The sequence below is a fragment of the Lepidochelys kempii genome, chromosome 13 (assembly GCF_965140265.1).
Source record: "Lepidochelys kempii isolate rLepKem1 chromosome 13, rLepKem1.hap2, whole genome shotgun sequence".
Taxonomy (NCBI): domain Eukaryota; kingdom Metazoa; phylum Chordata; order Testudines; family Cheloniidae; genus Lepidochelys; species Lepidochelys kempii.
Genome location: NC_133268.1, coordinates 5,587,990 through 5,730,885, shown reverse-complemented (window position 1 = coordinate 5,730,885; position 142,896 = coordinate 5,587,990). Strand labels below are relative to the sequence as shown.

At 46.5% G+C, this 142,896-nt stretch overlaps 4 protein-coding genes across 4 annotated transcripts; 1 reads left to right on the top strand and 3 right to left on the bottom strand.

Moving 5' to 3' along the window:
• The first annotated feature begins 1,335 nt into the window (after window positions 1-1,335).
• PPDPF (pancreatic progenitor cell differentiation and proliferation factor) lies at window positions 1,336-13,800 on the top strand. The gene is made up of 5 exons (XM_073309026.1): window positions 1,336-1,510; window positions 8,365-8,454; window positions 11,687-11,764; window positions 12,183-12,279; window positions 13,415-13,800. Exons 2-5 carry the CDS (start codon window positions 8,400-8,402, stop codon window positions 13,527-13,529), a joined length of 345 nt encoding a protein of 114 aa, XP_073165127.1. The 5' UTR covers window positions 1,336-1,510; window positions 8,365-8,399; the 3' UTR covers window positions 13,530-13,800.
• A 19,035-nt stretch (window positions 13,801-32,835) lies between these two features.
• On the bottom strand, window positions 32,836-50,433 carry PTK6 (protein tyrosine kinase 6). The gene is made up of 8 exons (XM_073309025.1): window positions 49,976-50,433; window positions 49,080-49,201; window positions 47,537-47,700; window positions 41,326-41,479; window positions 38,664-38,825; window positions 37,101-37,282; window positions 35,784-35,937; window positions 32,836-34,976 (listed from the first exon to the last, which is right to left on the bottom strand). The coding sequence occupies exons 1-8, from the start codon at window positions 50,197-50,199 to the stop codon at window positions 34,789-34,791; spliced, it is 1,350 nt and encodes a 449-aa protein (XP_073165126.1). The 5' UTR covers window positions 50,200-50,433; the 3' UTR covers window positions 32,836-34,788.
• Window positions 50,434-54,748: 4,315 nt separating this feature from the next.
• SRMS (src-related kinase lacking C-terminal regulatory tyrosine and N-terminal myristylation sites) lies at window positions 54,749-69,843 on the bottom strand. The gene is made up of 8 exons (XM_073309024.1): window positions 69,488-69,843; window positions 62,422-62,543; window positions 60,974-61,140; window positions 59,513-59,654; window positions 58,348-58,506; window positions 56,387-56,568; window positions 55,674-55,830; window positions 54,749-54,942 (listed from the first exon to the last, which is right to left on the bottom strand). The coding sequence occupies exons 1-8, from the start codon at window positions 69,841-69,843 to the stop codon at window positions 54,749-54,751; spliced, it is 1,479 nt and encodes a 492-aa protein (XP_073165125.1).
• Window positions 69,844-74,237: 4,394 nt separating this feature from the next.
• LOC140896881 (peroxidasin homolog) lies at window positions 74,238-141,041 on the bottom strand. The gene is made up of 23 exons (XM_073308948.1): window positions 140,878-141,041; window positions 129,653-129,724; window positions 109,994-110,065; window positions 109,683-109,754; window positions 106,271-106,342; window positions 104,041-104,112; window positions 100,947-101,116; window positions 98,938-99,055; window positions 96,496-96,665; window positions 95,114-95,386; window positions 94,841-94,957; window positions 92,363-92,521; window positions 90,387-90,499; window positions 86,330-86,486; window positions 84,860-84,968; window positions 83,893-84,050; window positions 81,372-82,875; window positions 80,784-80,918; window positions 79,835-80,043; window positions 78,993-79,107; window positions 77,447-77,540; window positions 76,777-76,894; window positions 74,238-74,317 (listed from the first exon to the last, which is right to left on the bottom strand). The coding sequence occupies exons 1-22, from the start codon at window positions 141,039-141,041 to the stop codon at window positions 76,799-76,801; spliced, it is 4,221 nt and encodes a 1,406-aa protein (XP_073165049.1). The 3' UTR covers window positions 74,238-74,317; window positions 76,777-76,798.
• Window positions 141,042-142,896: the final 1,855 nt, after the last annotated feature.

Below are 142,896 nucleotides of genomic sequence, written 5' to 3'. Positions count from 1 at the left end.
CTTGGCTCAACAACACTAAAGTGAGAAACAAATATATACCTAATCCCAGATGCTTCCTTCACTTTTGTAAGAAAGAGTTGATGGGCATTCATATCTTGCTGTCTTTCCATAACCCAAAGTCCCACCGAATGGGAATATTCTGTGAGGGCTGCAGGATCAGAGACTTGAAATAAGCAATTGCTTTGCTGTGTTGATTTACATCATAGTATGGAATTGCATTTATGCTTTACTGTATATGGACTCGAACCTGCAAATGCTGAAGAACATTCATAACTTAACTACGTGAGTAGTCCCACTTACAGCTATGGAACTAGTCACCTGAGTAAAGTTATGTAGTGGCTTGAGTGCATATAACATAAGTGTGGACTAGTGGATAGGGAACCAGACTGGTAGCCCTGTTCAGGTCTTGGGTCACCATCAGCCATAGCCTTCCTGTGTAACCTCAGGCCTGTCACTCAGTTCCACATCTGTACAACAGAGATGATAGCCTCCTACCTCAAAGGGATGTTGTGGGAATAAAATCCATTAATGATTCTGAGGTCCTCAGATACTATGGTGATAAGGGGTCATATAGGAGATTACATTAACCAAAGCATTTGTAGGATTGAGGCATATGCTCCCAATCCTGCAGGGAGATCTGGGCAGGTGAACCCCTAAACTCATTGCAAGGACCTCAATTTCCCCTTTCTAATCCTTACATTTTGTATTAATTTATTTACATGGATGAGTGTAAAAGCCAGAACAAAACAAAATATTACATTTCTAATTACATTAATAAACTGAAAAGAACAGGAGTACTTGTGGGACCTTAGAGAGAAACAAATTTGTTCAGACTAACAGCTGCTACTCTGAAACCTACCATTAATAAGCCAGATTCATCCCTGGGTGTAACACCCTTCACTTAAGCAGAGTTGCATCCAGGGTGATTTCCCCCTATTAATTTAATCATTATTATAATTGACTCCCGGGGTAGGGGCATGGCTGTCTCCAAAATGTTGCCTGTTATTTTTCCAACAGGAGGCAGGTTTTGATCCGCAAGGTGACCCCCTCCGAATCATTTCACTCCCTTTTCCTGCTTGCTCCAGCAGTGTGAACGCGGGATTTGCAATGTGCACAAGGCACCGAACAACACCGAGAGTTTGTGCAATAGACCGTGGGGCCGACAAGACGTCCCAGCAGCCTCTAAACCCAGAGGGCCCTTACCCCCAAGTTAGGGGGTGGAAACCTCCTGGCTCCCTCCCTCCCTCCCTTCTCCCCTCCCATTGGGGGCGTTCCCAGCGCGTACACAAGCGGTGACGAGCCCCGGGCTCCGGGCTATATAAACCCTTGCTGCGGCCACGCTGCCTCTGAAATCCCTGAGACCCTGGCCGTGTTTTGTGGACGTGGAGTGCACTCCCAGTATCTCCTTTGCAAATGGGTTCTGTAGCCTAGCGTTTACTCCCCTGAGCCTCGCCACCTGTGATCGCAAGCCGTGAGGGCGCTGCTGGGAGTAGCGCTGAAAAGAAACAAGGTAAAACAACAGCATCTCTCTCCCCCCCCCCAAAAAAAAACCCCACACCAGTAGGGCTGGGGCTTCCGAGAGTAGCTGCGCGAAGGGAAAACTTTGAGCAAGTGGTCGGTGGGGTGAACTAGGGACGCCTCCAAGAGGGGTGGCGGGTGACTGTAGATCAAGCGATCTGTGCGACTGCCGCTTTGTTAAACCGAGTATTGTGTTGATGTGGGGAAGGGCTGATTGCTGTGTTTTCTCCGCTTCCAGACACCCTGCCAAGCCTTGCTTGCTGGCCCCCGATCTCCCTTTTTAAAGACTCTGCTAAGTGCGCTCCCCTCATTTGGAGGGATTTCTGCCCGCCCCGGTCCCTTTTGCTCTGCGTTGTAACGAAAGACGCCATCTCCCTCGGTGAAACTGTCCCAGGATTGACAGGGCCTTTCCAGCTCACCCCCTTACAGACCGTCTAGGTGCGGGGCAAGGGGCTGTGGGTGAAGATTTTACGCTAAAGGGGGGGGGGGAGGGTTTCCCCGAGACTCCCCGAAACAGGAGCGAAGTGGGCTTCCGGTGGCTTTGTCTGTTGCATTGTAAGTGACAAGGATGGAGTTTACTTGTTACTAGTATCTGGGTCGGGGCCCGTGTTCCGGGGCCCGTGTTCCGGGGCCCGTGTCCCGACGTTCCATGGCTCACCTGGGCTGGCACCAGTCGGTCAGAACTGCGGGCACCCTAGGGAGAATTGCCCTGAGTTCGTTCAGGATGTTGGCAACTGTTTCCTTTCCGGAGAGGACGCTTAAACACCCCACCCCCCAAGTGCAGGGTCTGCTGATCTGTCTTTGTCTTCTGGTTTCCCTCGCACACGACTAGGGAATCTTTCAACCCAAACCAGTTGCTGTGCAGCCTCCGGACACCGCTTTGCTCTGGTGGTGTTACCGCAGCTCCCCCTGGCAGACCGTAGAGCTGAGAGGGGGCATTGCTCCCCTGCTCGGTGCATGGCTTTGTTATCCTGGATTGTGTGGCCCCAAGCACATGCTTGCTTTGCTGGTGCCTAGAGTCGGTCCTGATCCTAGGATATGAGACTGAACATCCGGACACCCCTCCACCCCCCAAATCCTTGACATGCTTTTCCCCTCTACCGCTCCCTCCCCTCCCCCCCAACAAGACTTGAGACGTGCTGAGCAAGCTGGTGGAATCAAGATCATGCCTGTAGCAAAGTACAGGACTAGAAGCGAGGCTAGGGGGATGGGATGGGGCTCTCTGTGGGTTGCTGCGAGCCAGTTCAGTCTGGTTTTTTCAGCTTGTGTGTTCTCGCGGAGTTCCCCACCCTCAGCTGCAGGCAAGTAAAGAATTCTCTAAAAGGGAGAGGAGAGACAAAAGACATGGCCACTTCCTCCCGCCCTGTAAATCAAGCAACATGTTTTAATGATTTCCCTTCAGTTTACATAATCCTAGTCTCTGACTCCCTTCCCCCCACAACCCACACAGCTTTCTAAAAATGTTAGACAGCCCACATGTGTAGTAGAGGCGCTTATGCCAGTTATTATGCAGCTATTACCCTTTCCATCAAACCAGAGGAATTTCAGTCATTCTTGATCACAGAATGAAAGTGAATTCTGATGAGGCACTTACTGTCCATAGCCTGGTGCACTGGCTACACCAGAGAAAATCAATCCCATCTGTCCGCAGAATTGCTTTCATGCAGCAACATGCCTGAATGCTGATAACTTTATTAAGTGTGTTTTTATAAGCTTGCAATAGAGATTCTTTATTGGTTCACGTACCATCTTCTTAAATTATTGTGAAATAAACTGATAGAAAATATCAAGCTGATGTAGCGCCCACAGTTTGGGAAGCACTGTTTTGAGTGGAGTGACTAAAAGCAGAAACTACCTTTTCAAACACTAGAGATTAAGGACAAGTTCTAAGCACATGTGCTCCTGCCACAGAAATGCCTATATGAGAAATAAATCTGTCAGTATGTTACTCTGCCCATCAGAGGCTTGAGTGTGGCTTTACACTAAGAATTTAGCAGACAAGGACAAACCAAAATAGTGTTTTTCTCTCTCAATAAACTCTGACCTGAAGACCCTGCACCTTCATCATATTATGGGTGCTGCTTAAAATGTGGGACATGAAGTGACCTGCATCTGGCTGAAATTAGGATGTGATTTGTTTTTAATGGAGTCTATTAAAAGCAGAATAGGAAATAAAATAAACTTTAACCTCCAATTTGAGGCAGCACCCTTCATTGGCAGTTGAGGTTCCGGTTGGTTCTTTCATACTGGTCATGTTCGTACATCTGGTTTTGCTTTTTTCAAAATTGAGATTGGCATAAATCTGCCTTTTCACATGTGGTGAGTAAATGGTGAAGAATGTGAAAAGCCATTTGCCCATACACCTGTAGTGATCAGGTGAGTTGTTTGCTACACAAATGAGCTCTCTTCTCATCCCCTTTCAGCATCCTAAGATGCTGAGAGAGAGCACGAACATGGGTCTTCCAAATCCCAGGCTAAATTACCTGTTCTGCCACAGGTCTCCTAGGTGACCCTGGGTAAGTCACTTAATCTGTGCTTCCGTTCCCCATCTGTATATAGGGGATAACACTTCCTTTTTCACAGAGATGATGTGAGGACAAACACACTGAAGGCCATGAGGTGTTTAGATACTATGGTAAGGTGAGGGACGTGGAAATACAAAGATATGTATTTAGTAGCAAGATGGAGCATGACCAGTTTTATATAATACACAGCTACCATTTCAGTAATCTCTTGCTTTAGTAGCTGAAGGTCAAAATTAAGCCCTGCCCCTCAATTCATTCTTCCCTCCATTGAAAGGTGGTGGATTATAGAGACTCTGATTGGTTGGGAATAGTTGGTCCTTGTCAGTGGTCCTGTTTGTTAGGACATGAGGTCTCTCCCAAGGCTCCCTGCTTCTGTAGCTCTATTGCCATGAAGAGTACTAAATTCCTCAGAGCTGTTACTAGGCCAGACCAGCTTACTAGTTCATAACCTGTCCCTCATGTCTGCTCCTCTTCTGTATTCTACATGCTCACTTCAACATTAGATAACTATTCACACTGTAAAAAAACAAATGAGGAGTACTAGTGGCACCTTAGAGACTAACAAATTTATTTGGGCATAAGCTTTCGTGGGCTAAAACCCACTTCATCAGATGCATGGAGTGGAAAATAGAGTGGGAAGATATATGTAACAGTACATGAGAAGATGGGAGTTGCCTTACCAAGTTGGGGGGGGGTGTCCAAGACAATTCAATTAAAGTGGGCTATTATCAACAGGACGAAAAATCACTTTAGTGGTAATCAGGGTGGCTCATTTCAAACGGTTCATAAGAAGGTGTGAGTAACAGTAGGGGAAAATTAGTTCTTGTAGTGACTCATCCACTCCCAGTCTTTATTCAGGCCTAATCTGATGGTGTCTAGTTTGCAGAACTGGAATTTAATTTGCAGTTTCTCATTGGAGTCTGTTCTGAAGATTTTTTTTTTGTTGAAGCATTGCCACTTTTAAGTCTGATTGTCCAGGGAGGTTGAGGTGTTCACCAACTTGTTTTTGAATGTTCTAATTCTTGACATCTGATATGTGTCCATTTATTCTTTTGCATAAAGACTGTCTGGTTTGGCCAATGTACATGGCAGAGGGGCATTGCTGGCACAGGATGGCATATATCACATTGGTTGATGTGCAAGTGAACGAGTCCCTGATGGTGTAGCTGATGTCCCTTGAATAGATATGCAGACAGAGCTGGCAACGGGGTTTGTTGTAAGGGATAGGTTCCTGGGTTAGTGTTTTTGTTGTGTGGTGTGTGGTTGCTGGTGAGTATTTGCTTCAGGTTGGGGGGCTGTCTGTAAACTAGGACTGGCCTGTCTCCCCAGATCAGTGAGTGAGGGATTGTCCTTCAGGATAGTTTGTAGATCCTTGATGTTTTTGTTTTTGCTGATAAAGACTAACAGGGCTAACACTCTGAAACCTATTCGCACTGTGCTTTCCCAGTAATTTGTTAAACCGAAAAGTGAACAGACAGTGTGTTGGCCAAAGGAAGGAGTGTCTTGTACTCTGCCTGGAAGACTAACGAACTCTACCTCTGGCTTGCCTGAACAGTGAGGGCTTCCACAGTGGGGGACCATCTGGGAACATTTTGCCTCCAGGTCTCCATGTCTGGGGACTGCATCTTAGCAGCCATGACGCCGCAAATAGGAAGCGGTAGTTCCTTAGGTAGCCAGATTGAAAAACTCCTTGACTTTTGCCTGGAAACAGACAGATGCTACATTAGTGTGTGAGGAAGAGGTGTAATGTGACTGTGTAGAAACGCTCCATTAAGCCAGTGGGCTGTGGCTTACAAGTGACACTGTTGCAGTAGCCTGGTAAGCCAGATGTGTCCCTTCCAAAGTGCACATCTGGAAGGAAAGGCTGCCACACCCTAGCTAACTTTGGATGGCAGCTTTGTCTTTTCTAAGTAGCACTCATCAGCACGTACAGGATGTTTTGATAACTACCCAATGCTCTTTGAGGGCCATGGTCTGCCTTCGGCTCTAACTTTCTACCACTCTCTAGAGCTGGCTGGAGCTTTGATCAAAAAACTTCTTTTCCCCAGCCAGCTGTACTTTACTCTCAGGTCAGCAGAAGTCTGATGTCGGCAGTGCGGACATTGTGTCCAGAGTATATGCCTGTAGTCCAGCTACATTAATACTTTCACACCCTGTTTTTCACGGCTAATGGTGAATAGTAGCCTATATTAAGAGGGGCTGCTTATAATTAGCTGACTGTTCTGTTTACAGGAAGGAGTAAACTGTCCCTTTGGAGATGGTGCAGAGAACTCTGAGTGATTGAAGTAAATGGGCATGTTTGTTTCCTTCATTATTTCTGCTTATGATATCCTGGCTGCGTGTGTCGGATGAGGAAGAGCAGTGGAAACTGAGCACCATAAAATTAATTTTTTTAATAAAGTAGCCCCTCCAGGTTACAACAGGGAGTGGAAGCCCCACTATGCTGGATGCTGCACGTGTCCCTGCCTCAGAGCTTGCAATGTAAATAAATGGGATAAAGGAAATACTGTCCCCGTTTTACAGATGAGAAATTGAGGCACAGTGACTCACCTGAGGTTACCCAGAAGTCTGTGGTAGAGCTAGAAACTGAACCAAGATCCCATGAGTCCGGTCCCAATGCTTTATCTCTGTACCATTGTGTGGGGTGTACTGATTTGGAAGGATGGGAGTGATTTCAAGTGAGCCATTTTTCCTGCGTTTATTTCTGTAAGTGTTTGTAAACACATCTACTTGGCTGAGGAGACGGACATACACCATACTGCCATCTGTTCTGTATGAAATTTGTCTGGGTGGTGACTGCTCTGGAGATGCGACTGTAGCTTGCTTTCACAGCTTGTCCAAACATTAAATGTATTGTAGCATTTTTCAAAAACATGATTATTGGAAAGTCCTATCCACTAATTTGTAGGGGAGAGAACTATCAACAAGTAATTTATCCATGAGCTTTGTCCTTCTGTTAAAGGACATCTTGTGTAGGGTAATTTCTTCACATGTTAGAAGTTAAACAATGAGCTGATCTGCAGATGTCCACTGTTAGAGCAGTGATGTCTGACTGTGATTTGCTATGAGTCACATAGTGTCTAGTTGAATGAGTGCACAAGCATTTCTGCTACTAATATACAAAGCATAGGGATGAAAACAAAACAGATCATGACACCATTGTTGTGTTCCTCAACCTCCCTCTTGTGTCATTCACACATACTTCATTAGCTCTTCAGGGCAAGGGGCCAGGACTTTGTGTGTGTGATCACCCCTAGTTCCAGCCCCTGTGTTCACAGTCATGGTAATATGTACTAGCAAGGATGGTCTCATTTTGAATGGAAAAGTTGTGCTCATGATGGTTCCTCCTGTGACTCATTGAAGAGCTTCTGTTTAAGACTATACTTTAGTAGCTAAAAGTATTAGTCCATGGTGATATGGGCTATAGGTATGTACTGCATACAGAGGAAAACAATTACCCTTAATACAATCTGAAGACCCAAGAAAGCAGAACATCAACAGTGAATTCTAACTAGCACACTGTCAGAAATGTTGCAAGATAAACTTACTCAAATCCTGCATGTACATTAGGAATTTAAGTGACAGTTGAGATCCTGAATCTATTGCAGTAATCAAGGAACAGCCTGAATGATCTTAGACTAACCAATTTATTTGAGCTGTAGCTCACGAAAGCTTATGTTCAAATAAATTGGTTGGTCTTTAAGGTGCCACAAGTACTCCTTTTCCTTTTGCAAATACAGACTAACACGGCTGTTACTCTGAAACCAGCCTGAATGATGTCTCATGTAGCATGCGGGTTTATTTTTTCGTGTTTGCATGTTGGGTTATCCCATGGTTTAGGCTTCTTGAGGATGGTAATAGAAGGTACTTTGAGTCTTGTGTCACATTTGTTTGCTCTCTGCAGGTATGCGCAGTTGCCAGCTTTCACATGGTAAATAAGCACCCTGACTTTCACCATAAGCCAAAAATCAAGCTAATCCCATTTCAAAACAAAGCCAAACCAAGCCACTCCTTATGAACCCCAACACTGTGACTAGATCTCCCCCCTCGCCCTCCCCTCCAGTGTGCAGTCTGGGACAGTGGTGGGCCTGCTGTGCAGCCCTGACTCTCTTCCTGCCTTGCCCCTGCTGGCTGGGAGCCAATCAAAAATAAATAAATGAAGCAATAAGCTAAGCCAAAAACTAGCCAACAAGCAACTCACAAGCCAATTAAGCCAAAAACAAGCCCAATTTCCGCACTTTTTTTTGTGTGGGTTTGGCATGTCTGGTATGTGGTCATGGACACTCCCCATATTCTGAAGGCTCACTCCTTTGTCTTGCAGGGTTGATATCTGTACAAGAACTAAGATCAAGTAACATGGCAGCAATCCCATCAAGCGGCTCACTTGTGGCAACCCATGACTACTACAGAAGTAAGAACTGCTACGCTGTCCTTTAATGGGTGCAAAATGGAGTGCTCACAAACCGGACTGCAGACACTCATGTTGGTGGGTGGGGAATAGAGCGATCTAGTTCAAACCTTTTTCTGTGGAGTGGGTCTTGCGAAGATAAGTCGCTGAACTCTCCTCTTATCTTGGTTGAAGTTTGTAATGCCCATGTAGAACTGCTCAAAAACAGTCAAGTTTGCTTTCCAACCACAGTGTATTTATAGGCTCCTTGGAAATGCAAGTTAAAGAGGACCCTAAAGGAGTTGGGTGCTCATCCCTCACTGAATTTCAATGGGATTTGAGCATCTGAACTCCCTGAAATGCCAGCTTGAACTGTGCTTCAGATAAAATCTCCTATTCTTGCTTACTGTATGCCTATGCTAAAGCCATCGGCTTCTGCATCCTTTCTCAATACATAGCAAATGTACCATTTCTCTCGATTGTTCCTTTCAAAGAATCACCAACAGAACTCCTTATAGGACCCGAAGTGTGGATTAATTTAGAAGTAGCCACCAGTGGCTACGTCATGGCATTCCTGAAATAAACATGAACCATCCAGGCGCTAAACAAAGACACCTTTTTGTTCATGCAAAAAAAATGCCTGACACTGCAGCATTTTTGTTGAAAAGAGGCTAAGAGCCAAGAATGGGGGTGAGTCTTATTTACTCAGCAGGGAGATAACAAGCCACACTCCCTTAACTGTGCCAGCATCCTCTGTACTCAACCATATGACCTACCATACAAACAAAGGAACAATAAGTTCTCAATGCGTGGTTTAGGGGCTATTTTCCTCTTCTTGAAAGTGGCTGCCTCTAGAGTTACCTTAAAGCTCCTGGGAGCAGTAGGGTGGGGGGTGACTAGCTAAACGCTGTGTAAAGTAAGCACTTCTGCGAAAGACAAAGTAAATAGAAAAGTACAGCCTGCCCACATGAGCCTATAGTACAGGGCCAGATCCTCAGGTGGTCTGAGCTACCATAGCTCCACTGCCCATAAAGCTTTACCAAACAGCACCAGCTGAGGATTAAGAACATGAGACCAGCCATGCTGGGTCAGACCAAAGGTCCGTCTAGCCCAGTATCCTGTCGTCCAACGTGGCCAGTGCCAGGTGCTCCAGAATGAACAGGTAATCATCAAATGATCCATTCCCAGCTTTTGGCAAACAGAGGCTAGGGACACCATCGCTGCCCATCCTGGCCTAAGTTCCCTGTAAGCCACATGGCCATGCAGCAGCCTAGGCGCTTAGGGAACCCAATCGGGGACCTGCTGGGGGAGGGGCACCCCTTCCCCCAGCCCCAACTCACCCTGCAGCCTGGCCCCAGCCACAGCCAGATCAGGGCCAGGGAAGCATGGCTAGAGCAGCCTGGACCCAGGTGTGGCCAGGGCCAGCCCAAGGTGCAGGCCTGCTGTGCTGGGGCTGGGGGAGGGGCACCTATCCAGCAGCCCCAGCCCCAGAGCTCCTGCAGCAGGGACAGGCGCCTCTTCTCCCCACCCCCACCCTGGTGCTGCTGTGGGGAGATAGCGCTGGGGGAGTCCTCTCTCTCCCCACAGTAGCCCTGGACCCTCCTGCACTCCAAACCCCTCTGCCCCAGCCCTGAGCCCCCTCTCACAAGAGCCCCACCCCCACCACATGCATTTTGTTATGTGCACCAATATGAAGGTGATGTGTGACACATCACCTCCATATTGGTGCACATAACAAAATTCATTCCGCACATGGGTGGTAAAAATGAGAGGGAACACTGATCCTGGAGAATAGGTCCATCAATGGCTATTAGCCATGAATTTATCTGGTTCTCATTTGAACCCTAGTGTAGTCTTGGCCTTCACAACATCCTCCGGCAAGGAGTTCCACAGGTTGACTCTGCATTGTGCAAAAAAACCTTCCTTTTTTTGTTTAAACCTACTGCCTATCAACTTCATTTGGTGGCCTCTAGTTCTTGTGTTATGAGGGAGTAGATAACACTTCCTTATTTACTTTCTCGACACCAGTCACAATTGTATAGACCTCTATCGTATCCCCCCTTAGTTGTATCTTTTCCAAGCTAAAAAATCCCAGTCTTAATCATTTCTCCTCAGATGGAAGCCATTCCATTCCCCCTAATCATTTTTTCTTGTCCTTTCCTGAAACTTTTCCAATTCCAGTGTACCTTGTGGTCTTCTCCCCACACTCCTGTTAGAGATGCAGGATGGAGAAGGGGAAATTGTCTCATAAAGCACCCTCTATGTTCAGATCGTTGTTGCTCTCCAGCAAGCTCCTTTTGGCCAAGTGGCAACTGCTGTGACTTACCCTACGTCAGGCAAGTTCCTCCCATGCAGAAATGTCTATGCTATGGCAGCTGTAGTGCCATAGGGTAGATGCTTCCCGCATTGGTTGACAGGAAAAACCCTTCCATGTAGGTAATGCCTCTCCGGGGCAGTAGCTCAGGTGATGGAAGAATCCATCCATTGACCTAGCTGTGTCTGTACTGGGGATTAGGTTGACCTAACCACGGTGCTCAGGGGGCAACATTTTTCACAGCTCTGAGCAAACTTAGCTGGGTTGACCTAAATTTTAGGCATAGACCAGGCCTCTGTCTCACCCACACTAGAAGAGGAGACTCCCAATGTGCATCAAACCAAAACCTTCCCCCACCCTCCATGACCAAGAATCCTACACAAGGATTACTGCAGTCTTGCAAGAAAGTGAGCATGGTTTAAGCTCGGTTACTTGTCTCCACTTGCTGAGTGAGAGTTACAAACCATTTGGAAAATTTGTTATGGAAGATTATGTCCACATAGCACCACCTTTGTTCCAACCTGTGGCATTAACCTGCTGCTGCTTGTAATTACCTAGTTTGCTGAGAAACCTGTTTGAGGTTATTCTTTGTCCTTTGGGTGTGAGAGAATCTATTCTTAAAACACCATGCCAGGAAATCTCATAAAGGAGCACTTAAAAATATCTCCAAATGTGTGATGGCAGATTAACATGTCCTTCAGACATGCTTTTACTGTCTAGGGTGGATGCCATTAAAAGACTGGCACATACCAGCTGATCCTCAGAACAGGAAATTAGCTGGTATGGAAACTGGTACCCGCGCCTAAGAAGCAGTAATGTGGCAGATACTTTATCGTTAATGGCAAACCATGTACTAACTGCAGCGAGGATGTTCATTACAGCAGTAGATCTGATGTTGGCAGAGGGAAATGTTGGTCTGATGGGATGCAATCTCGTTCGCAGGGCGTCTGGGTTCCACTTCCAGCAGCAGCTCCTGTGGAAGTGCTGAATACTCTGGGGAGGTTATTCCTCACCATCCGGGTAAGCACCTCTCCTACAGCCTGGACTCTCTCTGCCCCAGCCCCCTGCAGAGGGGAACTCTTGTGCTCAAAACACCCTGTTTTAATACAAAACTAGCTACCTTCTCCATAGCTCTTCAGAGCATCAGTGTAGCTTCAAAAACGTTCTCCGTGCTAACTAAGTACATTATCCATGGGTTATAATGGCAGAAAAATCCCTATAGAGACTCTGCATAGAAGAGAACTGAAGTTGTAGTAGCTGGCTTCTACTCCTTCGTGAGGCACCACTGCAGAGTGCCAGCTGCTTAATTTGCCCTCTTGCTTGCATGTGTAGCAAGACCACCATGGTAATCAGGGAAGTACCTATTTCTGCTGTACCTCCTCCTAATCAAGCTGCCTGTACCTAGCTGTCCTATTTCATAAGTATGTTTGCTTTTCAGGTCTTCCTAAGTCTGACCCCGGTCACTGGTGGGCTAGCTTCTTCTTTGGAAAGCCAACCCATCCTGTCATGACAACTGTGTCAGAATCCCCAGAGAAGTAAGTGGTCATTCGTTTTAGCTCACTCGGAATATGGTAATGGAGATAAACTAAGAAGCTTGAAGGGTGGCTTGGAATATTGGAATGGCGAGGACAAGGGAGGACTGTTGTGGAGGAATGCAAACTGTAACGTCTTATAATTCTGCTTCGTTGCATTCTGCACTGCATATCTAGAATACTTTCCAGTTGGTCTCTCCTGCAGTGCTTTGAATCTTCACGATCCAGCCTGCAGCAAAGAGCTAACAGCAGCAAAAGGAATCCCTGTAGCTGAGGAACGGTAGCACTGTCGCCCATTATTATGAGGAGATACTAGACCTAAAAACTCTGAGGCCCATATCCTCCTCAGGTGCCTAACTTCCATGGTGATCTGGGCCTGTCTCTTCAGATGTTGTGGAAGGTGGAACATCTGTTTAACTGGGTGGAGCAGGGGAAGCTAATGGCTTGTTTGAACTAAACTGGCTTTGTGTGTAAAAGCCATCATGAACCCAATGACAAGGTGAGTGAGGGACCAACGGCTGTTGGTGAGAGAGACAAGCTAGTTTCTCAGCTACAATAACACTGCATGTCCCGAATAAAGTCCTTCTCTGTCTGCTGAATTCTACTACAAGTTGCAGAGGAGGAAAAGATTTATTTTTCCTTTGTAGCCATTGAAAATTGGTACAATAAAAGGGCCCTCAAGGAAAGTGTCCTTGCAGCGGCAGTAGAAACAGCAGGTGCAGATGTGGATTAACTAGTTTGTGCGCACACATGGTTGCATGTGGCCCTGTGGATCTAGCAAGTCAAGGGAGCAGGGGAATAGCTCCAGCTCCCTTAGCCAATAAACAATGGAGCTGTTGCTACCAATAAGACCCTGTTGTCAGCTAGCACAGCTCTTTGTTGCAGATGGTGCTCACTGTAGTCAGGAAGTGCTGCCCAATCTGGAGCAGTGATGGCTGAGTTTGGGTGCTTCAACCATCTCTCTGGACTCCAAGAATCTCACTAGAAGTCTGTCCTGGAATCACTGCAGTAGGAACGTACGAGGAGCTCTAATGAGAGCAGGGAGCTGCAATTCACCAGCCTTGTATCCGAGGCAGCTGTGTCAAAGATGGTTTGTTTCTCTCGTTTTCCCTCACCCTGTGTCTCTCTTGTCTTCCAGTTCAGGAACTTTCCAGGTGGCCAACGGCGTGATCACTTGTGGCCTGGCTCAGGAAGTAATGAGGAAGCGCCACGCCAGTGAGCCCAGCAAACAAAGCGCTGGGCCATCTGCGTGAACAGGCTGGCACATCTTCCTGCTGCCTGCCTGGTTGCTGCTTCTGATCCAAATGCTAGGAGTCAGAGCCCATTTTCCACTCCCCCTCCCCATAGAGTAGACAGGCTGCGTTAAGTATTTAGATGTAGGTTTTTAAAAAACAAAAAAAACCCCAAACTCTACACTGCCTTAGTACTGTTTCATTAACTTGACTGCATTCTTTCCATACAGCCTTGGTAACGCTTTTTGTTTACTTGTTCAATGAAACTAATAAACTTAAGCAGCCTTTTAAATGCTGTGTGGCTTTAATGTTTTTTCTTTCCAGTATGAGCTCTGCCCTTTGCTGGGTGCTACTGCTCTGGCCTAGAGGGGCTGCTGCTATCATCATGCCTGGGAGTGTTTCACACATCAGACAGGGACCTGAACATGGGGACAAATCTCCTGGCTTCATACTAAATGGAATTTCACCTTAGCTCAGTTTCCCTTAAATCTTGGTGATAAGGAGGGGAATTCTCTCATAACTATGGCTACTTACAGATAGACAGCGTGCTTGACAAACTGCAGCCCTTAAGCAACCCCCTGAAAGTGCAGTCTCTTCCCTGGAATTGTGAACATGCTCAATTAAGGCTTTGAAACCCCTTCACTGTTTCTCATCAGAACGGGCAGGTAGCTCTGCAGCCTTCCTTAGTGGCCAGTCATGTCACTGGGTTGTCCTTTTTCCAGATGGTAGCCATCCCTCCAGGTGTACCTGGCATAGAACATCACTTGCTTTGCACAAGGCATAGGTAGGTGAAGATGAAGGCCCTGCCATCTGAGCAGGGGGTAGCATGATGTACTCCAGTCACTTCTCAAGCTCACTTAATTGTATTGAGGGAATGTGAAGCTTTTTCTTCCTATTCAGTCATGATGAGGCAAAGAACAGAATAATTTCCTGATCATTTGGTTCTATCAGTAGCCTGTTCTCAGCATCTGACCCATTGCCAGTAGAGAGAGGTTAAAGCCCTGTTGTAAAATTCACTTAGGTTTTCTGCTGCTACCTTTTGAGTCTCGGCTGGAGGCCAAATAGCCCTTCTGGCTTTCAAGCACCCAGTTCTTAATGCAGGTACTGGAGGATCTCAGTAAACAAGCACTTCAAAAAGGAAACTACCCCTTCTGCAACAATTAAAATGAAGACTGACCTCTGCAGTTATGGATGTGTGTATCAACACCCAAATGCAGGCTGAAATGCAATGAAAGGTTGCTTAGTTGCTTGACAGGCTGCATCTATCATATACTACGTGCATGGAGCCATAAGCCCATGCTTTCTTAAAATGGCCTTTCTTTTAGTGCCTACCTTCCAGGCAAATAACAAAAGGCTTGTTCCATCAGCAGCTGTGCATATCACTGCTCCAGCAAGAGATGTTAGCACTTGCCTAGAATGTAAAGATTGTATGTTACAAATGCCCTAGAACCAAAGCGCTTGACCTACATTAATAGGAATTTTGTTTTTGTTGTCTTCAGATAACTTCTAACAGCTGCCCTGCTTAGTCTGCCTTTATCATAAGGGGTCCAGTTGAGGAGGAGCATGGAAGTTGATCCTACGGCAGCATTCCCTAATTGTCTGTCTAGTACAGTGTTTTCAGAGCAAATGAGGGGCTGGGCACTGTAGCGATTTAGGCCATGCAATGCATGGGCCAAGTCTACTGTCTCAAGCACAGATCTTAAGGTCATATAGCACAGACCAATCTTATCAACTCCTTGGTTGGAAACAATCAGTTGGTTTAAATTTTACAGAAAAATGCAGATTTTTTTTTTAAATAAATAAAAAAAGCTTAAGACCTAACTTTCAAATACTTCTGTCTGCTCTTGTTAGACAGCTAATGTCAAACTATTTCTGTGCAACATAGCCAATCACTTGTCTGCCTCTACAATTCAGTCAAGCTTGCATGCCAATTGGGTGCACAGCTTTGGAAACCAGGTTTGTGCAGGCCCCTTTGGGACTGAATACTCACGTTCTAATGGCACCAATTTTCTCTGCAAGCAGTTATTTCTATCCCTAGTTAGAACAGGAAGACATTCTGAGCTATAAAAAGGCTTACTGGCAGATTTTAAACTAATTTGGCAACCTCTCCCAGAATTCTGAGCCAAACCAGCTCACATGGTTCTATTATAAGTGAAAGCAATCAACTTGTTGATGGGCCAAAAAGTCACAGCTCAATGACTTTTTTGGGGAAAATACAAGCTGTGGAAATGTCTTGCTCAGCTACCTACCCCAAATAAACATTTCTCAGTCTCTTAGAATCTCAAAGTTACCGCTGTAATCAATCTCAAGGAAGGCAGGACTAGTGCACTCCTCATGCTGAGGCAGGATTAACTGGTCTACAGTCAAAGCAAAATATAGGTTATAAACAAAACCTTAAACTAATCTATGACTAATGCTATCGGGACGGTCAAAGTGTATGGGGAAGTGTCTTTGCTCAGTTCCTTGCTGGAAATGACTTCAGAACAGTTCCGTGATGCAGGGTTGCCTTAGTCTGTTTGGGCAAATGTCTTAGTGGAAAGTGTGTGCGAGTAAAAGCCAAAACCTCAACTACTGTAAGCAAGTGGAGAAAAGAAGAGAAACCAGCAGTCGGACCTTCACATGGCTTGTGTATGAAAATAGCTGATTACTGATTCGCTAATATACGGGATAAGGTGTCCAAACGGGCTTGTTTTACGCTAGAACCATTGTGTAATCCACAGTACGCCTAGAATAGTTACCAACAAGTGCTTATTTTTTTCTCTCTGTTTTGGAACACAAATCTTTCCTTAAAAATTACATACTCCTTATCAAGACCCAGTTGAAACATAAAGGGCTGATGCTTTTCTAACTAAATCTGGTCTGACTTCCTGGTTTTGCATTTTCAACGAGGAAAAAAATGACCCTTTAATGTGGCTAATCCTAGACAATCCCACAAGTGCTTAGTTACAGAAAGGCTGAGGGGTTAGAAAGAGATGGCATATTCAACAGGGTTTATTCTCATATCTTACTATTCAGGCTTATTCTTCACAGAGGAATGCTGCTCTTTGTGGAAGGACATGAAGCCTTTATTAAAAAGATTTAGAAATAAACGTTTAAGTGGAAGTGCACACTGTGTCAGATCCTCCACTGATGTGAATAGTGCTAGTGACTTAACCCAATAAATCAATACTCTGTTGGGATAGGAGGGAGTGAAAATTCAGGTCAGTTCCTGAGTTTTGTAAAGTAGAAGGCAATCAGGTGTGTGTTTCATAAGAATGTGTTTGACAGGGAAGTGTGTAACTGCTGCATTGGCCCATTCACTCTGCATTTAATGGGCTCCAGACATTCTTAAAGTGTTTGAGGGGAAAATAAAATTACTTCCTCGATCAGTCTGGAATCAGTGGAAAATGGTGGCCAGAGCAATACCCAACCATTCTCTTTACAGACTTTCACATCACCTGAGGCTGCTCTGAGCAAGCTTATGACCAGGGCCAGTATGAATTCAGGAGCAGGACCAAGGAGCCACAATTGGCTCCTTTGCAGCCCTCTCCCCCACTCCCCTTTTCCTCCTAATCTCTGTTGCCAGCAAATATTGTGCACAGCTGAGGATCTAGGCCAAATTGGAGTTCTGTTCCAAGTAGTGAATTTGGGGGGGGGTTCCACATGTGCTGTGCATTAATAATTTCCCATCAGTGTTTCTCCATTTCCAAATAAGCTGAGGGAGGGGTTGTCACTTGGTAATTGCCAGACCTGCACATTCAGCCTGTAGGAACACAGGACTGGAAGGAACCTCCTGGGTCAGAGTCCAACCCATCATATCATCCAGTTCATAAATTTGCTGTGCCTGACCTGCAAAGCAAATTGAAAAAGCCAGTGAATGCCAGCTACTTTCCCTTCTTGACTGTATGGTATTGAGTGCTGGCTTCGTTGTTATGGTGGCAAACAGCAGGATATCCCTGCTCAGACTAGATTAGTTTACAGTATTACACAGACATAGCCTTCATTATGTCCATATTTAAGAGGCGTGTCTGCAGCTGCTGATGAACTAGCCATTCAAATTAACTCTTTTCTCTCTCTTCCCCCCACCAGTCATTTAGGAGGAGTTTGGGTTATGCCGTAACTTCCTTGCAGGGACTGATCCGCCTATGGAAGACAGACATTTTACCTGCAAGAGGGCTGTGCCTAATGCATGAAACATCATGCTGAATTTAATCGATTTCTAGTTTGGGTTGAAACAAACCCTATTAAAAGAGTTATCCATGTTCTTGGAGGAAGTGGCAGTGATTATACCGTGCCCTATAGGAGAACATTTCCCTTCAGCCTCAGGAAACAGCTGATATAGACCACCATGATTTTATGCCCCGTGCCTCACAAGTCCAGCCCTTGTGGGGCTGATCCTGTGAGGAGCTGACCCCTTGCAGCTCCCATGGGGGCCAGTAGGAGCAGCAGGTGCTCAGCAACTCCTGGGATCAGAAATAATAGGAGCCAAAGATGCTGAGCACCTTGCAGAAGCTGATCACTTGGATCAAACCGTGGATGAGGGACTCTGCTGACTGTCTGAACCCTCTTGGAATGGCTGGCTGGCAGACAGAGCAATGTGCTCTAAAAAAACGTAACCTTCCGTGAAGGGTTCCCTGCTTGCAAAGACTAAGCCCCAGTCCTGTGTGAAAATTATACCCACAGGGCACAGGTAACCTGAATTAAGGGCAGTTCAGAACATTGTATTTGTGGTTCTCAGCTTTGCGAACCAATGCCCATACTGACAGCACCCCGTGCTCGTAGTCTCACCCTGGGTAAATATGGCTGTAGGTGTTCCCTGGGTTTATTTTCCCAGAGCCCTGTGCCAAGGCAATGGAGTGAGGGCTGAGTTTCTACAGCTGCTTAAACCATTCTAACCTTGTTACATGTTGCTTTTGCTGCCCTCAGGAAAGGGCTCAATGACTCCAGTCCCACACATGATTACTGAGCTTTTAAACCAGAAACCTGCATGTTCTTTCTCTGTGGCTTGCTCAGAGGGACTGGAGATTTTCTTCTGGCCACTTCAAGCCTCCCCTCTGATGCAAAGCAGGCTTGAGTCTCTCATCCAGTGAAGGGGCAGGCCAGGCGCTAGCTCCTAAACCATCCACCTCCCTGTGGCAGCGGTAGGTGGCTGAGTGGGAGGCCAGGGGACATGGCTAGAGCTGCCCTGTGCTACTGTAACAGACCCCTGAGCCATTGGCAGCTGGTGCAAGCTAGAGCAGCTCCCAGTCGGCCCAAAGCATAGATTGGTCAAAACCAGTTTTGCACGCACACACACACCCCCCGCCAGGGTGCATCAGATGCTCCTTGGTCTCAGTCACAGATTGGGGCCACTCTCCCAGGAGTAACTCTGGACTGTCACCAGGATCAGGACTTGCCCCTCAGCGCAGTTTGGTGCTGTCTCGTGGGGGTGGGAGCAGGAAGGAATTGGGAGCAAAATAAGGTCAGCTTTAATGTGAACAATGCAAAGCAGAAAAGGACCAGGGTTAGGCTTGACGATTTTTCCCTTATTTAAAATCCAGTCGCGCTGCCAGCTTTCTGCATCATCATCACATGCCCTAGCTCCAAGAGAGTACTCTTCCAGCTGCCCCGGCTGCCAGGCAAGCTGAGACTAAGGCTGGGGCTCTCCTGAGCTGTGGCAAAGGCAACGAGGGAAATTTGTGGACGTGATGAGCAAGGCCGTAGGCATCTTGCTGAAACACATGCCCCAAAATCCTTCCCACTCCCAGGGAGGGGCTGGAACGTCAAAACCAGCTTTCCTCTCTCCCTCTGTGCAAGGCTCCCATTGACTTCAACCGGCTTTGGAGCGGGCCGCAAGCAGGTCTGCTGTGGTTTCTTGTTTGTTGTGGACGGCCGTGGCTGTTGATATTACCGGGTGAGTTTATATCAGGTTCCTAGCAATAGATGATAAAAGACACACACCCCCGCCAAGTGACAATCCAGACTCTTAATGCGGAGAGAAATGCAAACAAAATGAAACCTGGTCTGACTCCTCTCCCCTTCCTGCTTGGCTGACCTTTAGCCCACTTTTCCATGTGGGCGAGCAGATGGCTTCCTTGGGGAGCAGGCAGGGGGAGAGGGGCAGGCATGCAGTGGAGCAGGGGGAGAGAGACAGGCAAGGACTGCTGGGATCCTCTGCACTGGGATTACGCCTTCGGGATGTCAGGGGAACAGCTGCTGTGGGGAAAGGGGAATGACTTGCAGGGATCCAGTTACATTGCGGTACTAAGTTTGTCAGCGCTGATGTGTTTGTTTTAATAAGGGGGCTGTAGAGCAGACCCACTTCTGGAAGGGACAGGGAGTGCTTCCAAGACTGTGCAGGGAGGCTTTGCTTATGCACAGCAGCACCGTGATGCAATCTGCCGGCAATCTTTCCCCTCTTGGGTGTTTCGCCTCATTGACCATGTGCCTCCCAAAACTGTTACTGAATAAATAAGGAGTTTTCCTGGAAAGGAGGCCAAAATAACCAGTAGAGCTGGCCCGAAGACAACAATCCATTTTGCAAGGTTTTCATGGTTTCAAAATTTGGTTTTCTTCCTCACTGGAATGAAAAAAAAAAAACCCAACCGTTTGACCGTTTTTGTGAAACAGATTTTTGTCAAAATGGCCATTTTGGGATCAGAAAGGTCAGGTGCTCAGTTCAGGTTCTTGCTCTCTCTGCTCAGACGTGACCACGGAGTCCACCCTGAACCTCAGAAATCTTCCCATCAAAAACGTTGCTGAAATCGATCCATCTCTATGAAATGTTTCTGTTATGACAAAACAGCGTATTTCAGCCAAAGTCATTGAGTTGAAAGCATTCTAACCAGTTGAAATAACCAGTAATATCATTTGTCAGGAAGGAAAACGCCAAACCTCTTTCATGTAGCAGCGGGGAAGGCTGGCCTTGTGGCTAAGGCAGGATATCTGCCCTGCTGGTTTTAGCCTCATAGCATCAGCCTGAGTCAGTTGACCTGGGGTCACTGCCGCTATGGAGGTGCAGAGAAAGTTTCTTGCAATGCAGGGATACCCTATGAGGCTCTGTAGCCTAACGGTTAGAGCAAACCCTTATGAAAAAGATCCTTTGAGTTTAATGGGTATGAAACTAATAGAATTTGATAGAAATCATTCTGAAAGCCTTAAAAAAATCTCACAGAGGCTTATAGTATTCTATTGGATGGCTTAAAAAATCTCAAGAAAAGTTATATTCTCTAGGGCTTTTCTCCAAGGAGCCAGAAGATGTCTGGGTCCTATTTCTGGAAGAGCCACTGATTTACTGTGTCACTTTGCATCTAATTAGAAAATATATGTATCACAGCTCTATGGAAAACTGGCTGCTGAATATAAGTTCTAGTGTCCTGGGAGAACAATAATAACAACCAGTCTTTAAGGCAGTGTTCTCAATCCCATTGCATACAACGGGAACACTCACTTTATGGCTGTGTGCCTCAGTTTCCCCTGGATGATTAGGCTTGCCCACTTTTCTAAAGCAATTTTCAACTCTGTGGCTCTGAATACATTTCTGAATAAACACAGAATATTGCTCTTAGATGTATGGCCACTTGTTGTCACCAGATTGATTGTGCCTGTCAGTGTAGATGAGACATCTCCAGGACAACCTAAACAGGAAGCAAAGATCTGCCTTTGAGTATGTGCTCTGCTCTTCTGATCTGCACTGTGACAGTGAAATCCCCGAAAACTGTCTTCCTGTGTTCTTCTTTCAGCTCTGGGATGTTGAGTGCACATCTTAGGCAACAAGAAATGCTTGTCTAGCAGTCTTACCCTTTACAGGCAGATCACGTGTTCCCAAATAACCCTTTCTGTTCTCTTCCATCCCCACCCCACATGCAGCGCTCCCCACAGCCTGAAGGTGGCACAGGATCCTCTGAGGTTGACTCTACTGATGCTCTAACAACAGGAAACACTTGAGTCCCATCCACATCTGGAGACCTCCAGATGTCCCCCTCACCTGCATGTGAAACGAGACAAGTGTCCCCTTTGCATCTCTCCACTGGAGGCAGCAGCTGCCCTTCATTTTCAAAGAGGGCAGCTAGGGCCACCCTTAGGAACAGGTTTCAGAGCAGCAGCCCTGTCAGTCTGTGTCCGCAAAAAGAACAGGAGGACTTGTGGCACCTGAGAGACTAACCAATTGATTTGAGCATCAGCTTTCGTGAGCTACAGCTCACTTCATCGGATGCATGCAGTGGAAAATGCAGTGGGGAGATTTTATATACACAGAGAACATGAAACAATGGGTGTTACCATACAGACTGTAATGAGGGTGATCAGGTAAGGTGAGCTATTACCAGCAAGGGGGTGGGGGGAAACCTTTTGTAGTGATAATCAAGGTGGGCCATTTCCAGTAGTTGACAGGAACAGTGTGTGTGTGTGTGTGGGGGGGGGGGGGGGAACGGAAATAAACATAGCAAAATAGTTTTACTTTGTGTAATGACACATCCACTCCCAGTCTTTATTCAAGCCTAAGTTAATTGTGTCCAGTTTGCAAATTAATTCCAATGCAGCAGTCTCTCGTTGAAGTCTGTTTCTGAAGTTTTTTTGTTGAAGAATTGCCACTTTTAGGTTTGTAATCATATAATCATAGAATATCAGGGTTGGAAGGGACCTCAGGAGATCATCTTGTCCAACCCCCTGCTCAAAGCAGGACCAATCCCCAATTTTTGCCCCAGATACCTAAATGGCCCCCCTCAAGGACTGAACTTACAACCCTGGGTGTAGCAGGCCAATGCTCAAAGCAGTGAACTATCCCTCCCCCAATCAAGTGACCAAAGAGATTGAAGTGTTCTCCGACTGGTTTTTGAATGTTATAATTCTTGACGTCTGATTTGTGTTAATTTATTCTTTTACATAGCAACTGTCCAGTTTGGCCAATGTACACGGCAGAGGGGCATTGCTGGCACGTTAGTCTCTAAGGTGCCACAAGTACTCCGTTCCTTAGGAACAAGTGCAGCACGTGAGGGACTTGGGCCCCTGCAGTTTTGGGGACCTTGCTGTGCTCTGTTTGTCTTTGAATTTCACAGGCTGGTTCATCTCAGCTCTGGGAGCAAATATAGAGCCAGCTTCTCACGCTAATCAACACCCTGGGAGCCTGGGGCCCTCTGGATTATGAGGGGTTAGATCTTGCTTCTGTTGAAAGCAATGGCAAAATCATTGTGACCTTCAAGTAGAGGCAGACACAGATCCTAACACATTAAATAAGAGATTCTTGCAAACACATATAAATCACCCAAGGGAGAGGCTTGTCTGAAACTTTGTTTCACTTCCTGCATGTCTATCAGTTGTTGCCGTTTTGACCTAAGTAATTAATTCATGTGTGTTTAGCACTTTGCAGATGGAAAGAGCCCAGATAGTCACTATTATTGGCCCCTTTGACATTTTGACTGAGGAAGGACTAAATAAATACTGAGCAAAGGCTTTAGGATTTAGCCCCACCTTATAAACGATCCTTTCTAAAGGCAGAAAGCAGGTGACTCTATTTGTTTAACTCTCTGAGGGAAGGGAAGTAAAGCCAGGGGCTGATTCAGGGCTCTCAAGTTGATACAGTTACTGGCTCTGCATGCAGCCAAGCCTTTAGTCACAATTGTGTGGTGTCTGTGAGCGATCCTTTCTGCTGAATGGAAAATGAGCCAAGGTGAGAGCTGCTAGGGTGCTGGGAAGCCTGGATTCATTTCCTTTTTTCCACCACTGCCCCTCTTCCTGCCAGCAAGGTTGTCTAAGCAAATCTTGGGGTTCCTCATAGGTTAGTGACTAGGAACCATTAACATTTGCCAGGTGCCATTCTGGTTTTGAACCAAGGGGGCAGAGGGGTAGATGCAGAGAGGGGAGCGGCATTTCTATCAGCCTAGATCTTATTCTGTTTTTGCTTCAATTTTTACACTACTTGGCCACTGAAAAAGGAAATACAAATTGACGGTCATGAACAGCAGAGCAAAGAGGCCCATTAATGATCACACATTGGCGGTTGCTGAGTCATAAGAACCTGATTCAGACAAAGCCTCCTGTCACATTGCATGGCAATTTTGGCATTGGCGGGGTGGAGAGAAGAGCCAGCTGGGACCAGATCCCATAGTAAGTGACTGCAGGTAGATAGTGACGCATGGTACAGCTGAAGTGAGGCTTTGTGTATTTGTTCTTCCATCTGCCCCTGCCCCCCAAAATGGATTTCAGACAGTGGTCTCAGCTCATTAACATGACTTCCCCCCCCATCAGTTCCTTGTTGGGCACTTGACTGAACTAGCTGGGGGGTGGGGGGGTAGGGGGAGAGTAAAAGCTTGTCCAAGGTTTTGGATTAAATTTTTATAGCCATTTGATATTATTTTTGCCAGCATCAGTCCTAGATTAAGGGGAAAACAATGGGCCACCCCTTAACAGGGCTGTGATGCACTGTCACCTGATAAATTTCAGTGCACCAGGCCATATCTTTGAACCAGATTGTAGTCAGCCATCTGGGGATTTCCTTTACATAGGGGAATATAGCTGGCACCTCTCCTAGACGTCTCAGTTTGGGGATATAGCGAGAGCAGGAAATGGGGTGGCTGGAACATGCCATCTCTTTTAAAATGGAAGGGGTTTGAAGTGGGAGGTTGTCTGTGGATGCTGGATCCCGCACCCCCCATGGCTAAGGCATACGCTGGGAAGCTGTTCAAAAGCAACAGGTAACTTGTATTAGAGGCGGGGTTTTAGCTAATAGAGCAGTGTAAAGCCTGAAGTAGCATCTTGATGTTCACTCACTATATAACTAGTATCTGTTTGCTTTCCCGTATTATTTCCTTTCTGAATTTGTGGATTTTCTACTAAACAAGCATGTCTCTGTCGTACAAACTGTGTGGCATGTGGGGGCCAAAGTGAGCTGATAGCTGGGGGGAGAGGGATGATTTCACACCTTTTGGGGGTGACAAACCAGAGGGGAAAAGTTTGCATGTCTGGTAGTTAAGAACTCGTGAAGGACAAATCTGGAGAGACTCAGGACTCAAAGAATGGCTGATGTCACCCTGTGAGGAGTAACTAGGCCAGTGGAAGCCAGGATGAGACCTTGTGCTAGTGGGCTGGCCACTGGTGTAAGGGATCTGCGGCATTCAGGCATCCCAAGGTCACAGGGCAGGTGGTGAGCAAACCCCTCACTGCTCTGGGGGATCCCCAAAACGTCACAGACGGTTTTTACTCCAAGCATCCCTTGGTGCAAGCTGGAATGGCCACTGCTGGCTCCTATAGCTGAGGTGAGTCCATGGGTCTGTGGCGGAAGCACTCAAGGGTTGAGTAGTTGTTGGCCTGTATACTGGAGGGAAAGGGCCCTCGTTGATTGTTTTAGAACCTTATATACAAACTGATTTTCCCAAGCACCTGCATACACTGCCAGCTGGTAGGGAGCTGCAGGCTGAAAACCACTGAACTCTCCGCGGGCACATTGGCTGAGGGAGTTTCTCTCCCTAAGGTCAGAGAGTAACAAGGCCCCTCTTTTCTGTGCTGCTTCCAGCTGGACCCTCAAGGCATAGCCCATCACAGACTGTGCCAAGCCAGGTACCTTGGCGAGCTATACAACAGGGATTTGGCCTGGGTCCGCAACCTTTCCTCAATACCACGGCTGTCCCCACTAATCCAAGCTATCTACTGTTCCTGGGTGAAATCCACCCCGGTGCTGAGGTTCCATCACACCGTATAGAGCCTGCTTAGGAAAGGGTGCACTGCATGGGGTGAATTTTACCCACAGTTTAGTGTAGAAGGGGGAAAACACCTGCCCTCTGATTCCCCTTCACCATGGGGAGCCTTTCATTCTAATATACAGCACCCAAGTGGGTGAGAGACGGGTCTTTGGTGCCCGCTCTCCTCCACCACCACTATGTCTTGGCAGTGTCTCTCCTACTCCCGACTACCACCAGAAAACCATAAGGAAGGAAGCAGTCTTAAAGCTTAAGCACATGGCTGCAGGTTGACCATATAATGTTCTGGGCTGGAAGCTGGTATGGAGGGGATGGGTCAGTGAGGTTGACTGTCCCTCCTATGCTGATATCAAGATAGGCCATGAGTTTCACTCCTCTCCTACCTGCTGCCAGTCCCATGTCTGAAAGGTGGAGAATATACCCTTTTTTAGCCCGAGTGGATATTCGAGGGGTTGTTTCTGTTAGGAGGAGAAACTGATGATAGAGTCAAGTATTTCATTGATGCAATCCTGTTTATTTAAAAGCTTGTTCAGAAAGTCCTGTTTCCCTGAACACAGTAGGCATTAGGCAAAAAGGTAGCAGTGTCTTTGCTCACAACTCCAAGTCTCTTTTCAGCCAGCACTCTGCCCAAAAAATCCTCTCAAGGCTTTTTCTCAGGGCCACGCTATGAACAGCTTCATTTATTTTCTCCTTCTGGTTGTTTCTGACTCACACAGACACACACAGCTCCACCACACAATAACCAGCCCCCCTGTGTTTGCAGTGAGATCCCCAGGGAAACTCAGACCACAGGGCACAGCTTCTATTCCAGCTTTGCCATGCTGGTCTGTGATTTGGGTGCTGACGTCTATCGTTTCAGCTATCACAAACAGGGGTATATGTTCCTTCATCTAGCCAGAATGGAAGACAACTAGCATGTCTGTCAGCTTCAAGGATGGATTCATAACAATCCTGAATCAGGAGTTCAAAGAATCTTAGATTTTAAAGGGCATTTCTGAGCATCCAGTCTGACCTAGCCCATTGATCTTATCGTCTGGAGCTGCACTCCTTTTCCCCACACTAGTTGTAGAAAGGGGAGATCATGCCTGAGATCTTCTGCTCTGGCCCAGCTCCCAGAGAGAATTGCACCGCGCGTGCTTCTCCTTCCTTTTGTCCTGATATCGGGGGCGGGGGGGGGCAGGGACTGGGTTTTGTATGCCTTCCTCTCTCGTGTGGCTTCCAGAATTGGCGTGCGTAGACCGGTAGGGCCTTGCTGACACCCCCCTCGGCCCTCCCCCCCCACCCACCATACAGGGTCCCAGATGCCAGAGGGGCAGGAAGCCTGATGGAAACACCTTGCTCTTGCTGCATGTACGAGGCACAATCTACTGCAAGGAACGGTCCTACTGGGTCAGTTTGGGTTTGAAAGCTGAACTGCGGGCCAGGACTCAATAAACATGCAGCCCCTTTCTGTTTGGTGTCTGGGATCAGCTAACGTGGCCCCATGCAGTGGAGGCTTTGGGTTAATGAGTCTGGGATTCATGGATTGCAAGGCCAGGAGGGAGCCTCTTGTCTGACCTCTTGTATAACACAGGCCAGAGACCTGCCCCCAAATAATTCTTAATAACCTCTCCACTCCTATTCAGGATCCCCCTGTCTGTGCGTCCCAGGACTGCATTTGTGCTTTTGGTCATAGCATCGCAGTGGGAGCTCACATTCAGCTGATTACCCCCAACCCCCCAACTCTTTCTCAGCGTCACTGCTTCCCAGGCTAGCGCCCTCCCCTTCCCCCCCATCCTGGAAGCATGGCCTGCATTCTTTGTTCCTAGATGTAGGCATTTCCATTTAGCCATCTTAAAACACAATCCATTCAAAGCCATGCCCCGCTCATGCCCCTGGCACCTCCTGTTCTCTGCCAACAGACGCTGACTCTGCACGTCAGCTGCCGCTACGAAATGCACTTAGCATAAAGGGATCCAGGAGCCTGGCTGGCAGAGGATGCGGCCATGCTGCCAGACTCATTTAGTGTCACTTTGTAGCACTCGAAATGCACAGGTAGAAGGGCCTGGGGGATCAGGTGACCAGCTGTCTCGATTTTATAGGGACAGTCCCGAAATTTGGGGCTTTGTCTTATATAAGTGCCTATTACCCCCCCAACCTCCATCCTTATTTTTCACACTTGCCTGTCTGGTCACCCTGCTGGGAGAGGAGCAGTGAGCCTCTCCTTTCCAAAATCACAGCTCATCACAGAATAAAAGCCCACCCCCGCCAGGAAGCAAGGCTGCATTTCACACCGGCTGCTTTTCAGCTGCTACAGCTCAACCCTCCTTCTGCAAACCACAGTGTACAAAACCCAAACCCCTCTCAATAAAGGTCCCTTCAGGACAACTTGGACGCCGTCTTTCCTGTGGCTCTAAACTTGCGCGATACCGTGCTTGCTCATGAATGGTTGTTAAGGGAACAAGGGCTGTCACAGCAATGCTTATGAAAACTGTGTGTCAACAATGCCCAAGGAGAAGACAGGGGAATTCTGCAGGGCTCTCGCTGAATCTCAGGCTCTGTTTCTCTTAGGCTCTTGCTCGCTTCGCATTTGCTAGGAAAGTGCATTAATGCCTTTTATTTGCTTTTCCCTTCCAGGGGGCTCCCCCTCCACTGTTGGGCTTGGTGTGCGGGTGCCATTGGTGGCCTGTGAGACACAGGTCAGACTAGATGACATGGTAGGGGCCTGTCTGACTTTGAGCATGCTGATACTACTAAATCCAAGCAAACCTTAAAAGAAAAAGACACAAACGCTCATTTATGGTCATAGTTTTTCCATTCCCACTGTTCATCCCAGAAACACTCCCTGATATGCCCACCCTGCATCTTTTGTCTGCTTTACTGTTGCCAGAGACCGGCCTCAGCCTGCACCCCATAGCCCCTCCCGCCCCCCTGAGTCCCCCTCCCCCACCCAAACGCCCTCCTGGAGCCCGCACCCCACACCCCAGCCACCTGCCACAGCCCTGAGCCCCCGCCTGCACTCTGAACCCCTTGGCCTCAGCCCGCCCCCCATAGTCCCTCCCGCCCCCCTGAGTCCCCCTCCCACACCCAAACGCCCTTCTGGAGCCCGCACCCCACACCCCAGCCACCTGCCACAGCCCTGAGCCCCCGCCTGCACTCTGAACCCCTTGGCCTCAGCCCGCCCCCCATAGCCCCTCCCGCCCCCCTGAGTCCCCCTCCCACACCCAAACGCCCTCCTGGAGCCCGCACCCCACTCCCCAGCCACCTGCCACAGCCCTGAGCCCCCGCCTGCACTCTGAACCCCTTGGCCTCAGCCCAGTACCTCCTCCTGCACCCTAACCCCCTATCCCAGCCTGGTGAAAGTGAGTGAGGGTGGGGGAGAGCGAGCGATGGAGCAAGAGGGGATGGAGTGAGCGGGGGCGGGGCAGGGGGGGACCACAGTGTTCCTCTTTGTGCAGTTAGAAAGTTGGCTACCCTAACAGGGGCCCTTCCACCTGCCAGGGGTGGGGGGGCCCAAGAGCAGCCCCTGACCTGCCCCCCCGCCCTCCCAGACCTCCTGCCAAAGGCAGGTGGAGGGTTCGCGGCTCTCCACAGCGGCCTGGGCTCCCCAAGCCACTCTTTCCTGGGCCAGGCTCCAGCTTCCAGCCTGGTGGGCAGGGGGAGGCTTGGGGGAAGAGGGGGGCAGAGGGCCTGACACATGGTGAAAAGTGGATGGGTCAGGGCTGTTCACTTTCAAATGTATGAGGGCCATAGCCCCTTGTCCCCCCCCACCCCCGCCCCCGCCACTGCCATTCTGGTACCCTTGCTTTAAGAGCTTATGATTTTTAAGTCAATCACATGATTTGGGGGGGAGGGGGGCTGGCTCATGGTTTTTGAATGCTTAGTGTTGGCAATACAAATGAATGGAAAACGAGGTCCAGACCGACATGCCCCACAGCTGTCAGCACAGTGCAAGCTTTCATACTGCGCATAGCCATCCCCCCTGTGAACTGACCCACGCTCCTCTGGGGCAGCTGGTTCGCAGAGACCTCGGCTGAACTCTCTCCAGCCCCTGCTATGCTTACAGCGATCTTGCATGACATTGCTTGTTCCACTTCACCTCTCCAGTGCTTGCCTGGGTGTGTTTTTGCTAACAAGGGAGTGTCATGTGATGCATTACAACTGTTTGCCTGGGTGCACAGCGACCGACCGAGAAAACAAGGGAAACCGGCCCAGCAACCCACAGATCGTTTACATTAAACAGGAATACACTAATGCTCCTGCCAAGGAGCAAGCCAAGCCGGCCAGAGCCGCCCCTGGTCACCAGGACCCCGGGGGTTCAAATTACAAACTGCCAGGGTTGCCTTTTTCCAGGGTAGCGACTGTGCAGAGACATGTTTCTTTGTTCCTGAGCCAGACAGACAAAGCGCGTCACGCCCAGACAATCTTTGTACGGGGCAGTCTGCAGCCATCTGGTGGCAGAAAGAAAAAGAAGGGAAATCAGTGGACAGAAAATGCAGAATTCTGTGTTGTGCAGGGGCGGGCAAACTTTTTGGCCTGAGGGCCGCATCGGGTTTCTGAAATTGTATGGAGGGCCTGTGAGGGGAGGCTGTGCCTCCCCAAACAGCCAGGCATGGCTGGGTCCTGGCCCCTGCCCCCTATCCGACCCCCCGCTTCTTGCCCCCCCCCGGACTCCTGCCCCATCCAACTGCCCCTGTTACCTGACAGCCCCCCCGGGGACCCCTTCCCCATCCACCCTCCTTGCTCTCAGTCCCCTGACCACCCCTGGATCCCCCGCCCCTAACTGCCCCCCGCCGCCTCATCCAACCCCCCCCAAACTGCCCACCCGGACCCCTGCCCCATCCAACCACCCCTTCTGCCTGATCGCCCCGGACCCCTTGCCCCTAACTGCCCCCTGCCCCTAACTGCCCCCCACCACCCTATTCAACCCCTGCACTCCTTCCTGACTGCCCCCCCCAGGACCCCTGCCCCCATTCAGCCCCCCCTGTTTTCCGCCCTCTGACCTCCCCGACCCCTATCCACGCCCCTGACCACCCCCGAACTCCCCTGCCCTCTATCCAACCCCCTGCCCCTGCTCCCTTACCGCACTGTCCGGAGCACCGGAGGCTGGCAGCGCGGCTGCACCAGGACAGGCAGCCACTCAGCACACAGCACTGGGTTGGGCCAGGGTCTGCAGCCCCGCCACCCAGAGCATTGCACCGCGTAGCGGCATGGCTGCAGGCGAGGGGGGACAGCCTCCCAGGCCGGGAGCTCAGGGGCCAGGCAGGACGGTCCCGCGGGGCGGATGTGGCCCGCGGGCCGCAGTTTGCCCACCTTTGGTGTAGCATCTTATCCCACACTCATCACCATAACAGCGGAACACTCGCTGGTTGGGCATTAAGCAACATGCCTACACATCGGTACCCGTGTGGTATCTCGGCGTCTCGCCAGGGGGAGAACTGGGTGTGCCGAGTCGTGTTTCTGTAGGGTGGCTTCTTTGTTTATCTGTACATGCTGCTCTGAGTTTACGTTAGAGAAAGGAGGTCAAAGAAGCATGCCTTGCGTGTGGCGTGGAAGGTGGTGAGTTCTGACCCCTCAAGAAAGCTCCATCTCCTGAACAGACGAGCTGTTACCTTTGTGATAGAAAATTCCTGTGTGTGTGAGGAGCAGGGTTTTTGAGCACAGGCCTCATCTCGGGGTTTTAGGCTCTTTTAGGTATGCTGGGGCCCAGGTCATTGAAAACAAGGACTGAGACCTGGAACTTGAACTTGCAAACAATGTGGAAAGCAACTGGGATGGAAGGGGAACCAGGAGGACACCAACTGATTCCTACCATTCACAGTCATTGCGGTTGCCTAAACTGTATTGTGACATTCTGGAGGGTGAAAAAGTTATGATTTGCCAATCACCTCTGATTCTTGGCCAAGACCAGAGAGGGTCTTTATGTAATGTGACAGCATTTCTAGCTTTGCCCGGATGTGACACAATCACTTTTGAACACCCCAGTGGATCAATTTCAAAATTTCCAGGAACGTTCTAGCCGTCAGTGGGCTGAACGGGCTGGATTTTTGGTGAGAATTGCAAAGCCAGAAAAGCTGGTTGCTCTTTGCTCGCTAGGCTGAGCCGCCTCAGAGCTGTGGGTCAGATGCTCGGCCAGCAAGGAGAGCCAGAGGGCGAGGAGCTCCTTCCACCCTCCTCCCAGCTGCCTCCCAGCCTGCTCCATGAGGGGTATGGGACTGGGAGAGACACACAGAGCCACTACCATGGAGGAGGGAATAGGGGTGCACAGTGTGCCCCTAGCATAGAGGGCAATGGGGTGGACATACAGATGAAGACATGCAGGGAATGGAGGGGACCCCATGAAAAGCCCCCAGAATGGGGGGAAGGGGAGAAACAGAAACCCAGGAATGGGGTGGGAGGGTGGAATGGGGTCCCCACAGAGCCTCTGGGAGGAAGGGGAGCACACAGAGGCCCTGGAATGGGAGGGAGGTGGGGAATGGAGGAACACAGCAGAACCCCAGGAATGGGTGAGGCATGCAGAACGCCTGGAATTGGGGTAGTTGGGGGGGTAGTGGGACATAGAACCCCAGGACTCAAGGGGTGGCATGCCCCCCAAAGCCTCTGGAAGGGGTAGATGGGAATAGGGGGGACATAGAACCCCTGGCATGGGAGAAAGGAGGGAATGGGTGAAAGTGGGGATAGCAGGGGATCCTGATATGGGGGTTGGCGGGAACAGGGAGGACACAGAGCCCCTGGAATGAGGGAGGGATGGGGGAAGGGTTACAGTTATTCCCTGAAATAAAGGGGGATGGGAGGGTGGCACACACAAATCTTGTGGGGGAAGGGGGAGGAATGGAGGGTTGCAAGGAGCCCTCGGTGGAAGCCATGAGCTTGGCTTACAGAAGCAATGAAGTGGGCAGCCCTCTAATGATTGCCATTATAGTGGATGCAAAAAGAAAAGGAGTACTTGTGGCGCCTTAGAGACTAACCAATTTATTTGAGCATAAGCTTTCGTGAGCTACAGCTCACTTCATCGGATGCATACTGTCTTATTATCATATTATTATTATAAAAAGAAAAGGAGGACTTGTGGCACCTTAGAGACTAACCAATTTATTTGAGCATGAGCTTTCGTGAGCTACTGCTCACTTCATCGGATGCATACCATGGAAACTGCAGCAGACATTATATACGCACAAGAGATCATGAAACAATACCTCCTCCCACCCCACTGTCCTGCTGGTAATAGCTTATCTAAAGTGATCATCAAGTTGGGCCATTTCCAGCACAAATCCAGGTTTTCTCACCCTCCACCCCCCACACACAAACTCACTCTCCTGCTGGTAATAGCCCATCCAAAGTGACAACTCTCTTCACAATGTGCATGATAATCAAGGTGGATTTGTGCAGGAAATGGCCCACCTTGATTATCATGCACATTGTGAAGAGAGTTGTCACTTTGGATGGGCTATTACCAGCAGGAGAGTGAGTTTGTGTGTGGGGCGGTGGAGGGTGAGAAAACCTGGATTTGTGCTGGAAATGGCCCAACTTGATGATCACTTTAGATAAGCTATTACCAGCAGGACAGTGGGATGGGAGGAGGTATTGTTTCATGATCTCTGTGCGTATATAATGTATGCTGCAGTTTCCACGGTATGCATCCGATGAAGTGAGCTGCAGCTCACGAAAGCTCATGCTCAAATAAATTGGTTGGTCTCTAAGGTGCCACAAGTCCTCCTTTTCTTTTTGCGAATACAGACTAACACGGCTGTTACTCTGAAACCTGTTATTATTATAGTGGATGTGATACTCAAACCTCATCCACATCACTTATTCCTGCTGGGGAGCGGCCCCCCTGCTAGGCCATGAATAAACTCTGACTCCAGCCGATTCTAATTCCCCTAGGTGACCAAAGTTTGAAACTGGTTCTTTCGACTCCCCTGCCAACATCTTATCCACCTAATTCTGCTCATTCCCTCCCTAAGGGCGCTCACTTTGTAGTGATTGCCCCTTCACGCCCAGTGGCTCCTCACAGAAGTAACTTAGATTGCTTTATATGTTAAGCAGGGGACGGTATTTTCCCCATTGGCCTTCCATGGGAACATAGTAAGTGACAAACTAGACCAAGCCGAAGGGCCATCTAGTCCAATATCCTGTGTCTGACAGTGGCCAGCACCAGCTGTCTCAGTGTGTAAGGTACCCTGCAATACACAGTCTTGGGATAACCTGCCTATGAGGAAAGTACTTCCTCCTCAGCCCCGCTAATTAGAGGTGGAGTTATGCCCTGGGGCATGAGCGTTTATATCCCTTCCAATGCCATATATCCGCTTCTTCCTAATAAACCTGAATGCCATTATTTTAGCTAGCCCCAGAAAGTCTCGCTCTGACTCTTCGCTACTCAGGGTGTAGCGTTACATCCCAGCATCTTCCACCTCAACCGTTCATTCTCCTCTCCATAGTCTGCACTTGGAATCCTGTACAGGCCAGCTGAGATGTTCAGGGTGACAATCCTTCCATTCAGAAGCCGGAGAACTGAAAGCAGGGCTGGGCACTCCTGGTGGAAGATGTCTCGATGCAGAACTTTCCCTCTGCTGGTTCACCACAGTCTGAGTTTGATGCTTGGGAGCTTTTCGTGCAAGCATTTACCTGGACTTTGGGCTAGGACTATGCAGTCCCATCCCCCGCCCAGCTGGTGATTTGAGATAATTAAAATACATGCATAATGTGGAGTGAAGCAAATAAAAAAAATGGATTGAAAGGGAACATAATGGATTTGGGACTAACCCTCATTACTCTAAAATATATATCCTGGATTGCACCCAATGTGTGGTGCAGAATTGGATGCACAATGCATTATATATTAATGGTCATCGTGATGTACTTTTTGAACAGTGGCAGCATGCAGTGACCCCATCCAGCGCAGCAGTCAGCGTATAACAATTTGTATTGAAGCAAAGCAACGGAATCCAAAGTTGCAGTTCAATGCATGGGCCACCTACAGCATATTTTGAATGGAATCAGGTGTTCTCTATTGGAAAAGGTGGGTAGACTAATGTAAAGAGATTCCCACTGCTCCCTTTCCAAGACCCTGGAGTCTTGTGCAGCTGATCATTCTGTTATTCCTCACAGTGGAGTCCGATAAAGGCTCCCCTAGGACATGTAGATTATTGCCATATATTTTGCTAATCATTTACACATTCTAACATTACTGCAAAAATTCAGTCTTACAGAACACCATCGCGTCTATGGATCAGACATAATTATACAATGGTCTGGTCAGCAGGAAGTCTTGAAATGAATTTGCAAGGCGGACAGAAGGAATATATTGTCTCTTAGGGGGAGAGATCAACTCCAAATGGTTTTGCTGGTCTTTCTTCAGATTTTTTGTGTGAAATGATTGAAAACAAGTGACATGAGTCCTAGCTTCTGAAATAGATTCATCTTCTCTGGAAGCAGCTGTTCCTGTTCTTTAAGCATGTATCCTTAGTACAGAATCCCTATTCTTCAGAAAATGATCTAGGAAAAGCCTGCAGATATCCGACCTACAGCGTGTACTTGTTTCAGAGGCCAGGGAGCTATTGGTTTCATATCCAGAAGTCTTTATAACAGAAATGTCAGGCTTAAAAAGAGGTGAAAGGAAACAGTAAAAGAAGGGCTCCTCTGTGCGGCTATCACTCTGGGTTCTCGTAGTATGAGAAACTGTGGAGTTTTCCTTTGAGGTGCTGGAAGTCAGGCCTCTGATCTGGACTGAGCTGCCAGCACTTGTGCATGGTTTCATAGAGCATGGGTGGGCACTTTGGTGGGCAGGACATCTTGAAACCTGTTTGGACTTTTTTGCAAACTTCGCTGTTACTCATACCTACAAATAAAGAAGAAAAAGTGTATTAGAAGCATAACTGCAGGGGGTCTTCAGTCACCCAAGTGCAGCCAGAACAACAACCAGAATCCAGTATCTTTGGGGGTAAGTGCCACTATTCCTCCTTGAAGCATATTTGTATGCACTTGGGAAAGTGGCTGCAATATAAATTGCCATGCTCAATTCTGCTCTCAGTTACACTCAAGTCAACGGGAAGTCAACGGGAAATATGCTGGTGTAACTGAGGGCAGAAAGGAGACTTTAACCTTGCTTTATACTGTGATGCATTCAGAAGAAGAGTGTTTTCCTAAGCTTTGATGCCTGTAACGTGTGCATCTTGTCAGCACAAGAGCTGGGTGAAATTTTTTGACATTTATTTTCAGTGAAGAATGCAGATTTGGTAACATTGAACCATGTGCATTCAGGTCAGTTTCATCAAATAGTTTCTGTTCGAAAACAACTTTTAAAAAATGCCAAAAGAACCAAAATGTTTCATTTAGAAAATTCCAAATGAAATGTATCAGTCTTCACATTTGAAATGTCTTTTTGTTTCAAAATTTCCTTTAATTATGTTATTTTTAAAAAATTAAAAACTTTTCCAAAATGCTCAAAATCAAAACAATTTTCTTCCCTTTTTTGGAATAGCCAGGGACCTGAAAAATCCATTATTTGCACAGCTCCAGTCATCATGGCTTCTTGCCGATGACTCTACCTTGGGCTCCAAACCAAACACAAAGCAGGTGCTTTCCACAATACTCTGTGAAATTAAGCTGAATGGCGAGGAGTTGCACACAGCATAAGGCACAATACCTGGGTATGGAATCTGTCCATAGGTGATAATTTCATACAGAAGGATCCCAAAAGACCAAACATCGGACTTGATGGAATAGCGTCCGTGGGAAATGGCCTCAGGGGCTGTCCATTTATAGGGGATATTGTGGGAGTCAGACAAGTACACATCATCCTGCAAACACAAAGGATTTGTGATTAAAAGGAGAGGTAGATACAGCTCCTGGAAGCAGGGCTCTGCTCCCTCCAGATGTCAAAAATCTGTGCCATTTGGTTTGGACTGCAAGAAACAAAACTGGGATTTCACAGCAGGTGAGACTGGCTAATTGCTCTCCAAGGACCAGGCATGAGACCAGTCTGAAAAACTAGGCAAAGCAGAAAAAGAGGAATCACCCTCCCCCACAAGTTGTGGAGCTCCTCTGCGCAGTCCATGTCAGCCCAGAATAATATTCCATGACTCTCTCATTCTCTCCCCCCCTCCCCAGCCCCCGAGATTCCATCCCTGGCCTTTTCTCTATGTGCTACTGGGCAGGGAGCCTCGACAGGATGGCTTCACATCCCACATTGTCTCCATATCCTTCCCCCCAACTCTTGACCAGAGCAACCATACTGGTTCAGCAGCTCCCAGGCCTTCTGCAACCACAGAAAACTGGGAGGGATTTGGCCGTAAGGGATCTTTAGTGTATTCGTCATCAATGTTGTTTCGGGATTGAGCAGCACCTGCTGTGGAAAGCTTCTCCCATCTACTGATCATTGGATCCATTCCAACCAGCTTTATTCTACAATCCTTCCTCACCTCTTGTCACTGCCTGAGTTGAATAGAGTTACTCACATGAGTAAACACAATCCTACATGAGAATGGATTGCAGAATCAGGCCCTGAGAGAATTCCTTTGCAAATGTGCCTATTGCTCCATTAATTTGTGTGTCCAAAGTTAGCCACATTTTAACATTACTCAGAGGGGAATGTATTCAGAGTGCCATGGAGTAAATCCATCTGCAGGTTGCATGGGGGTAACTGTGAGCAGATTATGGCTCATTGTTATAGAATCATAGAATACCAGGGCTGGAAGAAACCTCAGGAAGTCATCTAGTCCAACCCCCTGCTCAAAGCAGGACCAATCCCCCAATTTTTGTCCCAGAACCCTAAATGGTCCCCTCAAGGATTGAACTCACAACCCTGGGTTTAGCAGGCCAATGCTCAAACCACTGAGCTATCCCTCCCACACAATTATGTTATCATAAACTCACTGAGGGATTCATCAGGGTCCAGCAATCACATTTCCTTACTTCCCCCTTCCAAACCAACCGTTGTCAGCCCTGAGTTGATTTACAATACCTTAATAAGCCTGGCCAGGCCAAAGTCACCCACTTTGCAGATGTTGTTATCTCCAACAAGAATATTTCTAGCAGCTAAATCTCGGTGAACAAAATTCTGAGACTCTAAGTAGCACATTCCATCAGCCACCTGGGATGCCATGTCAACCAGGTCAGTCGTGTGCAGATGCTCTCCTTCTGACTCTGATAAAAAGTGAATGAAAGATCCTTCTATTATTATCTAGCTCCAGTGGTCATGTAGATCAAAGACAGGAAAATAGCTCTGGATGGTGGAAGGCACACTGTGGTAAAAAGGCAAAGCAAGATCTTAGCTGGTCATGGAAACCTGTGTAGAAGTCACAAAGGGGTAAGAGCATGCTCATGTGTTAAATTTAATTTCAGTCAAAAAGTTCCAGAGAGAGTTCCAGAGGTAGAGCAGTAGATCTAATACCTCTTCCGTCATCTGATAAAATAGGCTCGGTTTTGTATTTGACAAGTTGAAGCATGTGAGAAAGAAAGATAGAAAGAAGAATTCCAAAGACATGAACATATTCAATTTTAAGAGATTTTAACTTGACATTTTTCAAATTTTGAAATTTAGACAAAATTTCCAGCTTTGATAAAAACAATAGGAAAAATATTGAAAAAAAATCAGCAAATTTTTACTGTTTTTTTTCCTATCAGCGTAAATTTTAACTATTTATTCTCCCAACAATGTAAATGTATCCAAAGATTGGGGGAAAAAATCAAAATATCTCTGGAAACACCTCCTGCTCCAACACAATAGATCTCTGTATTGCATTTCCTTGGATGACAAAAGTTGATATCACTGAACTTAGTGAATCAATTCCATCCCTGCTGTTGTTAAAACCAATGATGGATGGAGAGCAAGGATGAAATTGTGCCTCTGACTTTTCCCCACAATTAAATGATCTCCGCCATCGAAAAGTATAAGGTAATCACTGACATGGGTTTAGTATCGTCCCGCCACAACTGTCTTGGGCTAAAATTTTCAAAAGCAACAAAGTCACTTAGGACCCTAAATTTCTTTTTTAAAAGTGACTTAGGCTCTGACCCTCAAAGGTATTTAGGTGCCTAACTCCCATGGGTATAGGGACCTAAAATACCTTTGAAAATCTGAACCTTAGGAGTCCAATGAGAGACGTAGCTTCTTAAGACATTTAGGTGGTTTCAAAAAGTGAAAGCTGGGTCACTTTCTACCTGCTTAATCCTTGAGGTATCTTTGGTTCCTAAGAGACTAGACCACCATTTAAAAAAATGGACACCAATTACTTTGGAGGCTTCCGTTGTTGGGAGCCCTACATGAGACAGCTACTACCTGAACAACCAGAGCTGCCATTGGCTTCACCTACTACTAGATCAGTCATACTTGTTCCAGAGATAGCTCCTTCCGGGAGATCATCCTCTAGTTTTTATGATCCATCCTCTAGTGCCCTCTTTTTAACCTCAGCTTGTATCATTGCTGTAAGTTATGGAAGAAGGGAGAGGGTGGCTTGAAGATCAAACCTCTTTCTCCACTCACCATGGCTTGAAGTCATCTGGGAACACCACTACTCTGCCTTACCTCGGAGAAAATCTAGTAGGTTTCCTTTGAGCATGAGCTCGGTGATGATGTAGACAGGGTCTCCAACAGAAGATATGGCATAGAGGGAGAGGATGTGCTTGTGCCTCAGATTCTTCATTACCTCAGTTTCATTCTTAAAAGTGGCCTGGTACGTCAGGTCAGCTGCAAAGGACCCGTGTAAGAAAAGAGAATGGAAAGGAATGAGGTGCTTTAATAGAGATCTTAACATTGAATTACCTCTTCCAAGGCTACTGGCAGAAACCTAAGAGATATGGAGACATGGGCATTCATGTCCATCATAAAACAACTTAGAATACTTGGACAAAGAAATTGTTCCACTAACACCCCTTTGTAGATGAGAGATGCGGAATCCTAAAATGGGGCTTTTCACAGAGCTAGTCTCTGGTGTTACTCTTGAGGTGATAGTGTTAATACTGTTGCCCCTTTTCGACCTAAGCAGCTAGTCAAATTTCGGGGCCGTGAGGATGTTCCAGTTGGAAACAGAAATTGATGGAGTCTGGCATTTTCTTTGATGCAGTCTTATTTATTTATAAGGAAATAGTCCAAAGTACAAAGCCCAAAGTCCTGCTTCTCCGAATGCAGGAGAAGTCAAGAACAAAAGGAGAGGTGTCTTAGCTTACAGCCCCAAGCCTTTTTAGCCAACACCAGTCTCAAAAGCTCTCTCTCTAGCTTTTCCAGGGTCACATTGTGCTCACAGGCTACTGCCTGGCTTTCTGGATTTTTGCCTCAGCTGCTCTCTCTTCTATGTGGTCTTAGTTTCTGTGCGTTCTCCCTTCACACTCACACCTCAATCAAAAGCCCCTCTACTCTGCCCACCCAGTTTAAAACTCCCTGAGTGAGTTCACAACCTCTTTCCCCTCCCCGCCCCCCCGTTGTCTTAGGGGAGACGCCTGTGCTTAACTTATCCTGAGAGTTGTGTTAATTGAAGGGTGCATTCGCTCCCATCTCAAAGAGGTTTGTGACCCATTCAGTCACCCGTACCTCTCAGCATACCAATACGGTGACTGGTGTGATGCAGCAGGGCCCAGGAGCATTGGGAGAGTGATCTTACTGGGGTCTGGGAAGTGGGCAGGCATAAGCCCTAGGCTAATTAAGGATGGTTCCCTGTAGAGTAGGGAAGCTTACTACAGGTTAATTGGAGAACCTGTAGCCAATCAAGGCCCTGTCAGGAACCTAATTAAAAAAAACCTGCTTCAGGCAGACAGGGTGGTGTGAGGAAGGAGAGAGGGCTGGAGTTTGGAGGTGTGTTGCTGAGAATTAAAAGACCAGAGAACTGGAGGAAGGGAGGGCAGGGAGACTCCCTCCCCGAGTGTCAAGGACTGAGGGTAACCCTACCCAAAGGGGAAGAGGGTAAGAAACCCACAGAGGTTGAGAGGGGCTGGGGCTCAAAGTGAGGAGCAAGCCCAGACCCCTTCCCCGCTTCTCTCCTCTACCACCTTCCCGGGCCACTAGCGGGGCCCTCAGCTCCCCAAGAGGGCAAGGGGTGGTGTCCAAGCACCCCCTGCCACGAAAAGCGCGGGACCCACCATACCCAGTATGGCAAAATGGCCAACGTTGGTATCAGCTTTAGGACCCTGCATGGAGCCATGGGACTTTAGTGACTCATTTTGGCAGCTGGACCAAGTGGGACCTATTATCTCCCACTCAGGACTACAAAGCCATGTCCCGATGGGCACAAAGGAAGTGGTTTTTCAATAACGTTGGCTCAATTAGCTTAACACAAGTGAAAAGGTCTCTCAATACTCATCAAGATGCAGGCTAACACACTAAAATCCATAGACCTGGCTGGGTTTGAACTTAGGGTAGATTTTTTGGAGCCAGACAAAGCAGGAGGAAGGCCTTTCAGAGAGAAACCCTAGGAAAAGCCTGCTCAGAACGGAGTTGGGGCTACAGTTCATGTTCTAGATACAGGCCTGCCAAGGGCTTTGTTATTATATAAGTCAAGGATAAAGGCAAACCTCAGGGGTGGGGGTGAGTTTGCACCATAACCACAGTGGTTACAAATACTTTGCATTTCTTCACTGCCCTTAAAAAAACCCAGCAACAACGACTGATGATCTTCTATCAGAGTGGAACGCATGTCTACAGTGATACAACCCTACCCATGCAACAAGGCATTCTGGGAGTTGTAGTTCCTGGAGGCACCCTTGCAATTATAGGCTAGAGAAAAAAATGCTGGGAAAGGGAGCAGGAATATAAATTCTCTTTTTTCCAATCTCCTGCCTATAATAATCTTCTGTTGACAGGTAGGAGAGGCCTGCTGCCGCAGTGACTGGGGTCTTTGCTGAGAGGAAATCAGGGAAGGAGGCTAGGAGGGGCTGTGGGAAGCAGTCTGAGAAAGATCCAGGAAAAAGGCCAAAGAAGCAGGCAAGGCTCTGGAACCATGGGAGGGGTATGTTCTTTGTTCAGGAGAGGGCTGCGTCAGAACCACTGGACTGGGGGCGAAGGCTTAGACTTGCGTTAGAACAGCTGTTTGTTGTCAATGGACTCTCATTATCCTGAAAAGGGTAGAGTTTTGGTTTGGCCAGGGGTTGAGACTAGCCAGACAGTGGGGGAAGCTGAAGCAGCAGAGAGAAGACAAGCCACTGCTACCCTCTCTAGATAAAGAATACAAACATTCCTCCAGAAGAAAAGCTGTCACCTTTGGGGATTGTTTTAATTGCAACTTTGACCTTGTTTTTCCAGTATCCTTCATAGACCTCTCCAAAGTATCCAGCTCCCAGCTTCTTGACCAGACTGAATTCTTCTTTGGGTCTTTCCCATTCATCCCAGTGAGGCAGGGGCTCTTGTTCTTGCTAGATTAAACAACAACAAAACAACTTTATACTGTTTCAGCCTGAGAAAGTCCATCAGGGGAAATAATGGAGATATACATCTGCCACTGACAGCCTGGCCAGCAGGTGGCTGAAGGACTGGCTAGAACAACATGAATCGGTGCTCTCTGTTGTGATCGGTGCTCTCTGCGAGGGCTGATGAACCGATCGATCAGGGTGATCAATGGGATTATACATCCAGAGAAAGGATGTACAATCCCATTCGCTCTACACCACTCAGTTGACACCAAGATGTTCCAGAATACTGTGCTCCTCCAATGTGTCATTACCATGGAGGAGCTCAGATACCATGGAGATGTTTTGCAGACCACATTGAGGGAAGCCATGTAAGCACCTAGACAAATTAGACCATTTGGGGGCAGGCAACACACGTTTCTCCACTTGCAAAAATGCCACCTTCTCTTTCTTTACTTTCTCTTTTGCAACATGAAAGGCAGTGTCTACAAGCATAAACCCCATGCCACTTCACCAAGGAAAAGTGTTTTTTTTTTTAATTCCAAAAACAAATGAGACTTCACTATCTAGAGAGCAAAGGTGCACTCCAGGCCAAGTTCCTAACTGCAGCCTATGTGACATAGTCACAATTGGAAATGATTTCCCCCCTAGGGTTAAATCTATGATTTTTTTGTTGCCAAATCTCAAGGTTTCCAATATGAATATCTATGAAGCAAAAGCTGGTGGCTTGGCTGGCTTCTCTACAGGTGTCCTATTTGCGAGACAAGGCTTCTTCATTGCATCCTTCTTCTGTTATAGTGAGGCATGTGTGCACAGGCAGCAGTGAAGGTGTTAAGGAATGGTCTACATATCAGCTGCTATTTCCATGTCACTGGGTGAGCATAAGAGATGCTACATGCTTCCTTAGTCATATGATATACAAGTGGTATCTGGGGGTCTGCATCTATCTTCCACCCCCACAAAGCTCCAATATACACCCAAACCACCTGCCAAGCTGAGATGCTATCCTGATACCTTGCTCCTTCAGTCTCCTTTGCCATTTCTTGATATTTTTATGCATTAATTTGCCAACATAATTCTGAGGGTAACTCCCCTGACTTCAATATTTACACCAGGGATCTATTTTTGCCAAGCAAATTTGATTTCTATAGTTGCTGATCTTACAAAATGGGTAGTGACTAATAGGATGTATATACAGCATTGAAAGAACTTGTATAATTTTATTCCTGGGGGAATTCTGCGCCAAAAAATTAAAAATTCTGCACCAAAAATTAAAAATTTTGCAAAATTCTACATATTTTATTTGTCAAAATAACGCAACATAATCATGCCAGTTTCAATTATTTTAGTAATTTATTTAAACTGCAATACAGAAAAAAGTCACAACAATCCAGCATTACCTAAACACATGAAAGTTACGTTGCAAATACTTGGTAACCAATATCCTGCATTCCACTTATAATTCTGGACTTTCATTTAAATTACATTACAGATCACCAAACAGCAACATAAAAATAATGTAGAATGTCATTTTAAATTGCTCAGACTTTCACACATGAAAGTCATTCAATTTTGCTAATCATTGTCCTGCATTTCATTATAATCCGGTATTTTTATTTACATTACAGTACAGAAAACAAAGAGCCTTCAAGTTTTTCTCACTTAGTGATTTCCTTCTTGCTGAAAGGATCAAATTGTACAGTGAAAAACTTCTTTTTGCATCTGCAGGGTTTGAGACAGCATTTATGCAATTCAGGGTCAATTTGGCAATATTTGGAATCCTCTCTTTCACCGACAGCAAAAAACACTTGGAGGTCTACAAAAATAGGTTTACTTTGAATAGCTTCAAGCACGATCTTTTCCTTGTACAGTTTTAGCTCCTGTTCAGGTACCTCAGAAAAACCACGTATTGCTTGAAAATACTCACACAGTGTACTGGCAAGATATAAACACAATGAGGATCAAATAACCTACAAGCCTTCAGAAAATTCAGACCTGGTTGTCCAAAGGACAAATATTTGTTAAGCTTTTGAGAAGCTTCATGGACTGCCTCTTTAAAGAGATCTAGAAAGGCTAGTCTTTCAACAGGAGATAAGTTTTCCCTAAATTTGAAAAACTCTGAGGTGCTTTCTCAAGGGAGCTCTAGATGTGAACTGAAATATATCTGCTGTTCTTCCAGAAGGTCAAATGCTTTAATAGTGCAATCCTTCCTGCTCTCAAATGCCAGATTTAAACAGACTTTGTTCATCTTTCTGTGCTAGAAAAGTGATCTGTACTTTCAATAACACATATTTAGTTGGGTCATTCAGCATTTTCTGAATAGTTTGCACAGAAACTGACGAGATGCTGTTGCTCTCTTGGCTGAAGAACTCTTTGTAGAACTGAAAGTTCTTAGAGTGATACTGAACTTCATGGAACCAGATGTTCCAGTGTGTTCTACCCGGGCTACAAGGCATGGATGCTTTTGCATCTGGAGACTCCTCTTGTAGTTTCTAGTTCATGAAATGGAGGTACCTCACTTTCCTACTACCAGAGTTATAGAACATGTTTTCAAAGCACTTTACATATGTCTCAACCAGCTGAAAAGGCTTTCTAAATGATTCACCAATTAAATTAACAATACGTGCTAAACAGGTGATATGAACAGTATTTGGAAACAGTGTAGAAAACACAGAATCAGATGCCTTTTTCATGTAACTAACATTGTCAGTATCTATTACTAAAACATTTTCATAATCAAGCTGGTACTCATTTCCTGCTTTGACTACAGCCTGTGAAACAGCTGACTGATTAACAGCATCTGAAAACATTTTATCCATCAAAAGAGAGTTAACATGCCCACGGCAAGCAGGTTGTAATGGTGTAAACAGTACATACAGAACTGATCTTGCCTCATCATCACAACATTCATCAAAGATAATAGCGATTTTCTTGTCTTTAAGCTTCAGTTTTAAGTTTTCCTTTCCTTTGAGGTACACTTCAGGTGAGTATGACTCAGTCAGTTGTGTCCTATCAGGAATTGCACCACCATTCTAGACCCTGCTGTCAAGAAATTGTCCCACAAGTGGGTGGTCCATCTTTGACATAGGGATGTTGGCACCTGCTAGTGTCTTCACTCGTGCTATACAAATCTGAAAGTAGAGAAGTTAGGTGAGTCTTGAGTGAGCACCAGTGTTTACTATCCATGAAACGTTTTTAATCTTAGATTAATACATTTATTCACATTATATTTAGTTCCTAATGTCTAGATTTTAATTTAGATTTATAGTATAGTAAATGATCACATGATTACATATATATTGTAATATTCAGTTATTTGGCTTATGCCTCTATTCAAGGAGACTTGCACTCAATAACAAAAGTGCATTATTAAATTACAATCGACTGTAGAACATCACGTGAAAGTGCAAAAGTGACAGTGTAAAGTGTGTTATCATCAACAGAAGACTGACCACAGTCATCACTTAAAAAAAGTTTAAAACCAGAGCTGTCAATTCCAGATCTCCGAGCAAGTGAAGAGACCCCATCAGTATAGCTTTTCTAAGCTACTTATCTTATTTTTCTGTATTATAACATTTTCTGATATTTTCCACTCACCTCCACACATTCTTTCTCCACCTGTGTTTTGTTTTTCAGTGTACTTTTTTCTGTCTTCCTCGTAAGCCGTATCTTCCTTCAGTTTGGGGTTTTTTTTTAAGGCAAAATAATCAACAAATTACAGACCGTCGGTCATGATTGAGAACAAGATTGCAGGACGCGTAAAATAATTTGTCCCCCTCCGTATGCAGTTTTGCAGGGAATTCTTGAGCATGAGAAGCTGGCATAGCTGTTTTCGGTGAGGATGTGAAAGCCATTCACGTCATGCATAAGAATGAATATCTCTTTGGTAACTTCATCTGGACCTGGCTGGCTACTTCGGGAAGTGCTTAGGTCTGACTGTCTTGATATTTTATTGACTGCTTGACAAATGTTTTATTTGCCCTCAAAGTCTTTTTTTAAAATAGGTAAATAAAATAGATTCTGAGCTGTAATCTAATCCCATTGTGCCACTAGAGCAGCGGAAAAAAGCAAGAAACCACATAGATCTTTCCTAGCTGAGGATTCCCTTCCTGTCATTTACAATAAAGTGCCTTTACACCACCCTGGCAATGTAATGGAGCCTTACAACTTTTACACCTGTTTTATGCTGCTGGGGGAATTGATTAAGAATGGGAACAATTCAATAACAACAGTAGGAACATTAATAACTAAGCAGGCAGGCTGCTACATTTTCTGCTCTTCTTGAGGGGATAAAGCCTGCCTTGAACCTACCTCCAAACAACCTGAAGCTCTATCCCTCCATGTGGGGAGTGCTGCAATAGCCTCTCGCGCTCATTCAGTCACACGCACACCCAGCCCCGTCCGCCTGGCGGTGATTGATGTCTCCCCACACACGCCCAGCCCCGCACCCCCAGCAGTGATCTCCACCAATTGCTCCAGGTGCTCGAAGAGAGATATCCGGGCTGCCTGGGAAGGGGCATGTGTCCCCCGCAGATTTCTTTGGTTCTCCATTTTTCTGTGGGGAAGCAAAAAAATCTGCAGAGGATATGAATTCTGCGTGTGCGCAGTGGGGCAGAATTCCCCCAGGAGCATATAATATACATGCAGTCACTAGAGGGCAGTGTTCGGTTGACACTAAGTGTGCATTTCTGTGTTGGGGGCTGATTTATTTACTCATTCGCAGATTTATAAGGCCAGAGAGGACCATTGTGATTAACAAGCGTGATCTCCTGGATAAGAAAGGGCATGGGTCTTCCCTGAATTAATTTCTGTTTGAACAAGAGCATATTTTTTTAGAAAAACATCCAATCTGGATTTTAAACTGGCCAGTGATGGGGACTCCACGACAGTCCGTGGTAAGGTGTCCCACTGGTAAAAAAAAAAATAAATGATGATGATTTATTTACAATCTGAATTTGTCTAACTTCAACGGCCAGCCAATAGCTCGTTATACCTTTGCCTGCTAGACTGAAGAGCCCATTGTCAAAGTTTTGTTCCCCATGCTGGTATGTACAGAGTGTGATCAAGCCATCCCTTAGCCTTCTCTTTGTTAAGGTAAACAGATGGAGCTCCTAGAGTTTATCACTATAAGGCATGTTATCCAATTCTTTAATCATTCTCTTATAGACTCATAGACTTTAAGGTCGGATGGGACCAGTGTGATCATCTAGTCTGACCTCCTGCACATCGCAGGCCACGGAACCTCACCCACTCCTATAATAGACTCATAACCTCTGGCTGAGTTCCTGAAGTCATAGAATTATACCACTGGAAGGCCCTCGAGAGGTCATCTAGTCCAGTCCCCTGCACTCATGGCAGGATCTAGACCATGGTATCTCTCTCATGGTATAAATGTGCCAACTCACATATCACCTAACAATAAGAATACTTAGGGCCAGATCTGCAAAGGTATTTACTCACCTGAAGATGCAGGTAAGTGCCTAGAGGGATTTTCAAAAATGCCTAAACAGATTAGGCATCTAACTTCTATTCATTTCAATGGGAGTTAGGGGCTTAACCTGTTTACCAGCTCTTGAAAACTCTACTATGTGCTTATCTGCATCTCCAGGCACTTAAATACCTTTGAAATCTGGCCCTCGGTGCTTAGATGGCATCTGCCTCCTAATGATTCCACAAAAGTGGGTATTATTCTCCTCATGTTACATATTGGGAAACTGAGGCACAGGTAGGTTTCAGGACTTGCCCAAAGTCAGAGAGTCAGTGACAGAGTCAGGAATAGCATCCAGGTCTTCTGATTTCAAGTCCCCTGGTCTAACTAATAGATTTTAAGATCTCCTGAACAACACAAACCAGAGAATTTCACCCTGTGATCGAGCCCATCTGACCTCCTGTGTAACACAAGCCATAGTATTTCACGCAGTCACCCCTGTACTGAACCCATCTGACCTCCAGGCCTGCATGCAAGAAGACATCAAGCTTGCCCTGCCATATCCTGACCCACTCACCAACTAACGTTCCCACCACAAGCATCATCCTGGCAGTTCTTGGCTGGCTCAGATTTACCTTCCAGCAGGGGATGGTCAGTCTCAGGCCGTGGGAGAGGGTCTTCGCTTTGTAATGCTCCACCAGGCTGCGCAGATCAGGGAAGGAGAACACCACGTTCATGTAGAGGTTCCCCTGGGGGTTCTGCCAGATCTTGTAGTGCCTCACAATTGAGTCATCCCGAACTGTGAAATCAAGGAGGAGAGGCAGAAGGAGCACACAATGCAAAACAGTCATTAAATGTGTTGCTACCTTCCTGTGCCAGTAACTGACAGCATGCCAGGAGGCAAGAAGTCATTCCTCACACACCTGTCACTGGTGGGGGAAAGGTTTGGATTTGTTCAGGGTCTGCCTACCTCCTATACCTGGGTTTCAGAATCGAATGTGGTGATCCCTCACTAAAATCACCAATTTGCTTTAACTTAAGGCCCGGCTGTCAGAGGTGCTGAACAATCTGTCGCTCTCATTGACTCCAGAGTTGTGGGTGCTCAGCCCCTTTGGAAATAAGGCCCTTGGTGTAATGGCGATTGTAATCCCTGGAGACAGAGAACACCTCTGTGGCTATAAACACACCAGTGGCTATAAAGCACCTTGCTCACTCCGGGTACGGAAATAAACCAAATATTTAGCCAACGAGAATGTGTATTAGTGATGACTAGCACTGCATTCAGGAATTTTAGTGGGTCAGTTCCCTTCAAACACTGCCAATGCTTACAGAGCAGAATCCAGTGTCCTCTTATCTTGTGTTTCTGATCCTTGTTCCCTGCTGCACACTGACTCAATGTACACCTCTGTTAGACACATGCTCTGCCACAAGTCTTCCTGGGTTATTTTTGCTCTGTTTCCTGGTAGGTATTGTCCTGAGGCTTCGTGCAGCCGCAGGAGATTAACCATAGGAATTGCACGCTGTAAACTTTACTGCTGTCTTCCTGTAACAGAGAGGCTCAGAATCCCCATTTCTAGCAGCAGTCCGAGCAGTTGGCTCAAAGGAACAACTTGCAATGCGTGTGATCTGGGATGGAGGAGGGGAATAAGTATGTGATTTCTACACTATGGAATGGAAAGTGGTCACATGTGGTTTCTTAAAGAGACACGCCAGCCTGCTGAGAACACTTCTTTCCAAAATGTTTGTATCTACCCAGCTCGCTAGCTGTGAAAGAAATGGGTGGAAGAAGCATTAGTGTATTTTCAGCATCTGACAAAGTTTTGTTTATGGTCAGTTTCACCGATTCCCTGGAGTAACAAGCTAAACAATTTCACAGGAAAATGCCTTATTAATAGGAACAGGTGGAGCAGAAAAAAACCCCCTTACTTATTACAAAGGAATTAAAGAAAGAAATCAAGACATACCATTGAATGAAAGGGCACTCTATCCAAAAGGGGAAGGTTCTTCCAATTTAGCCAATTCAAAAAAATGGATAGTGTCTCTTTAGCATGGCTGGCTCCTGTGAAATTGCTCAATAGTCCAGAAAAGGAAATTCCGTATTCAGAGGTCTAAGCAAAAGGGCTGGTGTCTTGTTACAGAGGGTGGGTCAGAAGGAGGGAGAGAAATAGCTTGACTTACCTGAAAGCACGTATTCAGCATCTTTTTTCTCACTGATTCGGATTAGAAAGGCCCCGGTCTTGTTCTTATCCGACAGCAGTCTCTGTAAAGTCTCAGAACGCGAGATCTGCCCAAAAAACCAGCTGGAGGAGGAGAGAAAATAAACTTGTGTTGAAATGGAGTCTCTCTAGAGCATCAGCACACACGAGGATCTCTGCATCAACCTAGCTAGCTCTATTGTAACAACTCCATGGCCAGCGAGAGACTTCGCTGTGTTGCTGTTCTGCATCCCCCAAATCACAAAGAACCTGCTTCAGTAGACAGGACCCTACCCCCTGCTCCCTAAACACATCCCCCAAGCTAAGGAAGGTTCAGTCTCTTTCTGCATCTATGACTTCTTTTGGGATTGTTGCATTGTCTCTCTGGGATTCACAGCCGAAGAGTAGGGGTTCAGGCTTCCCAGGACCCTTCCCCTGCTTTGCACCACATTGGTGAGGCAAAACAGCCATAAATGAAGCTTGTTGACCTAAGGTTATGCCTGATCTGGGTCACTGGCATGGCACAAAGGCAGCCAGAGCATGCCCATGACTCAGGCCCTAGATAGCTAGTCCTCCCTACTTCCCTGTCCAGAGGCTGTCCTTGTCATCCAGTGCTGGGCATATGGGTGTCAGACATAGGTTCTCTTGGGCCTTGCCTTGTGGGATGCTGCCCCGGAGTTTCATTGTAACCTAACCCTTTGTAAAAGGGCGGTAGTTTCCTCTAGAGAAACAAGTGAGAATCTATGGATCAGGTTCAGACACTGACACCAAACTGCTTGGCTTGGCTAAACTGCCATTTGGCTAACAAGTGCAAAGCCCTCTGATCTTCCAGCATTAAACAGTGGTTACGATTCCTGACCCCAGCGGGGTTTTACTTACGGTTCTGCCTCCATTGTCTCCTGCTCAGCTAAATAATTGTAAGGAACATAACCTTCAGCTAGGATCCTGTTCGAGCCATCGACTTTCTTGGCCCACCACCATTCTCCTTCTTGCCTGATGACCTGGAATAGGTCTCCTGCCCGGAAGCTGATTTCTGTCCGTGTCCTGGCATCAAAGTCCCAGAGGCTGGTGTACAGAGGACTGGCTCCAAGCCTGGAATTCATGCTGCCGGGTGGAGGAGCTGAATTATGGCAGAAGTTAGGTTTCCCCGCAGCAGAGCCAAGGTCAACGAGGTTCTCATAGTTTTCCAGCCATGAGCTCTTTAAACAGCTGTGCCGAGCAGCCCTGGAATGCTTGTCTCCTGCTGCCTTCCAAAGGTGTCTGTGTAACTCTGCCAACTCATCTCACCAGAGGCAGGTCAGATGGTACCTGCCAGGAGCAGACTTTGCAAAACGCCCTCTGCACATCATGTTCTTTATAGCTAAATTGCAGCCCTGCCCTTAAGCCACGCCTCTTTTGGCAACAAAAGGACAGAAGGAAGCCAAGTGAATTACTGCTAGGTTTCAGGTGGGTGCAAGGCACCAATCCTGTGAAGCAAGCAGGGCTGCCTAGCTAAAGGCCAGAGGCGGAGGGGCCATGCGTGACCGATGAGGTTTCACTTTAGGGTACGTCTGCACTGCAATTGGGAGGTGTGATTGCCATGTGCAGACATACAGGGCCTACCTTTACTTTAACTCACTCACATACAGATAGCAGTGACGCTGTGGCAGGACGGACTTCACCCCGGGCTATACAAGCCCACCTGGGACCTTAGGTATCATTTGGGTGGCTAGCCGTGTTGTCATGGCTTCATTGCCATTGGTCCCCAAGCTAGCTAGATTGCAAGCACACCCCTTGATTGCAGCGTAGCCGTCCCATGAGTGAATTTCACCCAGCTGTAGGCTGCTATATGGGAGAGGGGAAGGGGAGAGAAAGGGGGGAAACAGAGATGCTAGAAGACAAGAGAGGGAGAGGAATTTATAGAGAGAGATGACGGTCAAGGAGGTTAAACAGGGAGGAAAGGGAAGAGAGAGAAAATGGGGAAAGAGGAGAAGGGGAGGGGAATAGGGAATAAAATGGAATTTTAGAGGGTTAGTGGCGATTCTTGAGTTAGCCTGAGGATTTCACGCATGTTAAAAAGGCAGTTATTACACATGCCACATAAGGGTGTAAAGCAATATCCTGGCCTCTGTTTTGGGGCAGGGAGCTGTAGTCAATGTCTCTCTCATGCCCCAAAACAGAGGCCAGGAGGATATTGCCTTGCACCGTTATGTGCCATATGTAATAACTGCCTCATAAAGCCACTCAGCTGTATGTACGGTCCGATCCCCCTACCCTGTGCCTCTTATGGGGCCTGATCCAATTCTCGTTGAAGTCAATGGAATACTTCCTGTTGACTTTGCTGGGTTCTGGACGGGGTCCATACAGGGCTTTTCACCTGCAGATCTCAAAATACGTAGCCTAGACAAACCTACATAAGATGGGTGCACAACTGGCTGGAAAATCATACTCAAAGAGGAGTTATCAATGGTTCACAGTCCAGCAATAGGGGAAACCGAGGCACAGGGAAGTAATTTTTAATTCTAATCCTGGCTTCCAAAGCAAAGCACTTGCAACTCCTCCCAGGGTGGTTTCATCCACAAACTTTATAAGTGTACTCCCCGTGCCATTATCCAAATCATTTATGAAGATATTGAATAGAACCAGGCTCCAGACAAATCCCTGCGGGACCCCCATCGATATGGCCTTCCAGCTGGACTGTGAACCATTGATAACTCCTCTTTGAGTATGATTTTCCAGCCAGTTGTGCACCCACCTTATAGTAGGTTTGTCTAGGCTATATTTCCTTGGTTTGCTTATGAGAAGGTCATGTGAGACTGTATCCAAAGTCTTACTAAAGTTGAGGTATATCACAGCTACTGTTTCCCCCATTCATAAGGCTTGTTACCCTGCCAAAGAAGGATATTAGGTTGGTTTGACATGATTTGTTCTTGACAAATCCATGTTGACTGTTACTGTCACCTTATTATCTTCTAGGTGCTTACAAAGTGTTTGATGATTTGCTCCCATTATCTTTCTGGGTACCGAAGTTAAACTGACTGATCTATAAAAACAACAAGGAGTTTGGTGGCACCTTAAAGACTAACAGATGTATTTGGGCATAAGCTTTTGTGGGTAAAAAACCCACTTCTTCAGATGCATGAAAAGCTTATGCCCAAATCAATCTTTTGGTCTTTAAGGTGCCACCAGACTCTTTGTTGTTTTTGTGGATACTGACTAACCTGGTTACCCCCTGATACTTGACTGTTCTATATTTCTGTGGGTTGACCTTATCCTTCTTTTCATAGATAGGGACTACATTTGCCCTTTTTCGGTCCTCTGGGATCTCTCTCGTTCTTCACGAGTTCTCAGAGATAATCACTAATGGCTCAGAGATACTTCAGCCAGTACTGTAAGTCTTATAGGGTGTATTTTGTCTGGCCCCGCCGACTTGAAGACATCTAACATGTCTAAGTAATTCTTACTGTGTTCTTTCCCTGTTTTAGCCTTGGATCCTACTTATTTACACTGATATTCACTATTTAGTGGTGCAATCACTGCTAATTTTTTTTGGTGAAAACTGAAACAAAAAAGGCATTTAACACTTTGGTCATTGCTGCATTTTCTGTTATTGTCTTTTCCTCCTCATTGAGTAACGGCCCTATTCTGTCCTTAGTGGTCCTCCTCTAGCTTCTAATGTATTTGTAAAATGTTTTCTTGTTACTCTTTATATCCCTAGCTTATTTTGTGCCATGGCCTTTTTAATTTTGTCCCTATATGCCAGCGTTGTTTTTGTTTTTTATATTCAGCTTGAGTAATTTGACCTGGTTTCTACTTTTTGTATGACTGTTTTTTGAGTTTCAGGTCATTGACGATCTCCTAGTTAAGCCATGGTGGGCTCTTACCATATTTACTATCTTTCCTTCTGAGATGAAGCTAGAAATGGGAGGCAGACCTGTTGAAAGGCTATGGATGGGGAAGGCTAAATGGGGTTAGAACAAGGTTGATGTCATGGTAGGTTTCGACTACAGACCACCTAACCAGGAAGAAGTGAATGTGGCTTTTTAAAAACAACTAACAAAATCACCCAAAGCAGAACACTTGGTGGTGATGGGAGACTTCAGCTACCCAGACATCTGTTGGGAAAATAATACAACAGGGCCCATCCAACCAGTTCTCCGAATGCCCTGGAGGCAACTTTCTATTACAGAAGGTGGAGAAAGCAACCAGGGGAGAGGCTGTTCTCTCCTGGATTCTGACAAGTAGGGAGGAAATAGTTGAGAATTTGAGGCTTGGATGAAAGTGATCACGAAGTTGATAGAGTTTTTGCTTCTAAGAAACGGTAGGAGGGAAAAGAGCAGCATAATGACAATGGACTTCAAGAAGGCAGAGTTTAGCAAACGCAGGGAGTTGGTAGGTACAATCCCATGGGAAGCGAGTCAAGGGGAAAAAGAGTTCCAGACAGTCAGCAGTTTTTTTAAAGCATCATTATTAAAGGCACAAGTGCAAACTATCCCAATGCACAAGAAAGACAGGAAGTAGGGTAAGAGATGGATATACACATGGTTGATGTGTTTTTATTTTTTAAGAGGACCCTTTCCTAGATCCTCTTGGGAACCTTCCAATAGCTTCACAGAGCCTCCTCCAATACTTTGATGAGAAAACCAGAGAAAGTTGGTTAAAATACTTGTATTTAAAGAGGCAGAAAATGTACAGTTAACGTTTGCATTTAACAAATAAAAAGAATGTCATGCTTCAGGCAGCCACTAAGTGGTGCTAAAAGACAGGGAGCTCAGGGCTCAGCTCTCCCTGGAGTATGAATTAACCATGATGATGATGATTTATTGTTTCACAGTTGGGGAACATCGAGAAGCCAGGTCCCTCTGCTGCAGAGCTTACAGTCTAAATGAGGAATATGACAGACAAATGAGAGCTTAATAATATACACCAGGAGGGGTCAGGAAGGATGATGGTTACAGGAATACAATTATATCTGAGTGGGTCCGAATTGTGGGGAATGGGGGGAGTGGTAATTGGCAGTTCCAGGCATAGAGGGAGAAGTCCAGGCAGATCTAAGACCCAAATGCTGCCCATATGTGGGATGCCTGGATGTCTCTGAATCCCAATGAGGAAACAGGGCTTTACATGGCTTTTTCTTGCTGTGAACTACAACATGGTCAGGTCTGATTCTGCCACTGATACTAGCAAGTACTCTGAAGAGTTACATTGTCCGCATGCGCTCTGAAAATTGAGTGGGTTTACATGCATTGATCAATAAATAAATCAGACACACATCATGAATAAATCCATAGCAATCAGTAGTTTACACAGACAAAGTAAACGGGAAACTTCACTTTCAACGCAGCGGGTAGCTTGTGAAATCCTGCTGTACTGTTCAGATTAAGAACTTCTTATACCCAAGGTGACATCTTTGCTGTACCGCATCTATAATGAATAGTCCTCTTGAGGAGGGCACAGCCAGACCATAGCAAGGAGGCTAAAAGTCTCCAAAATGGAGCACGGTTTTCTGTCCCTCCTAAGGAGAGGGCCTTGTGTATCTTCATCTGAAATGTGCAACACAAGAATGCCTGCCGGACTCAAGCCCTGCACAGGTTAGTCAATGGAATGGATACCTCCAGCAGTGGGAAATGGAGCCCCAAATAATCACGGGGGTGAGGCGTAGGGCCGTTTCCATCAGGAGAGCAAATTGTGCGCCCGTCTGTAAATCGAGCAGAGTTTCTCTCTCAGAGCGAGGAAGGTGGGTCGTTCCTCAGCATTACCCTTCCAACACTCCAGCATGACGATATAGATCTCAGGAGGGCAAGTGCTTGGCCGGGGCAGGCGGTAGCCCATGCTGATTTGCTGTATGGTTTCTTGGTTTGTCATTCCTGTAAGGAAACAATAAACTCCAATGACCCTATTCACCATCACGTTGTGGAGTTTATCCCCCCAAATGGCTCAGGGTGGCTGTGAAGAGTCTAGCCGGCCTGTATGGAACGGCTTCTCCATCACCATTCGATCCCTCATCAAGCGCACCTCCCATGTGTAGTGAAACCTGTGTCAAGCAACTATCAAGGCTGCCTCCTGGCTGTGCCGTAGCGGCTCCATGCACTGTGCTGAAAGCCTCCTTTCCTGGCAGGAAGACTGGATGGCGGGGTGGGAGAAGCACATGTTTCATCAGGGCTATCTGCTGGATGTCGGTGAGGTGGGGAGCCAGAGGACAGCAGCCTTGTGTAAGGGGAGCACAACGAGGGTACATCTACACTGCAAAAAACCAAACCAATCCGCGGCACCAAGTCTCAATCTGGGGCAATTGACTCAGGCTGGAAGTGCTTGTGCCACAGGGCTGAAAATAGCTGGATAGATATTAGGGCTCAGGTCGGAGCTGCAAGTCTCTCCCCCCTCGGCAGGTTTCAGAGCCTGGGCTCCAGCCCGAATGTCTACGCTTAGCCCCACAGTGCGAGCCCGAATCAGTTGACCTGGGTTCCGAGAGTTGCGACCACAGGCGCTTTTCTTGTGTAGACGCGCCCTGAAGGACATTCTCTGAAAGAGTGTGGCACAGTATCCCTCGAAAGGCAGCACAGCTGGTAAAGAGGAGGGGGAAGGGTGGGCATCTTACCTTCATACGGGGTCTGCCCATACGTGAAGACTTCATAGAGCAGGATCCCATAGGACCAAACGTCAGATTTCAGTGAGTAGGTGTGGTAGTTTGCTACTTCTGGTGCTGTCCACTTCACTGGGATTTTGGTGCTGCCGCTGGTGGAATAAATATCGTCCTAAAAAGCAGCAGGAGATAGGCCATGAGCAAAGGGGAAATAACAAACACAATATCCCCTCTCTCACAGGCACGGGGGCAGGAGAAGCCTAAGCTGCTATCTCAAGTAACCCTTACTAGCCCCACAGCTCCCTCTCTCCAACGGTGCACTCGTTTCAGGGCCGACACTGATTGTGTCCTGCCACACGCGATCTAACTGGAGACCATGTTTCAGTACCTCGGTCTAGCTGTAGCTCTCGGGATTGTCAACCTGGGACAGCCAACGCTGGATCCCTGGTGCGAGTTTCTCATCCTCTAGGCAGGCAGAAAAGTCAGTGTTTGGGGAGAGGTGGAGTTGTCTGTTCTGTGGCATTCAAAGGCAACCCCTCCAGCCAGTTAATCAGCTGTATCTAAGTCTAACCAGCTGGTAGGATGGTGCCACCTTGTAAAAGCTTCAAGGGTGGGGCTCACAGGTTCCAGTGTGAATTGGGGCTTTGAAACTGGGAGCCCCTTGGGGACAGGGAAGGGAATGTGGAAATAAGCAAGGCAAAGGGACCAACAGCTTCCAGCAGACCAACCTTGAGGAGCCTGGCGAGTCCAAAATCGGCGATTTTGCAGGTGAGGTTGTCTCCCACAAGGATGTTCCTAGCGGCCAAGTCCCTGTGAACGATATGCTGTTCTTCAAGGTACGTCATCCCATCGGCCACCTGACAAGCAATGCTCATCAGGTGGAGTGTGCTCAGAGCCCTCCCTTCCAGACCTGTTAAACCAGCGATCGAAGGACCAAAATCACTTTCTGTTTTAGGCTGATCCATTAAAACCCTCACAGAGCACGTTATGGAATCAGTACATCCTTGCTAGGAAAGAGACCTGCTGCTAGGAACTGATAAAATAAACACGTTATGAACGTGTGCAGCCTTTGTTATTCAGCCCCCACTTCTGCAAAGCACTCACACACACGCTTAACTTTGAGCACATGCAGGTTCCCCTTGACTTCCATGTCTGTAAAGTTAAGCGTGTGTTTCAGTGCTTGGCAGGCATTGGACCCCTGTGAGCTCTGTTGCAGTGAGGAAGGTGGTCCTCATAAGGAGTATGGTAGGAGTATGAGCCACTGTTAGGAGTATGAGCCATGGAGTCTAACTCTTGGCTGGGAGTTGTGTTTCAGAACCCATCCTACTTGGGAGTTGTTGCTCCTTGGATAATGAGTCCTGCGGGATCCATAGCCCCAAAGGAGGCCCCATTAGTCAATGGAGGATGTTACCTAGTAAAGAAGAGGTCCCAGCTGGGAGCTGTGTGACTTGTTTCCCTAACAACTATTTCCTGGTTGGGGGAACGAAAGAAAAGAATGAGAGAAATAAACACTACAGGCATGTTCTTCGTGCAGTTTCAGGGCTGACTCATCAAGATGGCAACAGGAGACTTGCCTTTTTATCTGTTTCAGACGCCAATGCCCAAGGGACAAGTTTTGGCAATTCGCTTCCAACAGAGGTTGTGGCCGAGCAGGCTGGGGAGCTGAAAACTCACTCTCCCAGTCCCCCGGTGAAACCACCTCCTTTGGAGTCGGTGAACAACGAAGCAGCACGCCATTCGGACTGCGCGAATGTCTCAATATGCCACGGCAACTCTTCTTAGAGAGGGGCGTCAAGCGACGGCAGGAGTTCAAACCTGCAGGAGCTTTGAGGAAGCCTATGCCTTGTCGACATACACAAATTGTACTGTTTTCACTACATCGGTATAGTCCGAGCACTACCGCCCTCCATAAAGGAAGGGGAATAAACTGTACTGGAAAAAGACAGCATTATACGGATATAACCCACATGAGGTATTAGTCTAGTATATATATTTCAGTAAAACAATCACACCCGACCAAGTGAGTTATACCAGCACAAAAAACGGTGTGAAGACCAGGCCTTACATTCAGATCTGGGTGCTCAGGACTGTTGAGACTTTTCTGCAAAGAGGCCCATTGCATAGTTACCGGTGGTAGGGGTGAGGGCTTCTGTAAGAGGTTTAAAATTAAAAATGGCGAATTGTCCCTGGCCGACGTATGGTGAATTAGAATGTACCCGGGGCTGAATTCTGCTTTCAGTTACACTGGGGTAAGCATGGAATTGCTCCGACTGGGGTGGAGCCGCCCTGCCTTCGCCCCAACGTAAATGAGAGCAGAGCTCGGCGGGCTGCCTCTTTGACGGCAGCGCGTTGTCACCGGTTTAATTTGGGCAGGGCGGAGGCAGCCGCCTGGGCCCTGCCGTCCCTTCGAGCTGCTCTTGAGTGCTGGGAGACTCGAGTTCCAAGAGTGGTACTGTCACATGGTGGGAGGGAGAGCTCAGTGGTTTGAGCATTGGCCTGCTAAACCCAGGGTTGTGAGTTCAATCCTTGAGGGGGCCATTTAGGGATCTGGGGCAAAAATTGGGGATTGGTCCTGCTTTGAGCAGGGGGTTGGAGTAGATGACCTCCTGAGGTCCCTTCCAACCCTGATAGTCTATGATTCTATGACTCCCTGCGCAGCGCTTGGCATTCAGGGCCGGGTGGTACTGACCGCTGAGGTAGCTCTCCAGGTTGCCTTTCCTCATGAGTTCGGTGACGATGTACAGGGGCTCACCCACAGAGCAGACCGCATGGAGCTGGATCAGCCTCTCGTGCTTCAGCCGCTTCAGGTTCTGAATCTCTTTGGTGAAGTCTTCTGCCTTCATGTCAGCTGTGGAGGAAGCCGAGACGTTTCCAGGGTGAGTGCGTTTCTCGCTACGTTCATCCCTGCCTTTCTCCATGTGGCTGCGGGAGCTTTCCAGCCCCGCCCCCACTCTGCGGCTCTCACGGCTCATGCACCCCACCCCCTTGCAGCTCATTAACAATAACATTTATTGAGGTTGTTCTCGTTAGGATTGAGATGCCATTTTCAGGTAGCTGCTGAGTGCAGAAGGGCCTTCCACACTAGTGGTTCTCAACCTGGGGTAAGCCTGCCCCTGGGGGGACTCAGAGGTCTTCCAGGGGGTACATCAAGGCATCTAGATATTTGCCTAGGTTTACAACAGGCTACATAAACAGCACTAGCAAAGTCAGTACAAACTAAAATTCCTTACAGACAAGGACTTGTTTATACTGCTCTATATACGATACACTGAAATGTAAGTACAATGTTTATATTCCAATTGATTTATTTGATAATATATGGTAAAAATGAGAAGTCAGCAATTGTTCAGTACTAGTGTGCTCTGACATTTTTGTATTTCTATGTCTGATTTTGTAAGCAAGGAGTTTTTAAGTGAGGTGAAACTTGGGGTACACAAGACAAATCAAACTCCTGAAAGGGGGACAGTACTCTGGAAAGGTTGAGAGCCCCTGTTCCACACAACAGTGCAGTGTCTTACCATGAGGCCTCCAGAGTGATGGGGGGTAAGGGGGGAGGAAGCCATTTTGTAAAGGCCTCAACGTAGATAGGACCAGATTTTCGAATGGGTGCGTGCAGACGTGTGGATGCTTTGGCATGCACCTCGCTTCCAGGCAAGTAGCCTTACTGAGCTAGGGTTGCCCGACTAAGCCAGGCAGGAAGTCCTATCGAAGTTAGTTTATTTAGTCTGATTGTTTACATGAAATGTTGGGTGATCAAGGGGGAAATGAAACAGACTGGAGAGATCTTTCATGGCAGTGAGTGAAAGAGACAAGGTGGCACATGGTTAATGTTCCCTGCCTTCGCGTCCACGCACCTTGTTTTATGATTTTGATGGCAACTGGGACCATGTTCTTCCACAATCCTTCCCACACCTCTCCGAAGTATCCTTCCCCCAGTTTCCTCCCGAGGGTGAATTCTGAACGGGGCCGTTCCCATGCATCTCTCACCGGAGGTGTCTGTATTAAACATATAGAGACACAGAACATTTCATTTCAGGCCTATGCCATCCAGCTAGTCAGGTAGAGGCAGCTTTATGAACCAGGGCAGACTTGGGCATAGGATGAGAAAGCAACCGAAGTCAGCATCCAGTCCAGTCCCAAACAGCACCTCTTCATCCTGATTCTCCTCTGTTACGTGTGCACTTCTGACCCTCAGGTGTGTCCCAGAATCCTTTGCCGTGGCTACTGCCTTTGGAGCACTGGCCACATTTGGGAGCCAGAGATGTCCATGAGAACAGAACTTTGAGACTGCAGGATCTACCACCATTTTAGGACCAGGAACTACAAAGGCTCAAGGGATACTAAGGGCTCTGGTTTCTCTCGGGAGGCAGTTAGGTCTCACAGGAAGCGTGAAGGCAGAGAAGCTGCTGGAAGGGGTATGTAGCAGGAAGCAGCCGCTCAGATCACAGAGAGACCATCCCATCTGCACCATTAATATTGATTTGTATGATAAGAGGGTGCTCAGTGAAGCTATAGGAAACTGGTCTCTGTCCCCTGCAAATTAAACTTCTCGGTAGAGCTGGTTGAAACTTGGAGTTTCTGTTCCAGAGGAAGTTCCTACATTTCAAATTCTTTTTCACTCTGAATTGGAACCAATGACCTTAAAGATGGCCTTGAATATGGAGTAAGCATTTGAGAAAGCCCTGTGCAATTCAACTTGAAGAAAGGGAAACCAGATAAAAGCCGCAGAACAAGAGAGACTCCTTAACCTTATAATTAACACAGCAGAGCCTGAAAGCAAAGAGGCTGATGGATGGATAAGAGGGCAGCTATATTAAAAGGACACTTAAACCTTTCATTTAATAAAGTGTCGAAAGTTGAGCTGCTCAAAAAATTATGGACACATTTCTGTGAAAAAATGCTGAAAAAAACGTTTTTCATTTTCAACATTTTTTCACTGAAAGACTTTTTTATTTCTGTTGGCAGAATGAACACGGATTTTTTTTTTTCATTCTGGCCCCATTTCTCCCACTGGAGAATGTTTATAGTTTTTGGATTCATTTTTTTTTTTTGGCTCCAAAACAAAAAGAATGCAACCAGTTCTACAAGAAACTGCCTGCATTGTCCTTCAGAATGCCTCTGTTCTAATGGCCACCATATCCCCTAGCAAATCACCTGCTCCCTACCCCATCACAATCACAGAACAAGTTACAAGACTAAAATGAAATAACGAAGAAAGAAAACGGCCAAGGCCAGCAAGCAAATAGTGAGCATCAGGTTTAAGATGAGTGTAAGAGTGAAAGAAACTAGTTGACGCTAGTGTTGTGTACACAGACCTTAGGGATGCAGGGCTGTAACAAGGGGCTCTGTACAACTTTCCAGTTTATGGTGTAAAAGGTGAGCAGTTCCTCCATGTTGGGGAAAGTGTGTCCCTTTTGTATGTACAGACCTCCGTCGGGCTCCTTACAGATCCGGAAATGACTGACTTTAGCATGATTACGGACTGCAAGAGAAAAACCAAAGGAGAAATTGAAACAGAGTTCAGTGACCCATGCAACCAGCACTAGTCCCCACTTGAGCATTGCTGGCTCTGGCCTCAGTTTGGCTCTCATTTACACCAGTGTAACAACACTGACTTCCATACTAAAGAAGTTCAGCCCAGATAGTTTGTCCAAGAGGTGGTTAACAGGTGACTTGGTCTATAAATGGTCTCTAAATACTAACACATGGCAGAGATTTGATAGTAGACAGCTCTTTATCTAGCAGACCAAGGCCAACGAGATCCAATGATTGGTAGCTAAAGCTAGACAAATTCAGACTGGAAGTAAATTTTTAACAGGGAGGGTAATTAACCATTGGAACAATTTACCCAGGGACGTGGTGCGATCTCCAATCACCTGAAGTCTTTCAATCAAGACTGAATATCACTGTATGCTAGTTTGCAAACAGAGTTTACGGGCGTGATGCAGAAATTACTGGGGTGAGGGTCTTCATCTTGTGTCATGCCAAAGGTCAGACTAAGTGATGCATTAAAAATCTATGAATTTACATCACTGTAAATGAGACCTGAATCAGGCCCTGATAGCTTAAAGCCGGAATTTCTTTTTTTATATAATCCACAGATCAATAGAACAATCCACTGGAAATAAACCCCGCGGCTAAGGACTATGAAGCTGTCTTATGAAGCTGTAAATTGTTTATGGCTTTCATATCCCTGAATGAGAGCATTGTACTTTGCTTTCCCACAGTGATTCAGCGCTCAATATTTGCATAGATACGCAGGGCATTCAATGGCCATTGGAGTGGCTTTCTGTCCCTTTTCAGAGCTGAAGTGAAGCCATCTTAATAGGATGCTATAAACCACTTTAAACACATCCCTGCTCTTTCCTGCTTGTTGGTGAGCCCAGCTCCACAGGCAGAATGTTCCTTCACCCAGGGGCTTCTCCCACTTGCATGTGGTACATGCTGATCACTTCCCTTTCCCCTCATCTTGCCAAATCTACACCTGGGGCTGCCATAGCCCAGGGAAGGGCGACCAAGAGAGAAAGGAACCTAAAAAGTGCCTTGAGATGGCTCTAAATTATGCCAGGGGTGAATTTGGCCTCTGGCAGGCCCCCAGGATGGAGGTAGGTGGCAAGGTGGCTCACAACCATCTTCATTTCCCTTCCCCACCAGCTGTGCCACCCTCTGCTCCTGGGCAGCACTGAGCCTCCTTTGTGGCACGAGGGCAGAAATGAGCCACAGACAGCAGCAGGGCCGGACTTTGCAGAGCGCTGGGGGTTACCTGACAGAGAATACTCCCCCCGGCTACTCTCGCTGTCGCGGATGAGGAAGGAGCCGTGTTGATTGGGCGGTGAGAGAAGGAGCTGCTGGGCCTCATTTCGACTGACTCCACTGAAGTACCAGCTGCAAGAAAGACAAATGGCCGATCAGAGCGACTGAGCCCCCAGGACAGACCCTTGCTGCACCCGGGCCCCGAGAGGCATTGAGACGGGAGGAGTCAGAGTAAAGCCCAATAATGCCCCGAAATGGGCAGCGTGAACCGAGCTGGGCTCTGCACCATGTGGCTGCAGCTGGCTCCGTTTAGCCATAGCATGCGCCAGGGGACAAGCGACGGAGGGTCAGGTCCTCAGCTGGGGTCAATCAGCAGCTCTGCACGGACTTCGACAGAGCTATGCTGATTGACGCCAGCTGAGGGTCTGGCCCAGGGGGGCTCATCGGCACTGCTGTGTTTTATGCAGAAGGTGGTGTGATACGGGAGTGATGGGCACCAGTAAAACCTCCTGAGGCAGATAATAAAAGACTTGCTGCAAAAAAACTCCAGCCCCCTGAATACTAGCAAGTAAAAAATGGGGTGGCCAGTGCCCAGGGTGCAAAAGAGAGAAATGCACCTTTTCCTTCTTTTCCTAGAAGAAGAGCTGTCTGCTGCAGCAGGAACGACCTGCATGGGCTAGGTTAATGCACAATGCACAGGCACAGACCAGCCTTTGCATGTATCAGCCCAGGTTCGAGGAGGCCTGCAGGGAACAGAAGGTCTCCGGCTCCCCCTAGATGTGAAGAGGGCAAAGTGACTTTCCCTCACCCGCGGGCAGGGTTAATTTGCCTATTTACCACTTGTTTGGGTGTTGCTGAAGCAGTGTGATCTGGCCTTTCTTAGGAATGGCGTTTAGTGGGTTATATTGGTGCATAACATAACTCATGTGAGCATGGACGTGGGGCTGGATGCGGAGTCCAACCAACCATTTCCTTTGTTTTGAAAAGACCTCATCATCTGTAACCCAGCCCTGCTTAGCCCACGGACCGCCTGGTGCGAGGGATGCCCACATGAAAGCCAGAGACAAGGTTTGCTAGTTTACAGTGCTCATGCTCAGCGGTACTCAAGGAGCTGCCCTTTGATGTCCATTTCAGTTCAGTAATGTACATTGTGGCTGCATATGTACAAGCCAGCAGTGCAGTTTGCTAGCTTCACCCACCCCCATTGTGGAGGCATGCGCCCCAGTATTGAAGGAACTGCCCGTTGATGTCAATTTCTTAATTTATAATGTCGCTCCCCGGCTAGTCACATCAGACGCACACACTGTTTTCCTAATGTCTCCCACACAGCTTCCTTCCCCTTGGGTATCAACCATGTTACATTCATTCCCTGCCCTCTGCAGAGGCTTTGTATGTCTCATGTGGCACAAAGGGAGCAGAAACCCCAGTCCCCAGTGTCAGTGCTGAGGGTTGGCCAGAAACTGCTTGTATCCAACCCCCCCAGTGGCAGGGTTGAACAGAAGATCAGGATGCCAGATGTTCTCCCCATGTCCCCACCGAGCTGGAATAGCAGAGATGCTGGTTCTTGGGTTCCAGCCCACACTACCTGTGGTTATCACTATTTGTGTTTGTGCAACTGCCTCATGAGCAGCAGAAGAGCTGATTTACAGTGCAGAGACAGGAGCACCCGCAAACAATCGCACCACAAACAATCACACCCTCTGATGTCATCGCTAACCTTTGCGCTCAGAGGCTGCTGAATGATTTGCTCAGTTTCACCGGGGCCTTTTGTTATCTGGTATCACAGCTTGTTAATGCCAAACTATTTCCTTCATTCTTTGGACTCCAGAGGAGAGTACAGGAAAGCCCGGCACTTTGCCCCAGATAAGAGCAGATCTTTAGAACCAATGGCGTCTGCTGTAAACACTTAACTCCACCAAAGATACCGGGCATTTTGATCTTAATTCAGCAGTTAAGGAAGCAGGAAGAATTAGAAGGGTTTGGTAGCACCTAAAATAAGGCACTTATTTGCCCTTCAGTTCTAGAAAATCCAGGTTCAAATATGGATTAGGTCACAAGTGAAAATGTGCCGGTGGTCTTTCCTCTATTTGCCCGTCACAAAACTACCCTTTGTGCTTGGCAAAATTCCGTACAATCGTCAGTCTCTAACCAAAGGAGATCGAAGATTGGAATAGCAAGGCAGGGCTGCAGGTCAGGTGTGAGGTGCTGTGGGCAGAGCTGTGCTAGGTGTGCTATTGGGGACAGGACCTTTAAGGGCTGAGCTTCCCAGACACAGTGCAGGCAGGGCTCCAGGAAGCTCATTGTTACAGGCAGAGCCAATTGCAATTGGACACAGAATGCAGCAGAACTCTTGCAAACTCCTTCAGTGTGGAGGGCTCACTAAACACCACACAAGGGGCGTTTTGCACAGTCCCTGCCCAGAGCCAGCCTTGTCTCCAACCAGGACTATCCCATCTTAACACACATGGGTACTAAAATGTGTATGTGCAAATGTATACGTGGCCATTCAGTGTGTGTAAGGGTTCAGGGGGCCAGGAACAATATCACGTGTCTCTTCTCACCACTCTTCTAATTATTACATCATTTATTTGTATTACCATAGTGCCTCTGAACCCTAGTTGTGAAGCAGGGCTTCATTGTGCTAGGCACTGTACAAACCCAGAAAGAGACGGTTCCTGCCCCAAGGAGTTTACAATGTAAGTACTAACCTAAACTGCACTGCTCCTAAAATCCTGCTGGTCAGGCGTTCTGATGGATGCAAGTGGATCCCGGCTCCGTCCTTCCCCTCCAACTCCTCTACTCCTATAATTTGTGCAAATCTATTGTTAAAAATCATCTGGGAAAGGGTCAGAGGTCATCGCTTCCCAGGCAATACATGAGTAAAGGCGGTTGCCAGGGTACTAGAGGCCATTGCTGCAGAAAGCTGAACTGGTGTTTGTTACAAAGGGTTGAGCAGTGAAAGGGTCTGTTAGTATCTCTGCACACCCCCACGCAGGCACTGGGAGAGGCTCCCAGAGGGTGTTGGGTGAATGGCGCCCCTGAGCCTGCATTTACCAGGGACTTGATCCATCCAGCAGCGTCGTATACTCAGCCCAAGGCACAGCTGGCGTTTCTTGTTCTTGTTTGTTCTTGTTGGGAGGGGCAGGGGGGAAGACAGGTTGAGCCTGTCCTGGGGCTCAGGGTTGGTGTAACTGCGCAGAAGGGAGATGGAAAGGGATTATTTGCCTCAGCTACAAGCACTGATGTGGTGTGGATCTGACAGGCTCTTCGCCTCGCTCCCCCGCAACTGGCTCACTTGCAATACACCCGGCTAGCTGAGGAAAGCTGCTTCCCCCCCAGGCTGTTAGCATAGTCCCTACTCTCGTCTCTTCACCTAGCGTGACGGTTCTGGGCAAGCTGCAAGCACACATACACCCAGTAAATGAAAAATGAATCTAGGTTGCCAGGCCTGGGGCCAGGCGGTGCCCTCAAGACCCCCACCTGCAATGGGAGCAGAATCACAGCATCACCGGCAGGCCTCAGGTGAAGACAACCCACTGCCCGGCTGCACAGGAGGGTGCGGAGTGAACACGCTGCGGGGAGCAGGCAGCTCGTGGCTGGAGAGCAGCGGCTGGTGGCCAGAGAGCGGCAGCTAGTGGCCAGGTGCCCAGCTGTGAAGGCAGTGCCCCTCCAGCAGCAGGAAGGGTGGCCAGACCATACCAGGCCATCCTCACTTCTGCCCTGCTGCTGGCGGTGACTCTGCCTTCAGAGCTGGGCTCCCGGCCAGCAGCCGCTGCTCTCCGGCGGCCCAGCCCCGCCACCAGCAGCAAGCGCAGAAGTAAGGTTAGCAGTACCACAATCCCCACCCCTCCCAATAACCTTGCAAGCCCCGCCCCCCCGAACTCCTTTTTGGGTCAGGACCCCTAAAATTATGATGCTGTGAACTTTCAGATTTAAATAGCTGAGATCATAAAATGTAGGATTTTAAAAATCCTATGATCGTGAAACTGACCAAATTGGACCGTGAATTTGGTCGGGCCCTATATATGGGCCTCAACTCAGGCATCAGTCTTGCACCCCCAGATAACTAGGGGCAGGTGGTAGGGTGCAAACAATTGCAGGCGTATTTGAGAATACGTGGATACGTAGGTGGGAGTCCCAAAAAGCATTCAGCGGCGGCACAAGGCTTCTGCCATGGAGACGCGGAGTTTTGCCACTGGATTTCAGTGAGCTAGGTCAGTGGTCTCCAAAGTGGGGTGCGTGTACCCCAGGGGGGGCACCATAGGATTCCAGGGGGTGCGTGGCAGGAGGAGTGCCACCTGACAGCACTCCGCTGTTTTTTTTCTTCGCCTGCAGCAGGTCTTCCCCTCCAGCAGCACACCTGGGGCAGGTCTTGCCTCCTTTTTTGTTCGGCAGCACGCCTACGGCAGGTCTTCCCCTTTCCTTTCTTCGGTGGCACTGGGGCGTGCGCGATCCAAAAACTTTGAAGACCACTGAGCTAGGTTACTGCTTCTGAAAGTCCCACTCTACCAGGTGCTGTGGGGGTGCAGCCAGTGATTTGGGTGACTCCGTGAGATCAGATTCTTTGCTCCTGCAAAACTGCACTCACGAGACTATTTGGTAACAAACTCAGAAGCCGCTTTTCAGAAATCGGGACGCTGGTGCATACGCCCCACTAATTTCTCTCTGCCACACAGATTATTGCTGGCTGCAGATTATTAAAGGAACTATGAATTGGTGAGTCAAGAAAGTGAGGAATACATAGCATCAACAAAGCCAAGCACGCTCCACAGGTTAAGGATCAATTTCCTCCACCTAGGAGTACTAATGACTTTTACTCCTCTCCTGGAATTATTCTAATTCAGCTACTCTCTTCACGGGGCCCATGAATGAATTTGTCAACGAAGCTTTGCCTGAACCTGCCTGCTGCTGTCCTGGTGCATTGCCAGTCATAACAGCTAAACTGCACTGTGGGTTTATGCTCTAGACAAGCACGACCACGAACATGGTCACTCTTGATCTACACTGAGGTTTGATCCCACCAGCAAGAAAAGGTGGGTTCCTTTACTTCATGTGCCACCTGTAATACAGGTGTGAAACACAGGTGTGCTGGTAAAGACTGACCCAGCCCCAATCAGTGGATGAGGGTCAGGACTACACAAGTGTCATGCCCCTGGCATCTGACAGGCATCGGGATGTACTGATGGCTACTGGTACAATGCCCACCCTGCCATTGCTACTAGGGCTTGGATGGGGTTGTGTGGAGAGTTAGGGGAATTTTTATTTTTTGGCAAATACTAAAGTCACTGAAAAAATGCAGGTTTGGGGTGACCGACCCTACCTGTGAATTCAGATTGAATCTGGTGGCCAGATTTTTTGTCTGGACAAAAAAAAAAAAGAAATTAGGGAAAACAATTCAAAAATGGCAAAACCAGTTTGTTGAGAAACTGCTGATCCCTTTGATCTACACAATTTTTTTCATTTTGATGAAAACCCTCCCCAAAAATCCATTTTTTTCTTGTATTTTTCAATCCAGCCCTACCTGGAACCTGACGAAAAGAAACGAATTCATCAGTGCTGAAAACCCTGTATTCTGGTCGTACCCCACCACCATTTTTTTGGTCGGTGTCCTGTCTATCTGATCTCAGTGAGACGGACAGATGGAACGGAACCCTATTTATTTTAAAATGCAAAGTGGTTTCACTTTGAAAACTGACTGTAGTGTGTATCGGATGCTGTCACCCACATTCCACCCCTTTGACTCCATATTCAGGAAGATAAGTAAGAGCTCAGCTGCCACTTGAGTAGACTAGAAAGACCAGAGGAGAAACTTTTCCTGGGACTTCACTCGGAGTTTTCGCAATGCTTGCTTCCAGCGTGTGTGTAATATGCTAATGGTACTGACTGACTCATGGGCCTGATACTGGCAGAACGGAAGTGTCTCAGGTGTGCTTCACAAAGCACGTCGGACCTGGATCATTGTGAGTGGGGAAAGAAATGCTGCCTTTCACTCACGCACTGGGCAGGAAGAGGTTAATGTTCTAACCTTAAAATCAGCAGCTGTGAAGGTGTTGCTGGGGAGTTGTTGGCAGGGTGGGGGAGTGGTTTGCCAGAGCAGCTTGCTGCTGGAGCTCCACAACACCCTCCCCTTGGGCCGGTGCTGGAGCTGGAGAACTCGACTGGCCCACGGCTGTGCCGAAACAGGGGTTTTGTCTGGTGGGGCTCGGGGGTTCAGCAGGGCAGCTGCCTCCCTCTGCCAAGCTTGCCACAGCTGTCTACTTAGCCTCATCCCACACCACAGTCTGGGAGAAGAGGACCAGCAGCGGTTTGGGGGACTGATGCAGCACAAAGAGGGATTAAAAGCCTTGTCTACACACACCTCGCATTGCTTTAATCAAACCAGTCTAACCCCCCTTGTCTAAAGGGCAGCTATACCACTGGAAAGGTGATGTATCCTGGCACAGTGTATTCTCAAACAGGAAGGGGAACAGCTATACCTGGGACAAGACCCCTTCAGACTGGTATCAATGTGTCCAGGCTGGGGGTTTTACCAGCATCACTATTTCAGTTAAAAGAAAATAATCACACCCTAACCGACACAGCATCACCAGTACAGAACCTGCGAGTGGAGCAGGCCCTTGGCAGCCACCTGCCAGGGATCATTATTGTTTGTATTACCGGAGCACCAAGGAGCCCCCAGCTTGGAGCAGGACCCCGTTGTGCTAGGTGCTGTACAAACAGAACAAACAGCTCAGACATCTCTCTGTTTGGCCTGGAACTGTGCGATGCGCCAGTTCCACTCACAGCCCAATAACCGTGGTGTGCCGTAGGCCCTGACTACTGACAATACCAAATGCAAATTACAAATAAAAGAGAGACAAGACAATGCTACAGTTCAAGCTGATCGGGGACAGCCTCAATGTAGAGGCAGCAGGCCCAGTGTTTGTTCTTTGTCCCTAGCTTTCAGTTCTGCCAGGCCTTAGATCAATATATAGCACTGGTGCCGGGAGATCCAGCTTGCCAAGTTTCCCCCTGCTTTGTGCTTCATTTACAAAAGATTATCCCCACACAAGCCACAGTGAAGAGCTGGTACTTACAGCTGATGGGAGGTTTCCTTGTTGATCCTTGCCACGTAATTAGCAGGGACGTAGCCCAGCGCTGGTTCCCCCGAAAGCCTCCTGGCTAAGACATATTCCCCCTCTTCTTTGAGGACACAGAGTTTATCTCCTCGGCTGACGCTCAGCTCCTCTGCACTCCTGGCTCTGAAATCATACAGCGCACTAAAGAGAGAGGAGCTGGGGAGGACAGGATCCGGCTCTAGGTCTGGCCGCAGGGGGACAGGATCAGGCTCAAAATCCCCCTGTGAGGGCCTATCAGCAGAGACGGTGTTTGGCCAGAGTTTGTTCCACAAGGAGGTCAGGAAGGTCAAGCGCTTCCTGACATGTTGTTCCATCCCTGTTCCCAACAAAGCTGTGTCCAAGCGTGAGGCCGCTATGCTATAGCATTTCTCCACAGCAGAGCAGGGACTTTTGGTCCCATGTCTTTAGTCCTGAGCTCTGCACATCATCTGTTCGAATCAACGCTCAGGGGCGTGTGATGCCAGCTCAGTGCTGAAACAGGCACCTGTGCTGTCTTTAGCTGAGAACTTCCTACTTCTGAAAGTGAAACGAGAAGATCAGGTGTAACTCGTTGCTGGCTGGAGCCATAGGCTCAGACCTGCACACACATCTGGCCTTACAATCACACCTGGAGTTTGCTTCATTAGTCAACTCTGTTTACACTTTAAGAAGCAAGGGAATCTTTTGAACTAGAAATTAACCAAAAATATGTTCTGGTAGTTACCAGTTACTGACAAACAGAAATCTCTGGTAGGTAGGAAGGACTCGTACGTACAAGTGGTAAATCTCAGAGAAATAATCTCCCTCTATCTTGTGCAGGATCTTTCAGATAAATTATCTCATATAAATTATTATATTATAAATGTGCTAGAGTTAAAAACAGGAGTTCCAGAGACAGCAAGTGAGAGAATGTAAGAGGGGGAGGTTTTCAGCTGGAGTGGTCTGGATTTTTGCCTCAAATATTTTTTTTGCTCGGCACTTACAGCCCTCCTCCTGGGCAGGTTCTGACATCTGGCTTTACCTGTCTGGAGCACTCTAACTCCCCCTGTACTGCAACTGCCTTGCTTTTTGTTTTAAACTGGAGCTCTTTTGTGGGTGCAATCCATAGACTGTTGAATAAAAGGGAGAGGTTTATTGCATTTCTTGTCCGGAGTTTACCGTTTATGTGGCCTCAGGTTTGCTATGTAATGTGAAAAGTCCCAGCTGAAATGGGCTGACGTTTGCATGGAGTTTCCATGGAAGTGAGATTTACATGTCTCTCGACAGGAGATCAGCTCTCCCTGCATTCTAGCTTTTGTGCCTCTTATTTGTCCTCCGCTGCCTTCGTTAGGATGGGAAGGATAGGACTGGTCAATAGTGGTAGATGTCAATTTCACCGTACACACACAAACCAACAAACAAATATTTCCATCGATGACCGAAATTCACTGCTAGGCAAAGTAAGAAAAAACGCTGCTGGAGAACTTAGAGCTTGATTTAAAGATATTTACATTGTATATTTTGACGTGAAATGTTAACCTTGCGTTTGAATAGTTATAAAGCTGTAACTTTTTGAATCTCAACGTCTACTGGCAATTAAATAATTATTGTCTGCCCCCTGCATAATTTCCCAGAAGTGTGAAAATCTAAATTGATAAAAATCAGAAAAAATGTTTAAAAATAAACATCGATATTATCCATAGGAATTATAAAAAAATAAAAAATTGAATTGAAACCTAGCTATAATTGTCTCTGGAATTCCATGGCTGACACTGGTTCGTTTTCAGGATGCAAATTATTTGTTTGAAAGAAGTGGTTTAAAAAAAAATAGAGAGGAAGAGATATATTGTAATGGTTTGATCAGAGGTTTATTGAATAATTATGCCATTTAAGTGGTCTCAGCTATTTAAGAGTTCTACTTAAGAGGACCACAGCACCTAAGTGGTGAATCTGGACTGCCTAAGGTGCAATTTTCAACTAAGTGGCAAAACTAGATCACTTAAGTGGTTGACTTAAGGCCACTTCAGTAACAAAATTCAGACCATTATAAATTTAGCTGAAAATCTCTCTCTTTCATCTGGATCTCAATTTTTCTTTTCATTTGAGTTTGGCTCTAGGAATTGCATCTGTCATGGTTTTGCATCTTTTAACTCACAGGAGCCATTTAGATCCTGTGGTCACGAGAGCCATCTACTCACCTGGATATATTATAAAGTTACATTCCTTAAACTTCACACCCCTTAGGTAGCCAATCCTCCATTCCCTGATGCAGTAAATCCCACTTCCACTCGCTGACTTATTCTGAAGCTGCCAAGTGCTGGCTTGGATATTTTTCTAAGATCTGTTCTGGGAATTGCTTTGGGGCAGGTCTCTGGCCGGTGTTATACACTTATCACAACGGTGCCTTCTGCCCTGGGAATCCATGAACTGTTGTTCCAGAGTCCACAGGGCTGCTCAAAGTGGGGCCAACGGGTTCCTAAGTGACCTGGGATGGGATCGGAGTAGAGCGCTATCAGCTTTCCTCAGGATAAATGCTCATGAGCACTGAACGAACACACACTCTCTCTCTCGCTCACACACACACACAGTTTTATGAAAGTTGTAACTCCAGTGATGTTGAGTGCAAAAATTCACACGCGAGTTCATTTGGCTGGTAAATTTGCTTTTGGCGGGAACACAGTGTCTCAAGGTGCCACATTAGTAAAGCACACTGGGTTTCCTGTCATACAGACAGACAGGTAATTCCCATTTCACAGCCGCCACAGAAGGCAGCTGTAGGAGTCCAGAAAACACCACGAAGAGGCGACACAGGGTAGCAAACCAACATGTGCAAATCCCATGGCTCGGTGTCAGCATCCCTGCGTGCTCCCCAGGATTCTGACAATACCCAAACTGCCTGCCCCAAAACTTGATCAGATTTTAGGGGCATCTTGCCCCACCCCGAAGGCTCAGAGAGCCATAAGTGCAAACCAATTTGTGTCCTCTCCCCATCTACCACGGACCTGGGCTCCATGAAGAACCATTCCAGGCTGCTGCATAGGAGTTGTGGGGAAGGATGGACTGGTGGGTCTGTAATCATGAATATATGCCGAACATAAGAATGGCCACACCGGGTCAGACCAAAGGTCCATCCAGCCCAGCATCCTGTTCACCGACAGTGGCCAATGCCGGGTGCCCCAGAGGGAATAAACCTAACAGGTAATGATCTAGTGATCTCTTTCCTGCCATCCATCTCCACCCTCTGACAAACAGAGGCTAGGAACACCATTCCTTACCCATCCTGGCTAATAGCCATTAATGGACTTAATCTCCATGAATTTGTCCAGTTCTCTTTTAAGCCCTGTTATAGTCCTAGCCTTCACAACCTCCTCAGGCAAGGAATTCCACAGGTTGACTGTGCGCTGAGTGAAGAAGAACATCCTTTTATTTGTTTTAAACCTGCTACCCATTAATTTCATTTGGTGGCCCCTAGTTCTTACATTATGGGAACAAGTAAATAACTTTTCCTTATTCACTTTCTCTACACCACTCCTGATTTTATATACCTCTGTCATATCCCCCCTTAGTCTCCTTTTTTCCAAGCTGAAAAGTCCTAGCCTCTTTAATCTCTCCTCATTTTGGACCTATTCCAAACCCCTAATCATTTTAGTTGCCCTTTTCTGAACCTTTCCTAATGCCAGTATATCTTTTTTGAGATGAGGGGACCACATCTGTACACAGTATTCAAGACGTGGGCATACCATAGTTTTATATAAGGGCAATAAGATATTCTCCGTCTTATTCTCTATCCTCTTTTTTAATGATTCCTAACATCCTGTTTGCTTTTTTGACTGCCGCTGCACACTGCGTGGACGTCTTCAGAGAACTATCCATGATGACTCCAAGATCTTTCTCTTGATTAGTTGTAGCTAAATTAGCCCCCATCATATTGTATGTATGGTTGGGGTTATTTTTTCCAATGTGCATTACTTTATATTTATCTACATTAAAATTTCATTTGCCATTTTGTTGCCCAGTCCCTTAGTTTGATGAGATCCTTTTGAAGTTCTTCACACTCTGCTTTGGTCTTAACTATCTTGAGCAGTTTAGTATCGTCTGTAAACTTTGCCACCTCACCTTTCTCCACTCCCCACCTACAAGGAAGAAGCAAAACAAATGTGCCCTACCTGGCCTGAGAGGGTCCACTGATGGCTGCCCATCAGCCTGCCCAGCGTGCACCATCTGCACGAGCACCGGGCACTGGAGAGAGGATTTCCTGTTTAGGGAGTTTCCCCAAGTGGTGCTTTTCTTACTTCTAGCATACAAGCAGGCATCAAAGAAGGGGGGGAAGCAGGGGTTCCAACTTGTAGGGGAAAGAGACAGCAAGTTCCACATTGCCCACTGGAATGTGTGTAAAACACCTCCGACAACTCTGCTGTTCCCACTACGCTCGCCACACGCCCCCACCCTCCTTAACCATGTGCATCGAGAGAAAAATCCACCATGGCCCTGGCTTCTTTAGGCATTTAAGCTGGACAGTTGGTATCGGCACATGTGTCCCTTGCTCTTTTTAACGAGGGCTGCAGTCCCACAGAACTATGTATTCAGGGTCGCTGTAGCCCTGCCAGTCCCAGGATATGAGAGAGACAAGGTGTGCGAGCCAGTATCTTTTATTGGACCATCCTCTGGTCCAATAAAAGACATCACCTCACCCACCTTGGCACACCAAGAAATAGTTGATAAAATCTCATCAGCCACACCCCTTTTCTAGCATCATTTTATTTTCCTAATAACTTCCAAGTCCTAGCAGGGGCATCACAGGCTTTGGGTCCCTTCGATTCAGTAACAGGCCTGAAAAGAAGAAAAAAGAACAAGCATGTCTGGAAAAGTTTATGATCCTTGTACTGTGGGAAAGGGGAGGATATAGGGTGGGAAAAAGAAAGGAACGATGGGAAGAACAGAGAACAACTAAGGACTCAGGTATGTTCTTAGCAAAAACTATCTGCCTGTGACTGACAAGTTTTAGGCTGCCCTGGAGTCACCTGGGTATAGATTATAGCACCACTGAAAAGCACCTCCAAAGTAGACCCCAAAAGCTGATTACATATTTCTTGTTTAGCTGTGGAGCACCTGGGAATAATAAATACAAGCAACACTTTACATTCATTCATGTGTCAACTACCGCACACAGTATTCTCCAAATAGCTAACTGATGGAACACAGCCGCTCCTGGCTTTTAACTAGAGGGCTATTGCATTTAATTATCTGAGGTTGTGTGTCAGGTCCTGTTACATTTACACTGTAAATACATCTTCCAGCTGAAATCCTTAGGAGGGTAAAGACGAATGGAAACCATCCCCCCAGCTAAAACGCATAAAGGTAGAAGCTTGGAGAGCGCCGTCCAGAGCGAAAGAAAAGTTTCTGACCACGGGGCATGAAAAGGTAGATTCACTCGCAGAGATTTAATTGGGGGAGATTCCACTAGTTTTAAAATGACGGAGGGAGTAAAGCATCAAGGGTAAGCTGACCTCCCTTCTGTTTCCAGTACAGCATTCCCGTGCACCAGACTCTAGGCCCAGGATGGGAGGAATATTTCCAATGGATGGGGGGTTTTCTGGTCACTGCTTGTGTTAACTGTAGGCCATGCCAGCAGTGCTTCACAGTCCCGGAAGCTCTTGTTTGCTCAATTACATAAGAGAATTTTTTCTTTTTTTAATTTAAACATGTGAGATCAGATTTTCCAAATCCTTGCTGACCCTGCTGTCTGAGACGGCTCGTCTGGGCGAAGTGTTGCTAGGTGCGCAATGTTCCCAAGGGGGTTGGGTGCCCTAGGAATACCTGCTGCAAAAGCCAATGTGGCGGTGTGATATGCAGCGGGAGGAGGAAAGCGTACAGGATGAAGGCACTGAAGCAGTTTTAACTTGTCTCCGCTTTCTGAGCGAGGGCTCTGCTAGTGAAAAGCAGGATCCTAGGAGCACATGGTCTGCTTGCCTAAAATAGGGCAGTGCAGAGGTTTGCAGGCTGAGAGGAACACCTTTCTCCTGCGGCGGAGGGGGGCAGACGGTTCAGGGGCTCTAAGCTGTCAGTGCGAAGAGTCAGGTACCAGGGGAAGCACAGCTGCCCTGGGGTGGAGTGGTACAGGAGGAGTCAGACTGGATGGAACGTTGTTCTCACTGGCCATCATGTTGGGGCCCTCTTGGGGTGGAGAAGATTGGCTGAGAGGTGAGCAGTGTGAAGTGTACAGATCACCTGAAATAACCTAGAGAGGAGGAAGAGAAACCGGGTGGATTGTAAGCGCCTTGGGGGCAGGAATCATCTCCTTGTTACATGTCTGTATAGCACCTAGCACCAAGGGGCTGGGGCATCTAGATGTTATTGCAATGCAAACAGCAGCGTAACAGCACCTATCAAATACAACCAAGAGGCTCCAGAGCCCTCTAATGTATAAGCTACCCCTTCTGTCCTCCACCATCGCTCTTCGGGAACCGAGCTTTCCAGCCTCTGCTGTAAATGATCTGAGCTAGCTTAAAACTCATTCTTTCCAAATAGGGTTCCCAAACATTGACTCTCCGCAGAGGACAGCTCCTGGGGACGCGCTGCACAGGTGTGCAATCTGCCTGCCTTTGGCCCTAGAGCGGTTGATGGGCGGCACCACCGCACAGAGTAGGGGCTTCCTGTTTGTGATACTTGCTTTTGGATTGGATTGGTCTGGTCTGGTCACGTCACAGGTCCTGCCTCTTAAACTGAGTGTACTGCCAGCTGGGCCATTTTTAATCTCCTTCCAAGGTGTGAGAATCTCCACTGTGCTTTCCTTAGGCGAACAATAGTTAAGTGAGCTCATGCTGCTTCCCACCAGGCCCCACTCCTTATGAAGGGAGCACACTGGATGGAGGGCACATGGCTTTGGGGTACAGCAAGGATAGCTAGCAAGGCTGCTAACATGAGAAGGAGCAGTAGTCCACAGGCCAACAGCCATCTACAGCTATTGTTGAGTTACAGGGGAACACAGCTGTACAAGGTATATACAAGAGTCCCTCTGTCCACCCTGGTCTGTGACCCGAGATCCCCACATGGCCTTCTGGAGACCCTTTTGGGGGCATTATTTGTGGGTAAATTAAATCCATTTACAGTACTTCAATTGTAAATTCTTTAGGGCCTACTACAGTGGGGTCCCGGGCCATGTCTAGGGCTCCTAGGTGCTATGATAATACAAATAAATAGTAATAATAATAATCAGCAGTCTGGTACCAATCTGTCTATCCTTCCCTGCACCCTCTCCCATGCTGGCGGCCCAGCTGACATGCTCTGACCTCACGTTAGCAGATGGGGTCATCATCTTTTTCTCCATTTCTCTCCAGTCTTCTTCCACCGTCTATATTCATTAGTGCTTCTATGCCACCACCTCAGCTGACCTTCTAATATGTTGACCTGGGACAGCAAGACAAAGATAGCACCAGCTCCCCGGTGGGGAATTCTCCAAGCTCCTCTCCCCACCCAACATTCTGCAGCCTGCACTCCCCAAACTTGAGTGCACCCTGAGATTAGGAGGTGGCCGGTTAATGTTTTGTTCCCACGGCTGAGTGCAATTTGGACATGCTTCTGCACTGCTGGGTCTCAGCTGAAGCAGATGCATGCAGAGGGATGCTGAGAATGGGTCCCATTCTGGAGGCATTTCAGAAGGCCAGACAGGCTCATGGAAGATGCAAGGCTGGACCTCCAGGCTCTGGGACGGAGTCTGTTCCCCTGAGAACCCCCAAAAGTAATCTTTACCCAGAAAGAGTCTCCTACCAGCCCTGCCCTTCCCCTCCTCTCTCTGCCCTCAAGCTCCTGTGACTACCCCTAGTTCCCTCTGCTCAGTCATTCCCACTTCTGCGGGAGGGAACAAGCCACACACACTACACCTGGCAGCTTTATACAGGGCTCTACATCCTATTCACAGGTGGGTGAGGGGAAGAGCCCCGGTGCATTATGAAGTCCTACCTGTTTCCGTAGGAAAGAGACAGTCTTTTCTAGGTCAGCCACAAAAGACTCAAGGTCCCGCTGGGAGGAACGGTCGTGGGAAGGCTCTTCATTTCTATAAGTAGTGGCAGAGAAAGTGAAGGCTGTTGTGAAAATGTTCACTCTTGAATTTCCTGGCTATGCAGGTATTTAAAAGCGTGACCCTGGCTGTACATTCAGGTTCTGTGTTTCACGTTTCTGCTTTTCTAAATCAAAAGGAGTTTAAGGGCCAGATTCTCAATGGTTCAAGAGCCAAGAGTCACTGGTGAAACATCCATGCAACTGTTTGCCTAATTTGTACAGGCACATACCACGACTGAGTGCAAACCCCCACCTTACACTTTAGTGAGTCTACATACTGATTAGAGGTGCACTGGCAGGTTTTTTTTGCACGAGTGGCCTTAGGCTCCTGAGATTTTGAAAATCTGCCCCTACAATGTTCATTCTCTCTTGTTTTCACTGGGCTCTCACCCAGCAATCCCATGCACCGCTACAGACTAGGGACTGAATGGCTAGGCAGCAGTTCTGCAGAAAAGAACCTAGGGGTTACAGTGGACGAGAAGTTGGATATGGGTCAACAGTGTGCCCTTGTTGCCAAGAAGGCCAATGGCATTTTGGGCTGTATAAATAGGGGCATTGCCAGCAGATCAAGGAACATGATCGTTCCCCTCTATTCGACATTGGTGAGGCCTCATCTGGAGTACTGTGTCCAGTTTTGGGCCCCACACTACAAGAAGGATGTGGAAAAATTGGAAAATGTCCAGCGGAGGGCAACAAAAATGATTAGGGGACTGGAACACATGACTTATGAGGAGAGGCTGAGGGAACTGGGATTGTTTAGTCTGCGGAAGAGAAGAATGAGGGGGGATTTGATAGCTGCCTTCAACTACCTGAAAGGGGGTTCCAGAGAGGATGGATCTAGACTGTTCTCAGTGGTAGCAGATGACAGAACAAGGAGTAATGGTCTCAAGTTGCAGTGGGGGAGGTTTAGGTTGGATATTAGGAAAAACTTTTTCACTAGGAGGGTGGTGAAGCACTGGAATGCGTTACCTAGGGAGGTGGTGGAATCTCCTTCCTTAGAAGTTTTTAAGGTCAGGCTTGACAAAGCCCTGGCTGGTATGATTTAGTTGGGGATTGGTCCTGCTTTGAGCAGGGGGTTGGAGTAGATGACCTCCTAAGGTCCCTTCCAACCCTGATATTCTATGATTCAATGCTCATTAAAATCAACGGAAAGACTCCTACCATCTCCAGTGGGCTTTGGATCAGGCTCAGAGTTTGTATTTGTGCAATATCATAGTTCCTTAAACAGCACCATAGCTCTGATCTTAGCAGAATCCAGCACTCTACATACACAGAACAGTTTATTCAGTCATGTATAAAGAGTCTTGTATATTTTGCAAATATCCCTGCACTCTAGTCCTCAGCTCAGGTTGGCAGATTTCAAATGATCACATGCACGCGCACACAAAAAATGACAAACTTTGTGACAGTAGAGAAAGGGAAGGTGAAAAACGTAGAGGCACTGCACCTGGGGATGGCAGGGTTGTGCTTAGAAGGGTTTTCTTCTGGGTAGCTGAAGCCAGGAGACCTCTTGCTCCGGAATTGCTGAGAAAGAGCATGGAACTGCCCTCTTGTTCTGCAGTCTGGAGGAAGGGAAAAGAGACTTTGGAGCGATGCTCTGTTGGGAAGTCCTGCCCTTTTGCTTGAATTTCCCCCTCCAATCTCCCCACTCAGCATAAGCCTTCATCATCCTACATGCAGCTATAACAATTACATCAAGCAGTTCTGAGTTGGTGCGTTCCACTGCACACGGAGCAAGAACCTCCCCCGGGCTGGAGCACCATTCAACGTAGGGGCGAGAGCATCAGGGGCGCCAGCTCCATTCCCCGATTCTGAGCGCCGGCCCCCACTGCCACTTAGAACTGCAGCCACTGGTGCCAGCGGAGGGTTGAGGTCATTGAGTGTGGCTTCACCATGCCCTCTCCCCTCCCCTGACATGCTGGAGGGGGGTGGACCTGCCGGGGTACAGGGCTTGGCAGGGGCACAGCTGCACCAGCAAGGAGGGGTGCCCAGGTTGAGGCATAAGTTAACTTAATAAAGAGTCTGGCCAATGGATTTTTCAAGGACATACAATTTATTCAGGGCATCTTCTGCATCCTTCCCTATGGAGATGACAGACCCAAGTTTGCTCCTTCAAAAGGTCCCAGGTGATCACTCCAACAGCAGGAGACCCGAGAATGAGCTGTGACTTACTGCTGCAGAGGAGTTGTGTAGATAATAAAACCACCCCTTGTATCTCTTTTAGAGAGAGAGAGAGCATCCCAACCAGAACCCACATGCCGATCGGCACAACAGCAGCACTGCGCCCACCTTCGCAGCAGTCCTGCCACATGCGGAGATCGACTGCTGGGATCTCCTCGCAGTTGACCATGCCTTGGGGGTAGGATGCCACCCGGAACACATCCCTCTGGAGCTGTTGGACATGGTCACTGTTGTCGCAGATGATGCGAGCCAGCGACGTCTGCTTTATCTGAGTCACCTGGGCTGGGGTGAAGACTCCAGGATTCCTGTACCAAAACCTACAGGGAATTGCAATCCATGGTGTCACTGAGGTTAACAAGCAGTAATGCTGGGTGAAGAGAAGCCAAAATTGGGGGGGAAAGGCCAGGCCAGGTGGAGGAGGGCACAAGTATTTGCATTTCAGGACCTGAGTTTAATTTGTGGTTTAAGTGGACTTGAGTCTGAGGGTCTCACAGGCCTTCAAAGGTGACTACTCAAGTTTGACCCTTCCCCTCTCTACGGGGTACATAGTATAACCAGTTCCATCCCAAGACAAGCTCAGAACGGTAATAGCTATAGTGTAGTGGTTAGGATTGCGATGCCCTGGCTCACACAGCTCCTTCCTGCATTCTTTCTGTAGGTAACCAGAGCGATTGGTGTCACATCTGACATCACATGCAGTAAATTCGCTCAGAATTAAGCTCCCAACCCTGTCCCACACCTATACTTTTCTAGCATTTCCACTTCAGAGACAGCAGATGACATAACTTAAGAACCTTGAAAATACCAATGAAGCCCATGTGAATTAATCTTTAACTAAGAGCAAGATAAGATGCCTGTACTGCCATAAGTCCTTGAGCAGATACACAGAAGGGAGGAGAACAGAGCCTGCCCTATCTCCTTATTCCCCCACCCAAAGAACCATCACAGCCTTTGAACCCAGGGGAAATCAGGAATTGCTCCTTCCCTGTCCCCCCAGGAGGAGTGATCTCCCCAAGCAGAATACTGGGGGTTTTGGTTTGACCAGAGGTGATGCTACCTATCCCCATCTCTGAGTCTTCGGAACTGCGTTGCTAGCAGGCACATCAGTGTTGGTCCAACTCTGGTCCCAGGGACAAGATCTTCCACCATCAGTGCTGGAAACAGGTCAATGTTTTTGGTAGTCCCATATAAACTGCACAGTGAGAGGCAAAAGGAAAAGATTATCAGAGGGCGGAAAGTGATCTCAGCTGGAGTTTTGCTTCATTTGAAAAGGAATCTGGGTGCAAGGAGCTCATCTGGGCAACATTTGGACAGTAACTGCTGTGAACTACCTAGACGACAGAAGAGAGGGCCTACCTCAGCAATAAGGAGTAGTAACCAAGACAGACAACAGGCAATTTAGTCCTCTTGGAAAATAGCTACTAGGGACTCAGATTGAAACCCAAAGAGTAACATACCAATCCCCTGATACAATACTAGAGGTTGAGAAGGGATTGCTCGCTTGGAAATCTCCAGGCATTCTAGTTGTTATACCACGGCCATCACCCTGGCTTCTGAACCCCATCGCCGTAGAGCAGATCAGCTGATAGGTGCTAGGGGAGGCAATACCACTGATAGACTGATCTCATGGTCCAAACCACAGTACCTCCTGAGCTTTTCTCTGATCTCCAGGTTTTTGATCTCGTTCCGGAGGTCTTCAAACTCCTGTGCCGACGTGAGGTTGCAGAAGACCCTAAAGTCATTGTATGGGGGGATGCCGTGGTCCCTTCCCCTCTGGATGTTGATTGCTGCTAGATCCAGTGAGACAGAGTGTGCCATGGAGAAGAGCTTCTCAGTCAGTTCCATGTTCAGGAGCTCGGAGGGGACCCGCATTTTCCCAGGGACCCCAAACAGACCACGGAGGAGAGGATCAATCCCTCCTTCCTGGGTAATCCTGAAAGGGGAGAAGAAGGCCTTGTGGAGGGGGACGTGGCCTTGGCGAATGGGCTGGAAGGTTTCATTCAGCCGATACAGGACGGGGTTGATCAGCGTGTGTCCGAACCGGAACGCAGCCGTGGCAAAGGCATTGAGGATTCCAGCATTGACGTTGGGGTCATAGCCTTTGTATTCACCCAGCACCTTCATGCCAGCTTCCCCGAGGATCTTGGGGAGCCAGTGTGCGTAGGTGATGTGCTGCATCTGGGCGCCCACCATTTTGCGCGCCTCATGGTAGAGTGTGTCCCCATCCCAGTGGGGATTCAGGGCCCGCAGCTCAGTGGCAAGCCGGTTGTGCTCCCGGAACCAGAGGGTGTGCATGGCTGTGAGGCCCAGCTGCTCGTTGGCGCGGTGATCCCCTGCCAGGAAGCACAGCACGGGGCTCTCGTTCTCATCCCGCATACACTCGGTGGGTGGTCCCACTGCAAATGGGAGGAGGCGTTTCCCCGAGCTGGGCACCACCTGCCCTTGTTTCAGCAGCCCTCTCTGGCTACTCAGGTCCCTCAGCTCCTTAGACTCCTGCTCTGTGCTGCCGTAGACATTGGAAGCATCGATGTAAGAGGTCAGGTGGTTGATCTGTTCCCTGGCATAGACTGAGTTCATCAGCAGGGAGGTCATCCCACTGCCGCACACTGGGCTGGAGCGGACAAAGAACATGCAGCGCCCATTCCTCACCCGGGGGTCATTCTTCGGGATCACGACCGAGAAGCACGGAGGGTCATTGGTGCACACCTCGCTGCAGGGTGCCCCGTCCGAGAACCGTGACATGCTGATGGCTGCCACCGTCTGGTCCATGTCGTGGTCCAGAAACTGGCCCCACTGCATGAGCATGTGAGTGAACTGGTCATCGGAGGTGATGGTTTCTGTCCCTATCATGGCTGTGGAGACGAGACGAGGCAGCGGCAGGGGCAGCTCCCTGGAGTCTTCCGCCAAAGAGAAGCCCCGTGGCAGGTTAAAGCCATTCTGGTAGGCCGGCTTGAGGAGGCGCTGGAAGGCTGTGAGGGACGCACCCCACATGGGATGCTGGAGATTGTTACAAGAGCCATCGTGGGTCCTGTACTGCTTGTGAAAACAGATGTCAGAGCAGTTGGGCGTGCGGCGGTGGGCAGAGCAGCCAGACAGGTTGGCGATCACGTTCAGGTAGTGAGGGGAGACCAGGTCATTGTAGCGGTAGCCTGTGAGGGAACCCCAAAGGAACACATTAGAGCATGGCCATCGTAGAGACACACCCTGCCACCTCACATGAGGGCTGGAAGAGGCCAATTTGATGTGGAATGTAGGGCCTGTGATTATGGGAGGGTGAATGCAGAATAATGAGGTACTGGCCCTATCATGGAGTGGTGGACGGAGGCAGGGTTTGGCACAAACATTACAAAGAGGGTGTGGTGTCTGGGCCTGGGTTCCAGGCTCTAGTACATTTGGTTTGTTTTTATGTGTTTATAGTCATTAGATGGCTCCCAGGTGAGCACCTCACAACCTTTAACGTCGGTATCCTCAGAGCAGCCTTGTGGAGTGGGAAGGCATTATCGCCACTTGACAAATGAGGAACCGAGACACGGAGACAGACCGGAGCGGTGTCTACACCATAAGCGCTACAAACAGCAGCATAACTGCAGCTACTCCGCTTCTGTCTAAACACTTGCTCCAGCAATGGAAGGGGTTTTTCCATTGCTGTAGTAAATCCACCCCCTTCATAGACGGTAGCTAGGCTGATGGAAGAATTCTGCCATTCATCTAGCAGTGTCTACACCGGGGCTTAGGTCAACTTAACTACGTCTCTCAGGAGGGTGAATTTTTCACAGCCCTGAGACGTGTAGCTAGGCCGACCTAAGTTTCAGGTGTAGACCAGGCCTAAGTGACTTGCCCTAGGTCACTCCAGAAGTCTGTGGTAGAGTGGGGAAGTGAACCCAGGCCTTAGCCACTGGGCTACGCTTTCCACTTTACAGGGCATTCTATGCTGTTCATGCCTATAGTTGAAAGTTGGATGGAAGATGATGGTCAGGATAAGGGGCAGAGTTAACCACTGGTGTTGGATCCTGGATAGGCTCTTACTGATATTTAAGTGTTTTGAACTTTTAGTACAATGTTCTGATTTCCCACCTTGCAACAGTCTGGCGTTGCTGTTTTTTAACTTTATTCTCCCTGTGAATTTCCTGATGTTCTACTGTCGGATCAGTAATAACCTGTCATACCCGTGCCATTCATGTCCACGATCAATCCCTGCTGGACATGGTCTTGGATCAGTTGTAAGGTTCTTTCAAAGATCTCGCCAGCCCGGGCTGTTTCGATGGTGTAAGGGTCCCGGGGGTAACGGAAGAGTGCCAGCAAGTCATTGGGAGTTTTGGGTCGCCTGTTTCAGAAAATTAAAAGTGGGCTACAAGGGATCCTTGATTACTGAAATGAATATTTCCCTGATGTTAACAAGATGTTTCAGGCACCCTGGGTCACAGTCTAGACCTATGCAGGAGACATATCCCAACAAGTATTCATGTTAGTGATCCAACTTCTCTGCTTCCTAGAGCTGATCAGGAAAGGATTCCACCCCGCCCCTGCCCCCCCATGACAAAATTTGATGAACATTTTCATAATTATTCATACTTTCAAAAATGTGTTTCAGTTTTTGGCACCTAAACGCCATAACATTTTGGTTTAAGGCCCAATTTTTTTGGTTTTTCCTATGAAAACCCCAAAATGTTCAATTAAAATGAATTGTTTCTGAAATTTCAATTTAATCTAAAGCCACTTTTTATCCAGAAAAAAGTTCAGATATATATTTCTTGGCCTTCTCCACTGCCACACACTGAACTAAGTCATCTGCATTTATATACTGACTGTGCTGTCCCTTTATTTCCATGTGTGCTCAGTCTCTGAACAGCTCAAGATTACAGTTCCATTCCTCTTCCAGTTGTACGGTCGCCTACAAAATAGTCTCAAGGGGTTCCTTTGTAAAAATTCTACAGTCAAACGGGTCTCCCCATTATGATTTTTACCCTGCTATAGAGGAGTCTATGTTTATTAACTTGGGTCACCCGAAACCTGAGACGGAATAATAGCAATGAGGTATAATACATGCTTTCAGAGCATCTCCAACTCAATATATTTCTGATCTCCATCTGCTGTCACTTCTGCAGCTCAGATCTTATCCCCAGGCAGGCTTACTTGCTAAATAGCTCAGTGCGCGTTGAATTGATAGCATGGTCCACACTGCTGATGGCTTCCTGTATTGATGTGGCTACAAAGGTGTCACCACTCCGAACAACGTCCGTGGCTTTCAAGGAATCAAGAGAGAATGAGGAAATTAAATGACTTCATTTTACTTTGGTTTTCCAACCCTGAGAGAACTTGGTGAGGCTTTTGTGCATCAGTGTCCACTAAAACATAGAACTTCATTGTCGTGTGCCATCATAAACAATTTGGGGTAGGTTTGTCTCTCAGTTTGCAGGATAGTTATGAACTGAAATCACTGCACCAGCATACAAGAGACCACACCGCAGGATGACAACATGCCCTTGGGAGATTTTGGTCTGTGAACATTCACTTGCATAAGGTATCTGAATTTGCTTCAGCTGTAGTTGCCCCACTTTCACGTTAACATGTTCTTTAGAAGATCTGTGAACTGACAGGTACATTCATGGCAAGAGTGAGTTTTTCTTAACATACACAGGAGTATGCACTTCAGAAACCTGATTCTAAGGGTATGTCTACACTGCAATCGGGAGGTGTGATTGTACCATGTGTAGACATACCTGAGCTAGCTTTAATCTAGTTAGCTTGCTCAAAAATACTGGATATGTATTCGAATGGCTAGCCCATGCTGCCACAGCTTCAGTGCTGGTTTTAGTGGGACTAGCTAGATCAAAGCACCTCCTGATAGCTGTGCAGAATCAGATATACCCTAAGCGTTCCCCCCACCCACTCAAGAACTAGACAATACCTTGTGGCCAACACGTCACACCAAAGATAATCAACCCAGCTCAAATTTGGATATTGACATTGGGGACTGACATGCAATGTGCACTGTTGGGAAACAAGCTACCAACCACGGACAAATCACATTAATTATCCTGTGAGTAATTTCAAAAAACAAAGAAGTTAGACAGCATCCTAAACGCCTCACAGTCAATTCATGCACAGAGAAGGGGGCTAAATAAATGATTGGCTATGCACGTTATTCACCCCCGCATGCTGGAGAAATGCTTTTAAACCGCCCTTGCTTTGCTTCTAATTTTTGCCTCCTCGATTCTTCCCTTCCCTCCAAGGGTTACCACCGTGACGCTTGACCTGCGGGCTGATTGACAGATGAGTGTTACCTCTCTGGCGGCTCTTTGTTACAATCCCTGCTTCTCCTTCCTTCTTACCCAGAGCAGTCGTGTGAAAAATGGAGAATGCCTTCCTTCCCCAATGGATTAGGGTTATAAGCAAGCGTTTAAAAACTTGTCATTCTATTGGCAGAGCTATTCTCATTCGCCCACCCTTTGCAAGGCCTGGATGTCTGAATGACCTGCCCATAAGGAAGTGAACAGAGCGACACAACTGTTCTCTAAAAGTACAGGCATCCACACAGGAAATATGTAAGTAGAGCAAGAGAAAGAGAGAACATTGCAAAGATAAAGCCAAGGGACACTGTACCAGTGATGGTCAGCTGCATGGTGCTGGACGTGAATCCAAAGGTATTCCTGGCTATACACTCATATCTGCCCTGATCAGCCACTCCCAGGTCTCGAATGGAAAGGGTCCCATCTTGACTTACATGGAACTTGCCGCTCTCTGTGATCTGAATACCCTCCTGCGGCATGAGCAAAAGACAGGAAGATGTTTCAGAGATAATCCCTCAGCCTAGACTCTGTTCTATTTAGGAAACAAACACAGCTGTCATTCATCAACATGGCCAGCAGATGTCAGGAGATCTCTGTGCAACACAGAAAAGGTATTTGAAAGCAGTATCAGTCCTTTTCACCCCACCCCCAGCAATTCTTTTGGCTAGTTACACTCTTGTCCGGCTTCCCACCTCCCTCTGCTTCCAAACATCTGTTGTATAGTTCTGAAGGAACTCCGATATGAAATTGCAAAACTACTAACTATGATATGCAACCTGTCGCTTAAATCAGCCTAGATACTAGATGACCGGAGAGTAGCTAATGTAACGCCGATTTCTAAAAAAGATTCCAGAGGCAATCCTGGCAACTACAGGCCTAACTTCAGCACCAGGTAAAATGGTTGAAACTGTAGTAATGAACAGAATTCTCAAACACATAGATGAACGTGATGTTGAAGAGTCAACATGGCTTTTATAAAGGGAAATCATGCCTCACTAATTTATTAGAATTGTTTGGGGGAATCAACAAGTATGTGGACAAGAGCGATCCAGGGGATCTAGTATAGCTGGACTTTCAGAAAGCCTTTGACAAGGTCCCACACCATGGGCTCTTAAGCAAAGTAAGTCATCATGGCGTAAGAGGGAAGGTCCTATGGATTAGTAACTGGTCAAAGAATAGAAAACAAAGGGTACAAATAAATAGTCAGCTTTCAGACTGGAGAGAGGTAAATAGTGGTGTCCCCCAGGGATCTGTAGTGGGGCCAAAACTGTTTAACATATTCATAAGTCATCTGGAAAACAGGGTAAGCAGTGAGGTGGTAAAATCTGCAGACGATACACAACTACTCAAGATAGTTAAGTCCAAAGCTGACTGCAAAGAGCTACAAAGGGATTTCGCAAAACTGGGTGACTAGGCAACAAAATGGCAGATGAAATTCAGTGTTGATAAATGCAAAGTAATGCACATTGGAAAACAATCCTAACTATACACACAAAAATATGGGGTCTAAATTAGTTACCACCACTCAAAAAAGAGACTTTGGAGTCATCGTGGATAGTTCTCTGAAAACATCCACTCAATGTGCAGCGGCAGTCAAAAAAGCTAAGAGAATGTTAGGAAAGGGATCAATAAAAAAAAATACATAAAATCATACTGCCAATACATAAATCCACGGTACGCCCACACCTTGAATCCTGTGTGCAGTTCTGGTTGCCTCATCTCAAAAAAGTAATGTTAGAGTTGGACAAGGTACAGAGAAGGGCAAAAAAATGATTAGGGAGCTGGAACAGCTTCCATCTGAGAAGAGATGAAAAAGACCGGGACTGTTCAGTTTGCAAAAGAGATGACTGAGGGGGGATAGGATAGAGGTCTATCAAATCATGCCTGGTGTGGAGGAAGTGCATTAGGAAGTGTTATTTACCTCTTCATATAACACACAAACCAGGAGTCACTCAATGAAATTAACAGGCAGTAGATTTAAACCAAACATAACTAAGGGAGTATATCTTCAGACAGTGCACAGTCAACTTGTGGAAATCACTGTCAGGGGATGTTGTGAAGGCCAAAAGTATAACTGGGTTCAAATGAGAACTAGATAAGTTCATAGAAGACAGGTCCATCAATGGCTATTAGCTAAGATGGTCAGGGACGCAACCCCATCCTCTGGGTGTCCCTAAGCCTCTGACAGCCAGAAGCGGGGACTGGATGACAGTGGATGGATCACGCAATAATTGCCGTTCTGTTCATTCCCTCTGAAGCAGCTGGAATTAGCCACTGTGAAAAGACAGGATACTGGACCAAGTGGACCTTTGGTCTGACCCCGTATGGCTGTTCTTACAATCCATATACATTCATTCATTTCACGTATTACTTTCTCCTCCAGATTCCATACTAGCTTAGAGGCAGGAAGCTGGGATCGTTATGCTGTAATACAGACATTAAAAGTTGAGAAGAGCAAGGGTTAAGTCTCAACAGGTTTGGTTCAGCTGAGGAATCAAAATTTAGAGGTTTTTCTGAACCTCTAGAGGAACAGGCTCTTTCATGAGATCTCAGACCATTGTGGTCTTGGGTGGGGGGGTGGGAGGTGTGAGACATTTCCAGTATTAAGAACTCCAAACATTCAAACATCTTGAGTCAGGCACCCAGAAGTCATGAGACTGGGATAAAATCATGAGATCTAAAAAATAAATTTATGGGTTTTGTTCTTTGCCTTCTGAGTTTTGAGCCTTCAGGTCACACGTTCAATCTTTTCTTTGCAACCATAAAGGCTAGCAACTTATTTTAAAGAATAAATGAAAACGAGAGTCTCATGCAGTTGCTTGTCTCCAGGAGTTGGGGCAATAAATAAATAAATACATAGCTGTTGTATAGTGCTTGTCATCAGCCGATCTGAAAGTAGTTTACAAAGAAGTAAAACGTCAAATACTGTGAGACTAGCGATAGAATCACAAAAGTTGGAGCAGCCCTTCTCTTTGGATTGTGGTGTCTCTTCTTGGTTTTCCAGCTGAAGCCAAGGGATATGTAAGACCTGATTCTTCTCTCATTTACACTGGTGTAACTCTGGACTAAACACATTGAAGTCAACAAAGTTTCACGTGCATTAAGCTAAACAAGAACAAGGCGCCCTTATTCCAGAGTAGAGGGCCCACACATAGAGTTATTCAGAAATAACTGCTCCTGAATAGCTCCATATGTAGACAAGCCCTAAATGAGAAGAGTCAGACCCATAGAATTCTGTACAGCTCCTAACACTATGGGTACTAATCTTTATTGTGGTTCCCAAGTCCTACCGTAATACAACAGCAATAATAAATAGTAATAAAATAAAATAACAATAATAATACAAATAATAAAGTTTCAGTTCCTATTTGAACTGAACTGCTACAGCTATCCCTTCTTTTTCTCTCCTCCCAGGATTCACTGAAACTCAGCAGATGCTTAACGAAGACAGTCTGTGTCCAAGAGAACTCCCAATCTAATTAAAATTTAACCTCTTTTTCACCGCTGCCAGGCTCCAGCCTCTCTGTAGCATTGCCTTAGTAGCACAGCTCTTCCACGTCAGACCCAGAGCCAAGTAGAAGTGTAATGTATTAGTGATGCAGCCCGCTCCCACCAGTGGAGACCCCTGAACACAAGGACAATTTGTACTGTACTAAAATATCCCGTCTTTGGGAGTGTCAGGGATCACTCAAGTCACAGGTTGGGTAAGTGGAGGCTGTTAAAATGGAAAGGACAATCCATATTGCTAAAGACCCAGCTATTTGACATATAAAAATCCTGTTGGGAAAATTTAGTTCCTCAAAACCTTATTTTCCATCAAATTTATCTTCTCCCATATTTACTACGCAAACTTATTTAATACCATGACAGCATTAGGTAATGACTAGAGCTGACTGAATTTTTGTTTATTAACAGTAAATTCACAGAAAAATGCATTTTGGGGGGGCACTGAAATTATTCATGAATTCCAGTCAAATTTGGTGAAGAATTTGGTGAAGCCGAACCCCACAACCAACCGAAAACAAAAATTTGGGAAGTGTCGAAATGGTTCGTTTTGAAAAAAAATAAAAAACAAACTATTTTCAAACTGTCATTTTGACTCAACATTTAGTTTTGAAATGTTGATTCGAATCAACATCAGAAATGTTTCTTTTCTACCCAAATGCAAGTTTTTCCTTTCAGAAAAAAGAACAACAAATTCAGTTTCAGTTTGAAACTGACCGAATTTGTTTCAGGTATTTTTGGCTCAGCCACTGAACCGAAAAATCAATTATTCACTCTGCTCTACTAATGAGACAGTATCGGGAACACTGCTGTGTGGGGATTATCAGCTGGGTACAGGGTGACTGCGGAATTCCAAGTTCTCTTACTTTGGCCCAGGTGATGGTGGGTCGTGGATCTCCTTGGGCAGCACAGGTGATCACAACATCCTGCCCAGTCTCAGCTATCACATCTTGTGGTGGGTGAAGAAACACAGGGATCACTGTTTAGTGTGAAGAAACAGAGGAAAAAATACAAGAAATGTCTTCGTTAGGGGCAATTGTGAGAGGTTTGAGTTCGTAACAACTCACCAAAGTCCTCCTTTTCTTTCTGCGGATACAGACTAACACAGCTGCTACTCTGAAACCTAACATCTCACCAGTGAGTGATAATAAGGCTCCCAGACACCTGCTGCTGTCTCAAACAACTTTTAAAGGGACATTGTCAAGTTAAAATATCATCTGTTTTCCTTGTCTCTGTTAGTAACAACCCTCTCTCATTTAAATTTCATTGTTCATCTTCTGCTGCTGTTTGTATTTCTCTCAGCTCAGACAATTACATGGTGGATTTCTCCATCACCTGGCGTTTTTAAATCAAGACTGAATCTCTTTCTAAATGATCTGCTCTACCTCAAGCAGTAATTGTGGACTTGATGCAGAAATTACTGAGTTAGGTTCTCTGGTCCATGTTATGCAGGAGAGAAACTCGAATCTATGAATTTACAGAAGCTAGTCAGTTTCTCATGTGATTTTATTCAGTTTAATTTCCCCAGAGTATGTCTACACTTACCCTGGATCAAGGCTGTGGCGATCGATCCACTAGGGGTTGATTTAGCGGGTCTAGAGAAGACCCGCTAAATCGACCACAGGTTGCTCTCCTGTCGACTCCGGTACTCCACCGGAACGAGAAGCGTAAGGTAAGTTGATGGGACAGTTTCTCCCGTCGACCCAGGGCGGTGTAGACACCACAATAAATTGACCTACGGTACGTCGACTCCAGCTCCATTATTCACGTAGCTGGAGTTGAATAACTTAGGTTGATTTAACCCTATAACGTAGACCTGCCCCCAGTCTCACCAGGGGCACAATGCTGCAGTGTTTGGTGGGCAAACCCTGTGGGCCATGTTTTTTGTTTAAGAAGATTGTTTCCATAAGAATTTAAAAAAAATTTTTTTGGAAATATTTCTGTTGTTCTTATCTTTTGTAAAAGCTCAAATTTCAGGAAAATCTAAATTTGGGATGAAATTTGGTCCGGCAGTTAGTGTTCAGAACAATGATTTCTCAATAAGATGTACCACTTATACAGAGGGCCAGAATTAGAGCTGCTAGGAAAAAAAGACAATTATTTTTCACAGAAAATATCAAAATTGTCATTTTTCAAAGTATCCTATAAAAATACTATTTTCCCCCCTTGTTGAAAAAACCAAAATCATAAAGAGGATGGTTTAAAAAAATTTAGTTTTCAAAAACTGAAAACTTTTACCAAAAAATGAACCCAGAGCTAATTTTTAAAAACTAAACAATGCAAGGTTTCAGTTTTGGTTGTTGCTGAAATACCAGAAAACATCAAGCCAAATGAAAGATTTCTGCTGGGATTTCCAAAGGAGTCTAAAGCAGTTCGATGCCCAATTCTCATTCCATTATGCTCCTTTGAAAATGTCACAGCCTGAATGTATTTTTCAGCATTTAAATATAGGTTTTGGAAGGGCACCACTCAGTGAAAGATCCATGAGGAGCATGAAAACTAACACTCACCAACTAGATGAGGACTGGTGTGTAGTCCCTCTCTCCCAGGCACTCTCCATGTCAGGTGAGTTTTGATCTGATGTAAACTGGGCAGCTTCACTGACTTCAAAGGGACGATGCCGATTTACATTGGCTCAGAATCTGGACTTGTGTATTTCCCCCATCCTCTAAAGGAACTTTACTATGGTCCCTCTGCTCCCAAGGCAAAGAGAAATCCATCCCACAGGAATTCAGGCAGTTGCCTTCCTCAACAGATAGCGTCAAACTCAACATACTGTAAAGTGAATGCAATCCATTTGCCAGCTAGTATTTCCCACACACACTGGCCTGCATTGGTGTACCTCGAGGTGTCACCCAAAGCTGCACCGGGAGGCTCTTGACTCCGATGGCACTGATGGCATGGCATTCATACTGGCCTTGGTCATGCAGGGCAACCCTCATGACGCGCAGGGTGCCGGTGGAGAGGATACTGTGCCTCCGGTCATTTGGCAATGGCCCACCTGATTGCGACAGCAGAATGATGTATTAGTGAAGCTGTTTGTTACTATTCCATTCATTGAGGGTGGTTGAGAGTGTGTCTGGAGTCTGCCCATTCCCACTCTAAAAATCCCGACCCCTGCTATTGATGCCCTGAAGCATAATCATCACCTTTCCAGCCAAGGTCAAGAAGAGGTGCTGCTTCTACCTCGGTGTCATCCCTAATTTGCTTTATGGATGATTATGAACTTAGTCTGAACATGAACCCTTTCTGTGCGGTCAGGCGTCATTTAGGGCACGAACAAGGCTCCACCAGACCTCTTTATCCTGGGCTGCTCTTCGCATGTCCACGGGAACAACTTACCCAGAGATGTGGTGGACTCCCCACAATCAAGATGGGATGTTTTTGTAAGAGGTCGGCAGTAGTTCAAACAGGAGTTAATTCGGGGGAAGTCCTGTGCCCTGTGTTATACAGGAGGTCAGCCACTAAAGTGGTATTTATTTAACCTTTTCATTGCTGGACAGCCTACCAAGTCCATTCATGCACAGCACCCCATTCAACATCCATCCTACAGGAAAGCTGCTCCTGGAACACGGGCAGCAACAAGGAAAGGGTTAAAGGAAATGGAGAACATGCCGGTTAAGGAGATCTCAGCTGGCTTGATGGCTGGTCTGCTGCTGTGGAAGCCACAGTGCCGGCAGGGAATTCTTCCCAGCTCAGAACAATTCATTATGGCTTGTGGAGCGTCAGGAAAGCTGGAGGGCCCCTGGGCCAGGGATAACTGGCTCCTGGCCCAGACACGGTTACATGGGGTCAGCGCTGAGGAGCCGTGCTGAGAACCATCATAGAACTTCAAAGTTCACCCAAGGTCAGTTTTCAAAAGCAAAAAAAGAAACCCCAGGGAGGCGTCAGAGGCAAGTTCTCTCCTCTATTACCCTCTCCCATTAGAAAGAACCCAGTGATGACCAAAAGCTGGAGTGCGGTGACACCAATGAGCCACGGCTGTCCAGCCCCCTACTCTCTCAAACCAGGTGAGTGTCTGGAACAGGCTGCGGTTCAGCATTGCCAAGGACTTTATGATGAAAAGGGAGTGAAGGAAATGCAGTCTCCAAATCCCTCCTTCCTTCTGACAGTTCTACTTAGGAATGTATAGGGGCTTAAGAATCTCTGTTCTTTTCCTGATTCTTAATGTTATCCTGGATGATGTAATGTAGTCAGGGCCAGCCTTACAGGTGGGCAATGTGGGCAACTGCTGTGGGGTGTCGTGGCCAAGAGGGTGCTGGTGCCTGGGCAGGGTAAGAGGCATGCACCTGCCAGGTGGGCTCTGCTCCCTGCTTGTGGCTTCGTTGGCCTGCGCAGTGTCCCGGCTTGGTGGAGGAGATGGGTGGGTCAGGCCAGCTCCCAGCGAGGGGAGGGGCTGACGCTGTGGGGGCGACTTGCGACTGGGGACGGTCTGCCCCAACAGTGAGCTGCAGGAGCCCTGGTGGGCCCAGGGGAGCACCCTGCAGGATAGGCTGGGGCCAGGGCTGGCCTTGCCCCCGGGGCTGTGCCATGTGCTGATCCATGCTGCGCTGGACGAGGAGAATGCCAGGGGGAGAGCTGCTTCTGACCAGTGTCTCCTGCACTCACCCCTGGCTGCCTAGCAGAGCCCACCTGCCACAGTAGCCACTCACTCACCCCCAAATGCCCGCTAGTTGCCGGCCCTGTAGGCTCAGCCCAGCACAATCGCTCTTTAGAGAGTGGAGTCAGGGCTACAGCCCTGAGGTCAGCAGTTAATCCATCAAAGGTAAAGGAAATTCATTTGAACGGAAGCAACTGACCTCACTGGTATTTACAGGATATAGAAACCAAATAGCCTCTTTCGACCCCTAAGGAAGAATTTCAGTGACTGCCTTAAGCTCCTGGTACTCTCACATCAGCCTCCCCCTTTCCCACCAGAATCCTTCATGTCCTTGACAGAGACTATAGGACTGTGTCATGCCCTCTTGGCCTTCCAATCACTGGAGGGACAAAGCGGGACCATGTTAACGCCACTCCTGAAGCAGCTGAGAGGGTGAATCAGAACCTGGGTATTTCATGTAGTATAATAAACGTTTATTAGAGTTGCAGTGAGCCCCAGTGAGTGGTGGGAACAGCCACGCAATACTCATCCACCTCAATCCCAGACCAACCACCAGCCCAAAGGATGTCGCAGGATCCGACATCTCACCGGGGTGAGAAACCTTCAGCTCAGCTGGGTGATAACTCGCCATCGGCCGCAGAATGCCCCAGAGCAGTAGCCTAGCTATCATCGTCCAGGCCTGGTGGGTATTTACAGGAGAAAGTAACACTGGGGGAGTACCTGCTCTTGTCCAGGTGATAACAGGTGGAGGACGGCCTTCAGCAGTGCAGGAGAAATCCACGCTTTGCCCCTCAGTCACAGTCTGATCAGTGGGAATGACCAGGAACCTGGGAGTATCTGAGGGGAGAAGACAATGGCACAGCAGTAGGAGAAAACCAAACCCAGCCACACAGGAATAGCCACTGAGAGCGGAACAGGGCCCAGTACACTGGGTTTAGCAGCCTGATAAGCAGTTGAGTGCTTAACACCAGCAAATGTCATAGAGTCCCTCACCTTGCACTATAATGTTTGCCGTAGCCTGGATGGAGCCTTCTGAGTTGCTGGCATTGCAGTTGTACTGGCCCTGGTCCAAGAAGGTGACGTTTTGGATGTACAGCCCTCCCGAGCTGGTGATGGCAACGTGGGAATCGCTCGGGAGTGGTGAGCCTGTGCCCAAAGTCCAGATGACGTGCGGGGGTGGGTGCCCAGAGACCCCACACTCCAAGGTGACGCTTTGCCCAACCAGCACTTCCGTGTTCTGGGGTTGGATCACGAAACTGGGCTTGGCTGAAAGCAAGGGACACATTTCAGACACAAGCGGCCTTGCTGCCCTCTCCTGCGCAGGCCTCTCCAGAATGGGGCAAAGCAAGCTTCACTGGTAAATTAGAACAAATCTGCCACTGAAAAGTGGGACTTGACCCAGAATGCATTTCAAATGTGTTCAGAGTCTGCTTGGTGTCATCATGCCTCCCTCCACCCCGCCCTTCCATGACCTCCAAACCGGCAAGATGAAGGACTCCTCTACCACTCTGCATCTCCACTGACTTGGCTGCGATATCGCTCTCCTCCACTCTCCCTTTCCCTGTTGCTTTTGTCATCCACAAAACCATGTTGCCCTACAAACCTCCCCACGCCTGGCTTACTCCAAACCTATGATTCTTCTGCTTCCATGCTCTGCCCGTCCCTGGAGACTGTGCAGATCCTCTTTCCCGGGATGTTTGTCCTCCCCTTCCGTACTGTTATACTCTTAAGCCTGCAATTCTCAATACCTATTTACCACCTTCAATTACCTCCCTTAAAACTTCCCCTCCTCTAGTCCCCTTCTCTCTCTGGACTCAGGACTCTGCCTCCAGAAGATGTACTTCAGCCCTGACTCCTGTCTGGAAAGTGCCTAGCACACCACGGGGGCTACTAGATATAAACATCATCAGATAATTAATGTAACAGCACAAATCCAGGGACTTTTACTCAATGAATTATAGGGGCCTCCCGACTCTCTCTGCTACACAAGCCGAGTCCTTGGGGCAAATCCTCATTCCTGCACAGCCTGAGGAAACAATCCAGGGGGCTGTATTAGGGTTACAGAGAGGAGGCCCTTCTTTCTGAAGGTTCTGGAGCAGGAGCAGAACCTGTCCCTAGCTGCTCAGAGCAGCAGTAGCCTTCATGTGCTATGTTCATTTTCTGAGGGGCTGGGATGGCTGGTGGATTCATAGAATGATGGCTTCACCGGTACCAGCCCTCCCTTTGCTCCATAACACCCCTCCAGCTGGCTAGGAGCCTTCAAAGCACCACGTGTGAAGCCACTCGCCAAAGCGTACATAAATAAAGGAAGGGCTTAATCTGACTGGCTCCCTTCCATAATCTGGACCATCGAGAAGTCTTTAAGGCTCAATTACATGGAGTGCCAAAGTAGCGCAGAACTACTTCCTGTGTCTTGACCTCTCCGGCTATGTTCTTGGCCATGCACTGGTAGACGCCTTTGTCGGATTCTTTGGTGTTTTGGATCATCAGGGTTCCATCTTGCAGCAAGTTAAGGCGCCCATCGTCTTTCATGTCAATTTCATTACTGAAAAGCATAGCCAGGCACAAAGAGGCTGAGTTTGCAGGGACAGAGGAAAAACGCTACCATTTCCCCCTATTCATCATCATCAAACAATTTACTTATTTATTGCATGCATAATATTAGGTGCGTGTCTCTTCAAATTATTTTTTAGCTCCCCATAATTGACAGCAAATATTTTTCCACCGTCATTATATGGAATCATAGCTAGTATTCCTTTTATACAGAAAACAACTACAGGCAGAAACATTCAAGCTTCCTCTCAGCTTGAGTTCCAGCTTTCTCTCCCTTGTTCACTAAGAACCACACACTATCTGGAACTCAAAACAGAGATATATTCAGCAGGTGAATAATATACTGCAAGTAAATATATCATTATACCAATGGATCCAATAAAACCATCTAAATGATTTTTAGCACTGCTTCTCCACCCCGATATACACAGATACTTTCAGTCAGGGGAATCTTTATTGCAGGCAAAGAGAACTATAAAGGAAGAAAGAACAAAAGTAAAGTCTCCCCTGACAGTCTGCCCTAAAATGACTACTAAATGGTTGCCTGTCTCTGTAGACAGGAATGTCCTTGAAAATTGAAACATGCAGCATAGCAGTTAAGCAGCTAGAATAACATCTAACTTGCTAACTCTTAGTAGCGATCCCATCAGAAACCCTGCTTGCTTAGGGAGAAGTGACAGGTTTTATGGTATTCAATATATTAGACTGAGCTGCTTTAAAAAAAAACAAAACATTTTGTGAATATTTTGTTGAAACTTCCTTTTTTCAAAATTTAAAATAAAAAAAGTTCATTTAAATTTCAAAATTTGGAAAAAAATGTCCATCAGCACTATAAGCTGTTGAGAAATAGGGAAAAAAGTGAAAATGATTAAGAAAAAGTATTTTTTCACAAGGTTCAAAGTTTTGGAAAAAAAATTAAAAATTGCACTTGGGTAAAGTTCACCCAGCTGTAGTATGAAGTTTGTTTTTTAGGAGGTTTAGTGTAAGAGTAGGAATCTTTTTATAGCAGAGAGATTAAAACAGTGAAAGCACATATAAAATAGCATCAAGTTATGCAAGCAGTAGCCATGATGGAATCATCCCTAAAGCTTTATGCAAAGCCAACTTCATTTCAGCAGGGCTGGAGGTTCTTTGGTAGGAGAAGAGCTAGGTATAAATTCACTGTGGGTTCCTAATAAAACAGGGGAATTCCATTCCAGGACCTGAGAGCTGTGAAGTATTTTTTTCTCTCCCAACATTCAGCTGCAACTCTTGGAGCCCAGCCGGCGTTAGGAGGTCACCCTGTTGGATATCATTTATCCTAGCATGATGGAACCTTGGAGGGCAGCAGAAGACTAAAGGAGGAGAGGAAATTTCTCTCCCCAAAATATAGATGGATCTGCCAGGCAGAACAACATGCCTGATGAGCATTTATTAATTCCCCTTGTCCAGTGTGACTGCCCGGTTATAGTGGTTTCCAGTGTGGTGAACATATATTAGTGTGATCCCATTCGCACTGCCCTGAGTGGGAGCTTGCCAGCATTTCCATCACAAAACCCTCTTCTGAGAGCAATATAACTCAGCCACAAAAATTTGCACTGGAGTGAAACTGCCTGCAGGGTGTCAGCAGGGATGCTAACATTCATCATTTGGGTTTTATTTTTAAGAGCATCCTATTCGCTCGCCCACATTCCCATGAAAGAGAAGCAAAGGAAAGCAAGGAAGACTTTAACATGAAGAATGAACAACTGCTCAAGCCTCAAACGTTTTGTCGTCAGGCATTTCCCTGTGACTTTTCAGGACCTGATATCATCATGCAGCAGCGGTGTCTGCACTGGCAGGATGGCGTGTTAACCCCTTCCCTGCCACGTTCCACTGCAGCCTCTGCACCACAATAGAGCACAATAATTCCCCTTTCTAAGGCTGACTCTTCCATGGACAAACCAAGTACAGGAGACAGCAGTTTAGTGGCTAATATATCACAAACATGGTGGCGCCAAGCACACCAAAAGGCGAATAAAATGTTTTGAGAGACCACTTCTTTCAGCCTGCAGAGTACATTTATGGGCAAGTATCAACCCTTGGAAGACATTTCAAATGGAGACGAAGACAGCACTTTATTGACAGGCTCATTGGAGAGTGCTACTAAAATGAAGGTAAATACGATTAATGAAACATGCATTTCTAATTTTTGTGAAATGACTCCTGTAATCACAGGCAGTAACTGAGGAGTTTGCCACTTGATGGAAGCAGCCACTCCCACAGGGCCTATGTGCGCGACTCACTTGTTGTGTAGCCAGATGATTTCTGGCTTTGGGTTTCCTTCTGCCCTGCAGGTGAAATAAACTGTGTTTCCCAACTTGACGTCAGCATCATGGGGCTCGGTGGTGATGCGAGGCCTCTCTGAAAAACACCATTTATCAAAACCCACTCTAGTGTTGATAAATTGTATAGTCAATTGCTTGACCACACGTTGGTTCATTATGACGTATCATAACCAGCATTAGTCAGGTTTATGCTAAAAGCCAGTAAGAACATAGTACAGGAAAAAGATTCTTTACGATCAGAGGTGAAAGTAAGCCAGTACGGTACTGCGTACTGGACCAGCTTCCCCAGGCTGGCGATTTAAAGGGCCAGGGTATAAAAAGGCCCTGCCTCTTCCGGTTAAGGCCATGCCCCCTGCTCAGGACTCCAACGTACCAGTAAGTCCTTTCAGTTGCTTTCACCCCTGCATATGATACCAGTCTCCAGGAAGCGTCTCATGCAGCGTGGTTACATACATTCACTTTTTACAGAAGCTGTGGTCTCACAGTTACACATTTCAGCTTGGAGTATTTATACCATGATTTAACAAGTTACAAAACTCTTTACAGGTCACTAAAATCCAACCCCTCAGTTTGTCTCCGTTCCTTAACTTGTTGTTCTGCCCCTTCCTTATTTTTGTTTTGGATGCTAGCATTCCAGGTGTCGGTCCGTGAAAGCACCTTCCCAGCTTGTACTAAGCCATAAAACGAATGTACCTTGACTTTGACAAGTTTCTTATCTGCGTATGCGAAGTGCTGGGTAGTACTATTGGAAGGTATTGTGAGATGTAGCCTAGCATGAGTGAACAGAACTCTGTGGAAACCATAGGCCAATTCAACTCTTGTAACTGCCAGGCATTTGTATAAGGTAGTGTATACTGACCTAACATACATGTGTTGGGGAACTCCAGGGTAGGATGAAGTTAAAGCCTAATTAGACCAAGCCTAGAGATGAATAAGTCACCCCCCCCCCCCAAGCAATCCCAGGCCAATTCTGACCCAGTGGCTGAAAATATGGGTACAATATCCTAGGCCTTACCCCTTATATTACAAAATGGGCTTACACACTATGACCCCAATGCAGCAGTCCATCCCTACTCAGCAAAACACATGCTCACGTCTTGTGGACTTCAATGGGAGTTAAACATGCTTCAGTTCTTGTTTTGCTGAATAGGGATGAATTGAAGCACGTGCTCTGGAGCCTTTGACCCTGATTCAGCATGGTACATAAGCTTGTGTCCAACTTTAAGCCCATGAGGAGTCCCACTGAAACCAGTGGGGCTGCTCATGTGCTTAGGGTGACCAGATGTCCTGATTTTATAGGGACAGTCCCGATATTTGGGGCTTTTTTTATGGGGGCTCCTATTACCCTTCAGCCCGTCCCGATTTTTCACACTTGCTATCTGGTCATCCTACATGTGCTTAGGTACCTTGCTGAATCGGGACCTATCACTATTACAGTGAAAGAGACATGCCCGATGGGACACTCATGTCATACATCTTATTGCTCAGTTGATACAGTACCTATGACAGAGTATTTAACTAAGGTTACGGACGCCTCTACTGATGTCCATATGCAAAGAAACACTGACTGCAGTCGAGGTGCTCTTTTAGCTTAAGTGAATGGTCTATTGACCTGGGAAGCTGACAGCACCAGTCTCCATCTTCCTACTTGCAGCACTGGTGCTGGAAAGTAACTGACCTGGGCAGTGTTGTCTAATGGCTAGAGAAAAGGAGTAGTGGCCAGAAGGGTCCTGGGCATAAATTCTAGGTGTGCTGTCAACCACCAGTATGTTACTTTGATCAAGTCACTTGACCTCATTAGTCCTCTCTCATTTCAGCAGTGGAAGTGGATGCAAAGCAGGACCATAGGGAGAAAAAAAACACAGATGCTGAGTCAACCCCCTTTCTTGTTTACACCGGTGCAATCCCACTGACTTCAGAACTGAGCATCACTGGGTGAATAGATTTAATAATAAAAGCATGCTCACCACAGTTAAATTCTTGGGTTGTCAAGGTGGTGATGGACCGGCCCTGTAATTCCCTTGGATTCTCACAGGTGGCAGCTGTTTGAATATTGCCCTGTTCAGAATATTTCTTCAGCAGTTCGGCCAGCCACATCAAGTCACAGTCACAGAGCAAGGCATTGGAGTCCAGCCGTCTGTGAGACATAGATCAAAGAAAAGTTATTTAATCTCCCAGCCCCTTCCCAAACATACACAACGGTTTGGGCTACACTACGAAATAGACTCACAGCCAGATTCTGAAAAGAGCTCACAGCTCCCGCCCAGGGACCTAACTGAAGTGGGCAGATTTTCAGAAGTTATTGGCATCCAACAGCTCCCTATTGTATAGGTGCCTAAAATGGCAGCTGTTGAGGGCTGAGCTCTTTTGGAAATCTGGCCCCCAATTTATCAGTGCTTCTGATAAATACACATTGGTTCAATGACACCATGAATTAGAGCTGGTTCGACCCAAATCAAAATGTTTCGGTTTGTTGTACTGACCTAAAATGTTTCATTTCAAGTCAACTGAATGCTAAACTGGAGCCTTATTGTGGCACATTGCCTCATGGGAGTTGTAGTTCAGACCCTCATTCTGTCCTACGGGCTGGACTCCCTGACCAGAATCCATCTCCCATGATGCAATCCAACGTCCCCTCTAATTGAACAGTGTGGTGCATCATGGCAGATGTAGTCGAGCCAGGGTGCTTGACTCACAGGGGAGAATGGGTCATCAAGCAAATTAAACTACAACCCCCAAGAGGAAATGCACAACCATAGGGAAATACAGCATAATGTTGAAGTGATCTGAAACATCTTGTTTCGGGTCAGTTCAACAAATCAAAATGAAAGTTGAAGTGTCAAAGTGTTTCATTTTGGTTGGTAATGCCAAAATATTTCATTTTGGCATTTTCAAAACTAAAATATTTCAGAACTTCTCATTCCGTGAAAAATTTTAATATTTTACCTAGAGCTATGCAGAAGATGGAAATTTTGTTTCTTTCAGGATTTTGTGATTTCAAAATTTGTTTTCATTCCAATTCAGCCAAAAATCTAGAAATTCTCTGCAAAAGAAAACTCTGAAAAAATATTTTGGATAGATCAAAATAATTAGTTAAGATTTCTACTTTATTTTATGTTATCACATAGAATACAATTTAAAATAAACAACATTCAAAATCAAAAGTTGATTCAAAACTTCATTCAAATCTCTCTCTATATTCAAAATAAAAAATTTAAACGTTTCATTCCAAAATGTCAAAATGGGGCGTTTCGACATTTTAAGACTTTCCCTCCTGTTTTCTTCCCTGAAATGAATCAGCCGCAAAATTGACACTATTTCTTGAAGCATTTTGATTTTGACTGAACTGCATTTTCAAATGGAAAAGGGTTCCCTGGCAGTTTTTCCAACCAGATCTAATTTTAACTGTCTCTCTCGATTTGGGATAAAAACAAATGTTGAAATATCAAAATTTCCCGCAGGATGGAAATTCCAGTTTTTGTTCAGTTCTACTATTAACTGCTGAAGGTAGAAATCCTGTTTTAGCTCTCCCTGCTTATTCGTTCCAAATTATACCTGGATAGTTAGAATATGCACCATTGCCTATTATGCAGCTATTTTATCTGGCCTGAAACTAGAAATTCAGTTCACTAACTGTCCAGCTACCAATATTGGTGTCCACAATTCATTTGTGGGAACACAAGCACAAATGTTATGGACACATTTTTACATCTACACAGTTTGTGGTTGTGTATCGTGCCCATACAAAGGAGCGCAGAGGTATAAAATTTCAGATTACTATATAGGGAATAACATTACCAATCTAACGTTCCGGTTCTTAGGTCTAAGCCAATGCCCACTGAAGCCAGTGGAAAGATTCCCATTGATTTTAACATGCTTTGGATCAGTTGCTTGGTACCCCCAATGCTAGATGCTGTATAGCATATGCTGCCATGACTGGAGAGGAGTTTTCATCTCTATAACCCATGCCCCACCTTTGGGAGATGGGAGTAATGGTATCTGAGTTCATCCTGTCCTTTCTTCCCTGCAGATTTCATTACTAGGGTCAATTCTAGGTGCAGGGCTAACGGACACCGAAGAAAACTTTACACTATACCACTTTCCCTTTTGGAAGTTCAGCTGTGGAAGGTTCTTGGGTTTCACTTTGTGAAAATTGCATAAGAAAAATGAAAAAGGGTACAATGCTTCATTAAACCAATATTTGATAGTACAAAAATTCACACCATGTAAGCACGTTTTGCAAACATCTCACTCATCCTTGACTCTTGGGCAACATTTTACAACTTCTTACAATTAATTAATTATTACGATGCAACATGAGAAGGAGTTTTTTCTGTGTGCAGCAAATGTAGAGAAGGCTGCAGCGGAATGGGGAAACATGATCCTACCGCAGATTTTTCAATTATGGCAGAACCCCATGATTTGTGCACAAAACTTTTCACCCTGCTCATTTCCTAAGATCATAACAACAAACAGCTTTAAGGTCCGATGGATTTTTAAGTGAAAGAAAGAGAAAACCTGGAGAAAGCCAGGTTAAGTGAAGAATCCCACATGATAAGCTTTGTGTTTGTTGCAAGATAACCATGCTCCTTGGCTGTGTAGTGAAGCACAAGGCTATACCCCAAGTCCCTATAAAAAAATACTAAAAGACTTCTCTTACCGCTGTATTTCTCCTTTCACTGTGTGTATCGATCTAAGGAATCCAAGATGGCTAACAAGCAGAGTCATTTCATTGACTTCAGTGGGATTTGGATGAGCTCAACCACGCTATGGGAGTGGAGGGTACTGAGCACCTTGTAGGACTGAGCCCTAAGAGGGACCCTCAGCTGCAGCATTGTGCAGAAGGCATTACAGCAATTTCAGTCACCAACGTGAAGAAACCACTAAGTCTGGTTAAGTCTTCTCTTGTGTGTGGCTGCCACAACAGTGTACTAGACATAACAGTTGTCCCAGAACTACATTAACTGGAACCTTTGCCAGCCAGTCCAATTGGTCTCTAGGTCCTGGCCGTGTGATAAAAGACAAAACAATTGTTCTTTGCTGGCAATGTCGTCCACTTACAGCCGTTTGAGGGATTCCAGTTGAGAGAAGGTTCCTGGCTGAATTCTGGAAATTTTGTTGTTGTGCAAGAATCTGCAATGGGGATATCAAGAGTGCCAAAGTGTTACACAGAGTGCCAAAGTGTTACACAGAGTTCTACACTATACAGATAACGTCCCAGGTCAAGGCTCACTTTAAATGTTAAGGGTGGTCACCAGAACTTTGCTGATGTGCAGAATTTAGAGTGAGTGAGTGTGTGTGTATATATGATACTTTGATACTCTCTAGGGGCTATAGGGATATTGTTAATTTGCTAGTGAACACAATGCAATATACAACATCAAATGCTGAATATGGATTGGAAACAGTGACTCAGGATTTGAAATAAAAAAGCCCCAAACCAGATTCTTAAATCAAAACCACTTCAAATTCTGCAAGGGGCAGGGAGGAAGAGATTGAATCTCTAGCCTTGGACCCATCCCTAGCATTTTGGTTCTAGCTCAGACCTAAAACAAGAAGGGACTTATTTTGAGCATGGATTCAGATACTGCTGAAATTTCGTGAGAGCAGCCATTACTATAAGATGTCAATTCAAGGAGGCAGACATCTCATATTAGCCCAGTGCCCTTAAAAATCTAAACCCAAACCTGATCCTAGAATCAACAGGACCTTGAACCCAAACACTATCCTAAATCTAGTGCAGATCCATAACCAGACCATTGGCCTATTTCTAGATAAAACCAAAGCTCAGCTCTGGGTTCTGAGACATATGGTTCAAGACTCCTGGTTCTTAGAAAAACAGGAAGTTAGTTACACCAGTATGCATGAGGGGGGAGCAAGATGGAATAATTAGTCTGAGATTACTGGGAGGGTCTGCAGTCGTATCTAAAATTCTGAACAAAGGAAAATTGACAGATGATAGTGAGTAACTCACTGTATTAACCAATGGAACAGGAGAGGAAGACACAGGCAGCCTAGCATGTGAGATGCATGCATGGGTGCCCTAGAGTTCAGCCATGCCTCACAATTTGGATTTGAAGTTTAAATTCCAAGTTTTAACTTCTCTGAAATTTAGATCCGTTTTAGTTTGTTGAGTTACAAAGATCAGCTAGAACCTCTTGATCCAGATCCTAATTATCCTCAAGTTTAGGGATGTTTGAATCCTGGCTTTTTCTCAGGGCCTCTTTCTAGTGTTTGTGGATGTAAAGCACATTTATTTGCCAGTGCAGAGAGGGCTTGTTGAACTGAATGTGGAATGTGAACCTCCACTTGACTTGTTCTGGCTACAATGTTGTTCCTTTAAGTAGTACTGGGGAGTAGGAAAGAAAAGCTTTAGTTCTCTAGCCATTCCAGGGCATTACACACATTTTTCTTGTTATCTTTTTCTCTGACTGCATTTCCCCCTCATTTTCTCATGCAAACTGCCCAAGAGTCAAGGGCACCAGAACCTTTGTAGAAGTGGGGGGGGCGGGGGGGAGGGGACAAGGCAAATTCCTGCACCCCTTCCCTTAATCTCTCCTGAGCCCCCTTTTCTCCTAACCTGCACTCCCTCATGGACCTAGACCCCTGCGCCCCCCTCTCCCCAGCACTTGGTGCAGCCGGTCTCCTACCTCCAGCAGCTGCATGCAGCTCACTGGGAACCAGCCGCGCAGCCTGTCCTCCTCCTGCCCTTCCCACCAGCCGCTCTCTGGCACCTGCAGCACCGTGATCAGCTCCCCCACCGGGAAGTGTAGCCCCTGCTGGCACTGCTCCGAGCCTGCCCAAGGCTTGCAGTGTGGGGGGCAAAGCCTCCCTCCTCGCCCCTCCAAACTATGCCCATGTGTGGGGGAGCATGGCCCCTTGCCTTCCCCCCACCCCGTTCCAGCACTGGTGCCAAGAGTTGACTAATGTTGACCTGAAAAGAAGTGAACAGGAACAGAATTCTAATACGGCTTGGCCAGTTACAGGGCCCGTTGTGTGTGTCAGAATGCACAGAATACATCCTGGGAAGAGCCCCTAATATTCTCACCAACCTTTGTGCTTTGCAAGGACCTAAAGTCTTCTGATTTGAGGAAACTCATTTCCAGGTCTCTCTTAATTTTAGAGGCCCGGCTTTGCTCCATGGCAATGAAGCAGAAGAAATCAGATCCTGAATTAAAGCTCCAGAAACTTTCCTGCCCATCACCCAAGATGGAAACTCTTCCAAAGGGCCACACCATGAGAAGTCAAGAGAGTGTTGTGAGCAAGGGAGTCCCCCTTCCTCTTCACTTACAATCTTTCCAGTTTGGGCAGGTCACTAAAGGTTTCTGGCTCCAAGGCTTCCAGGGTGTTGAAATGAAGGTAACTGGCACAAAAAGAAAAGCACAAGGGACGGTGTTATAAAAACTGACTTACGAGTCCAGACAAATGTCCACCAGTCAATCAGCCAGTGCACAGTCCAGGGCAGATTTTCAGAAGACGGTCTTCACATTTGCATCTGCAATTTGCATGTGCAAAACCAGCCCGGGTTGGGAAATCATGCCCTATCGATTCATTCCAAGAAACTTCTGTCAGCCGTCAACTCTTCTGCCATACTGAACAATAAAAAACCCCATAGGCCAGACTTTCAAAGCTCTTCCCTTAGCCCTAGAAACACCGCCACCAACTTACTGTACCATAGCTTCGGTGGGAGACCCTATTAACTTAAGCTGAGCTTTATGTGGTTCTTCTGAAGCGGTCACTGGAGCTAGTGGCTGCAACAGCGCAGGGCTTTCCTCACCTCCCTCCTGCTGCCTAAAGCATTCCCTAGCGTCTGTATGGGGCGGTCCTTTGGAAGACTGGGGGAAGGGGAGAAGTAGCCTTACACAGGTGCTCCCCAACACCCTGAAGACACAAGGTTGGTGTCAAGGATCTGTCCTCCTCAGAGCGCCCGGTTTGGATGTTACTTGGAAAGTGCACTCGCATAAGTCCAGCCTGCCTAATGGAAGGGTTCTGCGGTGATTTTGGGGCAGTGGGCTCTCAGCCCTCCAGCTGAGATTTTCTGGCTCTCTCTCCCCCTTGTGGGGTCTCCAGCGAAATGAACAAACAACCCAAAGTCAAAGTTAAACAAAAGGGCAAAGAGAAAGAAAAAGAAAAACCTGGAGGCCGTGCTAGCCAGGAGATCGACCTCTTTCCTCAAAGGGGCCCTGAATGGGGGGACCAAAGAGTCCGCTGGGTCTTCAGCGCAAGTCACGGGATAAAAATCTCTTCCCCCTTTTAGCTCAGGGAGTCTGTGCTCCCTATTTGTGAGGGCAGAGGTTCCGCATGCCCTCAGGCATCTTCTGGGGAGCGGGGAAGCTTAACAGCCTGCTCCCTTCCTGGGCTGCCTCCTATTGAGTGGAGCTTCCACCTTTTAAACTCCTCTTGCATCCCTGGCATGACTTGCAGCTACTCCAGCCCAAAGCAGCTCCTTAACCCCTTCCCTGCTGATGGGGGATTATACACCCCACCATAGTTAAGATAGCCGTCTCATAGACTTTAAGGCAATAAGGGATCATTGTGACCCTCTAGTCTGCTTTCCTGCACATCACAGGCCACAGAACCTCACCCACCCACTCCTGTAATAGACCCATGACCTCTGGCTAAGTTACTGAAGGTAACAAATCATGGTTTAAAAACTTCAAGTTACAGAGAATCCACCACTGATTCTACTTTAAACCTGTCAAACAATGACAGTGGAAGTGGGGACAACCGATCCTTACGTGGCACCGAGGAAGGGTTTCCCTAGCGGGGGTGGTCCAATGGAGTGGCAAAAGTTTGACCTGTGCTTAACACGAGCAACCCAGCTCTGCCAAAACGTACTAATTCTGGGCTGATGTTCTCGGCTCCACTAACATTCCAAGTCACACCTGCCATCCAATGGTACAGGGTTTTAATGGAGCGTTTTGCATGGATGGGATGAAGGAGCGCATGACAACAAACGAACAGAGACAGGGATAATCAAGGTTCCACCCCCTCCCCGCCCACGAGCTGTTACATCAACCCACAACCTAAGCATTGTTCTGAAATTATTAGGAAAAATACCTAAATATCAAAGTGGCAGGAGTAGCCTCCTCCCCTTACGTCACCCAAGTATAGCTCCAGCGGTGACCCCTGATAACTCTACAAGTCTATGTTCCACCAGTTGCATCCAACTGGTTTGAGAAACGATTGCATAAGCCAGAATGCAGCTGTCCCATTCATAATGGAATGAATCATGATAGAAGATTGGCTATCAGAATAAAGACCAAATCACCATGACTCAGATTCTATAGCCTGGAGTGTGTTTTAATAAGTCTCAGTTGCGTGCTTTTATTTCTCCAGAGGAAAGCAGCTGATACTGTCCATCAAACAGGTTTTAGTTTTACTTGAAAAGTTGGCTTTTGGGATGGATTTGAGCAAGGCCAATTTGCTTGGAGAAAAGCCTGTTTCAGGGATTGGAAACAGATGGGGGATTTTATCCCTCTGACATCAAATCTGGTTTGTTCATTGTTAAAATGTGGTTGTGGCCAGAAGTGCATCTCTAAAAAGAGGCCTTACACTACAGCACGGACAGTATCTGCTCCCCAGGATTCTTCTCAACCTTTCTGAGGAGCTTGTTGATGAGGAAAAGGTATCAGATATATTGGATACTGTCAGCACTGCAGAGAGCAAGTTGAATCCTATTGTTCCTCATACAGCAAAGCAGCCAGTTATGTTCCAGCTCCAGTACCTTGGCTGCTGGTGATGATGCACAAGGCAGAAAGGACTCACCATTGGCTGCAGCCACCAGCATGTTCAAGTACTTTCTGTCCTCCTGCCTTCCATGCTCACAATTCCTCACTGTGCATGGGCGCACGCGCACCCACCTCAGGGATTTTTTATGATCCCCGTCCCCCGTGTGCATGCACAAAGCCATCCCAACTTGCGAGGATGCTTTACCCCTTGATTTTCTTATACCACTTTGGCCGTGAAGTGCTGACAGTTGGAAAGAAAAATTGCTCTAGCTGACAAACAGAGCAATTAACTATGGCCAGAGAGGGCATCATTACAGAATGCTGAAACATCATTGTTCCAGGATCCAGTGGCTAGGCAGAATGTAGGCTCCCTTCGTCCTGGGGCATCCCAGGAGGCATGGTCTGAAAGACTTTCTATGGTACCTCAAAGTTGGACTTCAGCAGAAATTTTATGCATGCAAACATCACAATATTGGCAATTGCTATAGATACTCAACTTTCCCAGCTGCCTGTTCGCTTCACACATTCACTTCCAGCAATAGATGAGCTGGATTGGATAAAAGAAAAACTGAGCCTATCCCCAAAATTCAAACAAAGGGCCAGATACTGGACCTTGCTCTGTAAAGATCTGCCCCACTTAGGATAAAGGTCTTCTAGTGGCTCCCACACTTCCCCATCACCTCTCAGCACGAGGAAACTGTTTAGGGACAAGGAGGGAAAGGGAAACATGGCCAGAGCATTCCTACACTACAGGGATCTCCAGCTGCTGGAATATCCCTTGGGGCCATGGGCAACTGAATGAAAATAAGAACAGTCTTCAGCATTGACCAGTCAGTGTGGAAGGACCAACCCTTCCTGAAGTCCTGTCATCACAGTCTTAAGTGCCATGTGTAGCAGTTCAGAGGTGTCTTACTGAGGGTTTCTAAAGGGAATCATATTCCCAAGCAGCAAACAGAGCTCTTTTGTACTTACAGCTGTTCCAGAGACTGGAGCCCCTTGAAGGCATGTTGCTGGATACTCTGAATTTCATTTTTGTACAGGTAGCTTTGGGGAGAGAGGAGAACAGAGAAATGTGAAGCATTAGGATAATTAGATGTTGCTGTATTTAAATTATGAAGAAAAGAGCTATAAAGCTGGACCCAGCTGGAGCATTCTCATTGGAAACGAGCTGGGATATACTTATGCCAGTGCCATCTAGAAGATCTGGCCACACAAAGTATGCACTTGACTAGCAGAGTTATAGAAGCTATTGGATGTTATAGGATTTAGAGGGGCCAACTCACAGATATTTCAAGTTCTGCAGAGCTTCAAAGGACCTTCTTGCAATTTGTTTGATCAAATTATTGTTCAGCAGCCTGTTCAAAACCAGAAGGAAAAAACAAACACACGTGAATGCAATACACCCGAGACGTGTAAAGTTTCTGACGACAGCCCAGATATCTGTTGAGGAGTCTTAGTTGTAGAGTGTAGTAACTAAGGCCTTGTCTATAGTATAAAGTAGTTATGGCTGTATAATTAGACCAGTACTTTCCCTCTAATGCCGTTATATTGGCATAAAGGTGCTTTATGCTACTCTAGTTATTCCCATACAGGAAAGGGAATCACCATGCCAGTCTAAGTGCACCTTTACACTGTATAACTGCAACCACACTTGTACGGTCTAGCTGTATGGGTGAAAACAAAAACAAAACCCACTCCCCTGACATAGTTACACCAATTCAACTTCTGAATGCAGATAGGCCCAAAGCTTGTGCAATTGCAGTAGCTGCCCCACTACAGATTACAGCCTGTCCCCAGGTGCCTCCGAAGGCCTTGGCTTACGCTTAAAAATTGGATTGACCTAGCCACATGGCTCAGGGCTGTGAAAAATGTCATGGCTTGTGAAACTTTGTTAGGTCCCTTAACCCCCTGTGTAGACGTGGCTAGGTCGATGGAAGAATTCTTCCATCGACCTAGCGACGACGTCTTGGACAGGTGGGTGGATTACTTACGTCAACAGAAAAATCCCAACGTATGACGCGTCTACGCTACAGTGCCATAGCTGTGCCGGGGTAGCAGCTGTAGTGTACAGATACGTTAAGAACTCTCAGCGCAGGCCGTAGGTAAACTGAACCCCCAATGGCATATCGTTACCTTCACTTAGACTCATAGACTTTAAAGTCAGAAGGGACCATCGTGATCATCTAGTCTGACCTCCTGCACATCGCAAGCCACAGAACCTCCCTGACGCACTCATGTTACAGACCCCTAACCTCTGGCTGAGTTACTGAAGTCCTCAAATCATGGTTTAAAGACTTCAAGTTACAGAGAATTCACCATTTACATTAGTTTAAACCTGCAAGTGACCCAGGCCCCATGCTGCAGAGGAAGGCAAAACCCCCCAAGGGTCTCTGCCAATCTGACCCTGGGGAAAATATTTTCCTGACCCCAAATATGGGATGAGTTAGACCCTGAGCATGTGGGCAAGACCTGCCAGGCAGACACCTGGGAAAGAATTCTCCGTAGTAACTCAGGGCCCTCCCCTGCTAGCGCCCCTTGCAGTTATTTTCATTCAGGCATCAAGTTGTCCTAATTTTTAAAAATGAATTGCAGTGTTGTGGTTTTTATGAGACACTCTCCCAATCCTTGATGTTAATTAATACTAGACGGTGAGTCTTCCAGTAGGACAAGCTTTGATAGGGCATAAGAGCACAAATCACAGAGCAAAATAAAACACCATTTCATAGGTTAAAAATAATTATAAAATGGCAACAAATTGTTCTGTGATCTAAACAATTTAAGGGTAAACATATAAAAATGAAAAGTAAAGAACATCGTCCTGACATATGAAGCTATTCATATTTTCTTTCTGGTGAGCGTGGAGTCAGATTTTAATACAAAAGCTACAGAGGTCATTGCCCATGCAAATGCACATCTGATTTGCACATGCAATTTCTATGATTATCCAGGCAAATGAAAGATTGCATGCACCAGTGACCAAAAAGGTATATTTGTTTGCACAGTTAACCAATTTGGGTGTGCTGTCACAGCAACCGCGCATCTAATTGGTATGCAAATCTGATCAGCAATCAGTCAAGACAAAAGCAACCTCAGTTAAACTAAATAGTTTATAAGTAGTTTTGGTAGAATTTAATTTTTTTTTTTATAATGTTGGTTTTTAAGGATTTTTTCCAATTTTTCACAGTTGCAAGAAATTAGGGGGATGGGAGTGCATCAGAAAACAGGGTGGCACACAATAATTATTTAGTGACAGTAGATGAGGTTCAAAAAGTTAAAGCTTTATAACCATCAATACACAAATTCTCAACATCACCTGTCAAAACATATGAAGTAAATATCCTTAAAACAAACTCTAAGAAATTCTCAAGCAGCATTTTTCTTACTTGTAAGATTTCAAGTATCATCAAAGGAAATATTTTTCCCATCAGTGTGTGCGCGCGGTGAAAAACATTTACCGACACAAATCTCACCCTTCCAGGCCTATTTGTAAGTCACTCTTGAACACAAGATGGGAACCACTCATCTGGGCTGCTGGACTGCACTGCTCCTTCTGATGCATTCAGTTGGTGTTTAGGGCCCGGCACATTTCACAGCAGCTGCAGGCTACGTGAAGTTTACAGCACAACGGCTCAGACTGCAAATGTCACAGGCTGAGAAGTTTATTTTGGAAAGTGCTGCCCTGCATGGTGTGGATAGAAGTGGAAAAGAGGGTGAGCAGTGGAACTACCTGCTGGGAGCTCCTTCATTGCAGAGAGCTGCTTTTCTGATGGTGTAGAAGAGAATGCCGCTTTTTCCACAGTTTTGGCTCACCATAGACTTTACTGGATTATATTCAAAGTCTTGGTCCGAATTTTCCAGGATCTGCATGGAACTGACCCTGAGTAAGTTACAGAACCGCTCTCTCGATGATGATGACGACACCACCTTCCAGGGTCTAACTTTCCAGAGTCTGACGTAGAGCTTTCTCCGCAACAGGAGCAAGGTCTGGCACCATTGCGGGGGAAGGCTAGAATGACCGCAAATCTCGCAGCCTTCCCAAGGAAGTAGAAAACTCACTTCTCTGACAGAGACAGTTCACAACTGCAAAGGCGGTAGAGATAGGAAAAGCAGTGAAGGCGAAAGAGAGAGGGTAAGGAATAGTAGGAGTGGAAAGAGCAGAACAAGAGTTTAGAAATACATTGGGAAAATAAAAACATGGCCCCAACTGCCAGAGGGAATGCCGGAAAAAAATTAAACTGCCGGTCTATTGGGAATTCAGGGTCTGAAGGGGGGTTCTTAATAGCACCTATGACTTCGGAGCACAAATATTATGGACAGTCAATGGACTTGCACCTCTACTTTACATGGAAATCCAGCCTGTCGTCTCTTGGGAGCTGCCCAGATATCACATGCTAAAAACATCAACAGATAAATAGGCAGGTAGCTAGGGGGATGGACAGACAGATAGAAAAGATTAATGCAGGCAGATACTCGAAGAGATCTCCCCACAGCTGGCATGGCCACGGATGCACAGCCTGCTTTCCCCCATCAGGATGCAGAGTGACGTCAAATCCTTGGACCAGCCTACTCCGCGCCAACAGCCAGCCACGCTGAAAGCGGAAACAGCTCCTAAACACAGAGCAATTAGCTTCTCGGCTGACTGAACACTTGGGTGCCGGCACAAAGTGTCCAAGCAGCCCAGGAGAATAATGTTGTCTATTTACCCACAGAATAAGTTCAGCACAGGGCAGCAGCAGAGCATCTTCCCAATCTTTCCCTGCCAGTGGGCTGAATCCTGAGCAGGAGGGATCAGCTCCGGCGGGAAGAAGGCAGGTTGGTGGCCTGTGGCTATTCAATCCTTGGCCTCAGTTCAGAGAATGCCAGACAGGCGGCCAGCTAGCGACAACTGTGATGTCATTGCTAGGGAGGTGGACACCTGTCCACTACAGCGGACATCAACAAGTCATTTCATGCAGGCTGCCAGGTAACCACCAGGTAGTAGGGGCAGGGCCTGTCTCGTGTTGTGTTTTGTACAGCCCCTAGTACCATGGGACCCTGACCTTGGCTGGGTCTCTAGGCACAAATGTAACAATGTGATTGGAACTGGAATGACTTCAGCAGCTGATTTCAGAGTGAAAACCTCTGCATTTCCAAACTCTGCTGCTGTTTAAAACCTCAACCTACCCCATTTCAGCCAGACAGCTATTTGGCTGACTGTACTGAGCCAGTCCCTTGCCTCGATCAAAGCAAAATAACCCCCTCTGTAAATGCAAACCATACATGACACCAATGTATCCGTGTTCCTGTTGCCCCATTGTTTAATGCACAAAAATCTGTGGAGAGTTTAAAAATCAATTAGAAGCAGAAATATCTGATTTTTGCCACAGGCCTCCCTAATGCATGGAGGGGCCTGACCCCAACTCTCACACTTCCAATGCGCCCTGGAACGTACTCAAAAGTGAGGTTATTTGCAGACAATTTATAAAATACAATGTAATCTGCTGAGCAGCCAATGCTGATCCAAGCACATTAGAGACAGGGAATAAAAATAACTACAGTTCTATTGGTCCTTAGTTGGTTACACATTGCAATATCCCCTGAAAATACAAACTGGATGGAGCAAGGCCAGGATTCTTGGTTTTGTTTTGTTAATTTCAGATCCAAAAGATACAGCCGTTTCTAAGCAGGGCAGCGCGCTGCAAGGCAGTGGACCTCCTAACCAGGGAGGGAGTCCATCCATGTAGAACAACTTGCAAGATCCAGGCCATTGATGGTTTGCCAAGATGGGACCTAAAGGATCGATCCTGTTCCCCACTGAAGTCAATTACAAAACTCCCAAACTCCCACCAATTTCCATGGGGGCAGGAATCTTGTACGAACAAGCTGAAACTAAAAAGTTTGCAGACAAGCATATGTAAGTAAATGTTCTAGAGGAGACAGGATTCGATAAAAGGAAAATAGTTAACTGTGTGTGCCTCAGTGACCCCCTGTGGGAAAGGAAATGAAATAAAAAGTATCAGAAAGTTTATTTGTTTAATATCTTATTAAGAAAGGGCCAGATCATAAATGGTGCTATGCCAGTTTCCACCAGCTGAGGATCTGGCCCCAAATATCTAAATTGTATCCTCAGTGACATAGGTCCTATTCCTACAAAATTTCTTTGGGGGTTTTGGGTGCACAAGGACCAATCAATCAGTCCCATAACTGTTAACAAGAATATTTAAAATCAAATTTCTTTTATGCTTTGCATCTGAAATTTTGTTGAGCACATTTGCTGAGCACAACTGAAAAGCTACTTTAAATTATTCATTTCTTTCTATTTTGTAGAATTTACAATATTATCGCTATTCGATGATGGGAAAATAGTGAATTTGGATTTAACGTGGTTACTTCTCTCTTTCCATTTGGCAAGCCATGGGCTACGCTTAATATTACTTGCCCTTTTTATTCTCTTTTCCCCCTCTCCCTTATAGTAAATAAGCTGTGGGCACATTGGAGGGGAGAAAATCAATTTAAAATAATGGTATAAAAAGCATCACCCCAGAACAGCCTCAATTGTTGTAAGTACTTGTAAGAAAGTTGGAGAAGTTGCAACTGCATTTAAAAGTTATTTCAATGTACCGTCAGAAATTCCTTCTTGCTGATAAAATGGTCTGGAATGGAGAGTTTCCAAACAAGAAAAAGAAACAAACATTCTGGGGACTGAGTTAATCAGCTCTCAGTAGACCAACGTTCTTTGGTTACAGGAATAGTACTAGGGAGGAGGTATTGTTTCATATTCTCTGTGTATATATAAAGTCTGCTGCAGTTTCCACGATATGCATCTGATGAAGTGAGCTGTAGCTCACGAAAGCTCATGCTCAAATAAATTGGTTAGTCTCTAAGGTGCCACAAGTACTCCTTTTCTTTTTGCGAATACAGACTAACACGGCTGTTACTCTGAAACCAGGAATAGTACTATGTAGTACCTCAAATGGCTAGATAATTCAAGATAGAACCCTCTGGTTCCTCTAACTCATCCCCCAAACACCTTTTATTCTAAAATCCAAAAGCCTATTTTAAAGCAATAGAGTCTATGCCCTTCACAAACGCCTGCTACTGTACAAATAATGTTGCATGTTCCCAAAGCTCTGTAATACAGAGTGCCCACGGTGTGAACTCTGGGGAGAGCATACATAAACTGGGTGGGTAGCTTGGAACGCTCAGCACTGGTCTGGGGCCAGAAGGCTTTTGGACTGGGGGCCCCACATCCCAAGGAGGAGAGCCAGACAGAAAGTTTACACCCCAGGAATGTGCCAATTATCTTGATAACACGGGGATCTGAAGGTTGAGTCCAATACAACCGGCTGGTGATCATCCTCTAAAGGAGACTCAGCCAGGGCCATAGCAAACACATTTCACCAAAACAGGATTGAGAGGAGCAAAAGCAGGGAAGTTAACCTCTCATATGTGCAAATACAGACTTTCCATCAGGCATCCAAAACACTTGGGACTTATTAGTCTCCACACCACCTATTGTGACCTCACGCTGTGGTAGATCTCCGGCTGACTTCAGTGAATTCCCATCTAAACAACTCCTGATTAATTGCCTGTATTTTGTGGAAGAGAAGAAGAATTAAGTTTTCTGTCCCCTCCTCCCCCAGGAATAAAGCTGCACTGGCAATGACATTCCATTGACGTAAGATTTTCCTCCCAACCTTGCGACTCCGTAATGGGAAATAGGTAAACACAACCCGAGCCATCTCGCGTCCCACAGGGGAAGGGGGTAAGTGTGTCATGGGGAAGGGACAGGACCAACCGTGCTGGAGCATTTGACACACATCATGGTTGGATTCTTGTTGAGAGCTCCAGAGAATTAAGCTCTGATATGAATTAGGAGAGCAGTGATAGGGAGCTCACCAGGTGTAACTTTAGACAGCTGAGCAAGGAAGAAGTGGCACATGCCTGCTAGCTGGAATTTATGTGTGGGGAATGGTGTGTCTGGCACATCACATTTAGTTAATTTAATGGACCAGAAGCCTAACAGCAAAGGTTAGCTAGATGGCCAGGGAACTGGGAACATAGAGGAAGCTAGTCAAAGGCACAAAGCCACCCAATTTTCATTGACAACTCAATAGGAATTGGGCACTTAACTCCCATCTCTGCCGTTGGAACCTCCCCACCCTAATGTCTATACATGCGGGCTCCAATCCTGCATGTGACTTTAGCCCCAGTTCCACAAAGCACAGAACATGCTTAACGTTAGACATACGCTTATGTCCCATCGACTTCAATGGGATTTAAATACGTGCTTAACTTTAAGCTAATGCCTAGGTGCTTTGCTCACTCGTGGCCTATAAGCAGGAAGACTTTAAGAGGTTCCACATGGGTGAAAGGGTCCATTTGGATGGAATCACTTCCAGGAGTGGGGCCAGATTATATGCTCTTCGGGGCTGGAACAGTGTCTGCTTCTGAGTTTTTATGCAGAACCAAGCGCACTGTTGACATTCAAAGGATGATTATGGACGTGCCAGCTGTGGTGCCTGTTAGGGATGCCCCGAGTTCAGTCCTTAAAACAGGGATTCAAATGCTGTGTTACATATGAAGAATAAAGCACGTTCTCCCCAATAGGTATGAAATGACATACTGTATCTTACATAGAATCATAGAATATCAGGGTTGGAAGGGACCCCAGAGGGTCATCTAGTCCAACCCCCTGCTCAAAGCAGGACCAATTCCCAGTTAAATCATCCCAGCCAGGGCTTTGTCAAGCCTGACCTTAAAAACCTCTAAGGAAGGAGATTCTACCACCTCCCTAGGTAACGCATTCCAGTGTTTCACCACCCTCTTAGTGAAAAAGTTTTTCCTAATATCCAATCTAAACCTTCCCCACTGCAACTTGAGACCATTACTCCTCGTTCTATCATCTGCTACCACTGAGAACAGTCTAGAGCCATCCTATTTGGAACCCCCTTTCAGGTAGTTGAAAGCAGCTATCAAATCCCCCCTCATTCTTCTCTTCTGCAGGCTAAACAATCCCAGCTCCCTCAGCCTCTCCTCATAACTCATGTGTTCCAGTCCCCTAATCATTTTTGTTGCCCTTCGCTGGACTCTCTCCAATTTATCCACATCCTTCTTGAAGTGTGGGGCCCAAAACTGGACACAGTACTCCAGATGAGGCCTCACCAATGTCGAATAGAGGGGAACGATCACGTCCCTCGATCTGCTCGCTATGCCCCTACTTATACATGTATATAAGCATATCAGCTCTCATTAGAGCAGCAATCTTTCTTGATGAAATGCACAAGTGGGTTTTAAATTTGTCAACATAGACGCAAACACTAGATGTTGCTCACTTTGGAAACGCAGCCATCTCTGGAGCGAAAGGAAACTAACTACCATGATCAGCTTGCAACAGTTTGGAGCAGAAAGCGCAGAAGCCGCATATGTGCAACTGAAAAAGCAAAGGGACTGAGTCAGGCAGAGCATGATCCTCCTCGGGAGAATTAATCCATGATCCGAGGTGAACCTCTCTGCAACACAAGCTCTTACAACCTGCTCTGATGAGCACAAGTCTTCAGTTTTGCATTGCATCCAGCAGGTGGCAGTGCCCTGTGACACAGCACAGAGCCCTGTGACACTATGCTGGGACACTGGCCGAGGGTCACCACCTTCCGCAAAGTGGGGAATATTTTTATTTGCCTGTTGGAAAACCTGGCAAAAAGCAAAAGTTTGCCATTTGCCCAGAGGTGTTTGCCCACTTCTCATTCCGCTCTATGCATCTACCCTAGGATTCTCTGGACCATAGCTTCTAAGCACTGACTACATACCCAATGTTCCTTTTGTTAGCAAACTCCCAGTCCTTACAGGGTGTGCTGTCACTGCACAGTTAATCCAGGCTCTTACTTGGGTGTTGCCTCTAACTCCCCCCACTCCCATCCACACACAAAACCCCTCACCCATGTTTGGAGGTGCTTTCAATGTGGACTAGCTGGCCCGGCCATGCTGAGGGTTAGACCCCGGGGCCACTTTCACTGTGGCTGGTAACCCACCTACTTCCCAGTGAGGATGCAGGCTAAACCTCTCAAGTGCTGATCGTCCTCCAGTGCCTTCCCGCCATTCCCTATGTGCCTAGAAAAACAGACAAGGTCTCACACAATTCACTGGGAAAGACTCAGAGTGGCTCAGTTGACTTGCAATGCACAGAACCCTGGGATATGCCCCCAGACATCCCAGCAACACACACGAGTGAGCGCAGCACCACTGAGGACAAAATAACGTGGGTAGGGGCTTTTCTCACACCCGGGCTAGGCTAACCCAGGTGCTCAGACTTGGTGCTGATCACCTGGGCTAACGCTGAAGTAAAGACGTACCCATGGGCACGGTCTGTGGGAATTGCAGAAACCTCTCACATACAGCTCTCTGTTGCATCGTCTTCAGCTTCCTTGTTATTCCAGCTCAAGGCCCAGCTGTCAATGCACCTTAGTCATGAGCTGCAAACGTGGCAATGATTCTGAGGCTTACCAGCTGTGACTATTCTATCCAGCAGGTCTATGAGGCCTGGACTTAGGGTGCAGGGCTTTTCCAGGTGCCTTTTTGCAGAGGCAGACTGAGCAGGCCTCAGAGTGCAGGGGGTCCTGAATGAATGGCTGCCCTGCATCTGTCTAGCAGCTGCAGCTGCCTTGGCCAAGGGGAGGAGCTGCAGTTGTGTGTGGGCCGCACCCAGCAGAGGAGCAGTGTGCCAGCTGGCTGGGGCATGTGGGTGAAGTGAGTGGGAGGATGGGAGGCTGAGGGCATGGCAGAGCAGCAGAACCAGCACAGCAGAACTGGGTCTGCACCCCAATCCTTTGATTTCCGAGTCATCCTGGATGTGGCACGTAGTGGCTTGTCGAGGCGGGAGGGTTAAGGATATAAGGGAGGGGTGGCACGGACACTTCTAGAGCCTAAGAGCTAAGGTGCGATCAAACGCATTAACTTTAAACCTAACCGCAGTGCAGTCCTGGATCTTCTGCGGTGAAAGGCTAGTGTAGGTGAGGGGTAGTAACTTCCTGACACTGGCACTGGTTACTGAAAGGGGCACGGGGAGGAGGGAGGGGGAGACCCTCAAGACTCATTGTGCTGTGTTAGGGAGAACTCCGTCCACAAGCTCATCACCGCAAGGCAGAGATCGCGAGGCTGAATGGCTCTGTATTGACTCAAGTTCATTAACGATCAGCATGGGCCATGCAACAGAGACCAGAAGAGCCGGGGCTGGAAGAGTTCCAGCTAGCCGACAGGACCTAAAAGCTTACCAAGGTGGAAAACTTAGGATAATCTTTCTTTGCCACTGCAGGACCCTACCGAGAACACTAGACAGGGTTTCTAGGAGCATATTATGCTTGCAGCCTTTCAATAGTCTAACTTGGATTTGTTTCTTTTAAAGCACTGCAGTTTATCAAACCTCCTGCTTCAGGGAAAGAAAGCAAGAGGCTGGAGCCAGCAGGGAAATCTTACTTCAGCCCAGGCTGTTTAGAAGCCCCAAAAGACCCTCAGTACGTTTGCAGTGTGCTCCTTTCGTGGCAGTTTCAAAGCCCACTTCCTTGTCTCACTCCCTGTTAGATTCTGAGTACAAAGGTTTCCTTAGCAGGGAGGGTTTACAAATGTCAGCTCCGATATTCCACAGCCGCCCTGCCTGGAAAGAAACGTAAAGCGGAGACTTCACCACACAATCTGCTGCCCTTCCTCTGCCAGCCTACAGGAAGGCTGTTTTTATGTATTTATTTAACAGTGGGGAAGCAGGATTTAATTCTCCAGCTCACATAGCCTCTGGGCCTTGCACTGCATGCTCAGGACTCCTGCACATGGACCATGACCCATCCTCAAACCCTTGAGAATGTTTGCATCAAGAACATTAGCAAGAAACAAAAATCCAGAACAAATCTCACAGGGGATGGGTTTTTTTAAAAAAAAGTCATTTTCTTTGTGACTTCAAAACCCATAAAGATGCATGGGGCAAAAATTTGCCCTGTAACAAGCCATCAGCAAATTCCACAGCTTCTTTCAGTTTTGCTGCAGGAAACAGACTAAATAAATGACAAACACCCAAACTGTGTAGGGCTGTTGGCTCCTGGTCTCCCATTCTCTGTGGCAAGTTGCAACCTGACCACCACCACAGGATGTTACAATTAGAACTGTGCAAATATCTGATTTTCCTCTTCACCAGCAATTCTGAAAAAAATTGAAAAGGAAATCCATTCTTTTTCATTTCAGGTTGAACAAAACATTTCAATTCAACAAAAATGGAAATGGTTTGTTTTGATTACAACCATTTTTAAATGGTTTTGATTTTTTAAAAATAGGATTGAAGCAAAACAACGTGTTGAAACAATCTGAAAAATCAAAACAGTTTGTTTCAAAAACGTCAACACATTTCAATTCTTTTTAGAATTTGTTTCACATTTTTTCCCAGCTGAACAATCCAGTGAAACTGACACAAATACGGGAAACATTTGTATGTCACCAAATCTGCAGTTTTTGCTCCCCCCCCCCCAAAAAAAAGTTTTGTACGAAAAATTGCACCCAGTTCTAGTTTAATGTCAACCCCAAAAGATTCTCGCTCTGCTTTACTGTCAGGCTAGTCCTATAGCAGGATAGGTTACAGTTTGGTTAAATATCAGACCTGTGCATACCAATCTGGAATGGTGGCAATCCCAAATTCTTTAGTGTCATGAAGGGGCAGGAACAGGAGCTAGTCACCCAACTCCCATTGGCTTTCAAAGGGAATTAGGCACCTAATTGCCCTTTGTAAGCCTCCACCAAAATTCTTATCCTGTAGTCCCAGGACACAATAGCTGAATCAACAACGTAATTACTACACCTTGATTTTACTGCATGTATGCCATTCTTCCTGCCTAAAGCCCCAGCACAGAACTTCAACTGGTTTTAAGCATGTGCTTAAATGCTTTCCTGAAAACCTCCTGTCAAATGTTGTTGTATATTTTTAAGACACACTTTTGTAAGGGTGCCTAGGTAACACAGAGCTCTGATCTACTAAACTCCCACCCCGACTTTGTTTGTTTCTTTGTTTCAAGAAGTCTGTTTCCATTAATTTATATAAACCTGGGAAATTCCATTGCAGCCAGAGGAAGGCACGGCTGTTGCAGCGTGATGGGGAAAACGGCCATATAGTGGGTTTTATGGTCAAAGGCCAGTGTCAGTCCGCAAAGTCAGTCACTCCTCTGCACCATCCACATGGGATGCCAGCGGACTCCGAACCTCGGATTGGCAACACTAAAAGTAGGGGTCTCTGCCACTTGAACTAAAGTAGTAACACCTGTCTTTGGTAGCAATGCCACCCTTAAACCTCTCAGGTGGACCAGCCACTAGAGGGAGACACGACACACACTATGCTCCTGTGTTGGGTGCGTAACCTGAAAACCAGCTGTTGGATTCAAGAAATATTTATCCCAGCCCGCACTTCAGCGAAGAGAAATGAAGGCCCCTTTTAGCTTGCAACTTGTTCCAAGCGACTGGGCAGACAGAGGAAGACCCTGGAAGCAGCTGAAACATGGATGGGCCCCTTCCTCAGTAAGTTGTTGGATCTGTTGCTGGCCTGGGTTTATTTTTCCCATCTGAACGCTTTCCCCCTTAGTGCTACCTGGATGCTGGTGAAGGTGCTGGTCAGCTACTCTCCACTCGGTCTGGTTAGTCATTTTCTGCTGCTTCAGATGGCCACAGTGTGTATTTTAGTGGGCGAAATTTGCAAGTCCATTCCTCTGTTTGATAGGAAGCAGTGAGCTGTAAGGTTGTCCCAGAGAGAAACTCGCATGTGCAGTTCCAGGGCTTGCTCATATTTCTTTTGGCTACAGTAGCTTTTCCCAGCTCTGGCAATCAGTTACATCGGCACCCCAGTGCAAAAGTGTGTGTGTGTACACGTACCCGTACATGCACACAGAGTCGTGCTGCCTAGAGGGCAGAGAAATCATTATCTTCTTTCCCTAAGCCAAGGAAAATTCATTTGGGAGCCTACCTAGCAGCACTTTCACTTAATGCCTGATATTTTATCACTAACGTGTTTCTAAAAAGTTTGCCCCGGTGAGCAACCTTTTATCAGTAGGAGGTAGCTGAGAGGCTGCTACCAATCAAAAAGATAAGAGGACCAGTTCAGCCATCCTAGCCCTCTCCATCTGGGCTGGACCACATGTCCTCATTTATCGGCGCCTGAAGGAGAACCCAAGGAATCAGGGACTGGAACAGCAGAATTCTTGTACATTTCACTGCCCTGTCTAGTCACAAGTAGCTGGTCAGGCAGGTAGAGCAGATCTGCACGCAAGCCTACCAAAGGAAAGAGGAGGTGTGTTTTCCAATTTTAGGCCTGCCAGCCTGCAGATTGTCCCTCTGAAAGTAGCTTGGCTGTCTCATTTTGCTTCCTGCCAAACATCTGTCCACATCGCAAAACCATGACCTAATTTGGAATGAGTTGTTTTCTTTACTCGGGACAGCTCCAGGGCTGGAAGAGCAGGGAGCTCATCACACCTAGATTGAGGTGTATTGGCAGGATTGTGTGGAAAAAGTCTGCGTGGCTTTGTGATAAGATGCACACCTGTCTGTCTAAGGTCTCTCTGTCTCTATCTAGGCATTCATTCCACCCTCCTTGCCCTATCTGAGCCCCTTGCAAAATGACATGAATTCACCATGTAGATCTATGTTGGCCTTTTCTCCTGATTGCTCGTGGTACTTACATATCCCATGGTGCTATTTGCAAGATTAGGAATATCGGTCCTGGTGTTCTAGACAAGTAATAGCTTCAGCAATTACATTTTACCTACCTTAATTTACCAGTCACTTTAATTGGATAGGTATTACCTCTTTGTTTCCTGTCCTTTTCATTGCTGCATTTTATTGCTGGCCTAGTATCACAGCTGCCCCATATCAGCACAGATGTAGCTGAATTTCAGCAGTACAGAAAGTGCACTGGTTATTGCATGGGATCCACAAGCACATTGTATGTGACCTTCTGAAAGGTGCTATATAAAAATCAATACATCATCCTAATAGCGCCTGCCCACACATTGCCTGATTTCTAGCTAGAATTATGAGTCCCTCACTTCCAGGAGGATTAAATTCAGCTGCAATTTAATTTTAAAACTGTGAAAGGGAGGGAAGCGAGAGAATGACCCACAGCCATGCCTGGGGGGCGGGGGGGGGTTGAAGTTTTAGTTGGCCTGAGAGCAGAGCAGACAAAGTTGCTGGAACGTATGATGTGCCGGAGCTAGATGGGCACGTACAGCACATGGTCTATTCCACCGCTGAAGGGTGGCACACAGCTCTGTTGCCCAACCCATCAGGACAAGTTATTGTGGCAATATTGCATGTCACCATAAAGCCTCCTGTGACCACTGCTTAATACTCTAATTATAATTGTTCCAGTGCCCCCTTGTCCTTCCCACACCTGTTTGCTGTAACCAGCTGCTGTCTTTTGCCAGACTATAAGCTCTTTGGACCAGGGACTGCCATTTCATTAGGGGACTCTACAATGTGGGCCCCAGACATTAATTGGGATTCTAGATGCTCCAAAGAATAATAGTACAGCATTGAGAGCTACTGTGGGTAGCTCACAAGTAGTGTCATGTGATGGGTGTGAAATTAACTGGTGCCCCATTACAGGTCCTCAAGCACAGGGCTGGATTACCAGTATTCTCCACAAAGCACTGAAATCTGGCACGCTGGTAGAACTGAATAGAAGAAGCTTCCACAGTACCTAGGCTGGCTCCAAGCAATGCAGGCTCTTCTTGGTAAGGCCAAGGACTGGAACAGCGCAGGGCAGAACTCAGTACAACCGAGCTCTGCGTAAGGTGGGATGTGACCTTGCACTGTGTTTGGCTCTGGCTATCAGAGCTCACTTCCTCCAACCCTGTCATTCGCACAATTGATCCACCCATCCAGGGCTATTAAGAGCCCAGAAACCTGAGCCAGCTACTCAGGTCCAGTTCCCATTAGGAACAGGCCTGGGTACAATAGCTACATGGTACCAGCATAGCCTCTTCCCTATCACTGTTCATTCAGAGATACTGCTGATACATTGCGCTCTCTCTACCCACCCACAATTATGGATACTCTAGGAACCTGTTCCAAGCCCACTTCAGTGAACAGGAGTCTATCCATTGACTTTCTGGCCTTTGGACAAAGTCCTAGGATATATAAATATTTAATTATTGCATCATGTTAATTCCAAACATACTAGCTCCCAATGCTCCTCAAAGGGAGGAAGCATGTGGCAGATTGCCTCAATCAGAAAAATAGAGCAAACACATGCTATGTAACTGTCTTATCTTGCCAGGATCTCCCTCATCCTATGTACAGCAGGCTTCTTGGTTGGGCTAGATAACAGAAGATCTTATATTAAAGTATAAACAAGATGACTCAATTAAGCGAAAGCAGCCTCTAGACAATACTTTGTACTGAGTGCAATTGAACTGGAACAAGAAAGAACAACTTCTCTTGCTTAGCACAGAGCACTCAGCACATAGGAATAAAAAATTACAGTCTCTCGTTATTTTGTATTTGTATTACAGCGGTGCCTACAGAGTCCAACCAGGACTGAGGCCCCATTGTGCTGGCTGCAGTGCAGATGCAGTCCCTGGCCCCAAAAGTTTACCATCTGTATAGATAAGACAACGGGCTGGAGAAAGGAATCAGATTATCCCCCTTTTACAAGGTAAGGATTGAGGCAGAGTGAGATTAATAGTGAAATCTTGGCTCCATTGAAGTCAATGTCACCCCAAGTGAACTGAGCTCAGTGGTCCAGCGGCTAGGAGATTGGACTGGGAGTCAGGAAAGTTGGGCTGTATTCCTGATTCTGCTAGTGACCTGCCTTGTGGCCCTTGGTGAACTCTCGGTGTCTCTTCCCATTCCTTGTCTGCATAGACTTAGCTCTTTGGGGACAGGGACTTTCTCTCAGTGCGTGTTTACACAGTACACTGCACATGGGGGCCCCCGCTACCAGACTGAGTCCCAGTCCAGTAACGTAACAATTTATTTACAGTAAAGATGGGAGAAAGCCCTAACCATCAGTCCAAATTTTGGAGGAAGTTTGAAGGGGCTGTTTGAATCCAGGGCTTTTGGTTTGGCTCATTAGAGAGTTAAAGCTAGGCTGGAAAACCTGGACCCTGATCCAAATTTTGTCCAAGTGCTGGGATCCCAGGTTTTTGGTCTGGCCTATGTCTTCTAAGTAATATACACAAGACTTACTCAAATCAAAATCCACCATTTCCACCTCAGGGGGAAATGATAGCCAGACACTGTTCTTTGCATTACAGCAATGGGAGCTTGTATTAAACAACTCAGCAATTTTTATTTAAAAACTTTCCATAACATGTGGATGAAGGGAAAGCAGTGGATGTATTGTTTCTTGACTTTAGCAGAGCTTTTGACACGGTCTCCCACAGTATTCTTGTCAGCAAGTTAAGGAAGTATGGGCTGGATGAATGCACTACAAGGTGGGTAGAAAGCTGGCTAGATTGTCGGGCTCAACGGGTAGTGATCAATGGCTCCATATCTAGTTGGCAGCCGGTATCAAGTGGAGTGCCCCAAGGGTCGGTCCTGGGGCCGGTTTTGTTCAATATCTTCATAAATGATCTGGAGGATGGTGTGGATTGCACTCTCAGCAAATTTGCGGATGATACTAAACTGGGAGGAGTGGTAGATACGCTGGAGGGGAGGGATAGGATACAGAAAGACCTAGACAAATTGGAGGATTGGGCCAAAAGAAATCTGATGAGGTTCAATAAGGATAAGTGCAGGGTCCTGCACTTAGGACGGAAGAACCCAATGCACGGCTACAGACTAGGGACCGAATGGCTAGGCAGCAGTTCTGCGGAAAAGGACCTAGGGGTGACAGTGGACGAGAAGCTGGATATGAGTCAGCAGTGTGCCCTTGTTGCCAAGAAGACCAATGGCATTTTGGGATGTATAAGTAGGGGCATAGCGAGCAGATCGAGGGACGTGATCGTTCCCCTCTATTCGACATTGGTGAGGCCTCATCTGGAGTACTGTGTCCAGTTTTGGGCCCCACACTTCAAGAAGGATGTGGATAAATTGGAGAGAGTCCAGCGAAGGGCAACAAAAATGATTAGGGGACTGGAACACATGACTTATGAGGAGAGGCTGAGGGAGCTGGGATTGTTTAGCCTGCAAAAGAGAAGAATGAGGGGGGATTTGATAGCTGCTTTCAACTACCTGAAAGGGGGTTCCAAAGAGGATGGCTCTAGACTGTTCTCAATGGTAGCAGATGACAGAACGAGGAGTAATGGTCTCAAGTTGCAGTGGGGAAGGTTTAGATTGGATATTAGGAAAAACTTTTTCACTAAGAGGGTGGTGAAACACTGGAATGCGTTACCTAGGGAGGTGGTAGAATCTCCTTCCTTAGAGGTTTTTAAGGTCAGGCTTGACAAAGCCCTGGCTGGGATGATTTAACTGGGAATTGGTCCTACTTCGAGCAGGGGGTTGGACTAGATGACCTTCTGGGGTTCCTTCCAACCCTGATATTCTATGATTCTATGCCAGCAAGCGAACCCAGGGCCCACTGTAAGGTGCAGGCTGCAGCTCATCCTCTGCAGTGCGGTCATCTCACCTTCCAAGGTGGAGGGTGACCATTGGTGCCTGCAGCCATATCCCACGTCCTTATACAACCACACACACACACTCCTGCTGCTACCCTGCCTGCCTCCCCTGGACTGAAATCCTCTCAGGATTCTACCAGTGTTACTCTCTGTGGGAGGAGGGGTCGGATGAAGGATTTGAGGACTTGTTTCTAGCCAAGACTGCCCACACTAAAAGCTTCCTAGCACTTGTAGGGCACTTCACATTTACGAATCCTCCACAACACAGTGAGTGGTACTTAAATGGCAATTCCTGTCCCCACTTTGCAGATGAGGAAACTAAGGTAGAGAGAGGTTAAGGGAATTTCCAAAGGCCACACTACAATCAGAAATACATTTCTTTCATGGGTTCCAGATTATTTATGCAACCATGAGAATAGAAACTTAAAAAAAAAAAAAAGCCGAGATTCATAGAATCGTAGAAACGAGAGACCTGGATTCTCAGGCAATAATCCCTTGAATCTACAAGATGGGGCTGTAGGAAAGATGCAAGTACCAGTTGCGAGACTCACAATAAAATCATGAGAGTTGGTTGATGCCCGTAATCCGAGGCTGGCTGAAAACCTCTTTCCTTTCCACCTGGTTTGCTCCTGCTCAGAACCTCTAGAGGAAGGTTTCTGCAGAATGCATGTGGTTTGGCCAGCTGGCTCCAGTGAAAGAGGAACAAACCAAGGGAAACCCTGTTTTTTTAGGTAATCAAAATTGAAGTGGTTCTTTCTGATAAAGACACCAGACACTAAGAACACAAGCAGCCTCCACTCACAAACTAGACTGAAATCCTTATCACATGGGTCTTCCTGCCACAATCCTTTCACTACCCTGTTCTCTAGACTGGAGACTTTAGGCTTCTCAAGAGCCAGACTGGGAATCTGATTGAGGTTCTCTTTTTAAGTTTAGGTCCAAGAACACAAAAACCTGGCCACAAAGTCATTCCGAAAAAACGCACTTGGAGCGTTCCTTCTGGTATTCGGTACAACTACAACAAAGGCTTCTATAATTTCCTTTAATTCAAGTATGGGGGGAGGGGGGGAAGTTGTTCGCGGATGGTTCAGTAGCAAATCTTGCTGCAGGCTGTAATAAACCGATGGGCATTGTCAGAGGCCAAAGAATATGGAGTCCCCCTTCCTGAATGTTATAAATTAGCAAGCCCCAGAATGATGCTGCAAGTACAAAAGGTCAAATTATTAATAGGAACCAGAGATCTCTCCTATGCAAAACATGCTCTGTTACAATAAAGGCCCCCCCAAACCAAATTAAGATCAGTCCAAGGTCTATCCTGACTGATAGAAAGGAACAAGGTCTATCCTGGCTCAGAGGTAAGAATACAGTGAAGGGATTGTGGTCTGCTTGAATTCCCACCGACACAGGAAGAGCAAAGGGGAACGCTAGAGTTGGAGTGAGCACCAGCAGCTCGGCAGAACGCATTCTGGTGCAGGTAGTGAAGGCAAAGAATATGTAGACATTGCTTCTTCATCGCACACCACAGTTACAGAATATCGCACAGAGGAACGGGAGGGTGACCACCCAAGCGTGGTGTGTGCACAGGGTGTCCTAGGCATCAGCTATGTGGCTGAGGCAGGCAAGGGGGAAAAAAGATAGCTTTAAGCCACTGCTCTGTTCATCTGCTCCTGGGTCAGCCAAGGCCAAAACTGTCCTTAGGGGCTTCTCTAAGCTCTACTGGCCGTACATGTCCTAGGCAGCTGGCAGGATGCCCCATGAGAAAAGGGTTTCACTGCTCAAATAGAAGTCATTAAATTCCAGGTTTCACTGAAAACGGTAAGAAACGTTGCCTAGGTTGGACTGGGGGCAAAATTTTATGCAGAGAATTTAGTTGCATCCGACAGCTCCAGGCACAGCTGAACAAACCCACAGGACGGATATATTCGCTAAGCCATTAGAGGGAGCGGCCAATGCATTCATATAGCAGTTAGACTTATGGCACATACTCATTATCTAACCCAAACATCTTTAGTCCATTATATGCCTAAGCTCCCGCAACCCAGAGAATGGTGCCTGTCACATTGGCAGTGAACTACCCATTTGGTTCCCGTAATGATCAGTGCAGACAGCACCTCCACCAACAGGTGGACCTGCATCTTTATTTTCATGCTAAGTTATCTTGGTTTTGATATTATGTTGCTGTCTTGGTTCATGGGGGCGAGGAGGAAATTAAGTGGTGACTGCACATGCTGGAGTTGTTACTTGCAGTGTTCGAATAAATCCTTTAATTTCTATAAGTGAGTGTTACCTTGCAAAACCAAGGTGGTCTCATGTTTCTGATTCCTTCCATTCTCTGTACCACGACCACACTACAATTGGGCGCCTTTTAAGATGGGGACAACTTACAGTGTGTTGAGGTTCTGCAGTCTCCTGAAGGCTCCAGGTTGAATCTCTTTGATGCGATTGAAGCGTAAATCCCTGAAAGTGAGAGAATATCAGTCAGCGTACATCTGAGAGCAAGATTATCCATTAGCAACAAAGATCATTAGCTGTCCTGGTGCTTTAGACCTCAGCATGTCAGGCCTAAAGGAGCTTGAGAAACTACATCAGATGAAGAATCCATTCTGGGATGATAGAGTGGCTACCACTGTTTGCTGAGGCAGTCTGAGCCTCCCTAGATTTATGAACTCCACTTTCATTCTTAAGAACCTGATACATAGAGGCCACATTTTGAAAGGAGTCAAGTGATCAGTTGCACTAGTTTGTAACACACTATTGCTCTGATTGCTAGTGGTTAGCTGTGCAATTACCTAACTTGCATGCACAAAATGTGGTAACTGCGCATGCAACTTGGGCAAACCTAACTAAAGTATAAACTTTGCCCCTAGTTGCCAGAATGCAGGTGGGTCTGTATTTTTATGGACTCATAACAAGGATTTGGTATTTCCACATGGGCACTGAGGCCAAGTTTCCAGCTGCAGGTGCATAGCGGAGCTCACATGAAACCCTAGATTTGCAGGCACAGACTCCTGCATGTGCGCATGCACTGTCCTTGCAAACACATTGCCGGACATGGAGCTGCACACGCCGGTGTATACAGGCATGCACACAGGTTTGCGGACACTCTTATTAAAGTTCAGGGCCAACATTTTGGCCCTAAAATGGTCAAATCTTGCTGAATAGTCTCATGCAGTCACCGTTTCCAATTAGCTCCAAAATGCTGCAGGGACTCAAAGGCTTCTCCCGTTCTGCATTTTCAGTTAGTTCCATTTCATTTAGAATTAGCAGAATCCATTGTGGCAAACTTAAAGAGCTCTCTGTGTAACTGCACTGACTTGGACCCTGAAATATTATATTTTGACTGCTTATTGGATAATAAAATAAGAGCTAAGTAAACAAGTAGAAACAATTCTACAGGGAATGTGCATCCATTTGGCGCCTTTGATTGTCCAATGTGCTATGGCAATTTTTGCCTCTACTACTGTAAAGGGCTGTAGTTAGGGCAGGGAGACTGGGCTGAAATACGTGCATAATCTAGCATTTGCCATAGAAATATCACCACACCTTCCCCAGTGAAGTTCACCCAGGGGAAGCATGAAGAATGGTGCATGATAACAAGGGGATTCGAAATCAGATAGTAACAGTCCACCCTGGGGAATTTTGTTGTAGTGTTTCTGACCCTGTCAGCTGTTAGCAGAATAACCCTTCCCTAAATCAGTATGCTGAATCATTAACAATGGGAGCATGCAAAGCAATCAGTGAGAGCATACAAAGCAATCAGTGGCTTCTGGAATCAGTTTTCATTTGTATTTAGCCAATTTATGCATTGACACATGCACATCACTATGTTACCTCGGCAAGCAATCAACTGCAAGTCATTTATTGAAAGAATATTGCAATGCCACAGAAATTATTGCTAGCACTAATTTACTTTAATGTAACATCTTTCACTCACAAGGTGCTTTACACAGCAATGGATTAGATTTTGGTAGTTCTGGGACCATTCACGCCAGAACTGGCTGAGCAGATGTCAGCTGCCCATATATTATGAACAGAGACATGACAGTAGAGGCTGTTTTACCAACCGAGTTAATGGCTAGGACATGGGGGTTATCCCCTACGTTCCTTGGGGAAGGGGTCAATTAGGCACTGCTTTTAAATGAACTTCCTGGTGGTAGAAAGAGGCAGAGTGATGACCCTGGATACTGACTTCTTCCATTAACCCCCAGGACAACAGCAACAGCAGTGCGGCTTGCACTGACCTGCCAGTGGGCATTAGTCCTGCCACGAAGGGAAAACAAGCTAGGCCAGAGAAAAACGGAGTCTTCACGATTCATTCGGTTCTTGGCTTCTCAGCTCAAGCTGCCACTTGCACACCTCTGATAAATAGCAGCAGTTCACTTTTATCTCTAGAGTTCAGAGTTATTTACAATGGTGGATGGACATTGCTATCCCTGCTTTACAGCTAGGGAAACTGAGGCACAGGGAGGTTAACAGCTGTGTTTTCCAAAATGGCTGCTAATTGTGGGGTGGCCCAATTTGAGATACCTAGGGCCTGACTATCCAAGGGGCTAAGTACCTGTGGACTCCATTGGATTCAAATGCAGTTAAAGTACCATTTCAACAAGACCTACCTGTTGTATAGTCCTTATGCTGCCCCTCTGCACAGGGCTGAACTTTACTCAGCATTGAAGAGATCTTAATTAACATTCATTAGTGCTATGAACATTTATACCAGCTAAGGACCTGTCCCTCTAAGGATACCTCTGCACAGTGAAAGCTAAGCACAGGCTAGTCTACCTGAGCAAGCTTGAATCCAGCTAGCTCACACCATGGTATTAGTGAAGTCACTGTAAGCCAGGGGTCTCAAAGTCCCAGCCCATGGGCCATCTGCGGCCCGCAAACGGAGGAGAGACGCATGCAGACACACTGCCGGCAATGTCGACTGCAGGTGCCCCCCCCCGCCCCCCGGCAGCTCCCATTGGCTGGGGGAGAGGGGCAGAGATACCATCCCTAGTTGCCTGGCAGAGTCAGCCACGGAGACAGCATCACTTTTTTCCACAATGAATATAAACAAGTCAAAATCCCGAACACAGCTCTCTGACGCCCACCTCGCTGCAATCCTGAAGGTTTCAACTTCACTGAGGCCAAACATCCACAAACCGACAGAACCGAAGTGTTGTCAGGTGTCTGGCAAACACTCAAAACTCTGACAGGCGAAGAACTGTATAAAGTTGTAAGACAGTTTTATTATGTCTCAGAAATTCAAAATAAAAGATACAATATAAACATTTTCTTTTCTGAGTAACAGCCGTGTTAGTCTGTATTCGCAAAAAGAAAAGGAGGACTTGTGGTCTCTAAGGTGCCACAAGTCCTCCTTTTCTATTTTCTTTTCTGAACACCATCCTCAGCGACGTTATTGGCCCGCTGGGAGGATTTGAGGACTGTCACCGGCCCTAAGGTAAATTGAGTTTGAGACCCCTGCTGTAGGTGGAACAAGCCCAACGTGAACCTTGGGTACATATTTGGCTTGCTAACCTGAACCTGCACTGCAACTTGGCCTATCTCAACTGGATTCAAGCTAGCTTGAGCAGGCTGTCCTGTGCACAGCTTTTGATGTAGACACACCCTAAGTATCCAAGGCCTTGCCGAGTTGCACTGGTTTACCGAACAGGGCTAATCTAAACCCATTCAGTAAGATGGGTGCATGGGTACTCATTCTGGTTTACACCAGGATTAACGTGGTTTAGTTTAAGTCAATTAAGAATCTCTTTATGCCAAACCAGAATAAGGCCCTCACACCAAAATAAGTGTCCATGCTGGGGTTTGAACCAGTGTATCTAAATCAGCTTAAGAACAGATTGAGGTTAGGCAGGTGCAACTTTCTTGTGTAGATCAGGCCTGTGAGACAAGGGGACATATTTTTGGTTAGCAAGTATCAGTAAACCAGATTACACTTAAGGATGAAAATGCAGGAAAAATCAAATAGAGCCAGTGTTGACAGCCTTGCGCTATAGAGCCAGCTGTTCTTCTTTTCTGTATTTACTGCTGGACTGGTTAACTTTAAGGTTACACAGAGAGAGAGGGGAATTCTGGTAACACTTTAATTAAAATCCAGAGCCATTCCTGAGGCCAGTCTTTCCAAATTGCTCAGCACCAGATTTTCTGTGCTCAGCACCCTCAATTGAGGCCAGATTCTCCCAGCAGCTCCCATTGTGACACTTAGGACAAGAATTTCATAACTCAGCAGCCAATATGCAGTACTCGTTTGAAAATCTGGCCCCAGTCTGTGGATGTTGGTGTGATGAGATGGCAGCCATTAAAACAGAAGATGGCATTTCAGGCCATAACCACCACACTCAGTTTCGCGCACAACACAGAATTTCTAGGAGCTCGTTCAGTAGTAACTAAAAATGTATGTCATTTCCCTTTCATACCATTAACACTTCGGCTTGCCTTTGTCTTCAGCACCCTAGACTGAACACATCTGAGATACAGCCAGTGGTGCTAAGGATAATGGAGTCCTCTTGTCCTCATTTGAATAAAGACAACTTGATATTTTTAATTTATGTCGTACTTCAGTGATTTATGATGAATCTGCATAAAAGCACGGTGTCTCCACAGCACAATTCACCCTTGAAAGACCCACTCAGCTACTCACCACACGGCTGCAGTGCAGCTCTAACACGGTTAATAGAACAATCTCTAGTACAGAGTTTTTCCTAAGGATGCCATATGCATCATGGCCCAGATTTTCAGCTGGTGCAAATTTGCATTGCTCCATTCACATCAATGGATCACACTGGTTTACACCATCTGAGGATCTGGCTATTTATATTGAACCCTGTTTCCTGGAAATACATTTTTCTAGCATCACAGGAGACACTTGACATTATACAGAGTATTTAAGAGTGGAGGCCAATAGCCAGGAACATTCAGAAGGTTCCAGTAGGGAGAACCCTACATTTTCCAGTGCCTTTTAACTAGCAGATGTGCTAGTTAACTGTGAGGCATGCTACATAGCTATGGCACAAAAACTTCAATTGGGTTTTGGCTTATGGAAATTAGATCGGGATCTGACTTGGTTTACAGCATGTCAGACCAAATCAAGTGATACTGCCCCATAATGTGATAAGTAGAGATATGCCCGAGGAATGAAGCATAGACCCAAATTTGAAATTGCCCAGAGCCCATCTGTGCGATCAGATTTGGGGGTTACAGTTCAGGCCTACCTCTAGTGACAGCAGATGAAGAAATTATTTGCATCGCGCCCTGAATTTTATCCACATAAAACACTAATACAGCAAATAATGTATGAGATCTCCCCAATTATTTTGGGGGTGGACAGATGCCACAGAGACAGAATGAGGATAGGCCTATTATGTACAAGGAAAGCAGATGATTCCTCTGCTGGTTTGCAAATTGAGTGCCTCTCTGTTTATTCCCACCTGTGATAGTGTGCGGATTTCCCTTTGCATTGCTCCTTCCATGGCTAAATGCATGAAGACTATGTGAATCATCATTTGGGAACCTGAGGTGGGCTAGTGCATAAAGCCTACTCTTAACCCAACACTTCTGTTGATTGCACCTTTGGCAAGAGAGCCACAATTTCATTGGTGGTGCCTAGAATGGGGAGGAGAAAAGATGTCTGAAGAATAAATATTTGGCCCTGAGACAGATTTTCAAATTGGCAAATTACACGGCCAACTGCTGACCCAAGCAATCCCAGATAATTTGAACTATTAAGTGAGAACAGCAGCAAGGGGCTCTCTTTTGCAGGGAGGAGATTACAATCTGATCCTAATTAAACCAGATTAATTAATTAATCCCTTCTTGGGATTCTTGTCAGCAAGCAGCAGGGCTCCCTCAATGCATTGGATCTTGCCCATATGTTGACTGTTCAGACATTGCCCAGATCAAATAAAGACAGCTCTCCCCTCCTCCTGAGCTCATGAAAACACGCACCGACTCTGATCCAGGAACAACAAAAGGAAGTTTCAGAAGCACAAAGGTAAATTTATCCCCATCAACGTGTCCAACAAGGAGACAGACTTTCTCAGTCTAAGACAAATCGCTGCAGCATGCCTCTATATTGATTCATTAGTTGCATCTGTTCAGCTTGTTTTGAGCCACAGCCCATAGATCTTTACTCTGCGTATGCGCACACATGCGAATAGAGGCATTTGCTTAGAGAAAGATGATGGGTTCACGTCACCCACCCACTACTGTACCACTGCCACCTCTTTGAGGAAATGCGGCAGCTGTATAAACAGCGCACAGAAATTTGATGCTTCGTTTCTGGACAGCAAGAGGAAAGAAGATTCTGCTGGAATTGCAGGGCAGAGGTGGAGTAGTGAGGCAGAATACAAGTACCCAAGTTAGAATTTGGTAACCACTGCCCTTACAAAGAGCATCTTGGGACCTTCATCACTGGGAAGATTTTCCATTTCATTTGAAAGATGCAGAAGTGCTCCCCAAATAGGGAAAAGGGTGATTATTCAAAATCTTTCCTATTTTCCTTTCGATAAACTGAGGTTTTCAGAGAGACTATTCTGACCAACATGAAAGGGTTTAATTCTGAGGGCTATTTACATAGCCTAAATAAAGAGGATGAACTGGAAAGAGATAACTGTTGGTACATTACACATATATGTTTAACACAGAGAGGAAGTTAACTGCTCAATTTCCCCACCTTCCCCCCAGTTCACCTGTAAAACAGAAATTTTGGGCAAGTGGGTAGAAACAACGTGAAGGGAGAAGCACTTCCAACAAGAACACATTTGCTCAGTATGGTTTCTTAAGGCTAATATGCTGCATTTTTATATCACAGCTTTTATCCCCAGTGATCCCACAGAGTTTCACAAACTAAATACATACATGATTTGCCCACTAAATGTAGCCATGTCTGGGGAGGAGAACAGCAGCTGAGACAGTATGCTTGTCATACATATAAAGGGAAAGATAGCAACTTTATATATGCAGTAACATCAAATCCCTCCTGGCCAGAGGTACAGAATCACTTACTTGTAAGGGTTTAATCAGTTCCATTAACCTAGTTGGCACCTGTCCAGAAGGACCAATGGGGAAAGAAGATACTTTCAAATCTGGGGAGGGGGAGGTTTTGTTTGCGCTCTCCGTTTGTTCCCTCTCGAGACAGAGAGACCAAGCAAGTAATCCAGCTTCTACTGAAATGATATATCTAAAATTACAGAAATTGTAAGTAATAGCAAGGAAATGCATTAGATTATCTTCTGTTTTAGCTTGTGAATTTTCCCTATGCTAAGAGGGAGGTTTATTCCTCTTTTTTGTAACTTTGAAGTTTTGCCTAGAGGGGAATCCTCTGTGTTTTAAATCTTATTACCCTGTAAAATTACCTTCCATCCTGATTTTACAGAGGCGCTTCTTTTACTTTTTTCTTTATAATAAAGTTCTGTTTTTAAGAACATGATTGGGTTTTTAGTGTCCTATCTGTGCTCAACTTGTTTACCTATTTGGTTGGTATATGATTCTCAAGCCTCCCCAGGAAAGAGGGTGAAGGGGATTGGGGGGATATTTTGGGGAAACAGGAACTCCAAATGATCCTTTTCCTGAATCTTTGTCCAGCTCACTTGGTGGTGGCAGCAGTACCCTCCAAGGACAAGGAAGGATTTGTGCCTTGGGGAAGTTTTTAACCTAAGCTGGTAGAAATAAGCTCAGGGGGTCTTTCATGCGGGTACCCCAGAATTCAGAATGGGGAGGGAACCCCGACAATGCTGCAAAACAGCGAGGGAAGGCAAAATTTGTCAGATTGGACAGACAGAAAATGCATAATCCGTGACAAACTCAGCGAAAGGGAGGTGGACTGACCGGGTCATCTTCAATTCATGCCAGCAATGAGTTCAGGTCACAGGTGCTGCATGTTCTTTTCTTGTACCCGGAGTTAAGTTTAGTTAGCCCATAACTCAGAAGTAGATCTACGTATAATGCAAAGGAGAATAATCCATGTATAACATGATTGGAATCCATTAGCCTCCACTACAGGGAGCTTCTTCCCACTGGTGGCTTCTCCCCATACCAACATGTTTCAGAGTTTATGGTTGGAAATGTCATGCTACAAAACAAATGGCTTTGGAGGTTAAAGACCTATTGAAATTTTCAGAGTGTATGTTTCACAGCTGTTGCCTTCTTTGGGCTGTTGGCTAAATGAACTGCCTTAGTCCCAGCGGTAACCAACAAATCACATCTGGCAAATCCTGTTCCAGTGGAATGGACGGCAGCCAAAATACATTTGCAGTTATACATCATGCATTTTTATAGCTTACTTATCTGTACACATGTAGCCATTACTGCCATCATGTTCCATACTCAGAATAAAATGAACAGACTTCATTACCAAGGATAAATATTCCATTGCTAAAACCAGACATGGGGCCAGATCCTCAGCTGCATCCAGCTGCAGGGAATGAGAATCAAAAGGAGCCATTAACAGCTTAGGGATGGTTTAAGCCAGTCCTGGGATCACCTAGATCAGGCTTAGGACTGCTCTAAGTTACACCAGCTGGCTACAGCCCCCACCCCCAAGGGCCATCCTGTAGCAGGAGATTGCTGCAGCACAGTCTGGGCTGGCCACAATTCCTCCCCCTTCCCAATCCTGGGTGCTCGAGAGAGAGAGCCACTGGAGCCAGCTACACTGGCTCTACACCACCCATCACTGCCTCCATCAGAGGAATGCCCATCTGGGGACTTGCAGCTGCTTTCAATTTTATAGCAGCACAGACAGAGTTGGGGCCCAGGATCTGGGTGTATGTATTTGTATCTTGTACCAGTACATTCTGTTCATATCAAATGATGACTCTTATGAGATAGGACCATAATTCCATATTTTTTACTCAAAATAAGAACTTCATGACCTGGATCTTAAGTTTGCTAGACCTCTGGATGCTCACACAGATGCAGCGTGCCGTCTCCTGAGAGGAAGAAGTACGACTGTGTCATAAAAATCTGGAACAGTTGGCGTTTTTAAGATGTACCTTTTGATCGTTGGCAACTTTTAAACAGCATGTGAATTATTAAACATTTTTATAACAGATAAAACAGAAAGCTGTCTCTTAGGACTATTTATTTCAATTAGATTATAAAATCCCCAGGACAGCCAGAGCCACAGTGTGTTTTTTATTTGTAAAAAGAAAAAGGAGGACTTGTGGCACCTTAGAGACCAACAAATGTATTTGAGCATAAGCTTTCGTGAGCTACAGCTCACTTCATCGGATGCATGCAGTGGAAAATACAGTGGGGAGATTTATATACATATAGAACATGAAACAATGGGTGTTACCATACACACTGTAAGGAGAGTGATCACTTAAGGTAAGCTATTACCAGCAGGAGAGCGGGCGGGATGGGGAAAGCGGGCGGGGGGGGACGGGACGGGAGGGGAAACCTTTTGTAGTGATAATCAAGGTGGGCCATTTCCAGCAGTTGACAAGAAAGTCTGAGGAACAGTGGGGGGTAGGGAGGGGGAATAAACATGGGGAAACATGGAATAAACATGGGGAAATAGTTTAACTTTGTGTAATGACCCATCCACTCCCAATTTTTATTCAAGCCTAAGTTAATTGTATCCAGTTTGCAAATTAACTCCAATTCAGCAGTCTCTCATTGGAGTCTGTTTTTGAAGTTTTTTTGTTGAAGAATTGCAACTTTTAGGTCTGTAATCGAGTGACCAAAGAGATTGGAGTGTTCTCCAACTGGTTTTTGAATGTTGTAATTCTTGACGTCTGATTTGTGTCCATTTATTCTTTTACGTAGAGACTGTTCCTCAGATGTTCCTGTTAACTGCTGGAAATGGCCCACCTTGATTATCACTACAAAAGGTTCCCTCTCCCCCCGCCCGCCCCGGGCTCTCCTGCTGGTAATAGCTCACCTTAAGTGATCACTCTCCTTACAGTGTGTATGATAACACCCATTGTTTCATGTTCTCTATGTATATAAATCTCCCCACTGTATTTTCCACTGCATGCATCCGATGAAGTGAGCTGTAGCTCATGAAAGCTTATGCGCAAATAAATGTGTTAGTCTCTAAGGTGCCACAAGTCCTCCTTTTCTTTTTGTGAGTACAGACTAACACAGCTGCTGCTCTGAAACCTTTTCTATTTGTATATCTTTGCAGTGATCTATGAACAGAGAATATTTAACTTGGCTCAGGTGATCCATAAAGATTTATCAGTATGAGCCTTGCTTTTAATTAGGTGGACCAAAATTAGACTAGAATGAGCCACAAATCTTCCTAAGAAAGTGTCTGAAATATTAAACGCAGTGCAGGAATATACATCAAAATGTGATGGCTCTTATTTAATTTGACATCTGGGCCCAACCCCGAATAATCCCATTCAGATCTCGGTAGTTTGCTACCTTTGCCTTTCACATTAACCCAAATAACTACATTTTCCGAACTTTTAGACATGCAAAGAGTACCAGTGGTAGCCCAGGAGAAGCAGCAGTGTGAACGGTTAGCATTTGAACCACTGTGTTATCTAACTGCTCTCAGAGCAGGAAGATGCCATAGTAGTTAAAATGCCAGACTGTCTCCTGCAGTGTTCCCATTGTTGCCAACAGAAAAGCTGCACTAGTAACAACAGTGGAAAAATTTTAGGGAGAAAAAGCTAAGACAGACATCCCAGCTGAGATCAGAATTTAATCCATTAGAGTCATATGGAAGCGATCCTCAGCTAGTTAATTTTGAACAAATTCCATAATCAACAGCAACTCAACTGAGAACGAAACTATTTATACATCTTTAACAATTCCTGTCTGCTTTTGACACTGCCCAACTCCTCCAAACCAAGAAATCATGTCTGGATAACATGTGTAAAGGTACTTTGGAATGGGCCAGATAGGTCTTAAAGCCATTCTGCAGTTTTAGGATTTACCATTCCTTAAAAGCATAGGAAGTTTGCTCTTCCAGATCTATTACCAGAAGTTCTACAGAAGTCCCAGATTGGCCCCAAAATGCTACATGAAATCCCTCTCTTTTTGTTACTCAGATCTTCCATTGAAATAGACACAACCAACAATGCATAGTCTTCCCCACTGTAACCCCACCTTCCAAAAAAAAAAAATACTACCAATCCAGTGGATTTTTAAGAATGTATAAGGTTTGTCACTATTGTTTGGCACCCCAAATAAACCTTCAGTTCTTCCCCTCTCCCTTCCCCCAGTTGGGTCTGGAAAGTAAGAACCTACAGGAAGAGTAGATAAGGGAATGGAGTTGCATTTATAAGCAAGAAACAAAACCACCATCTCTTTGCATACACAAAACTAAAACACCCAGTGTTCTCCCATTTCCCCAAAGCTGTCTCTCCAATAGTAAAAGGTGATCTATCATCTTCCTTTAAACAAACTCTGTTTAGGGATTATCTTTGGAGACTCAAAAGTCATTGTTTTCTTGTGATCTTAGTTGTTTTTTAGTTTCCTGTAGGTGTCCAGTTAAAGATCATTAACTGATGCTAAGTGAGACAGTCTCTGAAGAGGTGAGGCTTTTGCAATACAGGCATTCCTGCAGAAAAAGCAAGGCGTAGAAAGCATAACTTTTCTTTCCTCTCCTCAAAGGCTGATCATGCAAAATAACCAGGAAAATGAAATCAGCTACTTACAATATGTTTGTCTGAGGTGGGACTTCAGGGATGTTTTCCAGCATCAGATGCATGCATCTTACTGTAGTCCTAAAGCACAAGCAGCGGCTAGGACAGGAGCAGGAGAAATCAGGCAAGAGAAGAAAAAGCAAGAAGCCGGGAACAACTGCAGATTTGACCAGCATTGTGTTTGCTGGAGTGTACTTTCCCTGATTCTGAACTGCAGGGAGCTGACAAAAGTTTCCCAGCCTTGAGGTCCAGGAGGAGGGGACTCATCAGCATGTGTTTTCAATTAAATTAAGGCAGTTTGACAGTGTAACCTTCCACCCCCTCTGCCATAATGTACATTTTTGAGATCACACTGCTCCCCCACCCTCATTTAAAAGTTTGTACACAGTCACCCACAATTGATTTTGACTTATTCCCGCCTTGGCTCCCAGCTGGAATAGGAAATTAACTCCTCATGTTCCTCTTTGGCATATTTCTACATTTGTTTAAAAGTGCAAATAACAGCTCTCTGACATTGGTAAAGTCAGCTTTGTAGAGGCGAAAGAAAGGATGGCTTTGTGGTTAAAGCACTGGCCCAGGACTCAGGAGAGCTGAGTTTTACTTATTCTACCTGACCTTGGGAAAGTCACTTATTAATCTCTGGGCATGGCTACACTTGCAGATGTAGAGCACTTTGAGTTAAACCCACCTTTGGAGAGGGCTGTAGGGAAAGCGCTGCAGTCTGTCCACACTGACAGGAACAAGCTCACTGGCATGGCCACATTTGCAGCACTTGCAGCGGCAATGGGAGCGGTGCATTGTGGGCAGCTATCCCACAGAGCACCTCTTCCCATTCTGGCACTGTGACTTGTGGGAAGCGGGTGCGGGGCATTCTGGGTCTTGTCCCAACGCCCCGTGATGCATCGGTTCGCATCCCAGCAATCCCTGTGCTTCCATCCACATTTGGCGCCATCTTTCAACGTTTTTTGTACTGCGCGCTCTGTCTTCCCTTTCGGTCTGCGGGAATGGAGCCCGAACTGCTGAGGAGTATGCTGATGAGTCTCACCTGCACCTCATGTTTGGCAGTCGAGTTATTCCTTATGATCCAAAGTGACAGTGAGGGCTCCGACGATATCGACTCGAGTAACGCATATGACACGAGTTTGCTTGTGGCATACACAGACATGCTCACCCCTGTAGAATGCCACTTTTGGGCTCAGGAAACAAGCACTGAGTGGTGGAATCACATTGTCATGCAAGTCTGGGATGACAAGCAGTGGCTGCAGAACTTCCGGATGAGAAAAGCCACTTTCATGGGACTGTGTGAAGAGCTTGCCCCCACCCTGCGGTGCAAGGACACAAGATTGACAGCTACCCTGACGGCGGCGAAGTGGGTGGCTATTGCAATCTGGAAGCTTGCAACTCCAGACAGCTACCGATCGGTTGCTAACCAGTTTGGAGTGGGAAAGTCGACTGTTGATGCAAGTTTGCAGGGCCATTAATCGCATCCCACTCAGAAGAACCGTGACTCTGGGTAACATGCATGACATTTGTGCAAAGCCATCCACAATGGGTTTCCCTAACTGCAGAGGGGCGATAGATGGCACACACATTCCAATTCTGGCACCAGCTTACCTAGCTTCCTAGTACGTTAATCGGAAGGGGTATTTGTCTATGATTCTCCAGGATCTTGTGCATCACAGTGGGCATTTCATTGACATTAATGCAGGCTGGCCTGGAAAGGTGCATGAAGCACGCATCTTTAGGAACACTAGCCTGTTCAGGAAGCTGCAAGCCGAGACTTTTTTCCCAGACCAGAAGATCACCATACGGGAAGTCAAAATGCCAATTGAGATCCTTGGAGACCCTGCTTGCCCTTTAAAGCCATGGCTAATGAAACCCTACACAGGGAGCCTTGACAGAAGCAAAGAGTGGTTCAACAACAGGCTGAGCCAGTGCAGAATGACTGTGGAGTGTGCTTTTCGTTGTTTAAAGGGCCGCTGGCGCTCTCTGTATGGGAAGCTGTACCTGGCCAATGACAGCATCCCCACA

Coding starts and splice junctions, on each gene's coding strand:
- PPDPF (XM_073309026.1), top strand. CDS start 8,400: ATGGCAGCAATCCCATCAAGCGGCTCACTTGTGGCAACCCATGACTAC. Junction 11,765..12,182: donor GGTTATTCCTCACCATCCGG/GTAAGCACCTCT, acceptor TTTGCTTTTCAG/GTCTTCCTAAGTCTGACCCC. Junction 12,280..13,414: donor GTGTCAGAATCCCCAGAGAA/GTAAGTGGTCAT, acceptor CTTGTCTTCCAG/TTCAGGAACTTTCCAGGTGG.
- PTK6 (XM_073309025.1), bottom strand. CDS start 50,199: ATGAATTCCAGGCTTGGAGCCAGTCCTCTGTACACCAGCCTCTGGGAC. Junction 41,480..47,536: donor TGACCATCCCCTGCTGGAAG/GTAAATCTGAGC, acceptor TGTTTAATCTAG/CAAGAACAAGAGCCCCTGCC. Junction 37,283..38,663: donor CCTACTAGATTTTCTCCGAG/GTAAGGCAGAGT, acceptor ACTTTTTATCAG/AGTCAGAAGGAGAGCATCTG.
- SRMS (XM_073309024.1), bottom strand. CDS start 69,843: ATGGAACAACATGTCAGGAAGCGCTTGACCTTCCTGACCTCCTTGTGG. Junction 62,544..69,487: donor AAGGAAACCTCCCATCAGCT/GTAAGTACCAGC, acceptor TCTTTCTTGCAG/CTGGTACTTCAGTGGAGTCA. Junction 61,141..62,421: donor GGGGGAGTATTCTCTGTCAG/GTAACCCCCAGC, acceptor TTTCTCTTGCAG/TCCGTAATCATGCTAAAGTC.
- LOC140896881 (XM_073308948.1), bottom strand. CDS start 141,041: ATGCTGGTCAAATCTGCAGTTGTTCCCGGCTTCTTGCTTTTTCTTCTC. Junction 110,066..129,652: donor CTGCAGAACCTCAACACACT/GTAAGTTGTCCC, acceptor GGTTTTGAACAG/GCTGCTGAACAATAATTTGA. Junction 94,958..95,113: donor GGCAAACATTATAGTGCAAG/GTGAGGGACTCT, acceptor TTCTCCCCTCAG/ATACTCCCAGGTTCCTGGTC.